This window comes from Mobula hypostoma, chromosome 16, assembly GCF_963921235.1.
Source record: "Mobula hypostoma chromosome 16, sMobHyp1.1, whole genome shotgun sequence".
Lineage (NCBI taxonomy): Eukaryota > Metazoa > Chordata > Chondrichthyes > Myliobatiformes > Myliobatidae > Mobula > Mobula hypostoma.
The window spans coordinates 34084050-34215332 of NC_086112.1; the positions used below are offsets into that span (position 1 = coordinate 34084050).

Genomic DNA, 131283 nt, shown 5'->3' on the forward strand with positions numbered 1-131283 from the left:
GATCTCCTGGTTGCCACCCACTTCAACTCTGCTTCACATTCCCATTCGGATATGTCCATACTTGGCCTCCTCTACTGCCATGATGAGGCTAAACTCAGGTTGGAGGAGCAACACCTCATATACCGTCTAGGTAGTCTCCAACCCCTTGGTATGAACACAGAATTCTCCAACTTCCGGTAATTCCCTCCCTTCCCCTATCCCTATCCCTCCCCCAGCTGCCTATCATCTCCCTCATGGTTCCGCCTCCTTCTACTACCCATTGTGTTTTCCCCTATTGCTTCTGCACCTTTCCTGCCTATCCCCTCCCCCACTCCTTTATCTTTCCCCTTACTGGTTTTTCACCTGGAACCTACCAGCTTTCTCCTTCCCATCCTCCCCCCACCTTCTTTATAGAGCCTCTGCCCCTTCCCTCTACAGTCCTGACGAAGGGTTCCGGCACGAAACATTGACTGATCATTTCCACAGATGCTGCCTGACCTGCTGAGTTCCCCTAGAGGTACAAGAATGTAGCTCATTCAAAGTGGCAACAAAGATATACAGCGTGGAGAAGGCATTTGTCATGTTTACCTTCATCGGCCAAGGCAGTGAGTACAAGAGTTGGGGCATTATGTTTGGTGACTTGGTGAGATGGTGTTAGAGCATCATGTATAGTTATAATTGCCTAGTTATAAGAATGTGATTAAGTTGGAAAGCGTGCAGAAAAGATTTACCAGGATATTCTGGGTCCAAGGGTTTGAGTTTTAAGGAGAGACTGGATAAGCAAATGAAATTTTCCTTGGAGCATAGAGGGCTGAAGGATGATTTTACAGAGGTATGTAAAATCATGAAGTGTATAGCTAAGGTGAATGGTCAGTCTTTTTACCTAAAAGTAGAGGAGTCTAAAACTAGATGGCATAGTTTTAAGGTTAGAGGGGAAAGATTGGATGGGATCATCAGAGGCAAACGTTTCTTACCAGAAGACATCGGAACAGATTCAGCCCATCGAGTCTGCTCCGCCATTCAATCATGGGCTGACCAATTCTTCCACTCATCCCCACTCTCCTGCCTTCTCCCCATACCCTTTGATGCCCTTGCTAATCAAGATCCTACCTATCTCTGCCTTAAATACACCCAATGACTTGGCCTCCACAGCCGCTTCAGGCGACAAATTCCACAGATTTACCACCCTCTGACTAAAGTAATTTCTCCATATCTCTGTTCTAAATGGACGTCCTTCAATTCTGAAGTCATGCCATATCTAATCTGTTCAGGCCTTTTAACATTTTAGATTAGATTATGAGGACACGCAGTCCTTTTTTATTGTCATTTAATAACGCATGCATTAAGAAATGATACAATGTTTCTCCAGAATGCTATCACAGAAACACATGACAAACCGACTGAAAAACTGACAAAAACCACATAATTATACTATATAGTTACAACATTGCAAAGCAATACCGTAATTTGATAAGAACAGACCATGGCCCGTAAAAAGTCTCAAAGTCTCTCGAAAGTCCCATCATCTCAGGCAGACGATGAACCTCCAGCGCCGCAAACTTGCCGATGCAGCATCCTGGAGCATCCGACCACAGTCTGACTCCGAGTCCGTCTGAAAACTCCGAGCCTCCGACCAGCTCTCCGACACCAAGCACCACCTCTGCCGAGCACTTCAACCCCGGCCCCGGCAACAGGCGATAGGTAAAGCCGAGGATTTGGGCCTTTCCCTCCGGAGATTCTTGATCGCACAGCAGCAGCGGCAGCGAAGCGGGCATTTCAGAAGTTTCTCCAGGTGTTCCTCCGTGCTTCACGGCTGTCTCCATCAAATCAGGATTGTGCACGGCCCCCTAGTTAACACATACGATATTCATTTGGAACGGCTGCGTGCGCTGCGTCGCGCCGCCATCTTCTCCTCCCTCCTCCTTTTGGAATGTTTCTAACATTCTAACATTTGGAATGTTTCTATGAGATCTTCCCTCATTCTCCTGAACTCCAGGGAACAAGCCCAAGAGCTCCCAGACATTCCTCACACGGTGACTCTTTCATTCTTGTGAATCTTCGCTGAACCCCCTGCAATGTCAATATATCCTTTCTAAAATAAGGAGCCCAAAACTGCATGCAATACTCCAAGTATGGTCTCACGAGTGCCTTATAGAGCCTCAACATCACATCCCTGCTCCTATACTCTATTCCTCTAGAAATGAATGCCAGCATTGCATTTGCCTTCTTCACAACCAACTCAACCTGCAGGTTAACCTTTAGGGTATCCTGCACAAGGACTTCCAAGTCCATTTGCACCTCTGCATTTTGAATTATCTCCCCATCTAAATAATAATTTATTTCTTCCACCAAAGTGCATGACCATACACTTTCCAACATTGTATTTCATTTTCCACTTCTTTGATCATTCCCCTAAACTAACTAAGTCTCTCTGGAGGTTCTCTGTTTCCTCAACACCACCAGCTCCTCCACCTATCTTTGTATCATTGCCAAATTTAGCCACAAATCCATTAATCCCATAGTCCAAATCATTGACATATATCATAAAAAGCAGCAGTCCCAACTCCAACTCTTGTGGAACTCCACTGGTAACTGGCAGCAGCCAGAATAGAATCCCTTTATTCCCACTTTCTTTTTTCTGTTGATCAGCCAATGCTCCACCCATGCTGTTAACTCCCCTGTAATTCCTTGGGCTCTTATCTTGCTAAGCAGCCTTATGTGCGGCACCTTGTCAAAGGCCTTCTGAAAATCCAAGTACACCACATCTACTGCATCTCCTTTGTCTACCCTGCTTGTAATTTCCTCAAAAAATTGCAGTAGGTTAGTCAGGCAGGATTTTCCTTTAAGGAAACCTTGCTAGCTTTGGCCTATCTTGTCATGTGCCTCCAGGTATTCCGTAATCTCATCCCTAACAATCGATTCCAACAACTTCCCAACCACTGATATCAGACTAACAGGTCTATAGCTTCCTTTCTGCTGCCTTCCACCCTTCATAAATAGCGGAGTAACATTTGCAATTTTCCAGTCATCCGGTACAATGCCAGAATCTATCGATTCTTGAAAGATCATTGCTAATGCCCCCACAGTCTCTCCAGCTACTTCCTTCAGAACCCGAGGGTGAATTCCATCAGGTCCAGAAGAATTGTCCAGCCTCACACCATTAAGCTTTCTGAGCACCTTCTCAGTTGTCATTTTCACAGCACATTGACTCTGTTCTACCATTCTATCATGCGATTTATTATCCCTCTCAACCCAATTCTCCTACCTTCTCCCCATAAACTTTGAGTCCCTGGCTACGCAAGAACTTATCAAACTCCACTTTAAATATACCCAATGACTTGGCTTGCACAGCTGTCTGTGGCAATGAATTCAGCACTCTCTATCTAAAGAAATTTTCCTCATCATACAGTATCTGAAATACTTCTTATGGAAATGTTTGTTTGATGATGAAATTCAATAAAAAATAAATTACAAAAAAAAAATTTTCCTCATCTCTGTTCTAAATGGACATTCTTCAATTCTGAGGCTGTGCCCTCTGATCCTAGACTCCAACACTATAGGAAATATCCTTTCTGCATCTACTCTATCTAGGTCTTTCAATATTCGATAGGTTTCAATGAGATCCTCTTCTAAATTCCAGCGAGTACAGGCCCAGAGCCTTCAAATACTCCTCATATGGTAAGCCTTTCATTCCCAGAATCATTCTCCTGAACCTGCTCTTCAATGCTCTCCAATGCCAGCACATCTTTACTTAAATCAGAGGTCCAAAACTGCTCACAATATTCCAAGTGCAGTCTGACAAATGCCTTATAAAGCTTCAGCATTACATCCTTGCCTTTGTATTCTAGTCATCTCAAAATTAATGCTAAGATTACATTTGCCTGCCTTACAACCATCTCAACCTGCAGGTTAACCTTTGGGGAATCCTGCACGATGACTCCCAAGTACCTTTGCACATCTGAGTTTTGAATTTTCTCCCCATTTAGAAAATAATACACACCTTTATTCCTTCTATCAAAGTACATGATCATGCACTTTCCTACACCATATTCCATCTGCCACTTCTTTGCCCATTCTCCTAATCTAAATCCTTCTGCTAAGACCCTGCTTCCTCAACACCACCTGCTGCTCTACCTGTTTTAGTATCATCTGCAAACTCTGCCACAAATCCATCAGTTGCTTCTTCCAAATCATTTACATATAATGTGAAAAGAAGTGGTCCTAACACCAACCCCTGTGGCATACTCTGAGTCACTGGCAGCCAACCAAAAAAAGGTCCACTTTATTTCCACTCTGTCTCCTGCCAGTCAGCCAATCTTCTATCCACGCTAATATCTTCCTGTAATATCTGGGACTTTATTTTGTTAAGCAGCATCATGTGCGGCACCTTATCAAAAGCCTTCTGAAAATCCAAATAAACAACATCCATTGACTCTCCTTTGTGTATCCTGCCTGTTATTCCCTCAAAAAATTCCAAAAGATTTGTCAGAGAAGATTTTCCGTTTAGGCTTATTTTATTATGTGCCTCCAAGTACTCATCTTTAATAATAGACTCTAACGTCTTTCCAACCACTGAAATCAGGCTAGCTGGTCTATAACTTCCTTTCTTCTTCCTCTCTCCCTTCTTAAAGAGTGGAGTGACATTTGTAGCTTTCCAGTCCTCAGGAACATTCCAGAATCTAGTAATTCTTCAAAGATCATCACTAATGCCTCCACAATCTCTTCAGCCACCTCATTCAAAACCCTAAGTGTAGTCCATCTGGTCAAGATGGCTCATCTACCTTCAGCCTTTTCAGTTTCCCAAGCACCTTCTCCTTAGTAATAGCACCAACACTGACACCTGCGACTAACACTTTTAGATTTCTGACATTCATCAAGTGTCTTCCTCAGTGAAGACTGATGCAAAACACTTATTCAGTTCATAAGCCAATTCTTTGTCCCCATTACTAGCTCTGCAGCATCATTTTCCAGTGGTCTGATATCCATTCTCACCTCTCTTTTACTCTTTACATTTCTGAAAAAAAACTTTTTATATCCTGTTTGATATTATTGGCTAGCTTACAGTGGGTGGAGGGCGCATGCAATGGTCTCCCAGAGGAAGTGATAGAGATGGGTGCAATTACACTATTTAGAAGTGTACAAGGATAGAAACAGCTTAGAGAAATGTGAGCCAAAGGCAGACAAATAGGACTAACTCATATAAGCAACTTGGTTAGCACTGGCGTTTGGGCTAAAGGTCCCATTTCTATACTGTATAACTCAATGAAGCTAATGCAATCAGATGTTTAAGTTTTGAAGAAGATACTGATCTTTATATTAGATGCTAATGAATAATTTATCATGACATGATTGAAAAAGTTCTAAACCGGTTCTAATATTTCTCTCACCAATTCCAAAAAGACCCACCAAATGCAATTACAAATTGAAATGGCACATTTACCTGCATTTGCACAAGTTTATATGATGGCAATGCTTCTAGCATTAAAAAGATTTTGACCAAAACTTAAAAAAAAGTAATTGATGAAGCCGCAAACACAGAAATATTTAAGCAATCTATTGTCATTCCTAGTGGGAACAAATCAGTATACATACACACTAATACACTAATGTTATCTGACTTCATGAATGTTTCCAGAATTTTCTGTTTTTAACTTCAGATATCCAGCATCTGTTTGTTTTTTGTGCTTTTGACATTTAGTCAGTTCTGCCGTTTTGTTTTTGAGAATTATCATTTTTCTATTGTTTGACATCAGATTAAATGCATCTTCAGTTTGTATTAGTAGTTGAACTATGCTGTAATAACGTGTTGTATGTGAAAATCACCTGTTGGGCCTGGAAATTGACTACGACATCAGGTACTGTGTCTTCCCAAGTCCTCGAAATGACAGATAGAAAAGACATAACTTGCTTCTGACCAAAGATGTGCCAGCCACCTCGCTGGGCAGGAGAAACATGAGGAATCCATTGCCACTTACTTAGGCCATTTACATATAATGCATAGTTAAGCTTCCTGCAGCATTGCGCTCAGGGTGCCAGAATCAAGTGCAGTTCACAATATTACTTCATAAGCAGTTGGAAAATATGCTACTTCTGAAGCTTTCATACTTTAAGCTTACTAACAGAAATTGCTTCATGTTTATATAAAAGTACAATTTTCAAAAGTCAGAACAGACTCCTTACCCAGAATGAAGTGGGACTCATTCCTTTGGAAAGTCTTACCATGCCTCATTCTGTTATCAGACTTTATCTAATACTGGATATAGACAGTATTTATACTATAACAACATGTGAATATACAACAAAATCCCCCTACGTGTGTCTTGAAGCATGCTGAAGTACAAAGCCATCATAACATCCAGACATTTTCCAGTAACGGTAAATTTAAAAAATAATACTCTCACAGCATCTTTACACGGACAACCACAGGCTATCGATTAGTAATTAACCAAATAAGAACTTTAACTTTGTGATTGTAATGATGACACAGGTTGCAGTAATCATTATTACTTCTTGTAACATTGACAAGAATTTCTGATATTTGCACATACATAATCAAATCCAAAAATGCAAAAGTTGCTATCAGTGACTGTCTAGTCTTTCACAGGACACATTCTTGCAGTTTTACAAATGGAATCAATTAAATGGTTTGACATGGTCTTAATTCTGTTTTTTAAAAATTAGTGCTATTCTCACTACAAATCTGTAGGAGTTTTAAGCTCATTACAAAAGACATTAATGAGGTTTCAAACCATATACTAAATAATAATTACTGAATGACCTCTCTGACTCGGAAAGCAGATGTAAGATATGCATCATTTATTTTTTGAAATTGATTGAAAAGTTAATTATTATCCATGATTTTTCCTGGAGGTTCGCCATCTGATAACTTCACAGTACCAACATTTCACAGTTTTATTGTTGACAGTATTGGACTGAATATCATGTCAAAATTGGGGAAAAATTGTCAGCAAGCCCGTCATCTTCGTGGGTGGCTTCTGTAAGTTCAAGGGTCCTTTTCCACAAGTTATCGAATCAAGCTCATTTTTATCCTAAGATAACCACTTGTCAGAGAAGTATTTACTCAGGTACAATTTCACGTAAGCATCTGAGAGTTCATTTCTTAATTATCTTTCCCTTTTGGAAAGGCACTACAATGAAATTCATTTGAAATTACACAAAGTCAAACAAAATACAATTCTGGAACCTGATGCTATATTGAATGGGTCACAGAGAGCTCAGAAATATTTGTGAATGTCCCAAGGAGGAAACCCAAGAAAGAACTTAAGAAGCAACGAGTCTAACAGGCTGATGAGTGGACCAAAAGATGGCCAACTCGGTTAGGCCCAGAAATGGCTGCATTAGGAGTTCCACAGATTTTCTTACAGTACTTTACACCAAATGGCCAATGAATCAGTGTTTCAGGTTCAAGGATGATCCTGCAATACCCAATGCTTAATTTTACTATGTATTTGCACCATTGGTTACAATATGATCCATTTGTGATAAGCACTGAATATCACAAATGGATCATTTTGCACATACATTTGTTCTATTTTACTGAAGATGAAGCAATCAAATATTTTGGTAAGATAAGTCAGTACCTTCAAATCAGGCCCACTAACAAATTGAGCACTATCCGGCAGCATTTTCAAAAACCTGCCTTACTGCTTCCAACTCTGATGCCAATCTGAATGTGCTTTTATTCAGGTAAGCACTGGGTAAAACATGCATGGCATCTGGCCAGTTTTGTTCAGCTGAGGACCTGGTCTCTGCTTTATAACATGGGCACTGAGCTGTCAGCATGAAACATGCTCCCAGATTGCCACTGTGAATTGGAATTCAGCCAAACCCGATAAACTTACAGCAGCACCTTAAAAACAAGGTAGTGAGTGCAAAAACAAGCTGTATCTCCACAACGGAAAAATACATTACATCTTGAAGCGTTTGAAAAGCCAAACCCCAAAGTATCAGCCATGAAAACATGTTCTAAGCTTCCATTCATTTCAAGATCATTTCAATTTATTCTCTCAATGTCTGCCTCTTAAATTAACCAACCCTCATCTGAAAGGCAGGAACATTAGCAATGCAGGCATCTGATTTCTTAACTGCGTAATACCTGACCTGAATATTACATAGTTCTACCACCAGCAAAATGGTCATACAGGAACCCAACATTAAATTAATGTTCATATGCCACCGTCCATTTTGACACGGCTGGAAGATGTTTTCAAAAGCTGCTTTTTTCCTCTCATGCAGCAGAAGTGGAATGTTTATTAAGTGACAAGTCAGGCAATTGCTGCTATTGAAAATGATGAGTACCAACTCTGTCCTTACACTATTTTGAAGGCAGTACTCTTGGAGGCAGATGCACTGAACAGGACAGACATTGTCATCTGATCATGGAGGAGTCTTACGACAGTGATAAAATTATTTGGACAGTCAAATCCCCAACACCTACTCAATGTCAGAAGCGTTATTATTTTGAAGCCTGGAGCAGAAAGGCCGGTTTATCTTTCCTTCCTGAGGTTAATTATAACATTACCTTGAGGTCATGATTAACCAACTCAGCATATACAAAGACAATGATTTACCTTGACTGGTTCCAGCAGCTCCTTTAAATTTTAGGTGTCTGTCTTTCTTTAAATGATTTGTTAATATTAATACAGAACAAGTTTATCAATATAAACAAATGCACTCAGGAATAGATCAGAATCAACCTGGAACCAACCTGAGGTTTTTAATCCTGAACCCTGTTTAATAAAGCCATCTGGTTTTCTTCACACCCACTCCCAGTCCCAAAGCAGGTGTCAAGTCGAAATAACTATCCCTTTCCCTCCGCAAATATTGCCTGACCTGCTGAGTTCCTCGAACACCTTGTTTCTAACTCCAGCTCCCAGCATCTGCAATCTCCTGTGTCACCAGTTCCCTGGACCTGGTCTGTAATGACAGGAGTCATCTTCTTTCAAATCATAACCAATATCAGAAATGGAACTGAAAATGTTAATTTATGTATTATAATTTGTACATTTTATGCTCATCCAAATGAGATATATATTTTACTGGGAAATGAATCAGCTTTGATTTCAGACACCTAGATTAATAAATGTTCTTAAAAAAATGTACGAGCAGAGCAATGTCACTTAGATAGCCTTCATTTAATCAGCGGTACATCTTTGATGTTACTCAAACCACACATTCAAAGGTTTCTGACTGAAAATAACTAATTTTGTCAAACTTTACACAATTGCCCTACACTAGAACATACTTGAGGATTACTCCAGTACTGGGGTTTCCACCCTTTATTATAGCATGAACCCCATTAATCAAGGGGTCCGTGGACCCCAGGTTGGGAACCCTAGCTCCAGTGTAAACATCAAAGTTTTATAATACACAACCTTCAACAATCAGGGTCAAGTGTGATGAAAGCCTATAATGGAAACAGGCAGAAAAGTTTAAGACCATCCTACGAATTCAAATAAATATTCCCGTGAGAGGACAGACAGCACTATTGATACAGGAATCTGGAGCAAAAAGAAGCAACCTTTCTGAGAAACTCAGCGGGTAGAGTAGCATCTGTAGGAAGAAAGCAACTGTTACGTTTGGGGTCGATATGCTTACATCAGTTCTTCCAGCAGTTTCCATACAGGCCCTCCCCAAATGCTCAACTTATAAACTCAAGTCCATGGGAATGAGCTCCTACCAATAGTTTTCAAGTCAGAAGTCCGTCATTATGAAAGAAAACACGAAGAGAGGATTAAATACCCTTCAGCGCCCAACTTTACGGAGGCTTAATGAAAAGCGAAAACCGTCATTCAAATATAGGAGTTTACGTTTGAATTCGGCCTCTGTGAAGTTCCAGCAGTAAAAGGTTTGCTTTTAATAGTGTGCGTCACTTGACATCTTATAATCAACTGCAATGGAGTTGTAACTAAACATTAAATATATCACTTGCCGTATTGATTGTCGTGAGACTGGAGTGTTTTGCGCATATCCTGTGCGCACGGAAAACTACCGATGGTTGTGTTTACAATTCGATAAGGGCTCCGTGCAGGAGGAAGGCACTGAGGTAATGCTCAGTCTCTGCAGGTGTTCCTCCTGAGAGATTCGCGGGTTGCTCAGGAAAAATACGGCATAAAGTTTCCACTAGTGGTCAGAGAAAACTCGCAACTGCTGCTTTTACGACGAAGTTTTCCTTGGAGTTTGTTGAGCAGTTTATTTTTCATTGGCTTTTACTTAAGGAAGGCTGCCTTCAGCTTTTGGGCTGGGCCCGGTGGTACGGGTTCAAGGAAGTCTGCGTCTGCCAGAAACGCAGAGCCTTCCCTATCTCACTTTACTCACGTTCAGAGAATCTCATCCTTTGCTGAAGATAACTTGATGGGAGTTTAATAAATCAGTCTCAATGACTGAACAAAGCCTAAATTCTATAACTGAGGATGAACAGAAGACTACAAGAACTCATAATAAAAAAGATTCTAAAAATGTTTATCTTAAGTAAGTATCATTTTTACTCCAACACATATGATTTTTGGATGTTGTTACTGAGGTCTAAATTGTGTATCCACAAACATCTGATTTTGCATCTTGGTATTCTGTTTCAGCCTAAGGTTTGTAATGTGTACGGTGTGCAGTCAGCTGTGTATTTAAGTGAATATTTTGAAATAGTGATTTGTGTTCATAAATCAAAGTCAAGTTTATTGTCATATTATTAGGTTCCTAATAAGGAGTCACTCAACTTCAGTTGTCCCGTCACTGAACTGTTCTGACAAACATAGACACAGTTTCAAGGACTCTTCATCTTTTGTTCTTGATATTTATTGTTTGTTTATTTATTGTTATTTTCTCTTTTGTATTTACACAGTTTGTTGTCCTTTTTCTCATTGGTTGTTTGTCCTGTTGGGTGCAGTCCTTCATTGATTCTATTGTGTTTCTTGGATTTACTGTGTATGCCCGCAAGGAAATGGATCTCAGGGTTTTATATGGTGACATATATGTACTTTGATAATAAATTTACTTTGAACTTTAAGGTACTATTCACTCACAGCTTTTCCAAAGAAATATTGTTATTCAAGATGTCCTTGAAGTCCTCAAATTGGAACTTCTCTAGTCCAGAAACCGCAGACTGGTGAACATTGTCAGGCCCAGTCTGACCTCTGGGCTGGAGTTTAAATTTAAGCCATCCTCCAGCCTTTGACTTGGTTGTAATGGGTTTTAGTCTGTTACTATAACAAGGACTAAATATGTTGTAACACTCGATGACAGTCATGGTGACCACATCTGCTGCTGTGAAATGTGGGTGTATTATTGGTTGACACTATTATGTAATTGCATGATACACGGGTATATTAAGGATGAGTGCATTTCTGTCTGATACTAACAGCACTTTCAAAGAGCCTTCTTTAAAGATAGCAAATGACCTGACTCCAGGTTTTAATCTTGTTAGAGAGGGATCTGTGGAAGTGAACTTCAGGGAGTTTCAAATAAAGCTATTTTTTTTCAAAAATATTTTATTAATTTGCAAATACAATCCTAACTTGGTCACTATTCACAAGCAAAGCTTTATTCCATTTGCTTACAAGATTTATACCATTGGATGACATTCCTTGTATATATTCCAGACAGAAGTCTGAAAGGATATTGTATGTCCCTCTGTGTGAATAACAAGTAGACCTTGAACTGTGGCCTTTTCCTATAGGGCCTTTCTTATGGCTGCACCAAACTTGAAAGCATCTCTCAAGATTCAGTCCTATGCCTTTAGTACTGTATTTGCCACTCTGCAACATTAGATGTGGACAGCTTGCACTGGAAACCAATCAGATTTTGTGTGGATCAACGCGCATCATTCATTTAATTTTTGAGCATTCAGCCAAAGCTAATATTTGTCTCATTGCATGTCCTGGGTCATAGAGCACAGTCTCTTATTGTGTAGTTACATATTAACATAAATTATAACGTTTTTCTGATCTCCTTGGCAAACACGTGTTCCAGAAGGAAATTCAGTGAATTCCAGTTAGCTGGGATACGTCCGGACCAGTATATTTTGGCCCAATTACAGTAGCCGGTTTCTTTGAAATAGATTTTAACAACAAGCTAATATTTAACTGAGTAATAAATCATGCACTTAAATGAAGTACAGAACAAATTAGAACATTACTACAGTACTATAACTATGTATTAGTTCCTAATAGTTATCAACAGAGGAATTAGTTCAGTGAATGCTGCCATGTTCTTTTGCTTGTAAATGAACAAAATCTGCACAGGCACCTAATGCAAATAGTAGACTGCTTTCTTGTAGTGCTTTCAATGATTACATCCTTCAAATCTTCATTTTCATTGTAACGTTCAAGATGATTGTTAATACCTTCAAATTCTTCATAGTTTCTAACTTGTTGAAGTAGTGAAATTGTTTCATTTTCACTCTCCGCCTGTTCTGGTTATCTCCAACCCTGAATGCTTGAAACAGTAGTGAGCAAAACAGTTCTGAATTGCTTTAGGCACGCTTCTCGCTGTCATTGTTTTTTGCACACAAAAACACGTAACTGACACTATTTAAAAACTTCGCTCTAAGCATGGGGTGGCGTCAAACGTCCACACAAGTGCATGCAATTGATGCTAGTTATAAACCTGTCCCAATTAACTAGCATAGTGTCCCAAATATATGAAGGGAATCCCAGCTATTTTCTCAATTAGTTTTTGTTCTTTAAGAGTTGTCCCAAATAAGTGGGTGTCCCAATTAACTGGAATCCACTGTAATTGAGACCATAAGACATAGGAGCTGAATTAGGTAATAGTCATAGTCATACTTTAGTAATCCCGGGGGAAATTGGTTTTCGTTACAGATGCTCCATAAATAATAAATAGTAATAGAACCATAAATATTTAAATAGTAATATGCCTATACAGCCTATTGAGTCCACTCCGCCATTCCATCATGGCTGATCCTGGATCCTGTTCAACCCCATACACCTGCCCTTTCACCATATCGCTTGAAGCCCCGACCAATCAGGAATCTATCAACTTCTGCTTTGAATATATCCACGAAACTGTCCTCCACCACAGTCTGTGGCAGAGCATTCCACAGATTCGCCACTCGTTGGCTAAGATATTCCTTATTTCTGTTCTAAAAGATTGCCCTTTAATTTTGAGGCTGTGCCCTCTAGTTCCGGATACCCCCACCAGAGGAAACATCCTCTCCACATTCACCTTATCTACTTATTTCAACATTCGGTAAGTTTTAGAGATCTCCATGCAGTCTTCCATTAAGTACAGGCCCAAAACTGTCAAATGTTCCTCATATGTTAACCCCTTCAATCCTGAACTGTTGGTAATACTCCAAGTGTGGCCTGACTAGTGTTTTATAAAGCCTCAGTAATATCTCCTTGCTTTTATACTCCCTTGAAGTAAATGCCAACATTGTATTTGCCTTCTTTACCACAGACTCAGCCTGTGAATGAACCATCTGGGAGTCTTGCATGAGAACGCCTAAGTCCCTTTGCACCTCTGATGTTTGAATTTTCTCCTTATTTAGACAATAGTCTGCACTATTGTTCCTTTTACCAAAATGCATCATCATACATTTCCTAACACTGTATTCCATTCGTCACTTTTTTGCCCATTCTTCCAATTTGTCTAAGTCCTGCTGCAATCGCATAGCTTACTCAGCACTACCTACCTCTCCACCTATCTTCGTATCATCCGCAAACTTTGCCACAGACCCATCAATTCCAAAATCATTGACAAACAATGTCCCAAAACTGACCTCTGAGGAACACCTGTAGTCACTGGCAGCCAACCAGAAAAGTCCTCCTTTATTCCCACTTGCTGTCTCCTGCCTGTCAGCCATTTCTCTATCCATGCCAGCATATTTTCTGTAACACCATAGGATTTTATCTTGTTAAGCAGCCTCATGTGAGGCACCTTATCAAATGCCTTCTGAAAATACAAGTAAATGACATCCACTGCCTGTCTTTTGTCCACCCTGCTTGTTAATTTCTTGAAGAATTCTAACAGATTTGTCAGGCAATATTTCCCTTGACAGAAACCATGCTGACTTTAACTTATTTTATCATTAGTCTCCAAGTATCCCAAAACCTCATCCTTAATAATAGACTCCAACACTTCCCCAATCACTGAGGTTAGACTAACTGGTCTATAATTTCCTCCTTTGTCTTCCTCCCTTCATAAAGAATGGAGTGACATTTGCAATTATCCAGTCCTCCGGGACCATACTAGAATCAACTGATTCTTAAAAGATCATGACCAATGCATCCGTTATCTCTTCAGCAACCTCTTTCAGGACTCTGGGATGTAGTCCATCCAGCCCAGGTGACTTGAGACCTTTCAGTTTGCTCAGCACGTTTTCCTGTGTAATAGCAATGGCACTCACTCCTGCTCCCTGCCACTCGTGGACCTCTGGTATACAGCTAGTGTCCTCCACAGCAAAGACGGAAGCAAATGACTTATTAAGTTCATCTGCTATTTCTTTGTCCCCCATTACTACCTCATCAGAATCATTTTCCAGTGGTCCAATATCAACTCCCACCTTTTTATTCTTCATAAAACTGAAAAAAACTTTTAATATCCTGCTTTATATTATCAGCGTTTGCGTAGATATTTCATCTTTTCCCTTATAGGTTTTTTGTTGCTTTTTGTTGGATTTTAAAAGCTTCCCAATCACCCGACTTCCCACTCACTTTTGTGACCTTATATGCCCTTTCCTTGACTTTTATGCAGTCTTTAACTTCCCTTGTCAGCCACGGTTGCCTAGCCCTGCCATTTGAGAACTACTACTCCTGTGGACATGTCAATCCTGCGCCTTGTGAATTATTCCTGGAAACTTCAGCCACCTCCGTTCTGCCTTCTTTCCCACCAGTATCTTCCTCCAATCCACCTGGATAAGCTCCTCTTTTATGCCTCTGTAATTCCCTTTATTCCATTGCAATACTGATACATGTGACTTGTGCTTCTCCCTCTAAAATTGCAGTATGAATTCAATCATATTATGATCACTGCTTCCTAAGAGTTCCTTTACTTTAAGTTGACTAATAAGATCTTGGTTATTACACAACATCCAATCTAAGATAGCCTTTCCCCTTGTAGGCTCTAGAAAGCCATCTCATAGGCATTCAACAAATTCCCTCTTTTGCACCAACCTGATTTTCCCAATCCCCTTGCATATTGAAGTCCCCTATTACAATTGTGACTTTACTCTTATTACATGCCCTTTCCAGCTCCCTTTGCAATCTCAACCCCACATCTTGGCTACTATTTGGAGGCCTAAATATGATTCCCATGATGTTTTTTTTCCCACTCTTGCAGTTTCTTAACTCCACCTACAAAATTCAACATACTCTGACCCCGTGTCACCTCTTTCTAAAGATGTAATTCCATCTCTTGCCAATGGAGCCACACTAGCTGTATGCCAGAGGTCCGTGAGTGTCAGGGAGCAGGAGTGAGTACCATTGCTATTACAAAGGAAAAGGTGCTAGGCAAAAAAGATAAAGAAAAGCAATGTACTGCAGATGATGGAAATTAAGAAAAAAAAAATTCTGGCAGTAATTGAGTAAAACAGTTAATAGTTCAGATTGATGACCATTCGTCAGTTCTGATGAAATGGTGTCCTACTTTTTATTCCACCGTATTCTCAATCGCCCTTGTCATCCATGGAGCCCTGGCTTCTGTTGTGGAAGTGTGTTGACCCTGTCCTGTAATCTCCTTTAAGATCTCCCCATTTTTTTTTCTTGCCATTTTTATAGTCAATTTTTAGTTGCATTACACCTTGGCTGGATCCTTCTTTTATCTTGTTGGAGTTATCCCACTTCCAGTTTAAAGATTGTACTTTGGTTTTTTGTTGCATTTCTCCATTACCATTCTAAACTTGAGCATATGATGATCACTGCCGTCCAAGTGATTTCTCGTGTGCACTCGGCCAACCTTATTCCCTAATAGCAGAATCTGCAATGCCTGCTTAGCTGGACCAAGAACATGTTGGTGAGGACAGTCTCCTGAACACATTTCGGAAATTCCTTCTCATCCTTTCCCTTCACTCTGATGATATTCCAATCAAAATTTCGATAATTATAATCTCTAAAATTGCCACTCTATAATTCTCCTTTTTCTTCCTTAATTTCTCCAAGCTGTGATATAACCATGATCTAAATGTTAGCTGAAAACCCTGACACCATAATGTCTAATGACTTCCCCTTTTCTCCCCCATCCCACTGTGAGCCAACTCCATCGCATTAGGCTCTGACCACCCGATTGAGACTATCATTTTGATCTTCTAAATTCTTAAGATTAGCTAAAGATGCAGGTTTGCCTTATTTGTCACATGCATATTGACACATGCAGTGAAGTGCATTATTTGGATCAAATCAAGTCAGCGAGGATTGAGTTGGGGGAGTGTTGCCGCTCTTCCAGCACCAGCAAAGCCTGCTCACAACGTACTAACCCTAACCATATGGCTTTGGCATGTGGGAGAAAATCTGAGCCCCCAGAAGAAGCCCACGCAATAACGGGGCAAATGTACAAACTCCTTTCAGTGGTGGTAATTGAACCCCAGTCTTCAAGCTGGCACTGTGAAGAGCTGTGATAACTACTACACCACTGTGCCAACCCTTTTGTGATGTATGGACAGCAGCTGACGGTTACATTTCAAATGTGCCTGAAATTAGATAAAAAGGTACATAAAAACTTGTATGATTACATTTACAAGTGCTTTTAAGTTTAAAACTCTACCTCAAAATGTATTTCTCAAAGATCACAATACTTTTTCTTAGAACTCATTGTGAATAGCTTTATTTACACTGGTACAGAAGTTTTTTACATACCTCATTTTATCTTGAATAGCAAGGGAATTTGTTTATATTAGATGTGGCTTTACACAATACCAAGTACTGATCGAAGGTTAAGTAAATTTTCTGAGTCAATGTTATGATTGCTTACTAAGTTGTTTATTTAGGAACAAAGGAAAAAATGTGATTGTGGCATATGGAACTGCACATGTTGTTTGGCAGGGGGAAAAGCTTCAATTAAGATTTCATTTAGGACCTTTTCACAAAATGAGAAACATGAAAACACTGGGTACGGACATGTAGGTTTTCATTGTCACTGGGTTGTAGGTAGCATCTAACTACACTGTTTCAGTGGTGGTGGCATCCGTTAGTCTCGCGAGACCATGGATCTGCGCCTGGAAGGTCTTGCTTCAGTCTGTGTTAGAGCAGCATCTGTTGTGGCTGTTTCACTGTTTCAGTAGTTCTTTAATTACATAAACCAGGATGATTCAACAAGATCTACTGGCACTTTTGACAATTACTGGAAATACCAACTTTGCCAATGATGCCCACATTCAGGCAATTAATCAAAAAAATGTGTAGATTAAAATTCTAAGAAACTAACAAATCCACTACTGTACAAGTTTAAAACCCCACTAAGGCGACAGTGGGCCTAGAGAACAGAATCAACAGTCGTGGCAAACCATAACAATGATAAAATGGTTCAGGTTCTACCACTGTTCATTGGCCTAGAGAAGATCTAACTTGTGAAGGAATTTGTAAAAAAAAATTGACTACATTCTTTTAACATTATTACATCTTTTCAAGAAGTTGAATAAATATTTTAAAAGGCACACATAATATTACATATATTTTTGAAGTTATTCTTGCCATTGCAAAGAACTACTTCTTGTGTATATAAAATGCAGGTATAAAAATATTTATTATTAACCATGAAGTCATCTTATGAGCTAGGGTTAAGGTTGTGTGGTCATCTTTAAAATTTCAGTAAATGGATTCTACATATTGGTTAAAACTAAGCTTGTATACTGTATTTTCTGGATGACCTTTAAAAAAAATTATAGAGAGATGCAGTGCAGAACAGGCCCCTTGATCCATTTGTCCATGCCAAACATCAAACACCTACTTACACAAATCCTGCATTAATTCCATTTGCTAAATCTCCCCACATTCTTACTGTCTCCCCCTGATTATAGTTTATAGTGACCTGATACTGTATCTTGGAATGTGGGAGACACCCAGAGGGAACCCATGGGATCACAGAGAGGGTAGGTACCTCTGGTGCTGTGAGGCAGCAGCTCTTCTAGCTGTACAACTGTGTCACACATGTTAAGCAACCATTAAAATGTCAATATAAATTATGGTCAGCTGCACTTGCTTTTTTTGTTTATTTGCCATTTTGGGTGAACCTGAGTTTACATAGACATAGTATTCAAAACATGTCCCAAAGTCATTTCCCAATCTTTGAATTGTGAACACTGTCACTAGGTACTGATAAGGTCTTGTTGATGCAACAACAGTCCGATTGAGGCACTGTTGTTCTAATAGATATTCTGCCAAGAACCTCAGCTGATCTCATAACAATTACAAACACTCTTTATACTTAAAAGGAAAACTGCCTTAGTTTGTGAATCAAGTTGAATCTAGAAGTATCCCCATTATCAAAGACTATTGGAGTGGGATACACAATGCCCTACAAGACATTTTTAAGAAATACCCTTAGAAAGTAAGACCATATATTTTGGGTATGTACCTCAAGAATGATTGAAAAGAGATAAATATTTAATGAATATACTGCTGGTGGCTGGTAAAAAGACTCTTACCAGGAAATGGTTATCACAGGGGAGCCCAACTTTAAACGCATGAATGGAAATTACAAAGGACATTTACAAAATGGAGAAGATAACAGCATCTGTTAATCATAAGTTGGAACAATTTGATTTGTACTGGGAAAAATGATTCAACTACATAACACCTCATAGGCTTGATTTTATTCTCACAAATCATGTATGAACATGTTGTAAAAAAATCACTCCCCACTTGTACATAGTTTTCTCCTTTTGCTTGTTCTTTCTTTCCTCTCTTCTATAGGTATATACCTCAGATAAATATTATGTGGAGATTTGTGGCAAATATGACTATATGATATATATGTACAATATCCGAAATGCATCTTATGGAAATGTTTGTTTGATGATGAGCTTCAATAAAAAATAAATTACAAAAAAAAAGAAATGACTTTTACAATACGCAATTGCCAAAGCGCAGCAAGTATGGTTTGATGACCTTTAGTCATCTGTCCTTAGCACATCAGCGGTGCCAAAGAAAATCCTTGTTCAATAGCGCAAACATGAGAAAATCTGCAGATGCTGGAAATTCAAACAACACACACAAAATGCTGGTGGAATGCAGCAGGCCAGGCAGCATCTATAGGAGGAAGTACAGTTGACGTTTTGGGTCGAGACGAAGGCGAATTCCACTAGCATTTTTTGTGTGTTCCTTGTGCAGTAGGCTTGTTCAAAGTAATTACACTGAAGTTGTCTTTGGCCTTTCTCCAGAGATCTGGTTTATGGCTTCTTCAGCAATACACTGATTTGGTAATACTGTGAGATCCGATGTTAATAGTTGTAGGGTTGTAATCACTAGTACCAGAAAACATTGTAGTACTTATATGTATAAAACTCTGTTCCTGAGGCTTTTCCTCATTGTGAAATAGTATTTGACCAGACGTAGCTTAAGTTGACTTGATAAAGCCTAGAGAACTGGAATTGAGGAGAGTTCTCTTCACAGATTGAAGTCATATCTACAATAAAAGATGTTGGTTTTGGTTATTAGAAGCCAGACTTTTTGTATTCCTGGATATCACTACAAAGTACTCCACTAAGCATTGTCGTATATGTGGTGCTTTACCATTCACCTTCCCTTTGTCAGCTATTAAGGCTGATTTATACTTCTGCGTCAACTTGACGCCGTAACCTATGCAAGTGACCTACACACGTTGTGAGCATTTACACTTGTGCGTTGGTGTATCTGCGTCGCTCTGCAATTCGGGCACGTCACACATGTGCACACTCCTGCCTGCGCAAGGCTTCATGGTCATGGTAGTCTTTCTCGGGGTAAACAAGTTTAAAGCGAGCGTCTTTTTTCGTAAAAGCGAAATGTCCTCCATAATTTCGAAGGTCTCTAAAGCTTTATGGAAAGCATTGCAGACAGAGTTCCTTCCCTGCCCTTCAGTCACCCAATGGGAAGCTACTGCAGCGTAGGAGGAAATGCAATGCTACCAAGCGGACCAATCACAGCTGTTGTGGTCTGCGTTACCACGACACGTAGTTACATTTTGGGAGAGGTGCGCGTCAGGCTACAGCGTAGGCTCTGCGTAGGGTTCGTGGCTACGCCGTACCTACAGCATTGAGTTGACGCAGAAGTATAAATGAGCCTTTAGAGCCGGTGATTATTGCAGATTATACAATGGTCAGTTTCCTTCACATTTTCAGATAAGAAACAGTCCCTGCCTGCATACAATAGGCTTGTAATCGGCGATAGCATACATGCCAGTGACAGCAGTTGCCAATAGGACAGTGTGTAACCATCTGCCTTTCAACTTCCATGCCATTCCCTGATCTTCACACAAATACTGTGACTCTGACCAGAGAGGTAGCGGATTATTCTGTGGGGAGTGAATCCCCAGTTGACATATGACTTCTTATGAGCGCTTTGAGGACTGACATACTGTTCATTTGCCTGGATGGGTCCAACTACAACCGCACATTTGCTGTCACCATCCCGTTGCAATGTGTGCAATCTACAAAATGCTCTACAAAAGCACAAATCCACAACCTCTGCTATTTAGGGCCTGGGTGATTGGGTGAAAACTCAATTGCTTAATTTTCAGGGTTCTGAACCAAGAACTGTGAAGTGGAGAAAAATTTAATACCATGCTTGCTCTGTACGATTTTGATGGGCAGAATGGGTTCCTGTGCTGTAAATTCCCGTGAGGCAGGAAGCAGACAGTTTAGAATATTGCCATTAAGAAAGTTCCCTGAAATCTTCATATTTAAAATGTACTCTTATACTAGCAGCATTAGAGACCATCTTCACCATACAAGAAACAGTTGAAGAAGGAAGTCTGCAGCCCCTCCTGAAGGACCATTTGATGTTTGGTGTTTAAGTGTGTATCATGCCAGTGATGCTCCCATCACTTGTGCCCAATCCCGTAAGACTTGACCCATACACTGTATATGACATTCATAGCACATTGAATGTTTGCTCCTGAAAAGTAACATGTATGGCAATAAGCAACTGATCAGATAATTTTCAGTCTCTCATTGGTACAGTCAGAAGTGCCCATTTGCTTCAAAGGGGCAACAAACATACCAGTTCCCAGTGAAAACAGGGTGAGCTGCCTTAACAATTATCATCCAGTAACACTCACATCTACAGCGATGAAATGCTTGGAGAGGTTGGTTATGGCTAGAATTAACTCCTGTCTCAGCAAGGACCTGGACCCACTGCAGTTTGCCTATCATCACAATAGGTCTACAGCAGATGCGATCTCATTGGATCTTCATGTGTCAGAATGCTATCTATTTCCTACAGCTCAGTGTTTAAAATAACCATTCCCACACTTCTGATCGAAAAGCTCCAAACCTAGGCCTTTGTACCTTCCTCTAAAAATGGATCCTCTTCTTTTTCACTGGAAGACCACAGTCTGTGTGGATTGGAAATAACATCTCCACCTCACTGACAATCAATACTGGTGCACCTCAAGGATGTGTGCTCAGCCCACTGTTCTACTCTATACACCCATGACAGCGTGGCTGGGCACAGCTGAAATGCCATCTATAAATTTGATGCCAACGCAACTATTGTTGGAAGAATTTCCGATGGTGATGAGAAGGCACACAGGAGCAAGATATATCAGCTAGTTGAGTGGTGTCGCAACAACTTTGCACTCCATATCAGTAAGACCAAAGAACTGATTTTGGACTTCAAAAAGTGTAAGATGAGGGAACACACACCAGTTCTCATAGAGGGATCAAAAGTGTAAAGGGTGAGCAATTTCAGGTTCCTGGGTGTCAACATCTCTAAGGATCTGTTCTGTGTCTAACATATCAATACATTTACAAAGAAGGCATGACAGTGCCTATATTTAATTGAGATTTTGTATGTCACCAAAGAAACTCTCAAATTTCTACAGATGTACCATGGAGAGCATTATAGCTGGCTGCATCACAGTCTGGTATGGAAGGAGGGGCTGCTGCATAGGATCAGAAGCTGCAAAAAGTCCTGACCTTGGCCAGCTCCATCATGGGCACCAGCCTCCATAGCATCCAGGACATCAAGGAGCGATGCCTCAGAAGGGTGGCATCCATCATTAAGGCCATCACCCAACACATGCCCTCTTCTCATTGTGACCATCAGGGAGGAGGTACAGGAGCCTGAATAATATTAAATCTGAGTTAATTTTGTAAAATTAATTTTGGCATAAAAGGCTGACTTGGGTGAACTCTTGGTAAGCGGTTTAAATTTGATAATTCCAGACACTGAGTCACTTTGTAGTTTTGCACAAACGGAAGCCAATCCTTCAGCAGACAAACTGGTTTAAATATACAAATCAAGTTTATTGTCATATGCACAAGTACAGTGAGGTTTCCAGATACAATGAAAAACTTGCAACATGGAGATTTGGATGACACAGTTTATGTACAATTTAACACTGTATGCAAAAACAAAGTGTTAATACATAATTAAAAACATGTCCACAGTTGTGCAAGTGGTGGTCTGTGGTGTTCTGTTGTTGAAGTAGGATTGGGATTGTGCAGGTCATTTCAAAACTCTGATGGTTGTGGAAAGTAGCTGTTCCTGAAACTGATGGTGTTACACTTCAGGCTGTTGCACCTCTTACCTGATGGTAGCAGTAGATACAAGACTATAAGATATAGGAGCAGAATTAGACAACTTGGCCCATTGTAGCCACTCCACAATTTCATCATGGCTGATCCAATTTTCCTCTCTGCCTCAGTCTCCTGCCTTCTCCCCGTATCAAGAATCTATCAACCTCTGCCTTGAATATACATAAACACTTGGCCTCCACCACTGCTTGTGGAAAAGAATTCCACAGATCCACCATTCTCTGGCTAAAGAAATTCCTCCTCATCTCCATTCAAGAAGGACCCCCCTCTATTCTGAGGCTGTGTCCTCTGATCTTAGAGTCTCCCACTATAGGAAACATCCTCTCCATATCCACTCTATAAGGGCATTAATTCTATTTGGAAAATATATTTTTAAAAAATTGAATGCAACGATTTCTTATAAAAATCCCAATAAACTATTTGTACTTTGAGGAGAAATGGTTTGTCAACTAAAACACTCAAACTTCTACAAATGTGCAATGGAGAGCATTCTGACTGGCTGCATCACTCTTTGGTATGGGGTGGGCTACTTCACAATATCAAAGACAGTTGCAGAAACTTGTAAAATTAGTCAGCCTCCATAGTATCCAAGACATCTTCAAGGAGTGGTGCTGTAGGAAGGCAGTGTCCATTATTAAGGATCCCTACCACCCAGGATATGCCCTCTTCACACTGTTACCCTCGGGAAGGAGGCACAGAAGCCTAAAGGTGCACACTCAGCAATTCAGAAACAGCTTCTTCCCCTCTGCCAACCAATTTCTAAATGGACATTGAACCCATGAACACTACCTCACTAATTTTTATTCTTTTTGCACTACAGTACTTATCTTAACTTCACCATTTGATAGACATATGCATACTGAATGTAATCCAGTTTTATATTTCTATCTATTTATCATTTGTTTCATTGTACTGCTGCTGCAAAGTTAACACATTTCATGACATATGCCAGTGATATTAAATCTGATTCTGTACTACTTGAATGTAAACACAAGTTGTTTTTAATGACTCCTGTGCCTAACTCTGAGAGGAAAAGAACTGTATTGTTGTTTAAGCATGTGTAGAGTATTAATTTTAGTCCAGGTGGTCAAAATACCCATTTAAAAAAAATTCCTCTTTTTCCTCACGACCCTTACAAAATATATAGACATGATTAAAGGTGATGCTAAATATTTTTTGGTTCCCCCACCCCCACGATGATTGAAAGTCTCCTTTCACACGCACAAAATGCTGTAGGGTCTCAGCGGCTCATCAGTAGAGGAAAATAAACAGTCCACGTTTCGGGCCCGTGTTGGAATGTGTTCAAATCCCACTTCCAACGTTACTGCATAATAATGAGGGAATACCTCAATTCGAGATTAGATGTTAATCCAAGGCCCTTCTGGCCTTCGATGGAAGATCCCACCACTAACCATGGTCCATGGTTTATTTACTCTTTAGCTGGTTCGGCATTGCACTGCGGGCCGAAGGGCCTGTTCCTTGCTATACAGTTCTATCTATCTAATCACTGCCAAAGAGCAGAACTATTCCTTGGGTCCCGGTCTACATTTGTCTTTCAGCTCGCTGTCATTGCCATAAATCTGCAGTCTGTGGGAGCTGCTTGTGTACTAATTGGCTGCCATTTTCCACGTGAGGAAACGTCCAAACAGTTTCGACTTCAAAAGAATTTCGTCGATGTAGGATACTTTTTCCGAGGTCAGAGCAGCATCAAGGTCAGGAAATAAGTGTATCTGAGATTACTGCCGAAGTGCTGCGATCGGAATAAGAACTTGGAGTTATCCCAGGCGGGAAATGCTGCTCTTTATGTTTTGTCCGAGAGTTTTTCCGTGACTTGATGTGGCGTGAGAACTTGCATTAGTTCCACCTCGTGTTGCTACTTCCCTCATCCTCTCGCAACCCGGACTGCGGATCAGCTGGTCTCAAGTTTCAACTCCGATGTGATGCAACAGAGCCTGATATGCAGACGGAAGTCGGCTGAAATTTTAAAACTTGCTTCCAAAAGCCCTCGGATCGGAGAAACTTCAATGAACGCGGGGAGGTGGGTGGGAGCGCGTCGTTTACTCTTGCTCGCAATGAAAAGTTTTTGAAAGGTCCGACTTGTTCCGGTGTGTGGAGCCGGGCCTTTCAGTTTGCGTGTCGCGAATTCAGCTGAAGCCGGGTAGCCGCCTCGGCGCATCTCCGCGGGTGAGAGAAGGTAGCTTCTGTGTACGCTTTAAAGGAAGCAATTGAGTTTCGCGCCAGCTGGTTAAAGTTAGTTGTCGTGCTTTTGAATTAAAATTAAGTAATTTGCTGAAGTTGTAGCGTCCGCGTGCACTTTTAGAGAAGCTACTTAGAAATTGAGCGGTTGGTAATTGCGTTTCTGAACAACTTTTACATTGGCTTAAGTTTTGATTTTTTTTTCTCTCGTAACTCACTCCCCCATCCACACACACACACACATCAATATTGTGAAATATTTCTGTAAACATCAGATATTAGGAGCACATCTTCAAAATGGAGCTGTCATTTGATTGAATGACAATTGCCAGCATCTGGGATGTAGAAGGCGCGTGGTAAAATATTATTTTGCACCCTTTTGTTTCACTGGGGCGTGATGGAGGTACAGCATTGCAACTTAAGTTTGTGTAGGAACAGTTAATGTCAGCTGCCGCGCGCATTCACCTTTTAAGGTTTTGATTATACTTTGTTAATTGGTTTACATAAACCGGACAAAGGGGCTTGTATTCAGTTGAAGGGTTGGGGGAAGAACCGGAAGAAAGTAAATCATCAGAACGGGGGTTTTGTTTAGACTTGTTGATGGAAGGAATTGTTTAGATGAAACACGTTTGAAGGCGCTGTCAAATTGAGCAAGTCGATGTGTACTTTAAGTTATTTTTAGTTTGGGTTCATTTTCTACTGACGCCGACTGCAATTTACATATACTGTAAAGTTAACATTATCCAAATTCTTTCTCAACATGGTGATGGTGCACTTAAAAAAAAATTTGAATTTCTACAGATTAGAATATTTGAATCTTCTTGCTAAAAAACGAAGCCATGCATGTCCACACTAGTTAAAACGAGAGCTAATTTGCCAAGTCCCGCTTTATATATTTGATTTTTCTATCCTTTCAGATCGCGAGATAAAGGCTCCTCCAACTTCCTGGGCAGAAAAATTTATCTTTCCTGTAATCGTTCTTCAATTTAAATTTATAATCCTTCCTTCTGTTCAGGGGAAAGAGTCCTCTACTTTATCTAGGCCTCTCACATTTTTAGTTTACAGCTTCCTGCGTCTGTCCTCAGCTTTTGTTCCAAAGAAATCAGCTGCAGTCTATTCAGTCTTCACTTTTAAGTAAAGTTTTTCTAATCATGGCAACAACCTTGTTTAAAAAACTCTTCCATTTCCCTTCTATAATGGAACATGTTTGCTATAATGTGACAACCAGGACTGTATGCAATGCTAAAGCGGTGACGCAACAGAGGTTTACACAATTGTACTGTAGTGTAACTACTTTGTTCTTACGTTCTGTGTCATGACTAAGCAAAAAAAATCACACGTCATTTTATCTATGACTTGCTGCCTTCTTAAGGATTTCTGTAAGTGCATGCCAAAGTTGTTTTTCTCATCAATCTCCTTGCATTTAATGGGTATTCGCTTACCTTGTTGCACTATCTGAATTAAGTTCCATTGTTACTTTTCTGACCAACCAACCTTCTTTATTCTCTTGAAGTTTCAAGTTTTCCTAGTCTGTCAGGCACAGGGACAACCTGTATGCCATCTGCACCTTCTCCACCGCTATTAGATCCACCCCAGTGGACCTCCACTGCTGTCACATCCAAACCAGTGAAACTCCTCTGAACCTACTCCACCACCATCACAACCGAACCGAGTGACCTCTGTACCTTCTCCACCATTTGTGAAAGATGTAGAGAGTACATATCTAGAAAATGTTCAAACTCAGAAGGGTAAAGAGAAACAAATTCTCTAGAACAATAATCAGCTAGAACAATGGCTCTCAACCTGAAACATCGACAATCCATTTTCCTCCATATATGCTGCCTGACCCGCTGCAGACCTCCAGATTTCCAGCATCTGCAGTCTCTGTATCTCCATTTAGGGTCATTCAGATTATTTATCACATGTACATCAAAACATATGTATAGTGTTGTGCTTCACTTGTGTTAACAACCAAAACACCTAAGGATGTGCTGGGGGCAGCCAGAAAGGTTGCCACACTTTCCAGTGCAAATATAGCACGCGGATAGTTTCCACTAAGCAACACAAGCAATGACCTTAATGATCAAAAATGAGGCTACAACAGCAAAAGCACCTCCTTTCCCAGCCTTCCAACCCAACTACTGACACACCCAGAGAAGCTTCCGGTCCCCAGGGTGGGCTCCCTCCAGGCTTTCAGGCCTTGTTCCCCAATTCTCAGACTCTCAGTTATCTGGCCTCCAACTTCAACCCAGGATGCCAATCACAGGTTTGAACTTTCAGACTTGCAAGGATCTCCAACCCTAGTGACCCGGGCTTTCATGTCTCCTTTGAGCCTCTACCTTCAGGCTTCTACCTCTGGACTCGCTACGCTCTGGGCTTCACCGTTTGGCTTTGCCCTCCGGACATAGTTATGTTTGACCAGCAGGCCTCTATTTCTGGACTTGCATGGACCTAGATTTGCACAGACCTCCAACCTGGGGGTATTACAAGCCTCTTGACTCCCACCTGTACGTGGGACTGGACACCCAATCTGGAACCTGTTTCTGACCTAGAGATGGCTGGTCTCCTTAGTATCCATAACACAACTTTTGGGATCACTGATGTTTGACCTGGACTTGGACTCATCCCTATCCCTAAACCCTAAAAGCTTGAAAGCACATACCACCAGACTCAAGGACAGCTTCTATCCTGCTGTTATAACACTATTGCATGTTTCATAGTATAATAAGATGAATATTTGACCACACAATTTAACTTATGATCTTGCACCTTATTGTCCATTTGCATTGGAATTTATTTGTAGTTGTTACATTTTATTCTGCATATTATTATTATTATTATTATTACTTTACAAAGTACTACCTTGATATATTGTAATGAATTGATTTGTATGACCATTACATATGGAAAACTTTTTCACTAACTTCAGGATTTGTGACAATAACATACCAACTCTATTTGCAAATATGAAAAAGGATTTGCTGTGTTGTCCATTCATCTTGTGTTTGCCAGTAAGTCAAAATATTGTATTTATTTAACTACCTTTTAAATTTGCATCATTTTGATTTTGCTGACTCTCAATTGAATAGAAAACTTATTAAATGTAGTTCTTTGCTTTAATATCTAATGGAACGTGCAAGTAACCAACAATGGAAGCATTACAGATGTATTTCTATTAAGAAGCTGGTGATGAATCAGCCTCTTAAATCTTTGGGAATTTTGTAGAAGAGATCACCCACTGCTTTTCTCATTCTGAGTAACAAATTTCAGGAAGTGCTGTGGATAAAGGATAAAGCCTTAGCAAGTTACTGAAGTTTAATGTGATGGTGCAGGTTCTACCTGTGCTGGAGTGAATGTTTGGGATGATGGTTCAAGTGCGAATTAAGTAAGTTGTTTTTTTGTCATTGATGTTGACAGGCTCATTGTTATTGGAGTTGAATTCATCCAGGCAAAAGGACAATATTCCATAACAGTCTTGGGCTTTTGTATATAAAGGAAAGGCTTTGGGAAGACAAGAGGTAATTTGCTTTCCACAGAAGATGCAAAAGACATTAGTAATTGATCCTCATTGGATTCTGCCGTGTCTTAGGTTTGCCATTATGAACAGTGAAAGGGATTCTTGTGATAGTAATGTGTAAAGGGACTTTGCTGATCATTGGTTGAGTTTGTTAATACTGTCAGTGTTGTCCTGATCTTGCTGAGTATGGACATGAACTACTTTGCTAACTGAGCGAAGGTAAACACAAGTGAACCCGAAGGAATTGACAGCAAAGAGCACCACTTGTGACATTTGGTGGTGGTTGAACCAGCTGAATATGTTTGGGTGTAGGATTGTACTGAAGAACTCCTGCTACAATGTCCCATGACTCAGATGACAGACTTCGCAACAGCCAAAACAATCGCCCTTCATGCAGAGTTTGGTCCCATGTGCCTCAAACTTTCCCATTCATAGGGAAATTATGAAAAATCCAATTCTGGAAGCATTGCTTTGGTATCAAGACAGTTGTTCTTGTCTTTATTCTTTTTATTTGAAGGAACAACTGTCTTAATATCAAGGTTAAATGTCAGGTTATCTAATTGGCATTCCAGCCGATCTTCAGTTATTTGTATGTGGCACTTGAGTACGTTTGATACTTTGTCAGGTTTCTAAGGAAGGATTCCAGAATGGAATAGTAAGACTGCAATACATCATTTAAAAAAAACCATAAATTGCAATGAGAAAGAAGTAGTGCAAAAAAAGAAAAAGGGTAAGGTTGTGGTCATGGGTTCATTGTCCATTCAGAAATCTGATTGCAAAGGGAAGAAGCTGTTGCTACAACCATTGAGCGTGTGTTTTCAGGTTCCTGTAACATCACCTTAATGGTAGCAGACAGAGGGAAGGGGGCATGCCCTGGGTGAATAGGGGTCCTTAATGACAGACGCTGCCTCGTTGATACATCACCTTTTGAAGATATCTTTGATGCTGGGTACGATAGTGCCCATGATGAGCTTGCTGAGTTTGCAGCTTTTTCAGATCCTGTGCAGTGGCCCCTTCATACCAGATGATGATGCAAACAGTTAGAATGCTCTCCATGGTACATCTGAGAGTGTCTTTATTGACTCTCTAAGTCTTCTCAAACTCCTAATGGAATATAGCTGCTGTCATGTCTTCTTTGTAATTGTATCAATATGTTAGAGTCAGAATAGGTCTTTAGAGATGTTAACACTCAGGAAACTGAAACTGCTTACATTTTCCACTGCTGATCCCTCAGAGTGAGTGTAAGTGTGTGTGTGTGTGTGTGTGTGTGTGTGTGTGTGTCCGTCCCTCAAGCTCTCATTCCTAATTCCACAATCAAGTCCTTGGTCTTCCTGATGTTGAATGCAAGGTTGTTATTGCAACACCACCTGATCTATCTCACTCCTGTATGCCTCCTCATCACCACTGAAATTCTGTCACAATAGTCGTGCCATTGGTACATTTCGGAACTGCCAATGGGTCTCGGCCCTAAATGTCAACTGTACTTTTTTCCATTGATGGTGCCTGACCTGCTGAGTTCCTCCAGCATCTTATGTCTGCTGCTTTCATTTCCAGCATCTGCAGGTTCTCTCTTGTTAGGGAATTTCTCTGTTATGATTAGAGCACGTTAATTCAAAGTGTTGCTACTTCTCGAAAAACCACAACTAAGAGGGTTTTGGAGATCTGAAGACTTTGGCACATTCCATGTGCGCAGTTTTGTAGTAGAGAATTGAATGAAATATTTTAAGCTGCTTTCCTCAGTTGGGAGCAGATTGTGATTCGTTGCTGGGCACTTGAGTCTATAACCAAGGATTGAAAGGAGTTGGATATATTCTGAAGTTCCTTCCAGGTAAACGTGAATGTAATTTTTTTCAGTCCCTTAACTCTCACTCATACAGTATTCTGGATAATGTAGGGTCATATGTAAAAATGAAGACACTATCAAGACATTTTGTATATACTAAAATACCTATTCATAAGAACAAATGGTATATTAAAATGCCATTTAAATGATATATTAAAATACTACTGAATTGGTCTTTAAAATATTTGACTGCTCAGTTGCTTCTGCAAACTTTCCAATAAGAACTTGCTTTTGGGTTACTGACATTTTTAAAATGTAATTTCGAGAATACTGATTTTATTAGCAATGTTGGTTTAGCAGCAAATGTTTTGTTTACACCTGTTGTGATTCCTTATTTCTGTTTCCTCTTTCTGGCCTTGCTGACCTTAACAAAAGTGGGTTCTAGAGGAATTTGTGTATCATGGTCTGTCAGCAGTTTTTTGATTCATTTGCAAAGGACCTGACTGTCAACCATGATGCTCAAAAGGATTTGACTTTTTTTATTAAATGTAGGAATGAAGAGAAATCTACTCTTTGTTGTGCCTCCATGCCCTGGAGCATTGAGACCAGTTTATGGCACACACTGCGATTGTCCATAGTAAAACGAGGAGTTTTCTTGGATGTGCTTAAGGGGGCCAATCTTAGTTCCATCTCATTTTGCACTGTGTTGTGACTGTGAGTGAAGTCACCAGAGAGACACTGAAGTTGGTGATATAGAAGTCTTTATTCATCACAACAACCTGGCGTCACTCTGGAGACACTCTCAGTAGAGGCTCACAAACTCAGAAATACTTCACATTTTTATACCCTTAAGATCAAAGGTAACAGCAGGGGATTCAATACAATTTCGATGATTACAATGACATTTACTTCAATACTTTGGGTTGACAAATGGTTTTATTGAGATGCATAGTGGAGGCACATTGTAATTGATAAGACAACTCTGAAGGTTCAAATGCCTTGGGAGAAGCTAACGAACACAAATATTCTAAAAACCTCTAATGATACAGTGCCAAAATACCACAAGTACACAAAAAATATTGATTGCTTATACCTGTGACCATGTTTGATATACTAAGTGACAACATCCATCTGGTCTGCCAGTTTGAACTCAGTCACAATGGTATAAATAACTTGGCCTAGCTTAATCCAACCAATTAACACAAACCAATGATGTAATGTTGGCTGTTGTATATGCAATCTCTTAGTCTGCGGCCAAGTTTAACTTCAATTTAATGCTTGCAATTTACATAGAGAACTGAAGGCTAATTGCAAGTGTTCTGAATTTATTTACATGTACATTACTAGTTCTTGTTTGAATTAATACCATTACTCCATAGTTCTAGGCATATCAAACCTACATTAGGTACATTAGGTGTGAATCATATACATTAGAATTTTCTTTTTATAAATTACATGGAATATTCCAATGGAAATGACTGCAAACAGTACTGACCTTTTTAAAATGCTTTACTACCAAAAAAAATGAAGTAGAAAGAGATGGTCATAGAAAAACTTAATTTAAAAATATCTTGCTAAATTTTACTATGTAAGAAGGAATAGAGCATTTAAAAAATCATAGTCGTAGAACATTACAACACAGAAATGGGTCCTTTGGCCTATCTAGTCCATGCCAAACTATTATTCAGCCCCCCATCCGAGTTTCTCAAATGTTGAAGTAAATCCTGCGTCAACCACTTCAGCTGGCACCTCCCTCTATGCGAACAAGCTCACCCTCGTGTTTCCTGTAAACATTTCACCTTTCACTCGTAAGTCATGACCTTTAGTTCTAGCCTCACCCAACCTTTTACATTTGTCATATTTATACTTCTGGGAACTTTAAAGACAATGAGAAGGTCGTTATTAGGAGAGTAAATAATTAACTGGAATTTAAAGGTAATTAATATCAATAAAAAGTGAAAATGAAGAAACATTAGAGCCAGACAAATCCTTTGAAACTCGTATCTTGATTTACGGCGTTCTAAAAAAGTTAGCTACTTCAAAAACAGAGAAATTAATGATGAATTTTTTAAATTGTCTGATTTCTGCAACAGTGTCAGCAGATTGGGAGGTAGCACCACAGCTTGTTTTCTGTCCACCCTTCAAATAATTGGTTATTTTTGACATCTATTTTGGCAAAGTGCTGGAATCCATAATTAGTGAATCAATGTGGTCTTTTAAGAGGGAAATGCTGTTTGACATTCTTTTTGAAGCTGTCACGGGGGTGGGTGGGAAAGAGAGTGAAGGTAGGGACATCTGGTTTTTGAAAGAAAGTTTGATAAAGGTGCTGCTTAAAGGTTGTTCCCTGAAATAAGGGCTCATGGTATTAGAGGAAATGTCATGGAAAGATGGTTGATTAAAGGATGGAATAAGTGGGTAATTTCTTGGCAGTTTGATGACTGTGAGATGCCACAGGGACCAACAGTCCTGATCCCTGAACTAGTCATTTTATATTAGTAACTTGGATGAGAAGATGGCATAGTGTGTCAGAGTTCATTGTCGAAAATAAAATTAGGTGGCAAAATAAATTGAGGAGGATGCCAATTGTCTGCAAAAGATGTTAAGTGGTTAGATGAGTGGACTGAGGTGGTAGATATTTGACGAAATGCACTTCAAAATGAAAAGTTTGAAGCTTAAGCAGTGAAGGACTGGTAAATGTGTACCAGGGATGTTGGTATGCTAGTTAAATTTTTTGATATGAAAGTTTGGTATTTTTATTTGGAAATGTTTATTTCAAATATCACAGTAAAATGGATCTTTAAACAAAAAGAGGAAATGCTGACAGCACTCGCCAGGTTAGGCAGCACCTGAGAAGAGAAACCATTAAACTTTCAGGTCCAGGACCCTGCATCAGAACTGGAAAGAAAAGGAAGCAAGTTAGTTTTGAGTAGCAAAAGGAGATTTTTTTTAAAAACTGAACAGACCAAGTACAAGTTACCTGAAGTTAGAGGGTTAGATGTCAAGTCTAGAATGCTGCAACAGTCCCAGAGCTGAGAACAGGACAGTGCAGGAACAGGCCCTCAGGCAGATGACGTTTTGCCAAATACCAAACTAAACTAATCCCTTAAGCTAATAGGGTGTCCATAACCTTCCACTTCCTCCACCTTAAGTGCATATCTAAGAGCCGCTCCACTACCACCTCAGTAGTGCATTCCAAACACCCATCAGTCTTTTTTAAAACAAAATTGGTCCACATGTCCCTTTTTAAACTTGCTGCCTTTTGTCTTAAGTACATGCCCACTAGTATTAATCATTTCGGCCTTTTGTTGGGGGGGGGGAGGGGAGGCACCAGCTATCTACTTGTATTTCTACCTCTCAAACTTATGAACCTCTATCAGATCTCCCTCAGACCGCTGCTCCAGAGAAATCAACCTAGGTCTGTCCAATGTCTCCTTAAGACACATACTTCTAATCTCGGCATTATCCTTGTAAACCTCTTTTGCACCCTCTCCATAGCCTCGACATCTTTCCTGTAATGCAGTGGTCCCCAACCACCGGGCCACAACACATGTGCTACCAGGCCGCGAGGAAACAATATGATTTGGCGATATGAAACCATATGAGTCAGCTGCACCTTTCCTCATTCCCTGTCACGCCCACTGTTGAACGCACGCGAGGTCACCAGTCAGTCACTAACCTGCAACTACTTGATGAGTAAAAAACAAACGTTGCTTGAGAGTTTCTTTGGAAGAGATGGTAGGGTACATAAAAGGCCTAACGATGATGATAACGCAGAGACAGCTGAGGCCGAGACTGCAAAAAAAAAAGAAAGCTTCCTTCAACAGAAAATACAACGAGTCGTACATAAAATATGGCTTTATTGCAACCAGTGACTCGCACGCTCCAAGCCCCCTGTGTGTGGTATGTGGAGACAAGCTGTCTAGTGAGGCAATGAAGCCCTCAAAACTGCTTCGGAACCTTGAGGCCAAGCACCCTGCACTGAAAGACAAACCCGTTGAGTTTTTTGAGCGGAAAAAACGTGAGCAAGCGGGACAGAAGCAAGTGCTGAGAGCCACCAGCTCCACAAGTGCTGCTGCTCTGAGAGCAACATACATCAAAGTTGCTGGTGAACGCAGCAGGCCAAGCAGCATCTATAGGAAGAGGCGCAGTCGACGTTTCAGGCCGAGACCCTTCGTCAGGACTAACTGAAGGAAGAGTGAGTAAGGGATTTGAAAGCTGGAGGGGGAGGGGGAGATGCAAAATGATAGGAAAAGACAGGAGGGGGAGGGATAGAGCCGAGAGCTGGACAGGTGATAGGCAAAAGGGGATACGAGAGGATCATGGGACAGGAGGCCTAGGGAGAAAGACGGGGGGGGGTGACCCAGAGGATGGGCAAGAGGTATATTTAGAGGGACAGAGGGAGAAAAAGGAGAGTGAGAGAAAGAATGTGTGCATAAAAATGAGTAACAGCTGGGGTACGAGGGGGAGGTGGGGCCTAGCGGAAGTTAGAGAAGTCAATGTTCATGCCATCAGGTTGGAGGCTACCCAGACGGAATATAAGGTGTTGTTCCTCCAACCTGAGTGTGGCTTCATCTTTACAGTAGAGGAGGCCGTGGATAGACATGTCAGAATGGGAATGGGATGTGGAATTAAAATGTGTGGCCACTGGGAGATCCTGCTTTCTCTGGCGGACAGAGCGTAGATGTTCAGCAAAGCGGTCTCCCAGTCTGCGTCGGGTCTCACCAATATATAAAAGGCCACATCGGGAGCACCGGACGCAGTATATCACCCCAGTCGACTCACAGGTGAAGTGATGCCTCAGCTGGAAGGACTGTTTGGGGCCCTGAATGGTGGTAAGGGAGGAAGTGTAAGGGCATGTGTAGCACTTGTTCCGCTTACACGGATAAGTGCCAGGAGGGAGATCAGTGGGGAGGGATGGGGGGGACGAATGGACAAGGGAGTTGTGTAGGGAGCGATCCCTGCGGAATGCAGAGAGAGGGGGGGAGGGAAAGATGTGCTTAGTGGTGGGATCCCGTTGGAGGTGGCGGAAGTTACGGAGAATAATATGTTGGACGCGGAGGCTGGTGGGGTGGTAGGTGAGGACCAGGGGAACCCTATTCCTAGTGGGGTGGTGGGAGGATGGAGTGAGAGCAGATGTACGTGAAATGGAGGAGATGCGTTTAAGAGCAGAGTTGATAGTGGAGGAAGGGAAGCCCCTTTCTTTAAAAAATGAAGACATCTCCCTCGTCCTAGAATGAAAAGCCTCATCCTGAGAGCAGATGCGGCGGAGACGGAGGAATTGCGAGAAGGGGATGGCGTTTTTGCAAGAGACAGGGTGAGAAGAGGAATAGTCCAGATAGCTGTGAGAGTCAGTAGGCTTATAGTAGATATCAGTGGATAAGCTGTCTCCAGAGACAGAGACAGAAAGATCTAGAAAGGGGAGGGAGGTGTCGGAAATAGACCAGGTAAACTTGAGGGCAGGGTGAAAGTTGGAGGCAAAGTTAATAAAGTCAACGAGTTCTGCATGCGTGCAGGAAGCAGCGCCAATGCAGTCGTCGATATAGCGAAGGAAAAGTGGGGGACAGATACCAGAATAGGCACGGAACATAGATTGTTCCACAAACCCAACAAAAAGGCAGGCATAGCTAGGACCCATACGGGTGCCCATAGCTACACCTTTAGTTTGGAGGAAATGGGAGGAGCAAAAGGAGAAATTATTAAGAGTAAGGACTAATTCCGCTAGACGGAGCAGAGTGGTGGTAGAGGGGAACTGATTAGGTCTGGAATCCAAAAAGAAGCGTAGAGCTTTGAGACCTTCCTGATGGGGGATGGAAGTATATAAGGACTGGACATCCATGGTGAAAATAAAGCGGTGGGGGCCAGGGAACTTAAAATCATCGAAAAGTTTAAGAGCGTGAGAAGTGTCACGAACATAGGTCGGAAGGGATTGAACAAGGGGTGATAAAACAGTGTCGAGGTATGCAGAAACGAGTTCGGTGGGGCAGGAGCAAGCTGAGACAATAGGTCGGCCAGGACAGGCAGGTTTGTGGATCTTGGGTAGGAGGTAGAAACGGGAAGTGCGGGGTGTGGGAACTATAAGGTTGGTAGCAGTGGATGGGAGATCCCCTGAGCGGATAAAGTCGTTGATCGTGTGGGAGACAATGGCCTGGTGCTCCTTGGTGGGGTCACGATCGAGGGGTAAATAAGAGGAGGTATCCGCGAGTTGTCGCTGTGCCTCGGCAAGGTAGAGGTCAGTACGCCAGACTACAACAGCACCCCCTTTATCAGCGGGTTTAATAATAAGGTTAGGATTAGTGCGGAGGGAGTGGAGAGCAGAGCGTTCCGAAGGAGTGAGGTTGGAATGGGGACAAGGTGCGGTGAAGTCGAGACGGTTGATGTCCCGTCGGCAGTTGGCAATAAAGAGATCCAGAGCAGGCAGAAGACCAGAGCGGGGTGTCCATGAAGAAGAGGAGGGTTGAAGACGGGAGAAGGGGTCATCGGTGGGGCTGGAAGAATCCTTTCCGACCTATGTTCGTGACACTTCTCACGCTCTTAAACTTTTCGATGATTTTAAGTTCCCTGGCCCCCACCGCTTTATTTTCACCATGGATGTCCAGTCCTTATATACTTCCATCCCCCATCAGGAAGGTCTCAAAGCTCTACGCTTCTTTTTGGATTCCAGACCTAATCAGTTCCCCTCTACCACCACTCTGCTCCGTCTAGCGGAATTAGTCCTTACTCTTAATAATTTCTCCTTTTGCTCCTCCCATTTCCTCCAAACTAAAGGTGTAGCTATGGGCACCCGTATGGGTCCTAGCTATGCCTGCCTTTTTGTTGGGTTTGTGGAACAATCTATGTTCCGTGCCTATTCTGGTATCTGTCCCCCACTTTTCCTTCGCTATATCGACGACTGCATTGGCGCTGCTTCCTGCACGCATGCAGAACTCGTTGACTTTATTAACTTTGCCTCCAACTTTCACCCTGCCCTCAAGTTTACCTGGTCTATTTCCGACACCTCCCTCCCCTTTCTAGATCTTTCTGTCTCTGTCTCTGGAGACAGCTTATCCACTGATATCTACTATAAGCCTACTGACTCTCACAGCTATCTGGACTATTCCTCTTCTCACCCTGTCTCTTGCAAAAACGCCATCCCCTTCTCGCAATTCCTCCGTCTCCGCCGCATCTGCTCTCAGGATGAGGCTTTTCATTCTAGGACGAGGGAGATGTCTTCATTTTTTAAAGAAAGGGGCTTCCCTTCCTCCACTATCAACTCTGCTCTTAAACGCATCTCCTCCATTTCACGTACATCTGCTCTCACTCCATCCTCCCACCACCCCACTAGGAATAGGGTTCCCCTGGTCCTCACCTACCACCCCACCAGCCTCCGGGTCCAACATATTATTCTCCGTAACTTCCGCCACCTCCAACGGGATCCCACCACTAAGCACATCTTTCCCTCCCCCCCCCTCTGCATTCCGCAGGGATCGCTCCCTACACAACTCCCTTGTCCATTCGTCCCCCCCATCCCTCCCCACTGATCTCCCTCCTGGCACTTATCCGTGTAAGCGGAACAAGTGCTACACATGCCCTTACACTTCCTCCCTTACCACCATTCAGGGCCCCAAACAGTCCTTCCAGCTGAGGCATCACTTCACCTGTGAGTCGACTGGGGTGATATACTGCGTCCGGTGCTCCCGATGTGGCCTTTTATATATTGGTGAGACCCGACGCAGACTGGGAGACCGCTTTGCTGAACATCTACGCTCTGTCCGCCAGAGAAAGCAGGATCTCCCAGTGGCCACACATTTTAATTCCACATCCCATTCCCATTCTGACATGTCTATCCACGGCCTCCTCTACTGTAAAGATGAAGCCACACTCAGGTTGGAGGAACAACACCTTATATTCCGTCTGGGTAGCCTCCAACCTGATGGCATGAACATTGACTTCTCTAACTTCCGCTAGGCCCCACCTCCCCCTCGTACCCCAGCTGTTACTCATTTTTATGCACACATTCTTTCTCTCACTCTCCTTTTTCTCCCTCTGTCCCTCTAAATATACCTCTTGCCCATCCTCTGGGTCGCCCCCCCCCCCGTCTTTCTCCCTAGGCCTCCTGTCCCATGATCCTCTCGTATCCCCTTTTGCCTATCACCTGTCCAGCTCTCGGCTCTATCCCTCCCCCTCCTGTCTTCTCCTATCATTTTGCATCTCCCCCTCCCCCTCCAGCTTTCAAATCCCTTACTCACTCTTCCTTCAGTTAGTCCTGACGAAGGGTCTCGGCCTGAAACGTCGACTGCGCCTCTTCCTATAGATGCTGCTTGGCCTGCTGCGTTCACCAGCAACTTTGATGTATGTTGCTTGAATTTCCAGCATCTGCAGAATTCCTGTTGTTTGCTCTGAGAGCGTCGTATTTAGTGGCTAGCCTTATCACTAAGGCTAAGAAGCCTTTCACTGTTGGTGAAGAATTGATTCTGCCTGCTGCCAAGGACATGTGCCGTGAACTGTTGGGAGAAGCTGCAGCTAACAAGATGGCACAGGTTTCTCTTTCAGCTACCACAGTTGCAAGGAGAATCAATGACATAGCGGAGGACATCGAAGCACAGCTTTTGGAACGGCTTAAGGAGTCTGGTTTCACTACCGAGTCAGAGAGGTTGCTCCTGAATGCCAGTCTACACACTGTGTCACACACAGGGAAATGCTGGCTAGCTGAAAAATGTCACCTGACCTTAACAGTGTATTGAGTGACGTTGTTGAAGTTATCAATCACATCAAAGCAAAAGCCCTTAACTCACGTCTGTTTGAGCAGCTTTGCAAGGAAATGGATGCAGAGCACTAACGCCTTCTCTTACACACTGAGGTCAGGTGGCTGTCAAGGGGGAGAGGCCTGGCCAGGGTTTTTGAGTTAAGAGAGCAGCTACAGAAATTTCTTCCAAGAAAAAAGTCACCACTGGCAGCACACTTCAGTGACGAGGAGTGGATAGCAAAACTCGCTTATCTGTGTGACATCTTCAACCTGCTCAGTAAACTCAATTTGTCACTTCAGGGGAGAATGACAACTGTCTTCAAGTTGGCAAATAAAGTGTCTGCTTTCAAAGCCAAACTGGAACTGTGGGGACGGCAAGTGGACAGGGGCATATTTGACATGTTCCCAACATTAGCTGGGATTTTGGGAGAGACTGAGGCTGCACCGTCCTTCTCACAGCTGGTGCGTGATCACCTATCTTTGCTGTCGACAGAATTCGAGTGTTACTCCCCAACCACAAAGGACTGGGTCCGTGACCCATTTGTGAATGTCCCCGGTGAATCATCCGTGTCAGCGCGAGAAGATGATCAACTCCTCGAGCTTGCAAATGACGGTGGGCTGAAAGTATGTTTGACATAACATCTCTGCCAGCATTCTGGATCAAAGTCAAAGCTGAATATTGTGAGATAGCCACGAAGGCACTGAAAACGTTGCTTCCATTTCCAATATCATATCTCTGCGAAGCGGAGTTTTCTGCAATGAATGCAACGAAAACTAAATTGCGGAATAGACTGGACATAAGGAACCCCCTTATAATTGACTTACCACTATATTCATGCGAGGAAAATATGCGCTGTGTGTTTAATATTAAATTCGTTAGATAAATCCTTTTAGAAACGAAATTGAGTGCATTAGGTGTATTAGCCACTGATAAGTGACTTATAGTTGACTTATCACCTATATTCCAGTTGGGATTAACACCCCACCTCTTTCCCCCCCCCCCCCCCCGTCGGCCAGTCCACAAGAATATTGTCAATATTGTCTATATGGACTTAAGTAAGGCCTTTGACAAGGTTCCACATGGAAGGTTCAATCGTTAGGGATTCATATGGAAGTAGTAAAATGGATTCAGCAGTGGCTAGATGGGAGACGCCAGAGAGTAATGGTGGATAACTGTGTGTCAGATTGGAGGACGATGTGTAGCGGTGTGCCTCAAGGATCTGTACTGGGTCCAATGTTGTTTGTAATATATATTAATGATCTAGATGATGGGGTGGTAAATTGGATTAGTAAGTATGCAGATGATACTAAGATGTGGTGTTGTGGATGATGAGTTAGGTTTTCAAAACTTGCAGAGAGATTTAGGACAGTTAGAAGAGTGGGCTGAAAGATGGCAGATGGAGTTTAATGCTGAAAAATGTGAGGTGCTACATTTTGGTAGAACTAATCAAAATAGGACATACATGGTAAATGGTAGGGAATTAAAGAATGCTTTAGAACAGAGGGATCTAGGAATAATGGTGCATAGTTCCCTGAAGATGGAATCTCATGTGGATAGGGTGGTGAAGAAAGCTTTTGGTTTACTAAAATGTTGTCTGGGTTTCATCTCCTAGGTTACAGAGAAAGGTTGAACAAGTTAGGTCTTTTTTCTTTGGAGCGCAGAAGGTTGAGGGGAGACTTGATAGAGGTGTTTAAAATTATGAGGGGGATTGATAGAGTTGACGTGGTTAGACTTTTTCCATTGAGAGTGAGGAAGATTCAAACAAGAGGGTATGGGTTGAGAATTAGAGGACAAAAGTTTAGGGGTAACATGAGGGAGAACTTCTTTACTCAGAGAGTGGTAGTTGTGTGGAATGAGCTTCCAGCAGAAGTGGTTGAGGCAGGTTCTATGTTGTCGTTTAAAGTTAAATTGGATAGATATATGGACAGGAAAGGAATGGAGGGTTATGGGCTGAGTGCAGGTCGGTGGGAATAGGATAGGGTAAGAGTTTGGCACGGACTAGAAGGGCCGAGATGGCCTGTTTCCGTGCTGTAATTGTTATATGGTTAATATTAAACCAGTCCACAATGCAAAAAAAGGTTGGGGACTCCTGTTGTAATGGGTGACCGGAACTGAGTGTATCATTCTGAATTTTGCCCAACTAGTTTTCTAAGGTACAACATGCAACTCATTTCTTCAGCTAATAAGGGCAAGCATGCCATGCGCCACCTCAAACCTCACTGCCACTAAATGTTTGTTTCTGTCTCGAAGACTATTTCCTTGACCAAGCTTTTGCTTGCCTGCTTTAGTATTTCCTTGCCTGGTTCAGTGCCAAATATTATGTGTTAATCATACCATTGGGAATCTTTTGTTCAGTTAAATGTATTTTATAAATTGGTTGTTAGCACAGGGCATAAATCATTAAAGTCTGCTCTATTGATTTAGCATGCAATTTACCTACTAAATCATTGAGGTTTTACAATATATGATTCAATAACTTTATGAATACATCAGGGAGTATTTTGTGTGGTACTTTTATTTATCTTTCTATTTTCTTGCGGTTTAAATATTAACTGGATTATAGTTTGAAGCTACGACTAGACTGCTTATGAAAATCAGCTATGATTTTTGAAAACTTTTTTCAGGCCCAATTTTTTTTAAATTTTAAATGTCTTTTTTATTTTCTAAAGCTAGTTAACTGTGTCACCTTGATGCAAATTGTGAAACTTGTTAGGAAATATTCTGATGAGTCGGGGTGAAATCTGTAGTTGGAGAGCTAGGTTTCAGCCTGGAACATTGACAGTTCCTTCTACCATCGCCCCCTCCCTCCCCGCCCCTCCCCCAAAAAATGGTGCTTGCTTCACCCACTGAGCTCTTCCAACAAATTGTGTGTTGTTCCAGAAATCTGTAGTTTTCCTTTATACCTAATTAAGTGCAGATAATTGCACATAAATGTTACGATTCAAATGTGGACCTGCGCTGAGTTTGCTGATTTCAGCCCAGAAACCTGTTGGGATATCGCAAATGTGTTCAATGTATCTGGTGTAAGGAAAGGAAAGCCACCAAAGGAGCACATTGCCCATCATTATCTGGCAAGCACTGTTGAAGCATTTTAGGATGAAGGTATTCAGGTTGCAGCTGGCTGCCCAAGATCCACATATCAACGCTTGTACTATTGGTGTAGGTCTCGTATAGTATAAAACCAATTTGTAAGTCTGCTTCTGAAATGAGAGAGCAAGATTTATTGGGATACATGCCAAAAGCTAGTTCACAGATGTTGGCCTCTTGGATTGAAATGAAAATGAAGGCAGTATAAAGCAGCTGTGTTGTGGCTCATCTTATTATAATAGTGCACACCACTGTTCAGAAAATCAATGGATGCCATTATATAACAGGATAGTTGTGAACCGTGAACCCTCAGCTTAGTGAACCTTATTAAAATTCGCCAGTGTAATAACAAAATTGCCATGGTAACCTGCTCGGAACTGGATTGTCTTTATTATATTCTCGTAGAATGTTCCTTTTGTGTTGGGTTGATCTAACTATAAATCTGTCTGCAGCTCAGAGCCGGAAAATGCAGGGTTGGAAGAGAAGACGAAGAAAAGTGGCAAGTCACTTAATCAACAGTTACAGTCTCTGAACCTGGATGTAGAAATCTTTGAAACTAAAAAGAAAACTGGTCTAACCAGGTAAGGTCAACTTGACAGCTTCCAATGAAGCTCACAGAACAGTTCACTGTATTCAGTATTTTAATTCTCTGTAATTTTGTTTGCACTGAGGCATATGTTCCAGAAATATTTGTTGTTTTGAAGCTTTAACCTTGTCCACTACCCATCCCTGAAAGATCAAATTTGTATCTATTTCTCTCACTCCAATTGCCAGTACAAAACTTAAGAATGGCAAATAAAACATTTGATTTTTGGTTTCTACTATCGAACAAAACTATGTGTAATCCATCTGAAAACTTGAATAGAAGTGGTCACTACCAACACAAAAACCCTCTTTCAATAAAAGGCAACATACATCCTAACCACGTTGATTTTAATTAAATGAAAGCCACAAGTGTTCTAATGAAGACTCTTGGCCCAAAATGTCACCAGTTTATTCATTTTCATAGATGCTGCCTGACCTGATATCCTCCAGTGTCTTGTGTCTGTTGCTCTGGATTTCTAGCATCTGCAGTCTTTTGTGCTTATGAAGTGTGTAATATTTCTGAAGAACAAATCTTGACAGTGTAAAAGCAAAGTAGTCAATTGTGATACTAAATTTTATAATGCAGCATGAAGAAGTTAGTGACAGGGATGTACTATTTCATATTTCATGTGAATACGCCTATATTTTGACATTTAACTTTTCCTGTTGTCAAATTAAATTTTGCAATACCAGTGAAACTTGGTTTTGTATTGTTCCTCAGAAAATCAAACAGTTTTATTAAGTTATTTGCTTAAGTTCCCATTTGTATGATCATTGAAAGAAAACACAAACTCCACTCACAGTAATGGAGGTCTGCGTTGAACCTGGGTCACTGGTAATTGGGCCATCCAGATGTTGGCGGGCCTTTTGCCTTCGAGTGGAACTGCCTTATTGGCTGAAGAATGGAGAAGCGAACTGAATTACGCAATCATCAGAGACCATCTTCATTTTGTGTTCTGAAGATCGACAGAAGTAACTGAATTTATTTGGGTTTAAGATACTACTTTAAGGATTGAGGTGATTTGCATTCTGGTCTGCCACAGGAAATGTCCTTTTGGCTGAGCAGTACCTTGGATTTGGCTGTCTTTTTCCCTGAAGAAATGATACCAAGCTTACTGTAATTCTGGCTGTCTCCTCTATTGGTCCCTTTCCCCTTCAGCTTCATAATGCTTTTGGATCTTTTAAATAGTGCCCTGGCAAATTGATATAATTTGGTAAGCTGAGCTAGTCAGAACCACAGATTCCTTGGTTGCTTCACTAAGTATATTGTGTTCTTTTCCTGATCATAATATCAGGATCCAGTTGTTGTGTTCACCAAATTCCCTATAATTGCCTAAAGTTCTGTTATCTTGAATCAGATGCTCTATTTGTATTTTAAGCTCCATGAACCTGATTTGTCTTAATTGAATGTTCCCCATTTGTCGTCTTAATCATGAACAGTTCTCTGAGTTACTGTGTAAATAAACCTGGTTGCTAAATTCTACTGTATAATTCCTCCCTCCCTATCTTGTGGACCATACTTACCATTTGCAGTTTTTCCACCTTACTGCACTGAGTTAGTTTTCTTCTGTATAATCTCCAGCAAAGGCTTCAGAGGGTTTGGGGAAAGGGAATTTGCACTGTTAGTCTGGCTTTACTGCTTTGAAATTTAGGTTGTATCTGCGTATTTTGCAGACATCTGAGTGCCACTGTTGTGCCAGTCTTCACATTCATCACTAAATGGATAACTGTTGTTGATCAGAGAATCATGACACAGAAAAAGGCTTTTTCAGCCTAGCTCAACCATGTGAACCATAATGCCCATATACACCAATCTCTTTTGCCTGCTTTAGGCCTGTATCTCTCTACAGCTTTCCTATCAAGGTACCTGTCTGAATGCCTTTTAAATATCGTAATTGTGTCTGCCTGTTACACTGTCTGTTCATTCCAGGTAATTACCACCCTCTTTAGGAAAGCTTACCCCCTCAGATCTCTTAAATTCTCTCATCTCATTTTAAACCTGCGTCCTCCTGTTCTAGCCGACCCTGCCTAGGGGAAAAGGCTTTATCCATCCTATGTATGTGGCTTATAATTTTATGAACATATATAATAGCACCCTTCATCTTCTGGCATTGCAGCCTGTGCAATCTTATAACTATAGTCCTCCATTACCTGGAATGGAGGACCAGCTAATCTCTCTTCTGTACTATATTCCCAGCAAGTCCTTCCTGTATTATGGCCACCAAACTGTATGCAATATATGAAAGTGTGCTCTAACAATGATTTATACAGCTGTAACATGATATCCTAACAGACACTGCCTTCACTACCTTCTCCACCTGTGTTACCACTTTCATTGAGCTATGGGCTTAACACCCCAAGGTTTTTCTGTGCATAAGGTATGTAATTTGGACCCTCCTAAGGTCGCTGCCATTTCCAGTTTAGAACTGGTAGAAAAACTGTGTTTATTTTGGAGAAAAACACCCGTCAATGCTCATCATCTGTAGAAATAATTAAAAATATTTGGTTTTCAGATCAAAGACTTATGATGCAGTCTTTCCATCCGGTCCTACAGACTATGAAACAAAGCTTGAAAGAAAAAAACATTCCAATGTGAGTAATTTACTACACCCTAGTTTCTCCAGATCATATAACCCCCATAATAAAATAATTAACCAGCTTAAGTGCTGCAGACATTTTCGTGTGTATTTCTGGCCTGGAAATTATTAGTTTAGTATGGCCTTTTGCATGTTGTGAAGAGATTAATATTAAAAGTGATAAACCTTAATTGGCTATACATATTTTTAAATTCCTCTTTTTGAGCTGCAATTTCTTTAACTGAACTATTCTACTTCACACAAGGTTACAGAAATATTGAGTCCTGGAAGTCAAAATACACTTGGAAATGGTTCTGAAAATTTGGAGGCTTTGGTTAGACCACATTTGGTGTATTGTAAGGGTTGCGAGCAGTCTGGACCCCAAATCTAAAAAAGGATGTGCTGACATTGGAGAGGGCCCAGAGGAAGTATACAGGAATGATCCCGGGAGTGAAAGGGTTAACGTATGAGAAGTGTATCATGGCTCTGAGCCGGTACTCACTAGAGTTTAGAAGAATGAGGGGTAATCTCATTGAAATGTAGCAGATATTGGAAGAACTAGATGGAGTGTGCACAGAGATGTTTTCATTAATAGGAGAGTCTGGGACCAGTGGGCACAACCTCCGAAAAGGAGGACATTTCTTTAACACGGAGATGAGGAATTTCTTCAGCCAGAGGGTGGGAATTCTGTGGAATTCATTGCCACAGATAACTGTGGAAGTCAAATCACTCAGTATATTAAAAGTGGAGATTGATAGGTTCTTGATTAGTAAGGGCATCAAAGGTTACAGGGAAAGACAGAAGAATGGATTTGAGAGAGAAGATAAATCAACAATGATCGAATGGTGGAGCAGACTCGATGAGGCAAATGGCCTAATTCTGCTTCTGTGTCTTCTGGGTTTTTATTGTAGTCTGAATATTTTGTTACAATGGTAATACTTCTAAGCATCTCTCTCAATATTTTTCCATTAAGCTTTTAAGGGAGTTTTGCTCAAAGAGCAATGCTGTGTACACTAGTCATTTACAATATTTCTGTCAATAGTATTGTTTAGTGAATTCTAGTCTGTTTTAATCATTGTGAATTTAAAAATATGGATTGTAAGAATAAAGACCGATTTATTTTTTATTCTCCCCCCCCCCGCACCCCTTCTTTCACATCTCCTCCAAAGCAAGTGTGGTTTCAACTGACAGTCCAAGGCTTCCACAGATTCTACGTAGCTGGTGGTGGCAGGGATGGGTCATATATAGTTTGTGGGTCACAGTCCAGTTTATTTGGATCATTCAGTATACTGACTAATACACAATACCCCATCATGTTACTTTCATACTGCTTGTATTTATGAGGTATGCAATTCAACCCATCAAGTTTCTGTCTGCTCTTGGACATATCCCGCTCCTCTTATTTTCCTGTAACATTCTTTCTAACATACCCACTAACAATTCCTGATTGTCCCACAAGACAACGATGCTGAAGGTAATTTACAGCAGCCATCGTCATAACAACCAGCAAGTGTAAGGAATGTGGGAGGAAACCAGAGCACCAAGGGAAATGCACATGGTCACAGGTAAAGCATGCAGACTGTACACAATACCAGAAATCCTGGCTGAATCAGAGCTCCTGGACCTGTGTGAATGTGACAGCATCGTTAGCAGAATATGATGATACATGATCGCTTCAGCATCAAACTGGTATCGTGCAAATGGATTATAAATGTTCAAAAGAATTCTTAAAATTTTGAGGAAACAGCTCCTGTGTGGCAAAATATAAGGGTTGTTAAGCAGCAGTATGGAAATATCTGAAATTTGATGACCTTTTCAAATAATTGTTAAGTTCAGGACCTTGGAAATTGTCTTGCTTGCCCTGGTTCCAGGGTTTCTCAGGTCCCTTTGCATGTACAAAGATCTGCATTTGAATATTTAATATTTCATTAATGACAGTACTTGAATAAGGATGACTTTGTTGCCCATTGCCCAATTTGTAAATGAAGTGCACTTGAGATGTTGCATATTGCACTAAGAAAATTGTTGATATCTTGGACAAAACCCAGGATATGGTTATAAGTAGCTCTGGTTATTTGATAGATAGAAAACTAGGATACATTGGAAACTGCTGCAACACCATTTTTTTTTATCATCTCTCGCTCTCTCATGCTTGCACACATATTTCTCTCCAGAAATTTATATTGTACAGGAACAACTGATTATTTACTTTTTTAAAATCTCATTGATTTTCCTCCAGCCTTCGAAGACAAATGCAACCTATCATAAGATCTTTAAAGACATTGAAAAGGATGAATCATTAAAACAGAGTAAGCAACATTGTGGGTTACATCTTGTGAGTTTGATGTTGTAAGTGAGCCTAATAAGTATAATTGATAGAACGGTGTTTCGTATCACTCCTGCATTCTAAATGAATTTGGTTGAGTCGGGAGCTGCCCACTGTATATCCTAAATGTGCAATGTAATAACACGTGTGTTGAGCTCTACTTCTGAAAGTTTTGCTTCCATGAGCTATGATGCAACAAAATTTAGTATGTTTTGTATGCATACAACAAAAACACAATTTTCTTACATGATAAAAGAAAATCAAAATTAACAATATTCACATTTTCCTGTATTTTGTGTGGAGTTTGGCTTTCTACCATATCTATACACAGTTAGCCAGCACCTGCTGCTGTCTTCTTGACCATTGTGAACGTACAGTGGTTGAAATGGTTGCTGTTTCGGGTGCACACCTGCATTTAACCTTGCCTTTCATTGCTGACACTAGTCACTTAGTCAGTTGGAATCATTTGTTTTGGTTATAGCTTGGTTTCTCCTTCCCAAACATAAATGTTGCATCAATTTTTTTAAACTCTTTTCACTCCAACTGAGAACTCTAACTAGCCCAAAGCCGGAATTGTGCTTTACAGTTCAGCAGTGTTAGGTGGTTGTTTCTTCAGTTGATATTGCCCTATTTTTCAACAGCAAAGTACTGGGGGGAAAATAAGCTATTAAAACACAATATATTGTTGGCCTAAAAACAAGGAAGACAAAAGTAATTAGTTTTATTGCTTAAGGAATAAACTCTGCTCTAAATTTTATTTTATTTTCTAGGTTTTACTTGTGCTTTACAAAAGGACATTCTATACCAAGGGAAATTGTTTGTGTCTGAAAACTGGATTTGCTTTAATTCCAAAGTCTTTGGAAGAGATATAAAGGTTTAAAGCTTTTAATGTTTTCTTTGTAAGGGGAGAGAGGACGTCTTTGCTAAAACTGGCTGTTATCAAGATTCAAAATTGTTTAATGTCACTTCCTGTACACAAGAATAAAGGCGCTTAATGAGAAATGTCCATTGAGAAATCTACCACACTTATTGTATTAATAAGTGAATTATTAAGTGTCATTTATAGATATATGAAGTAATAATTATGCATTATAACTTGCTCCCTTTGTATCCATCCTCGACAACAGTCTCAGAATCAGCTAGCGTATATTGTGAAATTTGTTAACTAGCAGCAGCAATAGATAATAATATATACTTTTTAAAAAAGTCAATCAATTACTATATATATAGTGCCAAAACAGAAATAATAAATTGAGGTAGTGTTCATGGGTTCAATGCCCATTTAGGAATCCAATGGCAGAGGGGAAGAAACTGTTCTTCGATCATTGAGTGTCTGCCTTCAGGCTTCTGGACCTCAGTCCTGACGGTAACAATGAGAGGAGAACAAGTCCTGGGTGATGGGAGTCCTCAAAAATGGACACCACCTTTCTGAGACACTGCTTCTTGAAGATGTCTTGGATACGATGGAGGCTAGTATTCAGCCTTGCCCTTCATCGTTTGGAATTAATTTTCAATGGGCAGCCACTGAGTATGAAACCTTATAAGGTGGATGCAGAGGTTGGAGATGAGCTTTCCAAACTTTACCTGTCAAGCGAAAGAGAAATTAAAATGTAACTCAGCATAATTTACAATGATGGCAGGAAGTTGATAGCTGACAATTGTGCCATTGTAACTTTCTGTGTTGCTTTTCCCCACATCAGATTACAATACCTACCTTTTCTGTGACTCAGATTAAGAAACACAAAACTGCTTTGCTGGTGCCAAATGCCCTGTGCGTATCAACTGAATTTGAAAAGGTAAGTCTCCAGTTGTATGGCAGCATTCCACAGAATGCTTCAACTTGTTGGATAAGATTTACCACTTGAGTTCAGATCTTCCTTTGTTATTGAATCAGGGTTATTATCATTGATGTATGTCATGAAATTTGTTGTTCTTGTGGCAGTGATACAGAGCAAGATACGGAAAAGGTACAAAAAAGGTAATGCAAAAGAAGAATAGCAAGATAGTACCATTCAGGAATCTGATGGCAGAGCGGAAAAAGCTGTTCCTAAAGTATTGAGTGTGGGTCTTCAGGCTCCTGTACTTCCTTCCTGATGGTGGTACTGAGAATCGGACATATTCAGGTGGTGAGAGTCCTTAATGATGGATTCCCCCTTCTTGAGACACTGCCTTTGGAAGATGTCCTCAATGGTGGGGAGGCTGGTGCCCGTGATGGAGCAGGCTGAGAGGACACCGGCCTGCAGCCTCCATCCCAGGCGGTGATGCCACCAGTCACAATATCTCCACTGTAATTCTACAGAATTAAAATGGAAATTCTAGAGTTTTAATGAAATACCAAATCCCCTCAGACTCCTGATCAATTATAGTCACCTCATCATGATTGCATCAACATCACCATATTGAACTTTTTTATTGCAGTTTATGTTTGTTTCATTGCTGTCCAGGGATGCAACCTACAAGCTTCTGAAATCTGTTTGTTTACATCTGGAGGTGAGTATAGATGATCGAATATGTAAAGGTTAGGTTATTGTAGTTTGAAGAGATTTTTTTCAATGAAGCACAACATGAAACTTTGTTCACTATTATGGCAAAGGATTTGGGATGGAGATAACTTGTGCATGTCCATTGATCATCTTCCTGACTTGATCAAACTTTACTACAGTGTGAAATTGGTTCATCCTGCCCTTTGAGTCATGCCACCCAGCAACCCCTGATTTAACCCTAGCCTAATCACAGAGCAATTTACAATGACCAGTTAACCTATTGATCAACCAATTAGCCAGTCTTTGAACTGTGGGAGGAAACCTGAGCACCTGGAGGAAACCCATGTGGTCAAGGGGAGAATGTACAAACTCCTTACAGATAGCAGTTGTCAGGTCAACTTGTATGCCCTGAGTAAGCATTTTACTTTTCGTTTGTTTGTTTGTTCATATTTAACCATCCCTAATTTTGATTTATCTCGAAGAGGAGAACCAACAGACACCATTACATCAAAATTGCAAAACAAAAATGCATAGTGAAAGGAAATAGCAGAAGCATTGTCAGAAAAAAAAAGTAGATCATTAGTAAAATGCCCTTCAGTGGACATTTTCCCTATTTTCCAACAATTGGAGGAAATGAGCCAACATTTTGTTGGCTTAATCACTTGCCTTAATAGTCATGGGTTTGCCTTCCCGCTAGTGCAGTGTTCAAATCCCATTCTTTGAGTATCCATGTGTTTTTGCTGGATTATGTCACTGCAGCAATCTGCATCTCCACGTGTCAACATATATCCACAGCTTTAGGTTTGAATTCAGTAGGACTCCGTTTTCCATCAGGTTTCATCATCAGAAGTTGTGATCTGTGCACTGGATTGCTTCTATTTTTAATTTAAGAGGAGAGAAGCAAACCGTTTATCTTGCCTTTCCTTAAACATGTCTCCATCCCTTCAGTGGAGCATATCTTTAACAAAATCATGAGTCATCTGCACCTGAACCGTGCTTTTTTTCCCCTGCTGTGATCCCAGGCATGATGTTGTGCAAGGCGGTTGGATTCCAGTATATTGACATGCGCCTTTGCTGCATAATGTAGTGGAGAGCCACTCCAAACAAGCAATTACTGTGTTGGCTGAATAGCTTTAATACATCAGTAAAGGCCCCATCTCCAGAATTGCCATCTACCAAAGCTGTCACTGGAATTAAATGATTGCTTTTAACACTTGCGAAGGATTATCAATAAATATTTCAACCTATACAATATACCTAGATACTTTGTCTAATACTACTGTTTACTTGTCATTCTTACCATTTCTTTCCAGGAGGTCGCTGTATTTGAACTGGTTTAAGCTGTATAGTTCCATCATTATTCCTATTACAAGATTCAAGCCATTGTGTTGTTCCTCATTTGAATTTCTTGTTTATTTCTTTAAACTGGCCATTAAAGATAGCAGGCATGGCCATTGTAAATGTAGTATGCAAGGTTTTGAATAAATAAGCCTGTGTAGAGCATAGGACATTATAGTTACACATATATAACTCATGACCCTTTGAATGCACCTCATTTTTCTTCAAGCCATAGTTTTCCATGCCCTGCCGTAGTACTGTGAGTAAGTATAATGGCTTGGTATTCACAGATCTGAGGCATAGAATTTTTGGGGTTTGTACTCCCCCTAAGGATTTCCTCTTTGTCTCAATCTTAAATGGGTGATTCTTTATCCAGAAGCAGTATCCTCTACTTCTGGGCCTCTTATCCGTTGAAGCTTCACTTTCGTCTAGCCCTTCAGAATCCTGTATGAACTATACATTTTGAACAAAGTTTCATACTAAATCCAATATTCTAATTTTGATTTGTACATTGACCTTTTCTTAGGAGCGATCTGATGATATCAGTCCAAATCCACCCCTTACTGAAAATAATCTCAGAGCTGAGCGCCCAACATCTTTGCCTATAGTAAGTGGAAATTTACTGTAATCTGTATCACACCTATCTTGTGATCTGCAGCAGAATGACTGATTCAAGGGGCTGGTTACTATAGTTATCGTGTATTTCAGTCTTCGTGGAGATCCTTATTTCCATTTCAATGTATTTGTTTTATAATAGGTTTCCTAAAAATATTTTAGGTTAAAGTTGTTTTGAAGACTGATTTAGAAATCACTTTAAACCCGATTCTACTGAAGTGTAAACCTGACATGTGCCTGTGATTCATTGTTCAAGTGAAGGTTATTCCAATCACTTCATATAGCTATTTTCAAAGTGTTTCAGCAATCAAAAATAATATAATGTGTATCATATGCTAATGTATTCCTCTGGTTTGTGTTGGACTCAGAACTAAATTTTTCAATGATGCAGGCTCTAGACATTTAAACACTTCACAATTCCTTATAGGATGAATTTATAGCAGTAAACTCGAAGGATTAAAGATATGTAACAGGCTTTTTCTCTGAAAGGCTCTGATCAGAGCTATTCTTTCTTTGGTTTTTTGAGTGCTTTGGTAATATCAGAACCAAAAAAAAAATCATTTGTACTTTTTTGTTAAACTTGTTACTTTAAAGATACTTCTCTATGTTATGCATTTTAATTATGAGAACAAAAAGAATGAAAGTCTTTCATAATGTGTTTTCCTTTCCTCAAGATAAGGGAGTGAAAAATATTTCTTGATCCCAAAAACTACATCAAATGGCAATCTCCACAGCAGTTCTGTGTACTTCATTTGTAGAGAAAAGCAACATGCATAAATTGAAATTAGTTTCAGATGGAGACGTTTTTAAATGAAGTTAACCAGGCATATTCTCTGTACATTGTACTGTGCAAACGTTGAAACAGCACACAGCAATAAGTGTTCTAAAGTCTTTTTTTTAATCCTACTGAAGGAAACAAAACTTGTTAAAGCAACTTCTTCCATTAAAAGAGGTGTAATTTTTCCCAGCTTTCAACAAATTTTAGTTAGAAATGTTGCATTAAATTTGTGCTTTTGATATCAATTGTGCGTTCCTTCTATGAACTCTTCCTGGTAATAATAGGTGGTGTCAATGTGTGCAGGTGGCTTCTAAGCTGTGCAGTTCAAGTAATCTGATGAATGGGGTAATTTCAAGATGCTGATCGCTAGTTTGACCATGAACATAGATATACTTGCACAATGAGGCTGCAGTAAATTTCTAATGATCTACTATGTGCTTGTTTGGAAATCCTGAATCAGCATTTGGAAGAGTTTTTAATTTAAGGAAAAGTTTTCTGAAAGTGTGTTGGATTATTAATTAAAATAACATCCAGTTCAATGGAAACTGTCAGCCAGATTAATGATTTTACTGTACCTGGGATGCATATTATGCTTGGATTAATTTTTGTTAATACATCTATATAACTTCACAAGGAACCTAATGGAAATTATCCTTTTTTTTTGGGGAAAGGATTTCAATATAGAAGATTTGACAGATTTTCCAACAGTATGCAGAAGACGGGAATTGGAGCAACTCAGCAGTTCTGGTTCTCAGACTCCAGAGTCTGAAAATTCCCAAGGTTCATTGCATTTATTATTTAAGGCAATTCTTACTAAGATGCTATTTTTGGCTGTAATAAGATCACATCAAATTCCATAAAGCCAGCAGACAAAAGGTAATGCAGAAGATTCTGGTTAATTGGGACACATCGGGACCAGTACCTGCCCAATTATTGAAGTTTCATGGAAATAGTTAAAAAGGACAAGCCACCATTTAACTGAGTAAAAATGATGTGTTTAAGTGAAAAACAGAACAAATTAGAACACTACAAATATAGCTACAGTACTTAAAACTGTGTATTAATTCCTAATAATTATTGACAGAGGAATTATTCCTGTGTACACTGCTGTGTTCTTTTGATTGACGGTAACTGAACACAATTAGTGCCGACATCTAGTACAGATAATGGACTTCCTTCTCATAATGCATCCTCCAAATTTTCATTTTCATTGTAACATTCAAGATGATTGTTGATACCTTCAAGTTGCTCATAGTTCCTAACTTGTTGAAGTAGTGAAATCATTTCATTTTCACTCACAGCTGTTTCTAGCATCTCCAGGTCTGAGTGCTTGAACCTGCAGTAAGTGAAATAGTTCTGAATTCTCTTGCTGCTTACCTCTCGCCAACTATCAGTGAGAAAAATTACTGCTTTTTGAACATAAACACACAGAACTGACACAATTTTAAACATTTTGCACAGTATAGTGTTTAATAGCCACAGAAGTTTCCGCAGCTGACACTAGTTAAAAACTGTTCAGCAACAGTCTCCTGACCCAATCAAGCAGTATAGTGTCCAAATAAATGAAGGGAATCCTGGCTATTTTATAGATTTTTTTTGTTCCTTCAAAGTTGTCCCAAATATGCAGCTGCCCCAATTAACCAATGGCCCAATTAACTGGAATCTACTGCATTTTGAATGCATATACTTCTGAAAAATGGCTAAAACAATAAAATCAAGTTGGCAAAATATCGGATAGAATTTCAGATTATCCTACACCACCTCAATACAAAAAAAAGACAATTGAAAGGTTCGAAAGTTGTGATGAACCAAAAAAATTAATTTAACTTAAAATGTTAGAATCTTGTGGTATATGCATTATTTTAAAAGCTTAGGAATAAAACCATAAGGATGGGAGCAGAAGTAAGTCATTTGGCCCGTCAAGTCTGCTCTGCCATTCTATAATAGCTGATTTATTATTCTTCTCAATTCTATTCTCCTGTCTTCTCCCCATAGCCTTTGACACCCTCTGAGTTTGTGCCTTCTGGTCCTAGACTCCTCCAGTATAGGAAATATCCTCTGCATGTCCGGTCTATCCAGGTCTTTCAATATTCAATTAGTTTCAATGAAATCTCTCACAACTGAAGGTATGAGCAGTCGTGATGCCTCCTGCAGTAGAGCAGCCCTTTATCTGATGTTAAGACTCACAAAAGCAGCCTATAGGCAAAATATTACAGATGGACGGCTTCACTATGCCAATATGTTCAGAGGCCAGTAAGGTTTCATTAACCGGAACATTTTGTTTTGAATGGTTATGTTTGTGATTGTTGAGCATAATTAAAAAAGAAGAACCTTGTATGTTGAAAATTAAGATAGGCAGTCATGAGCGGATATCCTGAAATCTGTGCTGCAGGTGGGCACCTCTCACCTACTTCCAAAATAGAACTCGTTTGAGGTTACTGCATATGGGTCACAGTAAAAAAAAGACTTGAATGTAATGAAGTGATCATTTCACAGAAGGGAGAGCTCAGTGAGGAGCTGTTCAACTTGGCTGATGCTACATAAGTTCTTAGAAAGTAATGATTGAATTTTGCTATTAAATGTGCTTTACCTTAAAAAAAAATTATGCTAAAGCAAGAATTTTGAAGCTGCCTTATTAGCAATCGGGGGGGGGGGCGCGCACGGTGGTGGGAATAGCCTTAAGTCAGCCCCGGACTCAGTTCCCCATGTGCTTTGAATTAGTTAAAGTTAACTCAGAGTAGTAGATGCACAATAGGCAAAGCATTCACTCACACCAGGCTGTTATTTGCACCTCAATCCAAAGAGCTACGAAGTTCACAGATCAGAATGACCTCAAAACCACTGTAAAGGAGAGGGAGCACAAAGAGTGAAAACTGATGTGGCCTCCCAAAACCATCCGAAGGTTTAACCAAATAGATGACCTTACTAAGTTCTTGGTTCACCAGTTTTGCCCGCATGGTGATCGAGATGGGTAAATATAATTGATTAGAGGAGGGAGGTGTCTGGAAAGAGGGTCATAATCTCAGGATATGGGACAAAACATTTCTGAGTGAGATGAGGAGATCTTCAAAAGATGAAGATGTGGAACTGTCTACCAGAGAAAGCAGTTTATGCCAAGTTTGAGGTAGGCTGATTTGTAGACAAAAGATACTACTAATATTGGGGAGAGAGATTCAGAATATAACAAATATAGAATAGAAACCACACTAAACATCACAGTAAATTCAAAGAGCTGAATGCCCAACCTCTGCTCATATGTAACATAAATGTCAAAGAGCAGATGGGTGGTCTGAAGTAAAACTACGAATGCAGTCTATGTATAAAAAAATTCAAAAGATGAATATTGGTTCTTCTACTGTTAATATTTCTTGTACACAATTTAACTTTAATACAGTACTCAGTGTTCACTTCTAGCAGTACAGTAAAACTAATAATCCACTGCCCAATTATTCAGAAATCCCTATGGTTTGACATTTGCCTCACTGGTTTCTTGTGTTCCTTTCAACTCATCAGTTACCCACTCCCCATGCTCCCCTTACACTGACCAGGAGCCCTGCTCCCCTCACACCCTTTAAACTTGCCTGGTTCACTGGAAATGTTGTTATTACTCTGCATAACATTAGAAAAGTGAATTAAGAGTAATGGCATTTTAATAGGAAACAATATTATATATATATAAAAATTGAAAATTAGTGCCTAACTTGATCTGCTCCCCACAGGTTTAAAAATAATTGGCAACTTATTAAAATGCTTCATTTTAACTTTGTTTTAAGAATATTTATAATATTGAATACATAGATTCATGACATTTTCTATGAGCTTAGAATAATGCTTCGTTTGCAAAATGTTGAACTGCAAATAACTAATTTGTCTATTAAGAATTTAACAGTGCAACCCAAGCATTATTGAAAGTAGAAAAGAATGCCATTCCTGTGCGTGCTGACGTTCACGTAAAAGAAATGTCTGATGTGAGGAGAAGCTATCATGAGAGCAGTAAGTATTTGCATCTGATTTTTTTTGTATAGGAAAAGCTTTCCACAAAATGTTTTCTTCACAAATTCCTGAGTTTTTTTCCTCCTCAGAGAAGCAATTGGTTTATTGTTGTCACATGTTCTGAGAAATAGTGGAAAAACTCTGTTTTGTATGCCTTCCTCAGAGATTTCAAAACACAAGTTCTTCAATGTAGTGCAAAGGGGAGAACAATAACAAAATGCAGAATATAGTGTTAAGTTGAAGGAAGCACAGTGCAGGTTGATGTATCTGGATAGAATAATTTGAATGATGCATCCATAAAAACTGGGGTGTGCCAGATTTCTGTGGCCTTCTGAAGAAGTAGAGGCACTGGTGTGCTTTCTTAGCCACAGTGTCTATGTGATTTGAACAGGATAAGCTATTGGTGAAGTTTACACCTAGGAACCTGAAGCTCTCAGCCATCTCCACCTCAGCACCATTGATACATACAGGGTATGTGTTCCAGCCTGCTGCCTGAAGTCGGTGACCAGTTCTTTTGCTTTGCTAACATTTAAAGGAAAGTTTTGTGTCTCGAAACCATGCCACTAGGTGCTCTATCTCCTTCCTGTATTCTGTCACCTGGTTATTTGAAGTTTGGCCCTATATGGTGATATAATCTCGGAACGTGTCAATGGACTTGGATCAGAATCTGGCTATACAGTAATGAGTGTGTACGGAGTAAAGTAAGGGAAGAGCAATCCAACAGCAGTCATGTTGCTAGATATCCATTCACCACAAACTTTGCAATACAACCAACTAGCTTTTGTAAAAGTAGTTGATATCTAGGTTTTTTTTCTCACTGGATGTAGGCATTTTTGTCATGTCAGCAATTAATGGCTGTCCTTAATTGCCCTTTAAAATGGTGATGAGCTGCCTTCCATTATGGTATATTGTATGGGAAGCAGGTCACTTGGTATAGAGCTATGACAAATTTCCAGGCTATTTAACAGTGACTAAGAGCTACCATCTTGCCTTGAATATAGTGACAATACAGTCGGGCTTCCTTCTCTGAAGGACATCAAGTTCAAGTTTATTGTTATTTGACTGTACTTTCATATAACCAAACGAAACAACATTCCTCCAGACCATGGTGCACCCACATAGCATATGCCACACATAGCATACAAAACAAAATATTACCACAAATAAGTTAATAAAACTAACTCTAAATGCATGTGAAGTGTGTAGCAGAAATAAACAGTACAGTAAATAGCTTGCTGTCCTAATAATGGGACTTCACTAGTGTCAGGGTATTCATTAGTTTCATAGCTTAGGGGAGAAAGCTGTCACCCAATCGGTCTTTCCTAGTCCTGATGTTTCTGTATCTCTTTCCAGACAGTAGTGAGTCAAAGGTGTGGGATAGCTGGTAGCGAGCCTCAATAATGCTTTGTATACAATGCTCCCAATGATCCTCTCTGCAGTTTTTACCCTGTTCTGTAGGGTCTTGTGTCCAATGTCTTGAAAATACCATACAATGACGCAGCCAGACAAGATGCTCAATGGTGCTCCTGTAAAAGGTTGTTAGAATAGGGGTGGGGAGCTTTGCACACCTCATTCTCCTGAGAAAGTGTAGATGCTGCTGTGGCTTCTTGACTAACGAGGAGGTGTGTGGGTCCAAGTTAGATCATCCATATGTGCACAGCAAGGATGTCTGTGCTCTTCACTCTCTCCACAGCAGCGCCATTGATGTGCAATGGAAAGTGGTCGACCTGCACCTTCCAGAATGCCACAATCATCTCTTGTCTTGTTCGTTGAGATTCCGGTTGCTGTTCCTCTCACCATCTGGCAAGCCTCTCTACCTCCTCTCTATATGCCAACCCATCATTGTTGGTGATGAGGCCAACCATAGTTGTATCGTCAGCAAGCTTGATGATGCAGTTTGAGCTGGATCTGGCAGTGCAATCATCTACCTTCCATTATGGTATACAGTACTGTATGTGAAACAGGCCACTTGGGGTAGAGCTATGACAGTTTTCAGGGTATTTAACAAAATAGTAAAGAGCAACCATCTTGCCCTGAGCTGGTGTCCATACAGTCAGACTTCCTTCCCTGAAGGATATTTGGTTACAATTACTGAAACTAGATTCAGTTAATTAGCTGAATTTGAGATGTGGTGAGATTCAAACTGGTGTCAGTAGATAATCTTGTCAAGACCTTTGCTTACAGATCAATAACTATCATGCTGCCACATAGTGTATCCTTTGCTTTCTGCAGAGAAGTTAGTAACTGACTTTGCATTGTTGAGATGCTTTTGTACTGATATCTGTTGTATATTTGCAGGACATTCGGTGGTGTGGGGTCTATTACACAAAGTAAGAGTGAATGGTGAACAGCATCTATCAGTAACTACCTTACTGGTGCTTTATCTGGTCATGTGAGTATTGTTTTTAATTACAAAATAAATTAGTAAGTGTTTTTAACTCTGTATATGGCTTTGAATCTATTCTGGACTAGTGCATTATGTATTTGTGGAACTCACAATCATGGGTTAAATGCATCTACTCGGTCCCAATCCAGGTTATGGCAGATTTGAATCCCAGCACCAAGATGCCCACAAAATGTGAGGCTTTTTGTCTGAAAGACTATTTGATGCAAGTCGTTACTAGCCTGTTAGTGGATAATTGTGTGGAGTTGAAATCAAGTTTCACTGAAGTAGATCATTTTAAGATGTAATAGAATTAGTCAAGTCGGCCCATGGAGTCTGCTCCGCCATTCCATCATGATTTATTATCCCTCTCAACCCCATTCTCCTGTCTTCTCCCCATAAACATTTGATGCCCTAAGCAAGCATCAATCAAACTCTGCTTTAAATATACCCATTGACATGGCCTCAGCCATCTGTGACAATGAATTTCACAATTCAGCAGCCATCTAACTGAAGAATTTTCTCCTCATCTCTGTTCTAAATGGACTTGCTTCTATTCTGAAGTTGTGCTCTCTGAACTTTGACTTCTCCACTATAGGAACCATCTTCTCCACAGTCACTCTATCTAGGCCTTTCAATATTTGATAGTTTCAATAGATTTCCGACCACCTACCCACACCCCACCCAGCCCCCCATGCGTCTAAACTCCACCGAGTACAGGCCCTGGGCTGTGAAGCATTCATCATACATTAATCCTTTCATTCCCATAATTATTCTCTTGAAGTTCCTAGACCCTCTCCAAAGCCAGCATGACCTTTCTTAAAACAAACTTGAGAAAATCTGCAGATGCTGGAAATGCAAGTAACACACACGAAATGCAGGAGGAACTCGGCAGGTAAGGCAGCATCTATGGAAAAGAGTAAACAGTCGATATTCCGAGCGGAGACCTTCATCAGCACTGGAACAAAAGATGAGGTCAGGACAATAAGGTGAGCAAGGGAGGAAGAAGTACAAAGTAGTAGGTAATAGGTGAAACTGAGAGAGGAGAAGGGGTGAAGTAAAGAGCTGGGAAATTGATTAGTGAAAGAGATAAAGGCTGGAGGAGGGGGAATCTGATAGGAGAGGGTAGAAGACCATGGATGAAAGGGAATGGGGAAGAGCACCAGAGGGAGGTGATGGACAGGTGTCAATCAGTGGAGTTCCTGCAACATCTGATCATGAATGCTTTTTCCTGAGACTCGGTGACCATGGTGAGATTGGCGCTTTACATTATCCAAACATTTAATTTGCAAACGAATGGAATAATTCTTTCAGAAACAGCACATCTGTCAGTTCTTAAAATTGCCTATGTTTCTTCTGTTTGGTTTTGTAGTCTCATAGCAGTAAGGTGAAAACCTACACCATGTGTAGGACATTTCAATATGGGAAACAACAGGGATTCAGATAGAATATGGGTAACATTATACACTAGCCATTTTTTTTATCCTACTAGAATGAACACACACACACACACACACACATCTCCTCGTATTATAGCCTCTGTACCTTCGCTTAAAGTCGGTCTTTAACCTAAACCACTTGGAGTACAGAGGCTGGACGATTGTAGAACCATGAGTCACAGGATTAGGCCGAAACACAATGAAGGAATTGAATACAATAAAAATTGGCATTTAACTGTCAGTTATTAATGAGAGAATTTTCCATTGACCCATTCAAAATATTACTGTTCTATTAACAGTATAATTAAAACTTACTAATCTTTGTAATTGTATAATTCTTTGATTATTTTGTTTAATGTTAAGAATAATATGGCAAATTATGAAACTTCAACAGCATGTTAGTAAGCCAGTTAAGTGTTTTAATGGTTACTTTAAAAATTGCAGTACATTACTTAAAATGTTCAGTTGTTGATTCCACTGATTACTGCTCTATAGCTATGAACACTGAAGTTCAACTTGAATACAAATATAGTCTTTGACAAAAAAAAATTGAACAGGTCAGAGAGCAAAATATAAAACCATTAGAAATTCTTTATTGCAATATTAAATGTAACTGTACCAAGATACTGTGAATGCTTGCTAAAGAACTGTTTTGTTTTGCAGAGTCATCGTGTTAGTCCTTTCATCTTTCTATATGGGCATAAAAATCTGTGCGTTGGAGCAGCGCCTAGCATCACTGGGAGCACTGCCAGAATATCAGGCACACCACAAAGGGTGAGTATGTGTGTTCAGTTTGCTTATCGATGGTCTAGAAATTGGCACAGGGAAACATGCTAAATAGTTGTTGAGCAACATGCAAACAGTCTTTGTGTGGGTTCTAGTGCTCTTCGAATTGCTGCCAAAGACAGGGTTCCATTGTCCATTGCTAATGACCCCTGAGGTGAGGAGGCAATTGGGAGTCAATCACATTGAGTCTGGAGTCATAAAGGTGGCAGATTACTTTTCCAGAATGACGTCAGAATCAGTTGGGTTTTAATAACTTTCAGAGAAATAAATAACATGGAGACAAGCCTTTTTTTTGGCCCAGCCAATCTGTGCTGACTTTCAGGCAGCTGTTTACATCAAACCTACACTAATCCTACACCACAGTTTCCTTTACTCTCCGCCTCAGCCCCACACCTCCATGTTCACATCAAAGTCTATCAGTCCCAAGAACATCGGCAACAATGTTCAATGGCCCATTAACTCAATCAACACGTGTCCCTGGGATTTGGGAGGAAAACTAAGCACCCAGCGGGCGCGCACGGTCACAGGAATAACATGCGTACACCACGTAGACACAGCTGTTGTCAAGTTTGTATCTAGGTCACTAGAACTATGGAGCCTCAGCACCTCAGAAATGAAACCACTTGAGTTTCAACTTTATTTCATTAGTTGGAATTTAAACTTGCATGTCTGCAACAATGATCCAGAATTCTAAAACTTAATCGCTATGGTACCGATTATTAATTCCAATTATGTTGCAGCCCAGAAGGATACAACAGCATTAAGCACTACTACAAGGTCCTTACTCACTGTACATGCTCAGCATACGAAGCGAAGACCAGTCACCAAATGTGTTGTGAAGCCAGGAGCTGCACAGACACCACTAAGAGCAATCAGGTGCTAGAGATTAGTGGGCGTACAGTGTGTTCCTGAAGGAGAGGAAGCTACCAAAGTGGGTTTCTTAATGGCCCGAGCTCGAGAGGTGCTGGGGGAGTGCCACTTTTGACAGGTGGTTGGTCTGAGAATGCCCAATGTTAAACACACTTCTGCAGTGCACCCCAAATTTTTAAAAGTTGTCTGATGCAGAAATTTGTATTATTGTGGGAACATGTTTCACCACTTTTAGTGCTATTAATCAAATTAAGTTTAATTATCATTCCAAGCATATATACGTACAGCTGAAAGAGACAACGTTCCTCTGGGGGCCAAGATGCAAAATATTCAAAATAGCGAGCAAAGAAGCATATTCGCTTGGGGGGAGGGGGAGAAAAACTATATATATATAGCCCAAGACCCTGGGCAACAATGTCTGTCAATCAGTGGTACAGTATCCCAGCAGTGTGCAGACGCATGCAATCCAGTATGTCATTCCACTGCTCAAACACTTGAGGGCAGCACCAACGGGGAAAGGCCAGCCCACAGCCAAGCATGGACGCCACGTTGTAAGGCTTCCATGTCTTCTCACCTGGTCTGCAGCAGCAGGCAAATCAGAGGCTTGAAGTCTAATTCTCGCTACATCCAAGGCTACACGGCTCCTATGTCATCTGCCCCTCCACCAGACAAGGGCAATAGACCTGCAGCAACTTGTATTATTGCTGTCCAACAGAGTTTTGCGATCGCCAGTGAAATGTCTGAGATGATCTCCCATGGTTGTACTGCACCAGCTTTGATGCTTGTAAGTAGCGGGCAGCAACACAGTCTGCAGCCAGGTAGGCTCCTCCGAACACAAACCGGCACCTCCTTTTTCCTGGCAGATTGCTTTCCCGATGTCCCGACTGGCTCCTTCAACACCTCGTCTGTTCCGCTGCCAGCACCGGTCCAGCAACTCCGATCAACGAGCAGCTCGCTGATGGAGTAGCCCTGCGGTACTCAAAGTTCTTGGAGCAGAGTTGTCGTTGGATGGTTAAAAAAAAACTAATTTTACAAAGGGAAAAAAAAAGCACCTTTGGTTGGCCCCTGAGAGGCCCTGTGTTTGCAAGTGCTGCCATCTTACTGGTAGTTCTTCAACTTATGAGGGGCACAGTTTAATGCAGGAATAGACAACATTGCATTCCACTCTCAGGGTCTTTGATTTTCATTGGGTTTTCTGCTGGAAACAAAAACAGCACTTAATAATATGAATTTTACAGCTACTTGCCATGAACTTCATAATAACTAATGGAAAAGTTGGTCAACTTTACTGTTGACCATGTTGCAAGTGAATATATATGGTACCATGTTTTCAGAAGGGATGAATATGACCTATCCACAAAAGTTAAACTGAAGAAATTTTTTCAAATTCTTATTTGTTTCCTTGGTTTATTCTTAAATGCTTAGCAAGCAATAAACATTACAACTGAGAAGAAGAAGAATATCTTTATTGTCGTTGTTGTGGAGCAATGAAACACAGTTTAGCAGCTCAACATTTTGCAGCATGACAAAGAATATATACATAAAATAAACTCTGAAACCTCAGGAGTGCAGTCCAAAGTTAATAATATATGGATGGGGGGGTAGGACTATTGCACACCTGCCATTCCTGGAAGTGTGATGCATTTTGCTGCTGCCGTCTTAGGAGGGGGGCAGGAGAAGGGAAGGGGGTGTTGTACATTTCACTGCTTGTGGGGAGAAGCTGTTAAGGAGCCGGCTTACTGGAAATATTAGTACCTCAGACTTTTTCCAGTCAATGGTTGACTGTGTCATAAACACAAGAGATTCTGCAGATGCTGGAAATCCAGAGCAACACCCACACACCCACTCCTCAGCAGATCAGACTGCATCAATGGAACTGAAAAAGCAGTTGGTGTTTTGGGCTGAGATCTTTCAACAGGACTGGAAAGGAAGGGAGCAGTAACAAGAATAAAACGGAGGGAGGAGCGGAAGGGGTACAAGCTAGAAGGTGATAGGTGAAGACATGGGCGGATGAGGGGGAATAAAGTAAAAAGCTAGGAGCTTCCCAGGATGAGGTTTACTTTCCGGGGCATAGAGATGTCATCCTCCTTCAAAGAATGAGGTTTCCCTTCCTCCTCCATTGATGTTGCCCTCACCCATATTCCTCCATTTCCTGGGCATCTACCGTCATGCCATCTTCCTGTCATCTTGACAAGAATAGAGAGTTCATCGTGTCCTCAGCTACCACCCCATGAGTCTCCACAGCCAGCGCATCATTCTCCACAACTTCCACCATCTTCAGTGGGACTCTACCACCAAAAAAGCGCTATACCTGCCCATTCACCTCCTCCCACACCTCCGTTCGGGGCCCCAAACAGTCCTGATGAAGTAGCACTTCACCTGGGAATCTGCTGGATCCAGTACTCCCAATGTGGTCTCCTCTACATTGGTGAGACCTGACGTAGATTGGGGACTGCTTTGTCAAGTAACCTTCACTCTATCCACAAAAAGCAGGATTTCCCAGTGGCCAACCATTTTAATTCCACTTCCCATTCTCACATGTTGGTCCATGGCCACCTCTGCTGTTATGATGAGGCCACTTTTGTATTCTATCTGGGTAACCGCCAAGCTGATGACATGAACATCGATTTCTCTAACTTCCAGTAATTTTCCCATCCCCCTTCCCTTTTCTATTCCCCACTCCTCTTACCTTTTCGCTTCTCATCTGCCTATCACCTCCCCCAGTGACCCCCTTCCCTTTCTCCAATAGTCCACTCTGATCTGTCTGATTCCTCACCTCCTAGCTTCTCACTTTTTCAACACTCCTCCACCTACCTTTTTCACCTATCACCTAGCTTGTCCTCCTTCCCCTGCCCCTACCTTGTTCTGCTTTCTTTCACTCTTCCTTTCCAGTCCTGATGAAAGGTCTTGGCCTGAAACATCGACTGTTTATTCCCCTCCGTGGATGCTGCCTGACCTGCTGAGTTCCTCCAGCAATTTGTTTGAGAATGTCAAGCTACATTCTCTGACTCTAGAACCTGGATCATTATTGATTCTGAAAAACAGTACATCTGGCAGATCAGCCATACAACAATTTGGTTATAGAATGGATTATTCAGTCAGGTTAGCAGCTTGAGATTTGCATGTATAGGTGACCAATATAGGGAAAGTCACTATTTCTTTTGCCTCTTCAACTCCCAAACCCAGTTAGGTTTAGCTCTTATCTATAGAAAGATCTGTTTTGGCAATGTGCTGGTTAGGGGGCAATATTGGGCAAGAAATAAAGGGATATTATAATTGATACAATGCATTTTATTTCCTTGCTGTACCATTCAGTTATTGATTTTTTAAAATTTGTGTATAATAATGAATGACAGAAGATCTAATGTTTAACTTTGTATTCAGTTATGACTGTTGCATTAGTAATACGTAGAATTTATTGCATTCCCCTTTCTTTTCCATAGTTCCTTCATTCAGCACGACATGGGTTTACCATACCGTGTCAATACTGATGTAATCTATGATGAATTAAATGAAAATCTTGCAAAGCTGGAAAAGGTGAGCAAAAAATTATTCAAATGCCATTATATTATTGTGTCAAAGGTTTTTCTTGAGTGAAAAAATGTTATAGATGAGTTCAGTGTCGGAAGTAAAGTTTCAAGTGTAGAATGGGTCAAGATAATGCAGTTTTCTAAATGAGGAGGAGGGTTCAAAATGCAACTGAATCCACGGCATCATTTTGGAAAGTAGCACGTATCATTTGACACCCATTGCAAAGACATGTGAAAATAGTGTTCATGTGAAGAGATTAAATTTAAATGTTTATTTTAAAATCTGAATTCCATTTCTTTTGATTATATTGGTGGAAAATTTTGCAAAAAAAAACGTGTGGCTATATTTCTCATCTTGACTCTCTCCCTGTACTTTCAGATACAGAAGAATCTGCAAAAGCTCCTTGAAGGAACTGAATGAACTTCTGCGCTTACAGTCATCGGTACATTTTGTGCCCAGCCAGGCCATAAATCTCTGGAATGTAACGTGAACTGTGCAGGACAGAGTGATGATTGTTCAGCTATGGTCCTGTATTTAATGGAATTTAGCATTGCCTTTCGAAGGAAATATGCAAGTTATTTTCCCTTGCATGTGCAAAGAAAAAAATTCCATTGACCAGCAAGTCCTTCATTTAGAAATTAAACTTTTGCAAAGCAATACTCAAAGTTGAAGGCCTTTATGTACTTCCACTGTAATGTATTTTACAAATGCCAACTAGCTAAAAGTAGTTGAGCCTTTGGCTATGTCCCTCCATCAGGGTGATTATGAATAAAGTACAATATATGCAATATCCCTTTGTCTAATGATACAAAATGAACTTTGGACAAGTCAGAAATTGCTTTTGTAGCGCAGCTTTTTCCAAGAGCACAAAATATTTTTTTATCTTTGGTGTCTGAGCATTGAATGGATGATCACATTAGCAATGTAGAGGGAAGAGAATCACACAGACAGGCATGGGAAGACAAAATCCTCCCTGTCTGATTTCCACCTTGACACTATGCAGATAATGCTTGGGATCTAAGGATTAAAATCCACCCCAGTGCTTCAGATTAGTAGGTGCCTTGCAGAGTGGTATTAAAAGCACTATAGACATTACTGAGTAAATGTACAACTATTGCAATCTGCTATTTATACATTGTAACTGAGATCTTACAACCTTGGATTTGATTTCACTTGTTTACAAATAAAGTTTTAGCATATAAAAATTTGTACTATTCTTTCAAGAGGTAGGTAGGTAGAAAAATGGGTCATTATAGTACTCTGTACATAGAAATGACATTCATCAAGTTTATACATTAATCATTTGAAAACCAATGTTGAATACAAGTTTGAGGAGTGAGCTGGATTGATGTGTCATGAGCAGAGGTAAATATTTTAAGGAAAAGCTGATTTAAATTTGTATTTAATTAATATAGGATTGTCATGTAATAAGATTATGTCCAAATCTTTTGTTTTAATGATGAGTTAATTTTGAGTTAATATCGGGATCTGGGCAATGCCACTATTATAAACCAAGGCAAATTTCAGTAATATTAATGTAGAAGGACATTTACTTCTGAGTAACAACCATGGATTCCCAACCACAATTTTTTTGGGCCTATGTAAACAGTTTTTTTCCTTCACTTGCTTTAAGTTTATCCAGACCAGTTTAACCTGAGAAATTTGGTCCCATTTTTGTTCTTTTCATGGAAACACAGTCCAAGGATAAAGCAGGAAACATTTTTCATATTGGAAAAACCTTTAATTCTGGACATGAAGGTCTCTAGGTTTTCAAAAAGAGCACGTAACCAAAACTTAAAAATTTTTCAAATTGGATTCCATTATTTAATTGGTTAATATGAAGAATTGAACCAATTTATTCCTGAATTTGTTAAATCCTTCAAGTTCTTCTCCCAAGAATAGTTTCCTAGTCAGCATAACAAATTTTCCCAACCTCACAAATCATAATCCATATATAACCTGCATTCTTCAGCCTATTTTCTTTTAATACTTGAAGGCAATTAATGATTTAGGCCTTTAGTTTAAATGGCTAGATATGGCACACGTATTTATTTACGCTGTGGTGTTCTATGATTCCCCACAGATCTGTTCTCTAATCTGCACCAACCTGCAAGTAATGGAAACTGGAGCCCTCCCTGAAGCACTGTCCCTGTTGACAGATTTCACATTTTTTTAAATCAATATTCAAGCAATATCTTAAAAGTTTAAACAAGTTTTTAAATATACTATAAAGTGAATGTTTAATTTATTACTAATGAAACTCCCTAACCCTATTTAAATAAATATGGTCAACGTTTGTCAGCCATAGATGACATAAAACCAGGGGCTAAGTGTGTGGTGCATCCAGCCCAGTATGATGTGGAACTGCTTTAGAACTCAGAGATTCCAGAAGCAGAGTGCAAGGTCATGTATCATCTGGTCTTGGCATCTTGTCTGCTCTGTGTCAGAAAGCTACAAACAGAGTTGCTGCCCACACAGGAGCACAGCCTAGCACAATGTGTTCTAATCATGCAATTTGTATCACATATCATCTACATAAAGGAGGTCTAATTCCAATATAGCATCCTCTGTTATAATAAGGAAAAGCTACAAATTGTTTGAAGGATTTTGATTTCAAAACTTTAACTGGAGTTTTAAAATTAACTTGACCAATTCTCAATTAGGTTTATTATCACTGACATATGACATGCAAATTGTTTTTTTGCAGCAGCAGTACAGTGCAAAGACTAGGATCTAGAAAATACAGAAGTAAATATAGTGCCAAAAACAATGAGATGGTGTTAATAGACTGTTCAAAAATCTGTTACTAAACCATTGAGTGTGTGTCTTTAAATTTCTGTACCTTCTCCCTGATGGTTGTAATGAGAAGAGGACACGTCCCAGATTTTGAAGGTCCTTCAAGATGGCTGGCACCTTCTTATGGCTCTGGTTCTTGATGTGTTCGATGGTGGAGAGGGTTCTGCTCGAGACAGATTTGAATCTACCACCTCCTTAATATCCTGTGCACATCAGCCTCCTTACAAGTCTGTGATGCAACTAGTCACTGTTCTCCTTTCTCTATCTATAGAAATTTGCAAGAGATTTTGTTGTCATACCCAATTTCCTCAAACTCCTAATGAAGTAGAACTGATGACTTGTATTTCTCATGATTGCATCAATGTGTTGAGCCCAGGAACTTGAAGCTGCTCGCCCTTTCCATTGCTGATCCCTCAATGAAGACTGCGTACTCTCTCTTGACTTCCCCTTCTTGAAATGCGCAGCTGCTTGATCTGGCTGATGTGTGCAAGGTTGTTGTGGCACCACTTGATTAGCTTTATTTGTCACACATATATCGAAGCATACTGTGAGATGCATTATTTGCATCAAATCAAAGCAGTGAGAATTGTGTTGGGCAGCCTGCAAGTGTCCACAAAGCAGAATTAGGCCATTCAGCCCATTAAGTCTGCTTCGCCATTCCATTATGGTTGAAGTGTCGCCATCCTTCCAGTGCCAACAGTTCACGTCCACAACTTGTTAATTTAACCTGCGAGTCTTTGGAATGTGGGAGGAAACCGGAGCATGTGGCGGAATCCCACTTGATCACAGGGAGAAACTATAAATTTCCTCCAGTGGGAACTGAACCCTGATCTTGCACCATTGCTGCTAAGTATTACACTAACCACTACAATACCATGCCACCCCAACCAGTCAATCTAACTTATTCTTGTATGCCATATTCTTTGTCACCATTTGACATTTCACCAACAAATAATGTCATCTGTTAACTTTCAGCATTTTAACTGTGCTTTGCCTCACAGTCATGAGTGTAGAGAGAGTACAGCAGAGGGCTACGTACGCATCCTGTGCTGACTGTCAGCCTGAAGGAGATGTTATTACCTACCTGTACTGACTGGTCTTCCAATAAGGAAGTCAAGGATCCAGTTACAGAGAGAGGTACAGAGGCTGAGGTTGTGAAGCTTCACTATTAGCACTGATGAAATGGTGATGTTGAACACCAGCCTATAATTGATAAACAACAGCCTGATGTATGTATTGCTGTTGCCCAGGTGCTCTAGAGTGAAAAGCCAGTGAGATTGCGTCTGCTGTTGACCTGTTGTGGTGGTAGGCAAATTGCAGTGGGTCCTGGGCCTTGGTCAAGCAGGAGTTAATTCTAACCAACCGCTCAAAGCACTTCATTATGGTAGATTTTAGTGCTATTGGGCAATTGTCATTGCGGCACCCTGCACTTCCCAGGCATTGGGATGATTGCTGCCCTTTTGAATCGGTTGGGAAGCTCAGAGTGCAGCAGTGAGAGAGGTTGAAGATGTTCCTAAATACTCCAGTTAGTTGGTCAGCACAGATTTTCAGTTCTCTGCCAGTTACATTGTCAGGGCCTATTTCACCTTGGAAGATGTTCAGACGTTGGACTCCCAAGACTGAGATCATAGGGTCACCTGATGCTGTGGGGATTCACACAGGCGTAGTGTCATTTTCCCTTTCAAAGTGTGCATGAAAGGCATTGAGCTCATCAAAAAGTGAACTATCACTGCCATTTATGCCTTCTCGGATAATAGCATGCAAACCCTGCGACAGCTGAAATGCAACTGATTCTGTCTCTAGCTTCAGTCAGAGTTGTCCTTTTGCTCTTACGATGCTATCCAAAAGTCCTACCTCAACTTATAGCATTCTGGATTAATAGTCTTGAATGGCACAAATCTAGCTCTTAGCAGACTGCAAATCTCCTGGTTCATCCTAGGCTTCTGGTTTGGGAAGACACAGTATGATTTTGATGAAGGATCTTAGAGCTGAAATGTTATTTTTTTTTCTTTCTACAAATGATGCCTGACCTACTGTTTCTAGAATTCCCTGTTTTTATTTCAGTTTTCCAGTATCTGCAGTTTTCTGATTTTCTTTTTTAAGAAATCTCAGCTTCTGTTTATCTCCTGACAATAGTAATTTTGACAGCATATCATTAATGAGCAGTTAATATTAGTTTTTGACTCATCCTGCCAAATAGCGATACATTTCACTATTAGAATTACATGTGTTCAGAAACAGGTGTTTAATTGAAGAATACCTGATTAGGATTTCATTTTCATTAATTACTCTTAACAGATATCCTACAAAGAGAAAATGGGAAAACAGCCATCTGTTGGCACGTATCACTTTGTGAGATGCACTTGGCTGTACTAGCACTGTGTGTTCATAAACACCTGTTATACCATCTGTTTGAAATAACTCTAGGCATACACGTTAACAGTCAAGAAGCGTTTTGCTTATCAAGTTCAGTGTAAATTAAAATCATTTCTCCCTTTGCTTTAAATTGTTGAATACTACATCAGAACTCAAGCAATCAAATATACAACAAACAAATGGGATTTTCACATTGTATTGATTAACAATCAGGTTGGACTGTTGTGATTAATAATTCATTAATTAGACCTGTGTATTAGTGCCTCAAAGTGGTTCCAAAAGGATGCCATGCCCATTGTGATTTTCTCTTCTAATAGGAAGATACAAAAAAATCTTTGTTGGGATCCAAACCGAAGTTGGTTATGCTCCATTCACTGGAATTTACACATAGGTTTAAGGACACTGACAAAATATCAAATTTTAGCATTTTTTTGAGTAAGTAATAGATCTAAGCTCTTGAATGTAAGGTATCTTTCACATAGCAGTACAAATGTGCATGCATTAGTTCCTGCAGGTTTGCTTTTCTATCCATTATTATTTGGCTCCTATTACAGTTTATTTTAAGTATCATATTCCATAGAGAATTTCTGGCTCCTTAGTGACTACAATCACTAATGTTTCATTTTTATGCTAAGCTCTAATGATTGTGACATTTGAGGTTTTCTTGCAGCCTCTGTAGTTTCATGAAACTCTATACAGATTGAAGATGCTCAGGAAAATAGAAAAGATGTCAGGGTGATTGCTTTGATCTTTGTAACTAAAGTTTGCATGCTTTTATCAGAACATATCCTATAAAGGATGTATAGGCAGGCACAGTGTTTTGTAATTTTTCAAACAAAAAGACTAAACTGGGCTTCCACAGTAAGTGTTCTTTATTTCAGCCGTGATTTAGTATGCATTGTATTACAAAATATTTTGAAGAATTTTATTCTCTGTATTTTTCTATTTGATGGTCAAAGCCTTGCATACATATTGATTTCCACTTCTAAATGGTATCTTTTGTTTTGCATTTCTGTATTCGGTGTTAAATAAATACTTTAATTTTCAATGAATCTATTTTTTAGTATCTCTCTTGGACATTGAAAAAGTGCACATATTAGAACCTAATTGATGATAGTCGCTTGCTATTGTAACTAAAAACATGTTTCACACTAATTTGGAGTTCACTTCTACTTGCATATATCAGAATATTACAAACAAATTTTGTACAACCATTTAATTCATCGAGATTAATATCCAACAGAACAATCGTATCTGTCTTTTTACAAACACAAGGGGTTCTGCAGATGCTGCAATCCTCCACCCCTTTATCCCCCACCCACCCACCTTTCCCCTCACCTGGTTTAACCTATCACCCAGCCAGCGTGTACTCCTTCCCTCCTCCCTCCCCCCACCCCCAGTGTTCATATTCTGGCTTGTTCCCCCTTCCTTCCGAGTCTTTTCAATTAAAACATTGACTGATTATTCTCCTCAATAGATGCTGCCTGACCTGCTGATTTCTTCCAGCATTTTGTCTGTCGTTTGTCTCTTTGCCCAGTGAACTTGTGAGAAGTATCACGGTGGTAGATTGTTTTTAAAGAAAATGAGAGCATTGCTTTATCATATACAAGGTATTACAGATAGTTTTATAGGTCATTGCGTGAATGAGTTGGAGCAAGAAACGGAAGAGCCAGGGTGGGTAAAAACAACTTTCAAGATGTGAGTCTTGTGATTTTTTTTTTGAGGAACTGGCAACGGAGAGTCAAGATGGCAATACAATGATAATAGATTTAAGCCATTCTTTTTTCTGGTCTGAAACCCAACCACTGCTCAAATCCCTCATATATAAACAAGAACTGAGAAAAAGCTCTGTTTTAAAATGCCATTGAGCCATACTCCTAAAGTTGCTTCTCCTGCCTGGGTATTTAAAAAGTACTTTTTGATTTGAAATGAATGTCAAGGTATTTCTGGGAGCTATAAAACTTACTAAAATGATAAACTAATTGGAAAAGCTACCTTACTTTGACTGTAAGGCCATTTTAAGAGTTGAGACACCTGACATACTGAAAATTACTTCAGTAATTTCACCTAGCCCATTGAGTTCTTTCTAAAGGGGACATGACCAATCAAGTTCGTTCTAAGCTTTTCTTTTAAGTTAAACGTGATCCTGATGGGACTCCTCCTAAACTTGCTTTAACTGGCAGCAACAGAGACCACTGTAGGTTAATACAAATACTGCAATATCCACTAGATTTACAATGTTCACAATCCAAGTGTATATTAGACAAACATACAATATACTTTTAAGCATGAATTAAGAGAGAATTATTCCACTGACAAGTAAACCATATTTAAAGGTTTGTTTTTGCGTTAATCAAGCTGGCTGCTGGGAGAAAATAATTTTAAAATTATAAAGGAATGCTTTTTGATTTTATTGCAGCCCTAGTGTAATTAGATTCAGCCAGTTTCTTCATGCCAGCATTGCAAATCACATTTTACAATCTTGCTAGTGTAAAATCATGACTCATCAATGCAAATGAGCAGTGCATTTCTTCCCACTCCAATGTTTTTTTCTCCTCCGAAGCTATCACTCAGAATTAGTGGGGTAAAAATATTTACGTTAAATTAAATATAAAATATGACATTAAGTATATAACAAACACAATTAAATCACATTTTCCTTCAAAGAAAATACAGCTGTTAAACAAAACATTTAAGGGCATTCAGCTAATGTATAAATACGACAAAGCTAATTGGAACAGAGAACAGTACAGACCTTCTGACTATGATGTTGTGTCGACCCTTTAACCTACTCCAAGTTCAATCAATTGGACCTACTTATCTCTTTCCTGCAACTCATATTTGAATCCCAAGGAATTCCATTGTCAATCATACTCTTTCTTCACTGGGCAAGGTCAAACTTCCAAGAGCATAAATGAAACCTGCATTACAGTCCTAGGGTTTATGTCTGGACTGTTTATGAAGAAAACATCAAAATACTGAAATTACAGCAGCTTTAACTAAAACAAAATTGCAAAGGTGAAGAACAGGTAAGTTATAGCCAATGCTACTGAAAATCCATTATCTGTTTATTGCTCTTGTTAAAAAGGAAGCTGCCTTACATTGGTTGAGCATAAATTACAACATAATGATGTATTTGATCATGTATACCGTAGACAGTCCAAGAAGAACTTCTCTGAATAAATGCCAGTGTCATCCATTCTTTCCTTTGCCTCTATCCTAGCAGATATATGTTTTGTTCTCTCCACTCTTCCCTGCAAATTATATCCGTGCTAGGTTTTTAATTTTTCCTAGTTCTGGTCCGGAGTTAACCCAAAACGTTAACACTTCTTCCATCTTCGCAGATGCTGCCTCAGATGAGTATTCCCAATAGTTTTTTTCTTTTTATAGCTATAGCTTATCAGCTCTCCATATTTACCACGGTACACCCTAGTGAGTATAGGAGTTGGGATGTAATGTTAAAATTGTACAAGGCATTGGTGAGGCCAAATTTGGAGTATTGTGTACAGTTCTGGTCACCAAATTATAGGAAAGATGTCAACAAGATAGAGGGAGTACAGAGGAGATTTACTAGAATGTTACCTGGGTTCCAGCACCTAAGTTACAGAGAAAGGTTGAACAAGTTATGTCTTTATTCTTTGGAGCGTAGAAGGTTGGGGGGGACTTGATAGAGGTATTTAAAATTATGAGGGGAATAGATAAAGTTGACGTGGATAGGCTTTTTCCATTGAGAGTGGGGGAGATTCAAACAAGAGGACATCAGTTGAGAGTTAAGGGGCAAAAGTTTAGGGATAACATGAGGGGGAACTTCTTTACTCAGAGAGTGGTATCTGTGTGGAACGAGTCGAAGTGGTGGAGGCAGGTTCGATTTTGTCATTTTGATCGGTATATGGACAGGAAAGGAATGGAGGGTTATGGGCTGAGTGCAGGTCGGTGGGACTAGGTGAGAGTAAGAGTTCGGCACGGACTAGAAGGGCCGAGATGGCCTGTTACCGTGCTGTAATTGTTATATGGTTATATAGTGAGCTCTTGAGCTTGAATACTGCAACATACACTTATTATAGGGACAGACAAAAGAAAATCAGATGCTACCCAAGGCAACAAAATCATATATTCAGAAATTGTACACTTAGAGGGTCTGGTGATTCACAGCAATCTCAAAGTGCAGACAGACAGTGATGGTACTTTTATTAAACTGAAGCACACAAACATTTAAGACTAATGTTTAGATCAATGAGTGACCTTGCACTTGTTAAAGCAAAAGAGTGCAAGATTGGAGCTCAGAACTTCCACCTAAAGCACAAATGCCCTTCAGCTTCTTTAAAAACATCTCCACTTCTTTGCAAAAGTAGGTGTATTTTGTTAAGGCCCTTATGCCTGTTCCTCTAGTCAACAAGTTTATAGCTGATCTTCTATTTCAGTTATTTTCCTGCCTACTCCTCACAGCTTTTGATTCTAATATATAGATTAGATTAGGTTAGATTGTGAGAACACTCAGTCCTTGTTTATTGTCATTTAGAAATGCATGCATGCATTTAGAAATGATGCAATGTTCCTCCAGAGTGATATCACAGAAAAACAGGACAAACCAAAGGCTAATGCTGGCAGAACCACATAATTATAACATATAGTTACAGCAGTGCAAAGCAATACCATAATTTGATAAAGAACAGACCATGGGCACGGTAAAAAAAAGTCTCAAAGTCCCGAGTCGATCGACTCCTGAGTCCCCGAAAGCAGGCGGCAAAAGGGAGAAACTCCCTGCCATAAACCGCCAGGCACTGACAACTGCCGATGCATTGGAAGCACCCGACAACAGCCGACACTGATTCCGTCCGTACGAAAACTTCGAGCCTCCAACCAGCCGCTCCGATACAGCCTCCTGAGCGCCATCCTCTGCCGAGCGCCTTCGACCTTGTCCCGGCTGCCGAAACAAGCAAAGCCAAGGATTCGGGGCCTTCTCCTCCGTAGATTCCGGACCACACAGTAACAGCGGCAGCGAAGCAGGCATTTCAGCAGTTTCTCCAAATGTTCCTCCGTACTCTCACGTCTGTCTCCATCAAATCAGAATTGGACACAGTCCCCTACTTGATAAATAACAGACATCACCACCAAAGTGGCCGCACGTGCTGCATCGCGCCGCCATCTCCTCCTCCTTCTCCCAGCAATTATATAAAAATAACATAATGTATTAGGTTTTGAATGGTCAATAATTCCTTTGCTGTCTGGGGCAGAGAATGCCCTCCTTCACTTTATCCTATGGTCACTCTCTTATCCTATCAGATTCCTTCCTCTCCAGTTCTTCACCTGTCCTACCCACCTGGCTTCACCTCCCACCTTCCAGCTATCCTCCTTCCCTCCCCCCAACTTTTTATTCTGGCATTTTCCCCTTCCTTTTTAGGCCTGAAAAAGCATCGCAGCTCGAAAAGTTGACTGTTTTTTCATTTCCGTAGATGCCACCTGACCTGCTGAGTTACCCCAGCACTTTGTGTGTGTTGCTTTAGATTTCCAGCATCTGCCGATTTTTTTCATGTTAAAGATTCTCTTGTGTAACGTATGGATCTATTTCTTTTAGAGCAGTGATGCCCCCCCCCCGTTAGCACTACATATTGGTCTGCTGTCTGAGCATGTGCTGTTGTCTATGCATCACATCTTGTTCATTCTCCCTCTCGTTGCAATGTGAATTCACCTGTTAAAGCCATCTCCCACGTGCGTGCTTTTATTTAATTGATATGTAGTTGCACACAGACACAACAAGTTGGCGATGAGTATGAACCTAAATGTCAGAGAATATCACCAACTGCACCAACAGTTAAGGGACAAAACAGTGGGAGTTAAACAGCACGAGAAAGCTGTCACAGATGCCAACAAAGACAGTGCATAACATGTTGAATTTAAAGTGAAAGTAACGTGGCCACGGCTTCAGTCGGGAAAGCTGACAAACTTGATAGAGCTAATGAAGGCTGGGAATCGTATATCAAGAGGGTTGAACTGTATTGTAACACAAACAATGTGCAGGAGCAAAGGAAAGTCCTTACACTTTTAATGGGCCCAAGAGCATGCAGTCTCTTCCACAAATTAGCAACCCCTGGAAAGTCAACAAGTAAGATATTCGATGAAATTGTTACAATTTTACAAAATCACTTGAGCCCTAAACTGTTGGTATTAGCTGAGAGATTTTACAACAGGAACCATTCAAAAGATGAAAGCCTTTCTGAATACATTGCAGAAATGTGCAAACGTTCCCAGTACTGTGACTTTAGAGATGGACTTTCTAATGCATTAAGGGACAGGCTTGTATGTGGCATGCATAGTCAAGCGCTCAAACAAGGCAACTGGCAGAAAGAGACCTAACCTCAGAAAGGACATTGACCATTGCAATATCATTAGAGACTGTAACAAAGGATGCAGCAGAACTGCAGAAAAGGAGATTAGAATGTGAAATGCACAAAATGTCCCTGAATGGTGCAAAAAGATATTTTCAATGTGGCAAATCCTCCCATGATGCAAATTACTGTTCAAAGAAAAAGTTTGCAGAAAGTGACACAGACAAGGTCACATAGAGAGAAAGTGCAAAGCTGACGAAAAGCACAACCAAGTGAAAAGTCTCAAACACAGAACTAAGCAAATGAATAAAGTTACCAGATATGAAACAGAATCAGACAACATGGAGTCTGACAAAGGTGAATGGTCATGTCTAGAACTGCAACAGTATTACTGAAGCAGATCGCAATATAATATGGATCACAATAGATGTGTCTGGTGTAAAACTGAAAATGAAGCAGGGTACAGGGACAGCTTGGTCCATAATTCCAGTGACTGACTACAACGGACTGTTTTCTAAGATACCATGAAAGAAGGCTAAGACTTAAACAGGTGAAAAAGTGTCTCCCAAAGGCAAACTGAAAGTAAATGTGGCGTAGGGAGGCCAAACACAACAGTTAGAATTTTATCTATTGAAAAGTGGAGGGCCAGCATTTTTCGGACATGAATAGTTGAGAAAAATCCAACTAGACCAGCACTCAGTCAAAGCTCTCAGTGTGGCATCAACAGACAACGGCAGCACTAGCCAGAGACTGGCACAACTGCTTAATGCTAATAATGCCAATGAGAAGGGTATCGGTAAACTCAAAAGCATGAAGGCCAGAATTGAATTGAATGAAGCAGCAACACCAGGATTCCATAAAGCAAGTCCAGTGCCCTACACACTCTGTCCTAAAGTAGATGCCGAACTGCAGAGCTTGGAGGTGTCTGAGATTCTCTCCGAGGTTGAGTGGAGCGATTGGGCCATGCCCATTGTCCTAGTGATCAAGAAAGGGAAAGCCGGAGCCGTTTGCATATGTAGGGATTTCAATGTGAGCATCAACCTGGTGCTGTGTACTGTGCAGTATTCCCTACCAACAACAGAAGATATTTTTGCATCTTTGGCAGGCGGGAACAGGTTTTCAAAAATTGGCTTGTCACAAGCCTATTGCAAATGGAGATTGAGAAGCAAGCTGGAAGTTCCTCACAATCAACACTCACAAGGGACTGTTCCAGTACAATCATCTCTTTTTTGGCGTCTCATCAGCTCCAGCAATTTGGCAAAGAGCATTGGATCAAGTGCTCCAAGATATCCCAGGAACACAATGTTTCCTGATGACAACAATGTGACTGGCAAAAATGATAAAGAGCACCTTCAGAACCTTGGTAAAGTGCTTACTGGGCTGAGTGAGTATGGTCTGTGTGCAAAAAGAGAAAAATGTGAGTTTTTCAAGAATGAAATCACATATTGTGGACATGTCATTGACAAGCATGGCTTACATAAGTCACAAGAGAAGAATGAAGCAGAGCTACAGGCACCCAAACTGGAAAACGTGTCAGAACTCAGGTCACACTTGGGCCTGTAAACTACTACCACAGATTCCTCCCAAACACTGCTACAGTGTGGCATCCATTGAATGCACTGTTACAGATGGGAGGAAAGTGGGAATGGTCAGAAAGATGTGAAAGAGCATTCAAGGAAACAAAGAGACTAATAACATCCGATGAAGTGCTCACCCATTATGACCCGTCCCAGCCCGTCAGACTGGCGAGCGATGTGTCCCCTTATGGCGTTGGAGCCTTTTGAAAGATAGAAGATGAAAGATGGATCCGAACACCTGAACGCACTATGAAAGATGGATCCAAATGCACAATTGCCTTTGTTTCAAGATCACTGATGAGTGCAGAACACAACTATGCACAGATCGACAGAGATGCCCTTAGTCTAGTATGGGGAATAAATAAGTTCCACCTCTAACTCTACAGACAAAAGTTTAAAACCGCAAACACCAGGAAATCTGCAGATGCTGGAATTTCAACCAACGCACATAAAAGTTGCTGGTGAACGCAGCAGGCCAGGCAGCATCTCTAGGAAGAGGTACACTCGACGTTTCGGGCCAAGACCCTTCATCAGGACTAACTGAAGGAAGAGCTAGTAAGAGATTTGAAAGTGGGAGGAGGAGGGGGAGATCTGAAATGATAGGAGAAGACAGGAGGGGGAGGGATGGAGCCAAGAGCTGGACAGTTGATTGGCAAAAGGGATATGAGAGGATCATGGGACAGGAGGCCTAGGGAGAAAGGAAAGGGGGAGGGGGGGAAAAAGCCCAGAGGCTGGGCAAGGGGTATCGTGAGAGGAACAAAGGGAGAAAAAGGAGAGAGAGAAAAGGAATGTGTGTATATAAATAAATAATGGATGGTGTACGAGGGGGAGGTGGGGCATTAGCAGAAGTCTGAGAAGTCAATGTTCATGCCATCAGGTTGGAGGCTACCCAGACGGAATATAAGGTGTTGTTCCTCCAACCTGAGTGTGACTTTATCTTTACAGTAGAGGAGGCCGTGGATAGACATATCAGAATGGGAATGGGACGCGGAATTAAAATGTGTGGCCACTGGGAGATCCTGCTTTCTCTGGCAGACAGAGCGTAGGTGTTCGGCGAAACGATCTCCCAGTCTGCGTCGGGTCTCGCCAATGTATAGAAGGCCACATTGGGAGCACCAGACGCAGTATATCACCCCAGCCGACTCACAGGTGAAGTGTCGCCTCACCTGGAAGGACTGTTTGGGGCCCTGAATGGTGGTAAGGGAGGAAGTGTAAGGGCATGTGTAGCACTTGTTCCGCTTACAAGGATAAGTGCCAGGAGGGAGATCAGTGGGGAGGGATGGGGGGGACGAATGGACAAGGGAGTCGCATAGGGAGTGATCCCTGCAGAAAGGGGGGGGGGGAGGGAAAGATGTGCTAGTGGTGGGATCCCGTTGGAGGTGGCGGAAGTTATGGAGAATTAGATGTTAGACCCGGAGGCTGGTGGGGTGGTAGGTGAGGACAAGGGGAACCCTATTCCTAGTGGGGTGGCGAGAAGATGGAGTGAAAGCAGATGTGCGTGAAATGGGGGAGATGCGTTTGAGAGCAGAGTTGATGGTGGAGGAAGGGAAGCCCCTTTCTTTAAAAAAAAATGACATCTCTCTCATCCTGGAATGAAAAGCCTCATCCTGACAGCAGATGCGGCAGAGACAGAGGAATTGCGAGAAGGGGATGGCATTTTTGCAAGAGACAGGGTGAGAAGAGGAATAGTCCAGATAGCTGTGAGAGTTAGTAGGCTTATAGTAGACATCAGTCGATAAGCTGTCTCCAGAGATAGAGACAGAAAGATCTAGAAAGGGGAGGGAGGTGTCGGAAATGGACAAGGTAAACTTGAGGGCAAGGCGAAAGTTGGAGGCAAAGTTAATGAAGTCAACGAGCTCAGCATGCTTGCAGGAAGCAGCGCCAATGCAGTTGTCCTGGAGACAAAAGTTTACGCTAGTGGCAGATCACCAGCCTCTCGTGTCTATTTTCAATCCCAGGAAGAGAATACCAGTGATGTCTGTTACCCACTAACAACATTGGGCACTGTTCCTAGGAGCCCACACTAATGACATGGAATTCAATGGTACCAAGCAACATAGCAACATTGATGGCTTGTCACGTTTTCCACCTTGTGCAACTGAGGAAGTAAAGTCTTCATACTGTGACCCAACAGAAGTGTTCCACACAGCATTGCTGGAGCAGTTGCCAGTAACAAATTCAGAAATACAAAGAGAAACAAGAAATAACCAGACATTGTCAAAAGTCTATGACAACACCATGCAAGGATGGCCAGCTGGTGGTAACCCTGTGTTTCCAGAGATCTCAATGAGATGAGACCAACTGTAGGTATGTCAAAAAGTGATGATGTGTGGATTTCGTGTTGTGGTTCCCTCTAAACTGCAGAGCAGAATGTTAGAAAGTCTGTATGAAGGATACCTGGCTGCAGTCAAGATGAAGAGTCTCTTCTGGAGCTACATGTGGTGGCTGGGAAGAGATAAGCCGATTAAAGATGTGAGCAAAAGCTGTTTGGGATGCCAGGAAGTTCAAAATGCACCCCTACAGGCACCCCCACACCCATAGGAGTAGCCGTCATCACCATGGCAAAGAGTAAAGACTGACTTTGCTTAGCTACTCATGGACTCCATTTCCTGATTGCTGTGGATGCTTATTCGAAGTGGCTGGAGGTTATACCAATGAAGTCAATTATCTCAGCAAAGACTGTCTCCGCTCTGCAATCTATCTTCACCAGAAACGGTTTACCAGAACAAATTATGAGTGACAACGAACCACAATACATGTCAGAAGAATTCCGACTGTTCATGAAGAAAAATGGCATCAGACATTTCTAGTCAGCTCCTCACCACCCAGCAAAGAACGGGTTAGCTGAAAGGCTTATCCAGACCTTCAAGAAGTTCATTGAAGTGAGGGACAAGGAGGACATTTCTCTACAGAACAAGATGGACCACTTCCTTTTTGTGTATCAGAACTCTGATCATGTGATGACAAATCAAACACCTGCAATGCTGTTCGTGGACAGGAATCTGAGATCTCGCATAGACCTCCTGAAACCAGATCTACGGAGGAAAGGGCAGAATAAACAGTTCATCCAGTTGCCAAGTGAAGCAGCAAGGAGCTTCGAGAATAGACAGGAAGTCCTAGTGCATGATACACCCGTCCCTACACCTCCTCTCTTGCTTGCTACACCTGTCCCTACACCTCCTCTCTTGCTTGCTACACCTGTCCCTACACCTCCTCTCTTGCCACCATTCAGGGTCCCAAACTGTCCTTCCAGGTGAGGCAAAACTTCACTTGTGAGTCTATTGGGGTCATCTATTGCATCCGGTGCTCCCGGTGTGGTCTCCTCTACATCGGTGAAACCCGACGTAGATTGGGGGACCGCTTTGTCGAGCACCTCCGCTCCGTCTGCCACAACAGACAGGATCTCCCGATTGCCACCCACTTCAACTCTGCTTCCCACTCCCATTCAGATATGTCCATACATGGCCTCCTTTACCTCTACTGCCATGATGAGGCTAAACTCAGGTTGGAGAGCAACACCTCATATACTGTCTAGGTAGTTTCCAGCCCCTTAGTACGAACATAGAATTCTCCAACTTCTGGTAATTCCCACCCCCTCCATTCCCCTATCCCTATTTCACTCTGCCCCCTCCCCCAGCAGCCTATAACCTCCCTCATGGTTCCACCTCCTTCTACTTCCCATTGTGTTTTCCCCTATTCCTTCTTCACCTTTCCTGCCTATCACCTCCCTGCTTCCCCTCCCCCACCCCTTTATCATTCCCCTTACTGGTTCTTCACCTGGAACCTACCAGTCTTCTCCTTCCCACCCTCCCCCCACCTTCTTTATAGGGCCTCTGCCCCTTCCCCCTACAGTCCTGATGAAGGGTTCCAGCCCGAAACGTCGACCGATCTTTTCCACGGATGCTGCCCGACCTGCTGAGTTTCTCCAGTGTGTCGTTTTTTTCAACCTAAAAAAAAGTGTCTAAGCTCAGTCTGTCTTGATAGACCAAGGATAAAGATCAATCTTCATCAGTGAAAATTATAAAGGAGGGGCTTGCACAGTATCAAAATCAATGAGCAGCGGAAGTTGTGTTGCTTAAACAACATGTACCACAATAGGAAATACAACAATTTTTAAATTAAAGTGAAGCCATTGATATGTGCACTGGTCAGCTGCCAACAACCTGATTATGGACAAAATTTATTCGGGTGAGACACTGAAAGACTTACACCAGAGTCAAAAAGTAGAGCTACCAATCAGACATAGAAAAAGAATTAATTCATTACAAAAAGCTTGGAAGAATGTACAGAGTGTGAACACTTCACAGTTACCTCTTCTAGATTGAAGATGGTATTAAGGGGCACAAGACCCACACTTGCATTAAGCCAAATGCCTATTTAAAATGGTGCCAGCTCTACAGAAGTCTCAAGTAGGGATGCAGCTGAACAACCAAATGTAATGCCATATTGATCAAAATACGTAGAATGGCCACACCCTTTGTCATGCTGCCCAGAACAGATAATGAAAGCTCCTGACTTTGTAGTGATTATTATATTCATCTGAACTATATTCAATCAATCCTAACCTTTGCCCACATCACACAATCTGAGTGCCAAAGTGGCAGTGATCAAGATCTTTACCAAATTGCACGGGTAAAAATGTGGATAAAGAAAGCCAACACGATTGATACCCACAAGGTCCTTTATATGTTTATCATGCTGCTTTGTAGGAAGAGGTCATCACTGAAGTAGGTCAGGCTACTGTGGATAAGATATTGGGTGGGGTGATTACACATTCACCATCATCTCTAGAACAAAATGTTTCGATTGCAATTAACAAAGGAAGGAAGTTCCCAAACACTGGAAGGTATTCAGAAGGTTTCCTGAGCATCATGTCAAACTCCAGAAGAATTACTGCACCAGAGAACGGGTGTAGCTTACAAAGTTTAAGACTGAGACCAATGTCAAAAATTAAAGGGGGATAAAAACAAAGATGTTATTACCCTTTTGATCTCTCCAAACAAAAAATTTACTCTGCTCAGTCCTGGTATCTCTTCAAGGTGTTCTGTTATTACATCCATCATTGTACACTCAGAGGTCACTTTGTTAGGTTAAGGAGGTACCCAATAATGTGGCCACTGAGTTTATGTTTATGGCCTATCCCCAACCCTAATGCAAGATAGAGTGAAAAGCCTTTGTGTTAATCCAGGCAAATGATGCTATACATCAAGGCAGTAAACAAGAAGCTGACTGCTGATTAGATTGTTGCAGCTACGGAGCAAGTGAAGAGCAGAGCAGGTAAATAAGGTAAAGTGCGAGCGCCACAGTGAGGTAGATAGGAGATTAAGAGTTCTTGGATAAACATGGGCCTCCTACAGACTAGGACAGAGGATTTATAATGGGGAATAAAGAAATAGCAGAGGAATTACATAAAACCCCTGCCTGATATTAGTGAAAATGAGGAACTAGTTATCAGTCAAAGTAGTTGGTGAGGTTGAAAACTGATAAACCCCAAGGGCCCAATATTCCACATCTCAGAGTTTTAAAAGAGGCAGTTTGGATATAATTGATGCTCCAGTTATCATCTCTCTGAGCTCTGTAGACTCTGGCATTGCTCCCATGGATGTGATGACACTGTTTTTAAAAAGGAAAGAAAATAGGGAACTATTGATCTGCTAAGCCAAGGTCAGTGTTAGGGAAAATGCCGGTGCCTACACTCATTACTAGGTACACCTGTACACCTGCTCACTAAAGCAAATATCTAATCAGCCAATGATGTGGCAGCAACTCAAAGCATAAAAGCATACGGACATGGTGTGGAGGTTCAATTGTTGTTCAGACCAAATATCAGAATGGGGAAGAAGTGTGATCTAAGTGACTTTGACCGTGAAATGATTGTTGCTGCCAGATGGGTGATTTGAGTATCTCAGGAACTGCTGATCTTCTGGGATTTTCATGCACAATAGTCTCAAGAGTTTACAGGGAATGGTGGAAGACCCAAAAGACATCCAGTGAGTGGCAGTTATGTGGGCGAGAATGCCTTGTTACTGAGAGAGGTCAGAGGACAGCAGCCAGGCTGATTCAAGCTGACATAAAGGCAACGGTAACTCAAATAATCACCTTTTGCAACAGTGATGTGCAGAAGAACATCTCTGAATTTGCAACATGTCAAACCTTGAAGTGGATGGGTTACAGCAGCAGAAGGCCATAAACATACAGTCAGTGGCCACTTTATTGGGTACCTTCTGTACCTAACAAAATGATCTCTGAGTGTATAATGACGGATGTAATGACAGAACACCTTGAAGAGGTAACAGGATTGAGCAGAATGTTTTTTTACATGGAAGCTACTATAAGGATAAGAATATTGATGCGATAGCGATCAATATCGTCCTGTAACATACATCAAAGTTGCTGGTGAATGCAGCAGGCCAGGCAGCATCTATAGGAAGAGGCGCAGTCGACGTTTCAGGCCGAGACCCTTCGTCAGGACTAACTGAAGGAAGAGTGAGTAAGCGATTTGAAAGCTGGAGGGGGAGGTGGAGATGCAAAATGATAGGAGAAGACAGGAGGGGGAGGGATGGAGCCGAGAGCTGGACAGGTGATAGGCAGAAGGGGATACGAGAGGATCATGGGACAGGAGGTCCGGGAAGAAAGACGGGGGGGGGGGTGACCCAGAGGATGGGCAAGAGGTATATTCAGAGGGACAGAGGGAGAAAAAGGAGAGTGAGAGAAAGAATGTGTGCATTAAAAAGAGTAACAGATGGGGTACGAGGGGGAGGTGGGGCCTAGCGGAAGTTAGAGAAGTCAATGTTCATGCCATCAGGTTGGAGGCTACCCAGACGGAATATAAGGTGTTGTTCCTCCAACCTGAGTGTGGCTTCATCTTTACAGTAGAGGAGGCCGTGGATAGACATGTCAGAATGGGAATGGGATGTGGAATTAAAATGTGTGGCCACTGGGAGATCCTGCTTTCTCTGGCGGACAGAGCGTAGATGTTCAGCAAAGCGGTCTCCCAGTCTGCGTCGGGTCTCACCAATATATAAAAGGCCACATCGGGAGCACCGGACGCAGTATATCACCCCAGTCGACTCACAGGTGAAGTGATGCCTCAGCTGGAAGGACTGTTTGGGGCCCTGAATGGTGGTAAGGGAGGAAGTGTAAGGGCATGTGTAGCACTTGTTCCGCTTACACGGATAAGTGCCAGCAGGGAGATCAGTGGGGAGGGATGGGGGGGACGAATGGACAAGGGAGTTGTGTAGGGAGCGATCCCTGCGGAATGCAGAGAGAGGCGGGGAGGGAAAGATATGCTTAGTGGTGGGATCCCGTTGGAGGTGGCGGAAGTTACGGAGAATAATATGTTGGACCCGGAGGCTGGTGGGGTGGTAGGTGAGGACCAGGGGAACCCTATTCCTAGTGGGGTGGTGGGAGGATGGAGTGAGAGCAGATGTACGTGAAATGGGGGAGATGCGTTTAAGAGCAGAGTTGATAGTGGAGGAAGGGAAGCCCCTTTCTTTAAAAAATGAAGACATCTCCCTCGTCCTAGAATGAAAAGCCTCATCCTGAGAGCAGATGCGGCGGAGACGGAGGAATTGCGAGAAGGGGATGGCATTTTTGCAAGAGACAGGGTGAGAAGAGGAATAGTCCAGATAGTTGTGAGAGTCAGTAGGCTTATAGTAGATATCAGTGGATAAGCTGTCTCCAGAGACAGAGACAGAAAGATCTAGAAAGGGGAGGGAGGTGTCAGAAATGGACCAGGTAAACTTGAGGGCAGGGTGAAAGTTGGAGGCAAAGTTAATAAAGTCAACGAGTTCTGCATGCGTGCAGGAAGCAGCGCCAATGCAGTCGTCGATGTAGCGAAGGAAAAGTGGGGGACAGATACCAGAATAGGCACGGAACATAGATTGTTCCACAAACCCAACAAAAAGGCAGGCATAGCTAGGACCCATACGGGTGCCCATAGCTACACCTTTAGTTTGGAGGAAATGGGAGGAGCAAAAGGAGAAATTATTAAGAGTAAGGACTAATTCTGCTAGACGGAGCAGAGTGGTGGTAGAGGGGAACTGATTAGGTAATATCGTCCTGTAGTAGTTTGGGTCTAAGTTGGGTTTTATTTGATAAAACCTTAAAGAATCAGCATGGCTCCAAATTGCCACAATTGCACTCTGCAAAGTCATGCAGATTTGCTTGGTGACAGTTGCAAGCTTGTGAAGTTCTATATAGGACACAGTGGTTTGACTTTCTGACGTTTTCTCTCTGCAAATACCATCTGCATTTGCTTTGGGCGTTTGTTCTCTCAGCAACATATATACATGAATGGAACTCATTTTTTGACTTTGCCCAATGTGGATACCAGAGTAAACCAGCACACATGATATCATGTTTGTTTACTAGATGTTCTGGGCAACATCAGTAACCTCATTTATAAAAGATACTCCATTGAATTAAAAATAGTTCATTGAAAATCTCTTCACACCTTCTTGTCTGGCTGTAGATCAATTCCTTACTAAATTTATTCAGCTGTAACATTGGGTTAGAATTTTACTAATGTCAATTGTGCTTTGCACAGCAGCATTTTTCCAGGAAAAAAATTGCTTTGCTCAATATTTAGGTAGTGGTTGGTGGTTAAATGGGTTAAGAGAAACAAGAAATAATTCTCAGGTAAAGAGATAAAATTACCATTGAATTATTCAATGTAGAGAATGTGACAGGAATATTAAAAGGTCTATTATCTCCATTCTTTACTTCAGCTGGGTTCTAATGTCTGTGACATTTTCAAATGCCATGGAGACTCCATACAGATCAATTAGAATATCACAAACAGTGAATATTGCTTTGAGAGTTAAGAAATCTCATCTGCAAATGTGAAATTAAAATACTGTAGTTTCTTTGTCTGCTTCACAGTACTACAACAAGACAATGAACTTTAATAGCCTCCTAAAACTGCAGCACTGAAACAACCATTCAACCCAACAGAACCATGATACAACGATACTTAACACAGAGAATCTCTCATTATCATTTAACACTACATATATATCTTTCTCCCTAGTTGTTCATTTTAAACACATCACCCACTGTGGTGAACTTACTTAACAGATTGTAAAAGCAATATCAAAAATATTAAATGTAGATTTAACACTAGGAGTGGGGAATAGCAGCTTGGTCAAAGACATTTGTCATAAGAGTATCTTAAAAGTGGAAAATATGCTTTAGTGAGGGAATTCTGCATTGCAGGAGTCATGGAGTCATAGAGAAGTGCAGCACATAAACAGGCCCTTTGGCCCAGCTAGTCCATACTAAAACTATTTAAACTGCCTACTCCCATCGACCTGCATATCTTCATATCCCTACTATCTATGTACCTATCCAAACTTTTCTTAAACGTTGAAATCAAGCTCGCATGTACTACTTGTGCTGGCAGCTCGTTCCACACTCTCATGACCCTCTGAGTGAAAAAGTTTCCCCTCATGTTTCCCTTAAACTTCTCACTCTTATGCCAACACTTCTAGTGGAAACCTTAATGGAAAAAGCCTGCTTACATTTACCCTATCTATACCCACATAATTTTATATACCTCTATCAAATCTCCTCTCAATCTTCTACATTCTAAAGAATACAGTCCTAACCTATTCAATCTTTCCTTATAACTCAGGTCATCCAGACCCGGCAAAATCCTTGTAAGTTTTCTCTGCACTCTTTCAAACTTGCTTACATTTTTCTTGTAGGTGGGTGACCAAAACTGCTCACGATACTCTAAATTAGGACTTTGATGGCTGAATGGATTTGGTCTGTTGAAAGAATTGGATCCGAGCCTGCAGAACGGGTGTTTTAGACAGATGAAAGGGGTGAATGCAACAAAATCAAGTGAGCAGAGCACAGTAATATTGGATTTGTTATGGGCAAATAATTGGGATAATTATGGATGATCAGGATGCCATTCTTTTTTGTGGGGGGAAGGGGTGAGGTTGATGTTTCTCCCTGAACAACTTTCGTGTTCTTTCTTTGCTTCTTGGCTATTTGGAGAAGACGAATTTCAGAGTTGTATATGGATATATGCTTTGCTAATAAATAGACCTTTGAACCTTTGAGTATAAGTCAGAGTAAACAATTTAAATTTTGAGACTTGGTCTGGAAAAGATTATGAGCACAAGAGTTTGGATAAAGGCTGCAGAGTTGTATTCCTTTATTGCTATTAGAACACAGAAAGCAAATGAATACATTGAGTCCACGCCAGCTCCAAGAAGAGCAATCCCATCATTTCTCTCCATCATTTCCCTCCGTAGCCCTGAAATAGCTCTCTGAAATGTCTAAACAATTTTCTTTTGAAGGCCTTGACCTGGCAGTTGATCCCAATCATAATTACCCTGCATAAAATGTTTACCCAAACACCCATCTGTATAGTTTATACTAATTCTCTAATCCCTGAATTTCGAATCATTTGCAAATAGGAACTGCTTCCTGTGTATTTTTGATTGCTCTATAGACCAAGAAAACCTTGTCTTATCCTAGCTGCATTAGGCTTAGGAGTGAGCATCATGCTCTGCCCATTTATACACTGTATCTTCAAGGATCTAACTCTGGCTTGAGATTTCATAAAACTGCACATGCCTCCTGTAGTTCATCTATTTGCTTTTGATACAGTGGCATTCAACAGTTTCAGGAACACTAAGAATCTCTTGAATAACAGGCATTTCTTTAAAGTACATGCCACTTAAAATCAGCAGCTCTATTTATACCATTGTCAGCTATTGTCACTGCTTCACCGTGAGAGAGTCCTTTGAGAATTTTGCATAAGGTTCTGAGGTTTTTGTTTACCACACATGATAAGTTACCTTAGATTCCTCTGGGAAGCAACCCTTTACAGATGCTTGTGCATAATTCAGACCTTTGGTATGGTGCTAGATCACTGTCAAACTCTTGGATTGAGGATGGTTTTCTAATCATGGATTTTCTTCATGTCACCTTCTCAGCACCCACTATATCCTGTTCCAAATCTCCAGGCTTTTTCTGTTGATTTGCTGTTCTTGTATTTCAGTCCTAATCATCAGTATTACATTCTTTGGTCATTCTGACATCTTTACCCATTTCTATTCAGGCTTTTGAATCTTATGGTTACTCTAGTTGACATCTCGGTTACTGTGACTGTCCATCCTAACACCCTACTGCTGCTAAACAGCTTTTATTAGCAAATCTTTGGCCCCAGTGTAAACCCAGAGGGATTGATTTTGCTGGCTACAATTCTGACTGTTGGAACTGCAAGTCCATTTCTTTCAAATAATGCTCTTAATGTTTGACTCCAGTTTCTAATTCTGTGCTGGTGAGCAGTGAACCCAACTGTTTGCACAATTTAAACACCGGCCTGGAGAAAGGCAGGGGTGTCGGGACTGGAGGCGAGGGTCGGGCGGATTTCACCCTGAGGCTGTGACACTCTCCCAGCTGCTGTGCTTCGTGTCTGCGAGCTTCGCGGTGATTTACCCTGCTAATATGATGAACTGAGACCAAGGCTTTGGGCCTTTTCCAGGAATTCAATTTAAGGACTCAATCTGGTCCAGAATGCTGTTGCTCACTTCCATTGTTCACATGATTTGTGTTTTTGTTTTCTCTTTCTCTGTGGATTGGGTGCTGGTCTTTATTTTTTTTAACTGGGTTCTTCTGGGTTTCTTGCTTTGTGTCTGCCTGTAAGCAGTCAAACCTCATGGTTGTATAATTTATATATTCTTTGATATTAAATGCACTTTGAATCTTTGAACCTTGAACATGTTGAGTCTTCTTAGAAAAGTTTTGCATTAAATTGTCCGATATAAAATATACTGATAGGGTAACACATTGTGGAAGCACAGAGTTACAATTTCCCAGCATATTGTATATATGAACTTGCAACCTCCTCCATTCATCATAATTGGGCCTCACACTTTTCTGATGACAGTGTACTGCAAAGTGTTCCATATTCTCTATCTTTTCCCATTTTTCTTTTCTATTTCTGGGTCTGCTGCTGCTGCATTAAATTTCTTACAGCTTCTCCACGGCCACCATCTCTGCATAAGAGGTCTCATGGTTCGGGTTGTTAATCCTGCGTCCTCTACTTTCCATAACAGCTGTAAGTCACTACCATTAAACATGTCTCTCTTCAATCACTACTTTGCTGCCCTTCTTGGTTCCTCGTTGGATTGTTATTCTTGGTCACTGATCAGTCTCCCCCGCTATGCCCTTGAACCCTTTTCCCCTCGCTCCAAAAAGTACACTTTATTCATAAAAATCTTCAAGCATATAACATTGTACATTCATGGTGACAAGTAGAAGTAGAAGACACATTCTGTTTGCTTACAGGACTTGTATCCTAGCAGTTCAAGATTTCTCTCTCTTTCATATTCATTCCACAAGTGACAAATTAGAAAAAAAGAGGGCTATGCACTAGGGAAATTCTAGGCAGTTTTTAGAGTAGGTTACATGGTCAGCACAACACAGTGGGCCGAAGGGCCTGTAATGTGCTGTAGATTTCTATGTTCTATGTACTATGTTGTAGGTCTGGGAGGTTTTCAGTTCTGCAGTCTTGTTACAGCATCTGCTAGACTGAGACAGCTCATTTCCTTCCTCTCCCATCCCACTGCAAAGAGTCGAAGGCAATGGTCAGATTGAAAGCAAAGTGCATCTCCACTATGCACACAGAGAGCATGTTTCCCACCAAACCAACAAATCCAAGTTCCCTATTGCAAATTAATCCTAAAACTGTTGGTTCCTGGGAACAGTCTGCCATAATTTTTCCAGTTCCACTTCCGAATTGCAGGTTCAGACTCAAATTCAGATTCATTTATCACATGTACATCAAAACACACAGCGAAGGATGTCATTTACGTTAATCACTAACACACCCACGGTGTCGCCACACATTCCAGGGCCACAATGCTCAGCAGAACAACACAGAACACACCTAGCAACAAAGCAACAACAGAAAATCAAAATGCTGCAGGAACTCAACTGGCCTAGCAGCATCTATTGGAAAAAGTACAGTCAACGTTTCAGGCCGAGACGACAACTGTACTTTTTTCCGTAGATGCTGCCTGGCCTGTTGTGTTCCTCCAGCATTTTGTGTGTGTTCCTCAGATTTCCAGCATCTGCTATTGTCTCTTCTTTCTGAACAACAAAACAAGCCCTGTACCTCCCTCCCACGCAACCACCCATACACATACACAGTCCTCTAACCCCAGGACAGATCATCCTCTTCGTTCTCTTTACTCTCTAACCATCAGCAGACAAGTAGATTCACATACACTGAACCTACAGCATCACTTTTGTGATATCCACCCTAACCACGGTGCTTACAGGCTAAATGTAGTCTTTTGCCACTCTGCCATCAGATGCAGGGAAACCAGTCAACATGCAAATTTTCATATCCTCATTAACTTCAGAGCATCTCTCAGGATGCACTTTGGTCAGTGTGTTTCCTTGCCTTCGAGCAGACTGGGGCTACTCTTTTTCAGTATCAGCCACTGCTTGCTTCTACAAACCAATAGCAGATGTCCAGTTTTATTGCAAATGTGACAGCAGGCTACTTTAAATACGCAGACAGAACTACATGGTATCATGTGACTCAGATTTCCCATCTCTCATATTTCTGGGACTAGCTGGTTTCTTACTAAAAGTGCCTTTTAATTTTATTTAGAGATACAACACGCTCACAGCCCCTTCTGGCACAGCAAGCATAGCCCAACCCCTTTCTAGCCCAACGAGGCAGCATTGGCCAATTACACTCATGTGACCAATCAACATGCTGGCCCATATGTCTGGAATGTGGGAGGAATCCGGAGCAGCACCCAGTCACAGGCAGAACATGCAAATTCCCTCCAGACAGAGACAGAATTGACCCTGGGTCACTGGTGCTGCAAAAGCATTAAGCTAACAGCTACTCTATCGTATAAATGTCTGCCTAACCACAGCCTGATTGAGAAACGTGGCAAGTGTTGACATGACAGCCTTATAATCTCACATCAGCATCATGAGCTGACGTATTTTTCAATTCCATTTCTATCAAAACTGCTATTCTCCTTACCCTCTCAAAAATTAGATCATATGTGCATACTTTGTGACTTTTATAGAGAAAATTCAACGACAGCTTGCACGTTGAAGAGCTTGGCTTGCATTTTTTTTGTCACTTAATGCACACATTACTCTGTCCCTCAGAATTTTGTCAAGAGCAAGTTCATCCTACAATACATACCCCCTACTACTCATATAATCCCAAAGTTCAAAGGTCAAAGTTGATTTATTATCAAAGTACATACAGTAGAATGCAAAAGTTTGGGCACCCCGGTCAAAATTTCTGTTACTGTGAATAGCTAAGCGAGTAAACGATGACCTGATTTCCAAAAGGCATGAAGTTAAAGATGACACATTTCTTTAATATTTTAAGCAAGATTACTTTTTATTTCCATCTTTTACAGTTTCAAAATAACAAAAAAAGAAAAAGGCCCAAAGCAAAAATTTGGGCACCCTGCATGGTCAGACTTAGTAACACCCCCTTTGGCAAGTATCACAGCTTGTATACGCTTTCTGGAGCCAGCTAAGAGTCTTTCAATTCTTGTTTGGGGGATTTTCATTCATTCTTCCTTGCAAAAGGCTTCCAGTTCTGTGAGATTCTTGGGCCACCTTGCATACACTGCTCTTTTGAGGTCTATCCACAGATTTTCGATGATGTTTAGGTCGGGAGACTGTGAGGGGCATGGCAAAACCTTCAGCTTTCACCTCTTGAGGTAGTCAATTGTGGATTTTGAGGTGTGCTTAGGATCATTATCCTGTTGTAGAAGCCATCCTCTTTTTATCTTCAGCTTTTTTGCAGACCGTGTGATGTTTGCTTCCAGAATTTGCTGGTATTTAATTGAACTCATTCTTCCCTCTACCAGTGAAATGTTCCCCGTGCCACTGGTTGCAACACAAACCCAAAGCATGATCGATCCACCCCCATGCTTAATAGTTGGAGAGGTGTTCTTTTCATGAAATTCTGCACCCTTTTTTCTCCAAACATACCTTTGCTCATTGCAGTCAAAAAGTTCTATTTTAATTTCATTAGTCCACAGGACTTGTTCCCAAAATGCATCAGGCTTGTTTAGATGTTCCTTTGCAAACTTCTGACACTGAATTTTGTGGTGAGGACGCAGGAAAGGTTTTCTTCTGATGACTCTTCCATGAAGGTCATACTTGTGCAGGTGTTGCTGCACATTAGAACAGTGCACCACCTCTCCAGAGTCTGCTAAATCTTCCTGAAGGTCTTTTGCAGTCAAACGGGGGTTTTGATTTGTCTTTCTAGCAATCCTACGAGCAGTTCTCTCAGAAAGTTTTCTTGGTCTTCCAGACCTCAACTTGACCTCCACCGTTCCTGTTAACTGCCATTTCTTAATTACATTATGAACTGAGGAAATGGCTACCTGAATACACTTTGCTATCTTCTTATCGCCTTCTCCTGCTTTGTGGGCATCATTTATTTTAATTTTCAGAGTGCTAGGCAGCTGCTTCGAGGAACCCATGGCTGCTGATTGTTGGGACAAGGTTTGCGGAGTCAAGGTACTTATAAAGCTTTGAAATTTGCATCACCTTGCCTTTCCTAACGATGACTGTGAACAAGCCATAGCCCTAACAAGCTAATTAAGGTCTGAGACCTTGGTAAAAGTTATCTGAGAGTTCAAATCTCTTGGGGTGCCCAAACTTTTGCATGGTGCTCCTTTTTTTCACTCTAAAATTGTACAAAACAAAAGTAATACGCCAATCTTGCTTAAAATGTTGAAAAGAAAGTTTCATCTTTAACTTTATGACTTTTGTAGATCAGTTCATCTTCTACTCACTTAACTATTCACAGTGACAGAAATTTTGACCAGGGGTGCCCAAACTTTTGCATGTCACTGTATATATCACAATATACAACCCTGAGATGCATTTTCCTGCAAGCATTCACAGTAAAACAAAGAAATACAATGGAAGCAATGAAAAAGTACACACGAATACTGACAAACACCCAATGCGCAAAAGGAAACAAACTGTGCAAGTACGAAAAAGCAAATAAGAAAGAGAGAAAGAAAGAAAAGTTTAGGAAGTTCGAAGTAAACTTATTATCAAGGAACATATATGTCACTATTTACAACCCTGAGTTCGTTTGCTTATGGGCATACTCAATAAATTCATAATAGAATAAAAACCACAATAGAATCAATTAAAGACCCACAACTTGGGCATTCAACCAATGTGCAGAAAGACACAAAATGTGCAAATACAAAAAGAAAGACCCAATAATTAATAAATAAATATATATATATATATATATATATCAAGAACATGCAATGAAGAGTCCTTCAAAGTGAGTCCATAGTTTGTGCGATATATTTCAATGACGGGCCTAGTGAAGCTGAGTGAAGTTATCCCCTTTGATTCAAGACCCTGATGGTTGAGGGATAGTAACATTCCTGAACATGGTGGTGGGGGTCCTGAGGCTCCTGTACCTTCTTTCTGATGGTAGCATCAAGGAGAGAGCATGTCCTGGGTGGTGGGGATACCTGATGATGGATGTTGCTTTCCTGCAACAATATTTCATAAATACGTGTTCAATGTGGAGAGGGCTTTACTAAAAACTAGGAGAAAGAGAGAAAGAAAGAAAGAGAGAAAAAAAAAAGCTTAGAACATGAATTGTAGAGTCCTTGAAAGAAAGCCTATAGGTTGTGTTTAGTGATCAGTATTGTAGTGAGTGAAGTTATCTATGCTAGTTCAGGAACCCGATGGTTGAAGTGTCTACACCTGCTAGTAAAAAACCTAAAGCTCCTGTACCTCTTCCCCGATGGTAGCAGTGAGAAGAAGGAGTGGCCCAAATGGTGGGGCTCCTTGCAGATGGAGGCTGCTTTCATATGGCAGCACTCCTTGTACATGCGGTCAATGGTGGGGAGGGCTGCACCCATAATTGACTGGGCCATATCCACTACTTTTGCATTCTTAGGCATTGGTGTTTCCATTGCAGGCCATGATGCAAGCAGTCAGGATACTCTCCCCTGTGCATCTATAGAAATTTCTCAATGTTTTCGATGACGTGACAAATCTGCACAAATCTCTAAGCAGAGGCGCTTCTATGCCTTCTTTTAAATGGTACTTATAGGCTGATCCCAGGACAGATCCTCTGATATGACAATGCCCAGGTAATTAAAATTACTGGTCTCATCTTCCACGATCTCCTAGTGAGCACTGGCTCATGGACCCCTGATTTCTTACTCCTGTAGTTATAATCGGCTCTTTAGTTTTGTGCCAGTTGTCTCCACTGAAACTCATTCAAGCACCAATCATCTAACCCAGTAGCATCCAAAATATTTCAATCTTATCCTGTTCGGTTGAAAGGAAAGGTTAAAAGTTTGAGAGAGCTATGGTTTTCAAGGGATATGTGTAACTTGGTTTGAAAAAAGAGAGATATCTACAATAAATATAGGCAGCATGGAGTAAGTGAGGTGCTCGAGGAATATAAAGAATGTAAAAAGAATCTTAAGAAAGAAATTAGAAAAGCTAAAAGAAGATATGAGGTCGCTTTGGCAAGTAAGGTGAAATAAATCCCAAGGGTTTCTACTGTTATATTAATAGCAAAAGGATAGTGAGGGATAAAATTGTTCCCTTAGAGAATTAGAGTCGACAGCTATGTGTGGAGCCAAAAGAGATGGGGGAGATTCTGAACAATTTCTTTTCTTCAGTATTCACTAAGGAGAAAGATATTGAATTGTGTAAGATAAGGGAAATGGGTAGGGAAGTTATGGAAACTATGATGATTAAAGAAGAGGAAGTACTGGAGCTTTGAAGGAATATAAAAGTGGATAAGTCTCCAGGTCCTGACAGGATATTCCCTAGGACCTTGAGGGAAGTTAGTGTGGAAATTGCAGGGGCTCTGACAGAAAAATTTCAAATGTTATTAGAAAGGGGGATGGTGCCAGAAGATTGGTGTATTGCTCATGTTGTTCCATTGTTTAAAAAGGGTTCTAAGAGTAAACCTAGCAATTATCGGTCTGTGAGTTTGACGTCAGTGGTGGGTAAATTGATGGAAAGTATTCTTAAAGATGGTATATATAATTATCTGGATAGACAGGGTCTGATTAGGAACAGTCAACATGGATTTGTGCGTGGAAGGTCATGTTTGACAAATCTTATTGAATTTTTTGAAGAGGTTACTAGGAAAGTTGATGAGGGTAAAGTGGTGGATGTTGTCTATATGGACTTCAGTATGGCCTTTAACAAGGTCCCACACGGAAGGTTGGTTAGGAAGGTTCAGTCATTGGGTATTAATATTGAAGTATCGAAAGAAGCTGCAGAAGGTGGTGAACACGACGCAGCACATCACACAAACCAATCTTCTGTCCGTGGACTCACTTTACACCGCACGCTGTCGGAGCAGTGCTGCCAGTATAATCAAGTACACGACCCACCCAGCCAACACACTTTTCGTCCCTCTTCCCTCCGGGAGAAGGCTCAGGAGCTTGAAGACTTGTACGGCCAGATTTGGGAACAGCTTCTTTCCAACTGTGATAAGACTGCTGAACGGATCCTGACCCGGATCTGGACCGTACCCTCCAAATATCGGGACCTGCCTCTCAGTTTTTTTGCACTACCTTACTTTCCATTTTTCTATTTTCTATTCATGATTTATAACTTAAATTTTTAATATTTACTAACTTTTACTATTTTTAATATTTAATATTTGTAATCCAGGGAGTGGGAAGCGCAGAATCAAATATCGCTGTGATGATTGTACGTTCTAGTACCAATTGTTTGGTGACAATAAAGTATAAAGTATATAAGTAGTAAAATGGATTCAGCAGTGGCTGGATGGGAGACGCCAGAGAGTGGTGGTGGATAACTGTGTGTCAGATTGGAGGCCGGTGACTAGTGGTGTGCGTCAGGGATCTGTACTGGGTCCAATGTTATTTGTCATATACATTAATGATCTGGATGAAGGGGTGGTAAATTGGATGAGTAAGTATGCAGATGATACTAAGATAGGTGGAGTTGTGGATAATGAAGTAGGTTTTCAAAGCTTGCAGAGAGATTTAGGCCAGTTAGAAGAGTGGGCTGAAAGATGGCAGATGGAGTTTAATGCTGACAAATGTGAGGTGCTACATTTTGGTAGGACGAATCAAAATAGGACATACATGGTAAATGGTAGGGCATTGAAGAATGCAGTAGAACAGAGGGATCTAGGAATAATGGCACATAGTTCCCTGAAGGAGGAATCTCATGTGGATAGGGTGGTGAAGAAAGCTTTTGGTATGCTGGCCTTTATGAATCAGAGCATTGGGTATAGAAGTTGAGATGTAATGTTGAAATTGTACAAGGGATTGGTGAGGCCAGATTTGGAGTATTGTGCACAGTTTTGGTCACCGAATTATAGGAAAGGTGTCAACAAAATAGAGAGAGTACAGAGAAGATTTACTAGAATGTTACCTGGGTTTCATCGCCTAAGTTACAGAGAAAGGCTGAACAAGTTAGGTCTTTATTCTTTGGAATGTAGGAGGTTGAGGGGGGACTTGATAGAGGTATTTAAAATTATGTGGGGGATAGATAGAGTTGACGTGGATAGGCTTTTTCCATTGAGAGTGGGGGAGATTCAAACAAGAGGACATGAGTTGAGAGTTAAAGAGCAAAAGTTTAGGGGTAACATGAGGGGGAACTTCTTTACTCAGAGAGTGGTAGCTGTGTGGAACGAGCTTCCAGCAGAAGTGGTTGAGGCAGATTCAATGCTGTCATTTAAAGTTAAATTGGACAGCTACATGGACAGGAAAGGAATGGAGGGTTATGGGCTGAGTACAGGTCAGTGGGACTAGATGAGAGTAAGAGTTTGGCACGGACTAGAAGGGCCAAGATGGCCTGTTTCCGTGCTGAAATTGTTATACGGTTATATGGTTATATCAGAGAATTAGGTTTCTGTGCTAAATTAGACCTTTCTATTACCAATGGGAGAATTGTAGATTTGTATTTGATAACCATTAATTTGCATCAATTGTTTCGTTAGCAAATTTTCTTTTCATTTTAGTGAACTGATACAATTTGGCTGATTAGATTATTTATGACTTAGTGTTTTACTGTCAAATTTATCCAAGTAGATAGCACAAGTCAATTATGACATTAGAAATATGTATTCTTCTCATCCTGCACAACAGTGACACCTTTAGGAAAAGGGAGCCATGAATCTTTTGAACAATAATCAATACAAAAGCAAACAAAAATCTTCAAAGCAATCTTGAGAGATCAAGTCTTATTAATCTGATTGATTTTTTTTGATGAGACAATGAAGGAAGTTGATGAGGGCAGGACAGCAGACATGCTTTTAGACTTCAGTAAGACCTTTAGTAAGGCTCCACCTGGTAGGCTGCTCTGGAAGCTTAGATCGCATGGAATCCAGGTAGAGTTGCCTAATTGGCTTGATGGTAGAGAGCAGAGAGTGACAGTAGAAGGTTGCTTCCTGGACTGGAGGCCCATGACTAGTGGTGTGCCTTAGTGATCGGTGCTAGTCCCATTTCTGTCTGTCATCTAGTATATCTATGATTTGGACAAGAATATACATGAAACCCCCTTTTTACTTGGCACCTCCAGAAAACCAGCGTGTTAGCCCCTTGCTAACAGCCACTGGATTCTGCAGAGAAACCCACCTTTCTCAGGCTTCGTACGTCTAGGGTGTATGCAGCTCGGGTCCTGCCAAATCCATGAGGTTGGGATATCTCGCCCATCCGAATTCCGGTTTGTGTGAATGCTGTGTGATTTACCGCCCCCGACAAGAAATAACAGATCATACACTGCATACAATTATAAAGAAGTACATTTAAGGACATTATTTTAAGCAAACAGTTATTAAATGAAAGAAAGGAAAAAACAAAAAGGGCCCATTACTTTTAAACAGTCAAATGTGCACTTAAGCTGGAGCTCATCTTGAACTTGTCTGTCACTCACACGCTGGACCCTCGGTCTGCATGAAAGCACACATCACCTTCCGAATATCGCTCGCAATCCATCTCGAACAAGCAGTGTTAGTCCTTCCTCCTTGTGCAACAGGGACAGCATCCTCAGCCATCTTCCCTCCTGTCTTCTCCCAGCTCCCACCAACAAAGACCTTCAACTCAGCATTCTCCAGAACCTTCTCCAAATTCCACTATCCTGATTGGCTGACAGCACATTCCTAAATTGAATAACAAATCTCTTAGCTCAAACCCAAACGAGCTGAAAGCAGAATAGACTGCTAAAATGAAATACCTGCAGCATAGCAGTAAAAATCTTAACCAGGGTGTTACATACACTCAAGGCATGGTTAGCAAGCTTGCAGATAACACATTGAAATAGGTGGTGATGTGGACAACATGTAAGGTATCAAAAATTACAGGGGTTCTTGATCAGTTAAGTGCATAGGCCAAGGAATGTTAAATGGAGATTTTAATTCAGATCACTGCAATGTGCTTTGGGAAGTTAAATTCAGGCAGGACTTCCACAGAGAATGAGAGGGCTCTGGGGAATATTGAAACCAGAGGGACGTTGGAGTACAAGAATATTTTTCCTGAAAGTCAAGTCACAGATAGACAATGTGATGAGGAATGCTTCTGGCTTCATAAGTCAAGGCATTGCATATTGAAGTTGAGAGGCAGTTATATACGATGCTGATGAGGCTGCACTTGAAGAATTGTGTTCAGTTTTGGTCACCCTTCTACAGGAAAGATGTTATTAAATTGAAAGAGTGCAGAAAAGCTTTACAAGGATGCTGCCAGGTCTTGGACTGAATTATAAGGGGAGGATTTTATTCTCGCCAGGGAGAGGGGTTGAGCCTAAGGCACATGTGCCCAAGATGGCATGTGCAAACAAGTTGTTGGCACAGACATGCAGTGCTACCCCTTGATTCTTTAAACCCCACCCATATTAAAAAGATACGTAATGATGATCTTTATTGCCAACTGAAGCAGCAAATGTTTTTTTTCACAGCCCAAGAGCAAGAGATGGTTTCTCAAGAAACACCTCATGCTCGCTTGACTTCAGTCAGACAGTTATAAAAACTTGACATTGGATGATGCATTTTGAAATTCTTACAGACCTGGTGTACAGATCCATATTTGGATAGTAAACTATTTGGCCAGCTGACAGTGGCTTCGCTCTTCTTATATATTTTTTTCTTATGTCATTTGTGAGTGAACACTAGAACTTCAGTGATAATAATGGTAAATACTCTGTGTAATTTAGCACCTCCATGAATTTATTTTTCACAATAAAAAATTGTATTTATATTAGTAAAACCATGTTATTTAAGTTTATTGATGAATTATCTTTAAATCGTGTTTAACCTTTTCAGCTCATTCAGAAAATCAGATACACCGTCAATTAAATAAAGATATTCAAATGATAGGAGAACCAGCAAAGATTTTCAAGAGTGTCAAGATTTGACATGATAAAATAAGTTATCATTAGCATTTTGCTAATTATGAGAAAGCATCTTATGTTCTAAAACAGTGGTGTGTAGGTCTTCCACCGTAAAGCAGCTTTATGAAACTGATCATAAAACGATTTGCGATAAAAGTAAGCTAGAGCAAAAGGAACAAAGTTCATGAGAAATCAGCAACGAAAATGCAGTTGATTATTTTGATGACATTGATTTCAGGTAGTTCAAACCTGAAAGACAGATAGTTTTTAGGTTTCAAAGGTTTATTGCTCAACATGGAAAACCACCCAGTGATGGGGAATATGCTAAAGATTTATTGCAGAGTATGCTCCTTTCCTTTTTGATGGTTTTACACATAAAAATTACTAGCACATTGTGGATTTGTCAGAGAGAAGAAACACAATAACAAGTAGAATATTAATGATGGGAACAAACGTAGCAAAACAGCTAACAAAGGATACTAGTTCATGTAAATGTATTTCTATTTGTCTTAGTGCTGCATCATCAGCTGGGCTAGCCTTTCTTGTTCAATATGGTAGGGGTGATGAAAAATGTGAATAACTAGTTAACCTGCTCATGTTACCTGAACACAGCAGCTGAAATATGTAAGGCAGCAGTAAAAGAATTGTCTGGTTGACAAATTAACCTTCCAAAAATAGTTTCAATGACAACTGATGGAGCACCTGGCATGACTGGTAAAGAAGCAGGTTTTGTCAATCTGTTTGTGAAATATGTTGGGCATCCACTGGATAAGCTTTCCTTGTATCGTACATGAGGAGGCTTCGTGTGCAAAATCTGGCCTTAAGGAACTTGGAGAAGTGATGAAAACTGTAACCAAATTAGACAATTTCAGAACTTACTGAGCAAGGTATTTTCATCAACACGTTCATGTGAGTCATTGTTTTCAATGATGAACTTGCTCAAGTCTAATTATTGGAGTAAAGTCATTGATGGAACTAGTGCTATGTGCCTAGCTCTCAAAGCAACCAAATACAAGCCTGATATGGACAAAAACTTGTCACCGTTAGTGCAGTAACAAAAGTCTGAGAATAGAGTGTGTTTATTTTCCTTTCCTTGATCTTTTATGAATATGTACCAAAGCTTATAATTGCATTTTCACATTTCTTATGTTATATATGAGGTACAACAACTACACTATTTAGAAATGATGTTAATTTGCAATTGTATTTTAATAAATTAATACTAATAATTATTGAACTGGTTTTCTAAAATGCTTTGTTCATTTCAATCTGTCTCTGTCATACTTTCATTAATAGTAAAACAATGAATACTCAGAAATAAGCAACAGGACTCTTTCCTTTAAAAATCCATAATTATTGTTACTTATTTATTAATCAATGATAATCTCTGCCCAAGTTTACCATGATATGCAAGAGAATTTTAGAAGATGATTCCCAATTTGAGCACACGCTATAAAAAGCATTCTCAATTTGGCCGCCCTGTGTTAGAGCATTGAAGATTGAGAAGTGATCTTATACAGGTGTATAAAATAACATAAGCTGTAGATAGGGTGAATGAACTTGGTTTTCTCCTCCATAATTAGAGTATCAAGAACTAGAGGGTATAGGTTTAAGGCAAGAAGGGAAATTTTTTTTGGCGTGTGCCTGCATGCATGCGAGTCAGTGCACGTGCGTCTGCATGTGTGCATGTGTGTGCACGTGCATCTGCGTGTGCGTGCGTGCATCCACGATGTTGTCTTTTTCATGGCTTTTACTAGGCGCAGAGCGAGAGAGAGACTGTGTGGCGCGCCACTCCTCACACAGATATTTTCGCAGTATTTTCCCTGTATTTTACCAAGTCGAGTTGCGATCTCAACACTCAACCCGGCACAGATGGAAAGCGTACTCGGGAGCAGCCCCGACTAGTTTCGAACTCAGGAACTTCCACTGCCAGGTCCGGTACCGATGTCATTGCGCCACCAGCCGGCCAAGAAGGGAAAAATTTAAGAGGAACTTGATGGGCAACTGTTTTTGAATATTCAAAGTGTGGTATCTATGCAGAATCAGCTGCCAAAGGAAGGCACAATAACAACTTTTAAAAGATAATCAGACAGGTACACGGATTGGAAAGGTTCAAAGGTTAATTTATTACCAAAGTATACAACTCTGAAATTCTTCTCCAGGTAGCCATGAAACCCAAGAAAGAAACAAATGGCAGCATGATCAGCAAACACCCAAATTCCTCCTCTCCACACAAAAATGTGAACAAAAACGGAATGGGAACATTGACCCCAAATCCCCCTAAACCCCCCCACCCCCCCCCCACACACACACACACACACGGAAGATCGAGCGAAAGACACAGAATATAAAAAACTATAAGACTGAGAAAAGTCTATTGTCCAAGTCCATATCCGAATGCAGAAAACCTGGGTAATGTTCTCCAGGCACAGCAGCAGGTTCTCCCCTCTTCAGTAGCAGAGTGATTCCCCAGTGATCAAAGGGCAGCCAACACTCACCTTCCACATTTGCCTCGAAGTTTCAATCTCCCTCATCGCTTTAATCAGTAAACAATGGAAGCTTTAATCAGTGACATGAAGTCAAATGTCATCTTAGAAGGTTATGGGCCAAATGCTGGCAAAGGGATTAGCTTGGATGGGCATCTTGGTTGGCTAGGCCAAAGTGTCTGTTTTTGTGCTGTTTAAAACTATAAAGAAACTAGATAATCTAGTAAATTGTTCTAGATCCTAGATAGACATTTATTTTAAGGTTCAATAGGTAGGTTTACAGTTTATAATCCCATTGATAAAGGTGGCCAATATTATAATGAATGTTAAGGCAATTATAGCAAGTACACAGAGGATCTAAAACCAGTGCATTAACTAGTACATCCACAGCTTAGCACAATCACGGAAGGAACAGACATCATTAAACAGCCAATGATCATAATAATAATGAGGAGTCTGACTAAGCAACTTGCATTACTGTAGCATTGTAAAATATTCCAACGCCCTTGACAAGTATCTTACGAGGATTTAACACCAATCAATTGTAATTATATTGATATTCTCAACAAAAATTTACCTTTTCCAAAGATAAACTAAACTTAATTTAACAATTTTGCCCGAACCACATAATTGAACGATGGAATAAACAAACACTAGGCACGGCTTGATAATGCAATATTTTCTCTGGTCACGTTCCCGATACTGCAGCTTATGTTCTTTAACATTGTGTAAAGAAAACCTGGGGCTGAACAGTTCATTCATCACAGCTCCTATTAATCCCCACAACTGATAGGAGTAAGATAAAATAAGATACAAACATTAATTTAGAAAATGACACTAGTGTAAATGCAATTTGTAATGGTCAATTATGAAAAGATTTTTTAGTTTTAAACAGGGAGGATAACAAGCATTTATTTACAATAAATACAGTCAACACCAAAAAAGTACAACAGGCTGCAATAAATTCATTTTTTAAAGATGCTGTTACATTCTATCTTTAAATAATCGCCATCTTTTTCCCGACCACATATTAGACATAATTTTATTTTCACACACAGCAAAATGTAATTGTGTATTCTGGCATCCAGACTTAATATAAATTTCAAGAAGGAATAATTTTATTTCTAATTTGTATTTTCCAAACCTCTCTCAGATAACCCTGAACCTTGAATAAATACAACCTATCTTTCAGACCTGTCTTTCCTCTCTGTTGCTCCTACCACAAAAGTTCTTATTAGCATCATTTGTTATTAAATCATAGCAGCCTGGACAGCCAGTGGCCTGTCAAGTCATCAGTTCTTTCACATCTAAATTAAATTGCATACAAAATCCCATTATGCCTGTGAATAAAGCCAGCTCTTTGTAAATGTTATCCCAGCAGATAACCTGGCCGTTTTCACTTTAATGAAACCATTAATCAATTCACAGTATGCATACTTGGACTTCAGGTGAAGGCCATTTAACATTGTGTTTAATCCAGTGCTGCAAACCATGCCATCATTTTGGCATGAATAAAATTTTTTGGGGTGATATTTGTCATGTTTGAAGGGGTCTGACACTTCATTAGTCACAAGCTGACTGCTTTGCATTAGTGAGAGTCCAGGGAAAAAGTAATCAACAATGCAGACAGAAACTATTCCATTTCAGGAATCATTTGCTGGTTTATTTTCTGACTGAAAGGCATAAGAAAATACAGGTAATTGAACTATTCCACGTGGTCACAACAAGTTCAAAACAACAAAACTGAATGGATTATTCATGAAAATATCTTACAGTATCTAATTTCAGTAGATCTGTGCAATTGCTTCACTCACATAATACTAAAATCAAATGAACCAAAATGCCAATAAATGGGAAGGAAAACTTAATTTCATTTTAATTGTCCAGCCTCGCCAAGTCTAACTAATAGTTAATGCCAATATGTTTGAATAATGCTAATATATTATATGCCGAAATATTAGTGGCATCTAATTCCTATTCAATGGAGCTTTGAATAAATTAAAATAGAATGTATTGTAGAGGATATAGATAATTTTGAACAACATAAGCTTTTTAAAAATGAAAAAGTTAAATATCTTCTGCTAAATCAGTCCTAATTCTAAAATTTGCTTTAAATTCATTTTCTGCTGTGCACTCAACTGATAGTAATGAATATCCTGAGATCAAAAGCTTGTGTTGAACCTTCTATTGCCTCCCCCTAAGTCCCCTCCTCCTTTCCTTTCTCCTGTGGTCCACTCTCCTCTCCTGTCAGACTCTTTCATCTCCAGCCCCTAACTTTTCCTGCCCACCTGACTTCATCTATCACCTTCTAGTTTTCCTCCTCCCCCTCCTCCCACCTTTTTATTCTGGCACTTTTCCCCCTCCTTTTCCAGTCCCGAAAAGTGGTCTCAGCCCAAAACGTCAACTGTTGTTTATTCATTTCCTTAGATGCTGCCTGACCTGCTGAGTTCCTCCAGCATTTAGCAGTTGTTGCTTTGGATTTCCAGCGTCTGCAGAATTACTCATATTGCACTTCTATGTTGTATTTCAATCTTCCATCAAGCACAAACCACACAAATCCATGGCTTAGAGCTCAATAAATACTTGGTAGTAATGTACTCTTTTACTCATCACATACCAGAGAAAGTTAGCAAATGAGATATATATATACAGTTTCATCTGGTTTTTTCATTCAATATTATGTCAATATTATGTTCACTGAGGGATAATAATTACACCACAAATGGCAAACTTGTGCTCTGTTCTCTATGGATATTTCAAAGAGTTACGAAAGAACTGTAACATGAGAACATAAGGAGCAGAAATAGAGCAACCAGCCCCTCAGACCACACTGTTATTCAAGAAGATTATGATTGACTTGATTTTGGTTCCTTAGATTCCATCGTGGACCAAAGGGTCAGTTGCTGTGTTTTGTGACTCTATCACTGCGCCTATTGATTCTTCTTTATTGAGCTTGAATGTTAAATATCCAAAGATCCCTAGCAAACTCATCAAATAGTCTTTTCTTTTTGAATGTCTTTAAATATCCTGTGATGGTCTCTTTAATACTGGTTTCATCATCTTCCCCAGTGACAGATGTTATGTAAAATATAATAGTTTCCTGCTTTCTTCCTTTCCTTTCTCGAGCAATGCTACACAAATACTGGAGACTAGCCCCTCTCCAAATATCATGGAATTGAGATTACAACTAATCCATCTACAGTCTCTGCAAAGCACACAAATTGCTGGAGGAATTCAGCAGGTCAGGGGCATCTACGGAAATGAAAAGACGGCCAATATTGAGGCCCTTCTTCCAGACTGAGAAGGAAGGAGGAAGATGCCAAAGTTAAATGGTTGGGTGAGGGGAAGAAGGCTAGCTGGAAGATGATAGGTGAAACCAGGTGGATAGCAAAGGTCAAGGGCTGGAGAAGAAGGAATCTGATTGGAGAGGAGAGTGGACTATAGGAGAAAGGCAAGGAGAAGGGAACCCAAGGGGAAGTGGTAGGCAGGTGAGAAGAAGTAAAAGGTCAAAGTGGGCAATAGAGGAAGTAGTGCAGGGGAAAGGGGGACCCTTTCATCAAAAAGAGAAATCAATGTTCATCCCACCAGGTTGGAGGCTACACAGACGGTATACAAGATGTTTCTCCTCCACCCTGAGGGTGAACACATCTTGGCACAAGAGGAGCTTACAGACTGACATGTTGGAATGGGAATGAAAATCAGAATTAAGATGTTTGGCCACCTGGACATTCCGCATGTGGCAGATGGAATGGAGGTGCTCGATGAAGCAGTCCCCCAAGTTGTGTCGAGTCTCTCCAATATAGTGGCCTTTAACATCCTGGGATGTAGCTGTCATATTTGGGTGTTTGTCAGCCTTAAGCGATATTAGTCTGCTTATAATATGTCTCTGGCAATTGTTTTATGTTTCTCCCTCCATATAGCTCCTTTGATTGTTTACTGAATGCTTTTGGAATCTTTTGCCATGAAGACACTACGATGACACGACCGTGGTGGGTCTCATCAGCAAGAACGATGAGTCAGCATACAGAGAGGAAGTGCAGCGGCTAAAGGACTGGTGCAGAGCCAACAACCTGTCTCTGATTGTGAACAAAAGAGATGGTTGTTGACTTCAGGAGGACACAGAACGACCACTCTCTGCTAAACATCAACGACTCCTCCATAGAGGTCCTTAAGAGCACCAAGTTTCTTGGTGTTCACCTGGCGGAGAATCTCACCTGGTCCCTCAACACCAGCTCCATAGCCAAGAAAGCCCAGCAGCATCTCTACTTTCTGCGAAGGCTGAGAAAAGTCCATCTCCCACCCCCCATCCTCACCACATTCTACAGAGGTTGTATTGAGAGCATCCTGAGCAGCTGCATCACTGCCTGGTTCAGAAATTGCACCGTCTCGGATCGCAAGACCCTGCAGCGGATAGTGAGGTCAGCTGAGAAGATCATCAGGGTCTCTCTTCCCACCATTACAGACATTTACACCACATGCTGCACCCGTAAAGCCAACAGCATTGTGAAGGACCCCAAGCATTGTGAAGGACCTCCTGCCATCCTGCAAAAGGTACCGAAGCATTCGGGCTCTCACGACCAGACTGTGCAACAGTTTCTTCCCCCAAGCCATCAGGCTCCTTAATACCCAGAGTCTAGGCTGACATCTATATCATTTATTATTTATATTGTAATTTGTCCTGTACTGTGCCTATTGTCATTTATTATTTATCGTACTGCCCTGCACTGTTTTGTGCACTTTATATAGTCCTGTGTAGGTCTGTAGTCTATTGTAGTTTTTGTGTTGTTCCATGTAGCACCATAGTCCTGGAGGAACATTGTTTCATTTTTACTGTGTACAGTACCAGCAGTTTATGGTCAAAATGACAATAAAAAGAGACTTGACTTGAAGATTGATCCACAATGATTATTTACAATGTACTTTTTTTTATTTCCCATTATTAATTCCCACCCACTAATGAATCAAGTTCCCTCTACTTGTGTCCTTTTTATATACCCAGAGAAACTCTTACTAGCTGCTTAGCTCTCAAACTCTATGTTCTTCGAAGTTATAACATATTTTGTCATCTTTTGCTGCTGTCCACATTTTTCCCAATCCTTGGGCTTAAATCTAATCTTTTAACATTGTCTGATATTCTTTCCATGTAATACACCCTAAACTTTCTAATTAATCACAATGTTGCATAATTCCCATTGGGTCTTCCTTTCACAATTGAAGAAACCTTTACTGACATTTACCAGCTATTTACTGTTCTTCTCTTTAATTTAGTTTCCAGTCCGCCTCAGTCAGCTCTTGTAACTGCCTTTATTGAAGTTTAAAACACTGAAGTTCAAAGTAAATTTTTTATCAAAATACATATATGTCACCACATTCAATCCTGAGATTCATTTTCTTGTGCACATACTCAATAAATTCACAATAGAATAGTAACCACAATATAATCAATGAAAGATCACATCAACTTGGGTATTCAACCAGTGTGCAAAAGACAACAAAGACCAAATACAAAAGGAAAGAAATAATAATAAGTAAGGAAGCAATAAATTTTGAGAACAAAAGATGAAGAATTCCTGAATGCGAGTCCATAGGTTGTGGGAACATCTCAGTGATGGGGCAAGTGATATTATCCCCTTTGGTTCAAGAGCCTGATGGTTGAGAGGTAATTCTGTTGCTGAACTTGGTGCTGAGAGTCCTGAGGTTCTTGTTCCTTCTCTCTGATAGCATCAGTAAGAAGGGAGCATGTCCTGAGTGGTGGTGGTGATGGTGGTCCCTGATGATGGGTGCTATTTTCCTGTAACAACACTTGGTGTAGACATGCTGAATGGTGGGTAGGGCTTTATCCGTAAAGGACTAGGCCATATCCACTACGTTTTGTAAGATTTTCCTTTCAAGGGCGTTGGTGTTTCCATATCAGGCTGTGATGCAGCTAGTCAATGTACTCTCCACTACACATCTATAGAAATTTGTCTAAGCTTTAGATGTCATGCTGTATCTTCCCAAACTCCTAAGGAAGTAGAGGCACTGTCCTGCTTTCTTCGTAATTGCACTTACAGGGCTCAGGATAAGTCCTCTAAAATAACAACACAGAGGAATTTAAAATCGTTGACCTTCTCCATCTGATTCTCCAATGAGGACTGGCTCATGGACCTCTGGTTTCCTCCTCCTGAAGTCAGTAATCATTCTCGCCTTCTCCACATAGCCCTGCAAATTCTCCCCTTTCAAACACTTATCCAGTTTCCTTGTAAACACTAAACTTGAATCTACCTCCATTGTTAGAGAGCTTAGAATGCACAACCAGTTAAAGGCTCACTGCAGGAGGAAAATAAAAGTAGATTTTCGTTCTTTTGTCAAGCACCCTCACTCTGCTCTGCCAGTGGGAACAGTTTCTATCTGCTCTCTATACCATTCATGATTTAAAATACGTACTTTTGTTAGATATTTTCACAACCTCCTATGCTGCAATAAGAACAAACCATCTCTTCCAACCTAGTTTTAATATTAATTTTACTCACTCCGGGGATTCCTTCTGCATCTTTTGTAAAGCCTTTTCATCTTTCCTAAACTGTGCCTTCCAGGACTGGACACAACACTCAACTCGGGTTGCCCCGTAAAGTTGTTTCAACAAGCCACTACCATTATACCTAATACCACTGCAAATGAATACCATTTTTCTATTAGCCCTCTTAACTCTTCATTGTACCAGAATGCTATCATTGTGCTTGAATCCCCAGCACATTTTGTATCTCATTTCATTTGCATCACAATTAAATCTTTCATTTTTTCTTGTAAAGTGTACACTTCCATATTATACTACATCCTGCCCACTCACTTAACCTATTGAGATCATTTCGCAGTCTTATTGTGTCCTGCTCACAACACAATACACACCCTACTTTTACCATCAATACACTTGACTTCCAACTATATATAATGATGTGTCATGATTCTTTATCAGAACAATTATTCATCAAGAATAATTTGAAAGAATCTAGTTTGAAACTAATATTTATTTCTATATTGTATACAGAGGTTTATTACTCTACGAGGTAACTTGCATAGAATACACAACAGTTTCAGAAATCAAAACTATTTTAGTAACCTTATTTTATCTGAAAAAATGAATACTTGAAATGTTCAAATAGAGAATACCTAATTTAGGAACTAAAATCTTTTTGCTGGTTTATAGGAATAATGCTTTGGTTTTAGAAACATAGAAAATAGGTGCAGGAGTAGGCCATTTGGCCCTTCGAGCCTGCACCGCCATTTATTATGATCATGGCTGATCATCCAACTCAGAACCCCGCCCCAGCCTTCCCTCCATACCCCCTGACCCCTGTAGCCACAAGGGCCATATCTAATTTAATCACATCATATTTTAATTTTAGATTTTCATGTAACTAATGGTTTGAAGCTAAGATTTGACACTCTTGACATTTGACAATACAGATTAAGGACCTCAATCCTAAACGTCAGCTGCTCATTTAACCTCATTGATGCTGTTTGACTTGCTGAGTTCCTCTAATGTTTTACATTTGATACTCATTCTCTAGTTGGCATAGTTACCCTAGGGGGCATAGTTTCAAAATAAGGGGGGGGGGGTAATTAAAAAGAAAAATAATCAGAAATTTCTTCTCACAGAAAGTAGCACATCTCTGGAATTCCCTGTGCCAGAGGATTACAGAGGCTGGATCACTAGAGGTGGAGATAAGTCCACTTTAGAAAGATCAGGGAATCAAGAGCAATTGGGAACTTGGACTGAGGATGAATTGAGGCTTCAGGCTGATGAGACACAATCATAGCATGTAGAATGATAGAGAGGGGGTACCCACTCCTAATTACTCGTGTTCTTGTGTATGGAATAGCCATCAAAGAAACCAGTCCTTTCAAAATAAATAATGTAAATATTGCATTAACAGTCAATTGCTTTCCACCAATCAACATCTATCTGCTTTTGTCTTTTTTAAAAAGATAATTCCAAAATATCTGTGATAAAGTGATTTTAAAAGGTGTGTGAGGAACCACTGGGGAAAGTTTAAAATAAATTGCAAGGAAACAGGTGACAAGGCAACACAGGTGCCTGCATTTTATTTGCATAATCCACTAATCTACTATCTCATCAAGTCTGTGTAATGTAAATCAGCACCAGTCATCATTATTTATTGCCATAGGAAATCATTAGAGTAATTAATATTTAGAGTCTTGTGCAGTTAAAATCGACAGGGATTGTGACAGCAGCAAAAGATTGCACTAAAATTGTGAAATCGTCATCCCAAAGATAAATAGATTTTTTTTCCAATGTATACAAATGATTGGTGTTGATTCCCATTTTAAAAGTTTAAGCAATGATTACATTTCTTATTTCAAGTTATAGAATACCACATCAAGTATATTGAAAACACATTGAAATATATTATGAATTTGAACTTGCGATGTGCAATAGTTTTATGCATTTGCTCTGTGTATTAATACAAATTTCTTCCTGAACATACTTCAGATTTGAATGTATTAAAATCAATAGGAATATTAAAATGAAAACCTGAAACGATACAAAGGATGGCATTTTTTGACAGAATTAACTTTGTTTCATCTCAGCAAAACTCCTTGACTTCGGTTTGGAAGAACAAAGCTTTAGTAACAGTGTGCCACATCCACTCAATATCCAAACTACTTTTGTAGGCAGAGCTGAAGGACTATCTGAGTGCCTGTTTATACAGTTGCTTCCTGTGTGATCACATTGGTATTCTAGGAAATCCTCTCACACTTGTACTGTCATTTATTGAACAATGCCAAATACATTTTGTCCTTCATCTGAGGGTGGTGTGAAGACAATATGCAAGAATTATTAAATGACTACAGAGGATACAGAAGTAGAAAAAGAATGCTTCCAAAGTTCAATATTATTTAATCAACAGGGGGAAATGAAGGGTGGAAATAGGGACAGAGGCTGAAGGTGATGTGCAGTATGCAAAAAATCTGAGAAGTCAGGAAGTTAATGGGTAGAACTATAAAAAGGGGAAAAAGAAGGTTTTAGGTAGCCCATTCCTCTGTGCTCCTTTCCTCTCTCTTTTTGATCCGCCCACATTCTCTCATTCTATGCCACCTCCCCCAACCCCATATTTCTCAGTTTCTTTCCTCTCCCTCGCGTGGTTTCACCTGCCCATCACCCACACACTTAATCCAGAGGGTTTCCTCCCCCCCCCCCCGCCGTCCATCATCCCTCCCTTGTTTGGTTCAACTCATCATCTCCACCATTATCATATTCAGACAGGCAGAGTACTGCAGGTCCAGCGTTTGGCCTTAGCTTTTGACATTACATAACAACGACTTGGATGAGGAAACTGGATATGGCATTTCTAAGTTTTATGATGATATGAAACTCTGAGACTGCAAGGAGGATGCAAAGAGTCTTCAAGGTTATTTGGTCAAATGTATTCAGTGTGCCAATACATAGCAAATGCAGTGTGGTGTCGGTGGGTTGTTGGGGGTGGGGTGGCTGCACAAAGATGTGTCTCGAAACCGTAAGACAAACAATAATACTTCTGGTTTGCTCCCCTGTAACCCAAATCAGTTCTGTTTAATCGGGTATCTAGTTTCAATAACCAAACTCAATTTTAATGGAACAGGGCCCATCTTTGTCTGGGCCACAGAGGGCTTGCCTTTGAATCCAGTTCAATCCTCACTTGGAAGCCCTACCATGGGACTTTTGTCCTCCTTCAGCTTGATTAGAGTAGTAGATTCCTCTGAAAATTTTCATTTGTCATGCTCAGAAATAAAGTTCTAGAAATACCAGAACTGCATTTCAGCCAGAAGACACACTGCTCTGATACAATGTTTACCCTTTACCGATCATGTACTCCATTAGTGTCCAACTTTTGGCAATTGCCACAGCAAAGCTTTAATTTGCTTGCTCTTTAGCATGAAAGTCACACAATGTAGCAGGTTTTTACTAAGTACATATTATGTCCGATATGTAACTACTTCCCAAATTTTCTGTCTGATATATGGACAATTGCATCTCAAAAATTTCTCATTTCTAATCCCATTTAAAAGATATTGTAACCTGTCAGCACAACAGTATCCACAGTATAGACATACTTCAGCAACCATAAAGCTATGGGACATGCTTAAATCATGAAAGGCATATTAGTGTTTCCTTCCACTTTCTTATAAAGTCACTCTTTCAGCTGCATTCTTGACTCTTTCAGTGTTGAAGAAGATTACTACCTTTCTGGGTTTGTACAATCATCGTGAAGCTTGGAGTGACATCCTATCTCCAGCTTCATGCAGACTAATTCTCTTTTTAGCAATTTAATCTCTTGGCTGTAGGATGATAATTATGTTTTGCACAGGAAATGTCAATTTTCATTGCTGTCTTTTGTTTCATAATTAGAAATCTTGAGTTATGTCCTTGGATGAATGGATTTGTTATTAATTCATTTGTAAGTCATTCCTGTGTAATTGTTTTTGTCTATGAGTCAAGATATGCAATTATAATTTTATATGGACTGATTTAAATTACTTAAAAAGTGGTGCAGAAAAAGACATTAACATAATAAACTGTACCAAATGTTTACAATTTTAATGTCAATTAAAAACTTGTTTTTATAGCAATTGTATGAGAATTTAGCCATGTGGATACAGTTAATTAGTAAGGAGTCAAGTGACTTTATTTATAAAGTTGCATAAATTAAGTAACAATTACTAAATTGAAGAAAGACCTAGATACCCTTAATTATACTTTGGATCTTGCTTAATGATCAGTGAAGCAAAAATTTAGAATGACTTTTGAAGCACAATTATCAGAATTCAAAATTAGCCCAAGGCATTCGATGTAGGTCACTTCTGAAAATAAGTCAGTTCCTAATCCAGACATAAATAAAATAAATTTGGTAGATGTTGGAAATCAAAAATAAAAAGACCAAAAAATAAAAAAATGAGTAACTCAACTCAGGCAGTATATGTGAACAGAAACACTAAACATTTCAGGTCTGGGATGCTCCATCGAAACTGTACTGCTAAATGTAATCTGCTGAATGCTCCTGGATCTGAAATGTCAGCTGCTTCTCTTTTCACAGTTGCTCCTAATATGCTGAGTTTTCTCAGTTCTTTTTTTGTTTTCACTCCTAATTCAAATGTGTTTGGATGTTTTTGGTCCTATCCATAAAATGGAAACCTCTGGTGGACATTTTAAAAGCAACAGTAGAGCAAGACTTAAATCATTTTGTTTAATAAAGTACACTTGTGAAGTGGTTTCATTAGGGTTAAGGTTAGTAAGTTGTGGGCATCCTGTGTTGGCGCCAGAAGCATGGAGACACTTGTGGGCTGTTCCAGCACATATTTGGACTGTGTTGGTCATTGACACGAAGGACATGTTTCAATATCATAATGTACAGGTGACAAAATAAAGCTTAATTTTTTTTCTTTGTGCACCTAAGATTGTGGTTTCTATTCTTTTTTTTAAGGTAGAACTTGAAGTAAACAATACTACCACTTTCTTTTTCATATCTGCCCTAGATCACATACAGAGCAAACAGCTATATTACACCAACACTAACTGGAGAACTACCCCAACACAGGAATGTTCAGCATATAGTTAGGTGTACAGCAATGCATATGGTTCAAAAGCTATGTGATCAATATTACCTTTAAAATTGATAGAGAAAAAGAATGCACGCAACATGCATTTAAAATTTCTTAGCTTTTTTTCTCCTCAAGTAGTAATATATTCTAAATGTTTTGAATAAATACACTCAGTTGGGGAAAGATTATTCTGTTGTAACTTTCACAATTAAATTTAGAACACTCAGATATGATTTTAAAATATGCATGCATCAGAGCCTGACAGTCAGAAGCATCAGGTAAAGTTATTGGAAGTAATTTCCCCCAGTTGTTCTCACACATTCAAGTAACCAACAGTTCAAAGATATTCAAATTATAGCAGTGAGGAAGATGGATGTGAATTCATTGTAACCAATTTACATATGTAAATTACCATGTATAATTGGAATGCTATCTTAGTACTGCTGCTACCCAAATAGTTCGACGGCATCCAAACATTGCTAAACCAGCTGCATAAGTGCAGTACTTTTGAATTTAGTATTCAGAAATATTTAAAAGCAACTGTCTCTAGGTAGCTTAAGTTATTCCTCCATCTCTCAGTTGGAAACAACTTAACAATATGTCCCCTATTGGCAATGTTAATCTGGAGGCGTGGTTGACGCAAAAGAGATTTACTCAATTTTCAGAAATTTAGTGCTCAGCAGAGCAAGGAGTGAGGGTATTGAAAGCTAATGCTAAGATCACAGGTGTAAACTTACATATTAAAACAATACTAACCATGGGGCTTCACCTGTAACATCACTGAAAACAAAAGGTGAGCTCAGATCATCAGTGCCAGGGAGAGTACACGTTACATCCTATTTCACATGGTTGTGGATTCTACTGAAAGTTATATTTGAGACAATCAGAGTTCCAAATGGCCATGCAATTTTTTAAGATGTTTTTAATCAATCAGTATCAGGCAGTCTGCCCATTGATTGATATGGGTGCTGCAGAAAGATAATTTCACTGGTGTGATTTTTAGATAAGATAAATATAGAGATATATTACTGAGACAACCCAAGAGTGAGAAGAATGGAAAGCAGCAGTTTGTCATACAAGTAAGATTTTTAGTTATTCCAATTCCCATTCCAACATGCCTGTCCATGACCTCCTCTTCTTCGAGGCCACCCTCAAGGTGGAGGAGCAGCACCTTGTATCCTGTCTAGGTAGCCACCAACCTAAGGGCATAAATATCAATTTCTCCTTCCGGACCAAAAAAAAATTCCTACCCCCTCCCCTCTTCTTCTATTTGTCAATCTGGCCTCTTGTCTCATCTTACCTGCCTTTCACCTCCACCCAGTAACTCTCCTCTTTCTTCCTGTGCCATTATCCTTTCTCCTCTCCCCTCAGATTCCTTCCACTCCAGCCCTTTACCTTCCCCTCCCACCTGGCTCCATCTATCACAATCTAGCTACATGTCTTCCCCTCCACCCCGCCCACCTTTTTATTCTGGCATCTTCACCCTTCCTTTCCAATCCTGAAGAAGGGTCCCGGCCCAAAACATTAAACGTTTGTTCATTTCCATGGATGCTGTCCGACCTGCTGAGTTCCTCCAGCATTTTGTGCGCGCGCTTTGGATTTTCCAGCAGCTGCAGAATTCGCCGTGTTAATTATCTGGATATGGATTGGAATTGTAATGATGTAAAAGAGCAAAGAAAAGTCTGATTCCTAAAGTGTATGCAAGAGATATTTATTGATTGGTGTCTTGTCAATACCATTGGAAAATTTTGAATCCAATTTTTGGGAATGAGTTGGCATACATGGTAAATGTTTCATTCAGAACATTTGGAAAACAGTGATCAAAATATTTAGAATTTAGATTGATGGTTCAGATAGAGCTGGGCAACAGAAGGGCAACCCTGGATATATGGGGTTAAAATAAGATTGTATTAGGTTTAAAGTCAGACATATGCACATATATTTGCTCCTGTGGACAGCTATTTACTAATCCTAGAACTGGTTGGACAAATGTTGACTTAAAGACATCTGTAAAAATGGAACCCGTCCGTTACCCAGCAACCGCCTGTCAATAGTACAAGGTTAGTCTAAAATAAAAATGGAATAATTAAGGACCATAATGACCTAACCTTGTGGAGGATTAGATCCCAGCTGAATACCCTGTAATTACCTTTACTGGAGGAAAGGAGGCTGTAAATGTGTCAGTAAAGGAGAAGATGGCAGATAAAATAGATAAAAATAGTTAAAGAGAAGGTACTTCTGCAAACTTTGAAATTCCATGTGTAGAAAAAGATCAAGGCCATCCTCAAACAGTTTCACACACATTCTCTCTCAATAAGGAATTTTCTATTATTACTGTTGTTACTATTTGATCTCTGTGTCCACAGTTTACATGCTCAGCAATAAATAACAACATTCTATTGCTCTTCTGTCACTCTGCACATATTGGAGATCAAGCCTTTTACCCCTTCGATACATAGGGCTCAGGGTAGAAACAATACTTGCAATAAAGTGAATTAGCTCTAATTTCTTAAAGCAAACTTCACTGATACCTTTTGTATCAATACGCTTAGAGTAAGAGTAAATGGATTGGCAATTTAATAATTTTCGGATTGCGTCACAATCTGATTTCATAGTCAGAAATTAGGATTGCACAAATTAGCAAACAGCATCTCCAGTTGTGCCTGCAGTTGATTTATAATCAGGCATTTTATTATGAGAACATGATGTACACTCTTCAACCAAGAGTGTGAAGATTGCTTAAATATCTATAAAATTAATTAGCAAATAAAAAGGTGATGATGTTTTGCAAAAAGCATATTTATTGTGCTGAATACAGAAGAATGTTTTTGAATAAAAGGCAAAAATATACCATTACCATGAGCTAAAGTAACAAATGCTCTGACCCAATGTTTCATTATTCAGTATACATAAATAAAATCAACTGTTGGAGAACATCTAAGTGACTAAGGCTACATCCACACTAGACCGGATAAATCTGTAACCGAAGCTTTTTCTCTTCATTTTGACTCTCCGTCCACACTGTAACGGCATTTTCCTCCCCCGAAAACAGAGCTTTTCTAAAACGCTCTCCAGAGTGTTTAAATCTGAAAATGCCGGTTGGGCATTGTAGTGTGTATGGGGTAACCGGAGGTTTCAAAAAAAACCTGTCGTCCCTTTCATCGGTGAAGAGACGAAGGCTGTAGGAAATGTTTCCAGGTTGATCCCTCTGTGGGAGTGGGAAGATGTTGGTGGGGCCACCCGGGGGTCTGTGTGTCCATATGTGTAGCTATTGTCGTGGCTGTGAGGCTGGTATTATGGCAATGAAAAGTACTGGGGGGCGGGGGGAGCCATCATATTCTTCATCATTACAAATCCCTCTGCAACAGAGTTAGTCAGTTTTTCAATGTTCGTCGTCAGCCGGGTCATACTGTCCATGAACTCCCTGTCAGTTGCCTCCATATGCTCCAGTATTTTTTTTTTAAGTTTTAAGTCCTCCCGCGCGAGAGCCATCAGCTGTCCGGTGTTTGGCAATTTCCTTTTTAAGTTTTTAGTGTCTGTAACTGGACAAACGCACACCAAGTATACCGTTTCCTCTTCGCTTGTTTTCTGTAAATGTGTCCTGCGCATGCCCAGTAGGAGGAGATTCGCCCAAATTCCGGTTTTAATGTGGATGGAGGCATTTTCAGAAACAACTGTTGTGGACACCTTTCGTTTTTACACGAAACCGGCGTTTTCAAAATTATCGAGTCTAGTGTGGACATAGCCTAAGGTATTAATCAATACACAAAAAAACTAGTCACTCACCAAGAAGTTGTCTAGTACAGCAGAAAAATACAATCTAACAGGAAACAAAGCAAAGGTTAATCCCACTACAAATTACTTTTTGGATAGCTTTCTACTTGATACTTGAAATGGTAATAAACAGAGACAATTAAATATCAAATAAACCTCATTTAGGCAAAACAAAAAATGCTTGGTACATTAAAACATTAGATTCAGGCATAAACCGGTCCAATTCAAAAAGAATGACACTAATTGTCTCGCCCTCAATATTGTAATCAGAGAAAGCTGACTGAATATCTGGTTAGTAGCTGAAAAGGAGTCCCACAGTTTCTACTTCAAAATTTTGAACAACTATATTAATTTTTTTATGATCAATTGTTCTTCCTGCATTATCCCACCCTAGTATGAAATGCAAATTTAGTGTTTTTTACCCCCCAAATGAAGCTCTAGTTTAGTTATTAGGCTAAAATAGGTTAAAAATGTTAAGTTTATGTTTATAATAAGCATTCCTGTAATACAAAGTGAAACAATGATATTGTGAAACATTGTTGGAAGTTTTTAGCCACAGGCTTCACATAGCGGACAAATGAATCAGGAGGAAAACTCCCTTTGAACTCTATATTAAAATGTTTCAGAGGATGACCTTTACAAAAGCACAGGTGAAAGATCACTTGGCATACACAAAGCATAGATTAATTTTCAAAATAATGCATTCAAACCACATTGAAACAGTCAAGGGCACATGTATGTCTGGGAAAACAAAATTAGCCACAAACAACTGAAGGCAAGACAGTAAGATTCAATTTAAAAATAAAATAAAGGGACACCAACTTGGTCCAACCAGGAAATCAAACGGCAGCTGAGCATCAAAACTCAAATCACAGACCTTTAACACTGGGACAGGCCCAAGCAAACTGCTGCTGTAAGGACTTCTAGCATGAAAACAAATGCATTTTGGGCAACTTGATTCTTTTTATGATACTTATCCATGATACAATTTTATCTTTAAGCTTTATGTGGCAAATAGCTTGACTACCATAATATACACAATAAAATGATTCAACAGGAATTCTGCAGATGCTGGAAATTCAAGCAACACACATCAAAGTTGCTGGTGAACGCAGCAGGCCAGGCAGAATCTGTAGGAAGAGGTGCAGTCGACGTTTCAGGCCGAGATCCTTCGTCAGGACTAACTGAAGGAAGAGTGAGTAAGGGATTTGAAAGTTGGAGCGGGAGGGGGAGATCCAAAATGATAGGAGAAGACAGGCGGGGGAGGGATAGAGCCAAGAGCTGGACAGGTGATAGGCAAAAGGGGTTTTGCCTATCACCTGTCCAGCTCTTGGCTCTATCCCTCCCCCGCCTGTCTTCTCCTATCATTTTGGATCTCCCCCTCCTGCTCCAACTTTCAAATCCCTTACTCACTCTTCCTTCAGTTAGTCCTGACGAAGGGTCTTGGCCTGAAACGTCGACTGCACCTCTTCCAATAAAATGATTCATTTGGTTTGTCAATTTTGTGGTTACTTCTGGCAATTAATTGGCACATTGAAGTAAAATCATTGCTCCATTAGTTGATTTTAATTTAGCTCCTTTTGCTTCATCAGCACTTTGCTATTTTTATATTATTTACACAAAGCACAGAGACGAACTTTTAATTGTTTTCATTACCTGGGGCTAATGAAGTACAGTTAATATATAACTAATGAAGTAAAATACTGCAGCCAATGGATACATTATAGCTCAAAGGAGCAGGTTTGGCCTATTGAATCCATGTCAATAAGAGGAAGAAAATTAAATTAGTTTTATTTAAATGCCGCTGTTTGAGAAGAACACCCTTTTTGTCAGTAATGCTAGGTTTTCTCGTACTATATATCTATTTGATAGGTTGGAAGAGCAGGTTTATTTTGAAGTCTGTTTAAAAGACAAATGCTAGGAATACCTCAATGTGCAAGAACATGCATCAAAGCAGTACTGCATCAGGAATGGACACCAGAAGTTAAAGCTTCCAACGCTTATGCCATCAAATGGCAATGAAAAAGATGAGTTAGAATTACAAATCCTGATCCTTGTGCATTTAACCATGCATGGTTGTTCTAAAAGTTTCAACCTTCCTCTACAATCTCCCATCAGGACATAAGATCTTAACTGCCACCTGAACTGGTGGTGCCAGCTTGCGTCTGATTTGCCTTTGAGTGTTAACTGAGTAATGGGGAAAGGAACCATACAAAGGATAATGGAACATTGTGTCACTGAAGGAGAAAACACCAGGTAGGGGTCATAGTATTGACACAACTCCCAAGTCCATCAACAGAAAACATATGGAAGATTTGCTTTAAAGTCATAGAGAAGTACAGAACAGAAACAGGCCTTTCGGCCCATCTAAATACCAAAACAATTTAACATAGAAAACATAGAAAACAGGTGCAGGAGTAGGCCATTCAGCCCTTCGAGCCTGCACCGCCATTCAGTATGATCATGGCTGATCATCCAACTCAGAACCCTGTACCAGCCTTCCCTCCATATCCCCTGATCCCTTTAGCCACAAGAGCCATATCTAACTCCCTCTTAAATATCGCCAATGAACTGGCCTTAACTGTTTCCTGTGGCAGATAATTCCACAGATTCACCACTCTCTGTGTGAAGAAGTTTTTCCTAATCTCAGTCCGAAAAGGTTTCCCCTTTATCCTCAAACTATGACCCCTCGTTCTGGACTTCCCCATCATCGGGAACAATCTTCCTGCATCTAGCCTGTCCAATCCCTTTAGGATTTTATACGTTTCGATAAGATCCCCCCTCAATCTTCTAAATTCCAATGAGTATAAGCCTAGTTGATCCAGTCTTCATCATATGAAAGTCCTGCCATCCCAGGAATCAATCTGGTGAACCTTCTTTGTACTCCCTCTATGGCAAGAATGTCTTTCCTCAGATTAGGGGAACAAAACTGCAAACAATACTCCAGATGTGGTCTCACCAAGGCCTTGTACAACTGCAGTAGTACCTCCCTGCTCCTGTACTCGAATCCACTTGCTATGAATGCCAGCATACCATTCGCCTTTTTCACTGCCTGCTGTACCTGCATGCCCACTTTCAATGACTGGTGTATAATGACACCCAGGTCTCGTTGCACCTCCCCTTTTCCTAATCGGCCACCATTCAGATAATAATGTTTTCCTGTTCTTGACACCAAAGTGGATAACCTCACATTTATCCACATTAAATTGCATCTGCCATGAATTTGCCCACTCACCTAACCTATCCAAGTCACCCTGCATCCTCTTAGCATCCTCCTCACAGCTAACACTGCCGCCCAGCTTTGTGTCATCCGCAAACTTGGAAATGCTGCATTTAATTCCCTCATCTAAGTCATTAATATATATTGTAAACAACTGGGGTCCCAGCACTGAGCCTTGCAGTACCCCACTATCACTGCCTGCCATTCTGAAAAGGTCCCGTTTATTCCCACTCTTTGCTTCCTGTCTGCCAACCAATTCTCTATCCACATCTGCATCTTAATGTGAAAAAGACTAAGGAGCTGGTGGAAGACCTGAGGAGAGCTAAGGTACCGGTGACCCATGTTTCCATCCAGGGGGTCAGTGTGGACATGGTGGATGATTACAAATACCTGGGGATACGAATTGACAATAAACTGGACTGGTCAAAGAACACTGAGGCTGTCTACAAGAAGGGACAGAGCCATCTCTATTTCCTGAGGAGACTGAGGTCCTTTAACATCTGCCGGACGATGCTGAGGATGTTCTACGAGTCTGTGGTGGCCAGTGCTATCATGTTTGCTGTTGTGTGCTGGGGCAGCAGGCTGAGGGTAGCAGACACCAACAGAATCAACAAACTCATTCAGAAGACCAGTGATGTTGTGGGGATGGAACTGGACTCTCCGACGGTGGTGTCTGAAAAGAGGATGTTGTCTAAGTTGCATGCCATCTTGGTCAATGTCTCCCATCCACTATATAATGTACTGGGTGGGCACAGGAGTACATTCAGCCAGAGACTCATTCCTCTGAGATGCAGCACAGAGCATCATAGGAAGTCATTCCTGCCTGTAGCCATCAAACTTTACAACTCCTCTCTTGGAGGGTCAGACACCCTGAGCCGATAGGCTGGTCCTGGACTTATTTCATAATTTACTGGCATAATTTACATATTATTATTTAACTATTTATGGTTCTATTACTATTTATTATTTATGGTGCAACTGTGACAAAAACCAATTTCCCCCGGGATCAATACAGTATGACTATGACTAATACCTTACCCCCAATACTGTGTGCTTTAAGTTTGCACACTAATCTCCTGTGTGGGACTTTGTCAAAAGCCTTTTGAAAATCCAAATATACCACATCCACTGGTTCTCCCCTATCCACTCTACTAGTTACAACCTCAAAAAATTCTATGAGATTCGTCAGACATGATTTTCCTTTCACAAACCCATGCTGACTTTGTCCGATGATTTCACCGCTTTCCAAATGTGCTGTTATCCTATCTTTGATAACTGACTCTAGCATTTTCCCCACCACCAATGTTAGGCTAACCAGTCTATAATTCCCCGGTTTCTCTCTCCCTCCTTTTTTAAAAAGTGGGGTTACATTAGCCACTCTCCAATCCTCAGGAACTCGTCCAAAATCTAAAGAGTTTTGAAAAATTATCACTAATGCATCCACTATTTCTTGGGCTACTTCCTTAAGCACTCTAGGATGCAGACCATCTGGCCCTGGGGATTTATCTCCCTTTAATCCCTTCAATTTACCTAACACCACTTCCCTACTAACATTTATTTCCCTCAGTTCTTCCATCTCACTAGACCCTCTGTCCCCTACTATTTCTGGAAGATTATTTATGTCCTCCTTAGTGAAGACAGAACCAAAGTAGTTATTCAATTGGTCTGCCATATCCTTGTTCCCCATAATCAATTCACCTGTTTCTGTCTGTAGGGGACATACATTTGTCTTAACCAATCTTTTTCTTTTCACATATCTATAAAAGCTTTTACAGTCAGTTTTAAACTGCCTGCTCTCATCGATCTGCACCAGGACCATAGCCCTCCATATCCTTACTATCTATGTACCTCTTTAAACATTTCCTAAATATGGAAATCAAGCACACATGCACTACTTTTGCTGGCAACTCATTCCACACTCTTGCAAACCTCTGAGTGAAAAAGTCTCCCTTAAACATTTCACCTTTCACCCTTAACCTATGACCTCTGGTTGTAGACACACCCAACCTCAGTGGAAAAAGCCTGCTTGCCTTTACCCTATCCATACCCCTCATAATTTTGTATACCTCTATCAAATCTCCTCTCAATCTTCTATGTTCTAAAGAATACAGTCCTAACCTATTCAACCTTTCCCTACAACTCAGATCCTCGGGACCCAGCAACATCCTTGTAACGTTTCTCTGTACTCTTTCACCCTTGTTTACATCTTTCCTGTAGGCAAGTCACCAAAGCTGCACATTAGGCTTCTCGAACGTCTTATGCAACTTCAATATAACATCCCATTTCCAGCACTCAATACATTGATTTATAAAGGCCAATGTGCCCAAAGCTTTCTTTATCACCCTATCTACCAGTGGCACCACTTTCAATGAATTATAGACCTGTATTCCCAGATCTCTTTGTTCTACCACTTTCCTCAGTGCCCTAACAGTTCATTGTGTAAGACCTATCCTGGCTGGTCCTACTGAAATGCAAAACCGTCACTCCTCTGCATTAAATTCCATCTGCTATTTTTCATCTCATTTTTCCAGATGATGTAGATCCCTCTGCAAGCCAAAATAACTTTCCTCGCTGTCCACTACACTCCCCCAATCTTGGTGTCAACAACAAATTTGCTGATCCAGTTAATCACATTATTATTCAGATCATTGATATAGATGACAAACAATAAAGCACTCGGCACTAATCCCTGCGGCACACCACTAGTCACAGCCTCATGCAGAGAGACCACTCTCTACTATCACTCTGGCTTCTCTCACAAAGCCAATGTCTAACTGAATTTACCACCTCATCCTGAATGCCAAGCAACTGAACTTTCTTGATCAGTCGTCCATGTGGGACCTTGTCAAATACTTTACTAAAGACTACAGCCTTGCCTTCATCCACTTTCCAGGTAACTTCTTCGAAAAACTAAGATTGGTTAGACATGACCTACCATGCACAAAGTCATACTGACTATCCTTAATCAGTCCATGTCTATCCAAATACTTATATATCTGGTCCCTTAGAATACCTTCCATAACTTTCCCCACAACTGATGTCCGACTCACTGGCCTATAGTTTCTTGATTTATGTTTAGAGCCTTTTTTGAATAGTGGAACAACATTGACTATCCTTCAATCTTCTGATACCTCTCCTGTCACTAAGGATGATACAAGTATCTCTACTAGTGCCCAGTAACTTCTGCATTTGCCTCCCACAGGGTCTGAAGGAACACCTTGATAGGCCCTGGAGATTTATCCATCCTGATTTACCTCAGGGTAGCAAACACCTCCTTCTCTGTAATCTGTACAGGGTCCATGAAGTTGATGCTATTTTGCCTCACTTCTATGGACTACGTTCGTCTCCCGAGTAAATACAGATGCAAAGAATTCATTTAAGATCTCCCCATCTGTTTTGGTTCCACACATGGATTACCATTCTGGACTTCCAGAGGACCAAATTTGTCCCTTGCAGTCCTTTTGCTCTTAACACTTCTGTAAGATACCCTAGGATTCTCCTTCACCTTGTTTGCTAGGGCAACCTCATGCCTTACTTTAGCCTTCCTGATTTCTTTAAGTGTTCTCTTGCATTTCATATACTCCATAAACACCTCATTTGTTCTTACTTACCTATACCTGATATGCACCTCAATTTTTTTCTTAACAAGGACCCCAAGATGTCTCGAAAACCAAGGTTCCTTACACTTGTTACCTTTACTTTTTATTTTCGGAAGCTTTGCACTCTCAACATTTCATTTTTGAAAGCCTCCCACCTACCAAGAACATCTTTGCCAGTAAACAGCCTGACCCAATCCACACTTACCAGATCATTTCTGATACCATCAAAATTAGCCTTTCTCCAATTTAGATCCAATTTTGGTCAACCCGCTGACCAGGCCTATCTTCGTGCATATTTACTTTGAAACTAATAGCATTGTGGCCACTGGATGCAAAGTGTTCTTCTACATAAACCTCTATCACCTGCCCTGTCTCATTCCCTAACAGCAGATCAAGTATCACATGCTCTTTCTTTGGGACTTCTACTTACTAATGAAGAAAACTTTCCTGAATACATTTGACAAACTCTATCCCATCTAGTCCTTTTACAGTATGGGATTCCTAGTTAATACGTGGAGAGTTAAAAAAAAAACTCACCTTAAATAACAAACTTATCTTTCTTGCAACAGTCTGCAATCCCTTTACAAATTTGTTCCTCTAAAACCCACAGACTGTTGGGCGGTCTATAATATAGCCCCATTAATGTGGTCATACCTTTATTTCTTAGTTCCACCCATAACATCTAATTGATTTCTGTAGTCTTTCCTGATGGAGTACTGCAGTGCCATATTCCCTGACTAGAACTGCCACCCCTCCTCCTTTAATCCCTCCCACTCTGTCATAGCTAAAACACCAAAACCCCAAAATATTAAGCTGCCAGTCCTGCCCCTCTTGCAACCAAGTCTCACTAATGGCTACAACGTCATAATTCCAGGTGTTGATCCATGTCCTGAGCTCATTGCCTTTCCTATGATACTTCTTGCATTGAAATATACACAGCTCAGGACGCTAGTTGCCCACGCTCAATCATTTGATTCCTGACTTTGTCCGAGGTCTCTCCAACACCTGTCTCCACAACCTCTCCACCAACTGTTCTGGCACTCAGATTTTGCTAACCATTTAGAACTTAGCCCAGAAATGCAGAAAATTGTTGTGTTAACATGACATTTAACAATGGAGTGGAATAGTGGCCATTATTGGAGAAATGGGAATGGCTAACATCTTTGTAGTAAGTATGTTAGACCATAAGATATAGGAGCAGAATTACGCCATTCAGCCCATCAAGTCTGCTCCACCATTCAATCATGGGCTGATACAATTCTTCCAGTCATTCCCACTCCCCTGCTTTCACCCCATACCCTTTGATGCCCTGGCTAATCAAGAACCTTTCTATCTCTGTCTTAAATACACCCAACGACTTGGCCTCCACTGTTGCTCTTGGCAACAAATTCCAGGTTTACCATCCTCTGACTGAAGTACTTTCTCTGCATCTCAGTTCTAAAAGGATGTCCTTCAATCCTTAAGTTGTGCCCTCTTGTCCTAGTCTCCCCTACCATGGGAAATAACTGCCACATCCAATTTGCTTAGGCCTTTTAACATTCGGAATGTTTCTATGAGATACCCCCACATTCTCCTGAACTCCAGGAAATAAGCCCAAGTGCTGCCAAACGTTACTCATACGGCAACCCTTTAATTCCTAGAATCATTCTCATGAATCTTCTCTGAATCCTCGCCAATGTCAGTATATCCTTTCTAAAAGAAGGAGCCCAAAACTGCACACAATACTCCAAGTGTGGTCTCACGAGTACCTTATAGAGTTTCGACATCACATCCCTGCTCTTATATTCTAGAAATGAATGCCAACATTGCATTCACCTTCTTCACAACCGACTCAACCTGGAGGTTAACCTTTAGGGTATCCTGCACAAGGACTTCCAAGTCCATTTGCATGTCTGCATTTTGAATTCTCTCCCCATCTAAACAATAATCTGCCCGTTTATTTCTTCCACCAAAGTGCATGACCATTCACTTCCCAACATAGTATTTAATTTGCCACTTCTTTGCCCATTCCTCTGAACTATCTAAGTCTTTCTGCAGGCTCTCTGTTTCCTCAACACTACCCGCTCTTCCACCTATCTTTGTATCATTGGCAAATTTAGCCACAAATCCATTAATACCATAATGGATACCATAACATTCATATACTTGTGGCATAAAGGGGAAGTGCCATAAGATATCTGTCTAACACAAAAGTGTTCATTAAAAAAACTCTCAATGCTCTAGACTAATTTCCCATTAGTGAGGTCATTCAATGATGTAACAGTGCCTATACTTTTCTTGAAGAAGGGTTTCCTGTATTGTTTACTTACGGCCTGTAAGGAAATACCGCTGGCTTCTAGGGCATCAATGCAGGTCCTCCATCTCTGACAGCATTCAGGGCTTCCTTCATCATATCAGTAGCTTCCTCTCAATTTTCACTACTGTCGGTCATGCAAGTCCTGGGTGGAGACTCAGGAATACCGCAGGAATCAGCTGGAGAAGGATCTTTCATTGCAGTTTCCGTAACAATTTTGTTTTAACCAGTCAGGGTTGTTAGCCCTGAGCTGAACCTCCAAACCTGGCGGACTGGCGGACCACTCTTCGGCTGGCCTTTACTCTTTGACCTGTCTGGCATGGGTGACCCTACCAAGAACCAAAGCATAAAGCCCTGACTCCAGCCAACATCGCTGTCCAGGACATTGAGACATGCAAGTCTCCAAACCACGACAAGGCTGTGCTCCTGTAAAAGAGCACTGTGAATAACCCTTCGGCATAATGAGCCTGCTCCACCCAAAAACACCCATATGACCAATTAACCCTACAAACTCATACATCTTTGGAATGTGGATAAACGGTGCACTCTGCAGAAACCCACACTGTACGTTCTCCCCATGACAAACTCCTTACAGACAGTGGCAGTATTTAGAGTTGGCCTTGTCAATTAAGGGATGTTCCCATTGTAAATGTATAATTCTGCAGAACCACCTATCGACATCCAAAATACTGAAGCAAGCTATGCCGTTGTTACTATTAAAATTGTATTAAATCATGGAGCTGTTGTCTTTGTACTTTAAGGGTAGAAGGATGCAATGTATTCACGATCAGGAAGATTCTTCCACCAAGTTTCTCTGCAGACCTGTTTGCGCCAAATAAAGATCCATTACTTCTACAGCTGTTTATCATGTTGCTCACTTAAAATCACAGCAGTATGAACTGTAGGTTGCACACTGCATATGTTCAGACAACTTTGCACATGGGCATATCATCCACACGTGCTACATTTTTAAAGTGCACAAATGGAGAAAACCACTAGGAGTGCATGGCATGTCAATCATATTTAGAATCAGATAAAAAAAAATGCTATAAAGTCCATAACATCACAGCACTGTAATAGTATTTCTACACCAATGTTTCCAACAGTACTTCAAATGCATATAAACTTGAGTCTATATATCTGGGGTTGAATTTAAATCTACATTTTCTGACTCAGTATTGTTTTGATTCTAATGCAAGTAAACATATCTATTGATAGACAATACTCAAGTATAATAAAGGAATTAACTTTAAACCTATCCTTTTAGTATGGCAATTTGACAAATGGCAAAGAACCAAGAACTCCACCAGGATTTAACAATGTACAATAAACAATCTACACTAGGAAAATTGATGTGCATTTTAAGATATTTCACATATCCACTCTGATCTTTGGTTTAATATAAACAGCTTGGGGTCCATATTCCTTAATCACTAAATGTTATAAACTCACTTCTATAAAACAAGTAAGGACACAGTTAAGGTCTGTTTTCACAGATGATGCCTGGCCTGCCAAGTTTACATTTTATACTTATGTTATAAATTTACAACATGTACATGTACTTGCATAATGCACCAGTATCATCTGAAGATGATTGTGTTTCCACTGTAACACACAAAATGCACGAGGAACTCAGCAGGTCAGGGGGTGTGTATGTGCGTGTGCGCATTTCCAGCATTCCGCAGAATTTCTTGTGTTTATCTGTTTCTACTATGGTGTTCTACCGGTTTTCAAGGGGAAATCATTTCACTTTAACCTGAAAAGCTGCAGAATAAACTACGCAACTTAGGAAGTGTAAGCTAATGGAAGCCATTTTGGAAGTCGAGTTGCATGATCATCCATAAAGATTTCGTTGAATTTATCACAAATTCTACATCTCAAAAAGATTGATTTTTATATTACTCCTTTAAATGATTCTCAAAGTTAGAATCTCCAAAGATTCTCTTGCACAGATTAACCAACTAAACAAATCTTTACCATTACATCCCAATAGAATGAAGAACAGAAAACTAATTCAAACTTAAATACAAGAGATTGTGCAGATGTAAAATACTGCAGGAATTTAGCAGGCCACAGGCAGCAGCAATGGAGGGGAATAAAGAGTTTCCGTTTTAGGCCGAGACCCTTCATCAGGACTGGAAAGGAAAAGCGAAGACCCCTGAAATAAGAAGGTGGGGGAAAGGGAAGGAGTACAAGCTGACAGGTGAAACCAGATGAGGAGAAAGGTGGTTCAAACTTCCAGCCTTCCATTGCAACAGCAGCACTACAGAAACGTCAGGCACCATACAGCACTTCATGCACAGGTAATCACTTTTACTGCGTTTTCCAAAGAGCAGCTATTTTTCAATATGGCAATAATGTAAAAGAACACTCATTATAATTTAATTGATCTTGGCTGAAGGGTCAAGGAGAGAGATGAGATTATTTAAACAAGTGGTATCTTATTTAGTATCTATTTTGCAGTCTACCCAAATTTCCTCCTTGTAGACTTCAATATGCAAATTCTAAAACCCCAGCACCTTCCCTCACACTACCCACCTTAGTGCAGTTAACCACCCCACAGGCTGGAATGTAGTCAAGGTGACAGTGCACTTGCATCAATAACATCAAATAACTGCAGCTAAATAATAGGAAATGGACTTCATTTTAAACCATTGCAAGAGTTTTAGACACCATCAACAGATTTTGAATGCAGTTTGATTTACATGAATATTATATTCATATTGTTCTAATGAATTCAACAGATCGATGCATATTCTCTTTTTAATCTAAAACAGGATTTGCTCATTTCAGACAGACACCCATCAACATCAGGACTGAACCTGGGTAGCCAAACCATTGTAGCAACAGCTTCTGTGCCAAGAGCTGCCCTTTAAAATAACCTAGGCTGCTTGACCTCAGTGGTTGGCAATTACCTTTTGGCCGTTTCATGGGCTCATTCAGCACCTCTAACCTTGCTTCCTCCCACCCTAGAGGATGTCACAGATACTGAGATATTTAGCAATATAATTAGTTCAGATTATATATGATTCCTCTACCCAAAATCATCATACCAACCTTTTCCAGGGCTGGAGAAATGCAGAAATGATACAAGATGAATTACACAGGGCAGAGATTCAACCAAAGAAACCAGTAAGAGCTTACAATTTTATTGATCGAATTACTCGTTAAGCTTAATAATAA

The 131283-nt window shown here is 40.5% G+C and overlaps 1 protein-coding gene across 2 annotated transcripts; it reads left to right on the forward strand.

Moving 5' to 3' along the window:
• The first annotated feature begins 9937 nt into the window (after nt 1–9937).
• Nucleotides 9938–71880, forward strand: LOC134357321 (GRAM domain-containing protein 2B). Of its 2 annotated transcripts, none has more exons than XM_063068733.1 (14): nt 9938–10470; nt 42440–42568; nt 45086–45164; nt 47388–47457; nt 48245–48348; nt 49175–49270; nt 49893–49964; nt 51822–51902; nt 53360–53468; nt 56568–56681; nt 58980–59073; nt 61167–61277; nt 65603–65696; nt 66069–71880. In XM_063068733.1, exons 1-14 carry the CDS (start codon nt 10379–10381, stop codon nt 66108–66110), a joined length of 1287 nt encoding a protein of 428 aa, XP_062924803.1. In that variant the 5' UTR covers nt 9938–10378; the 3' UTR covers nt 66111–71880. The 2 variants fall into 2 exon arrangements, with proteins under 2 accessions (XP_062924803.1, XP_062924802.1); XM_063068732.1 differs by lacking the exon at nt 9938–10470 and adding an exon at nt 22409–24719.
• The last annotated feature ends 59403 nt before the right edge of the window (nt 71881–131283 follow it).

Excerpts from the sequence above, each read along its gene's own strand:
- LOC134357321 (XM_063068732.1), top strand. The coding sequence starts at position 24,622 with ATGCAACAGAGCCTGATATGCAGACGGAAGTCGGCTGAAATTTTAAAA. Across the intron at positions 48,349-49,174 it reads TCTTTGGAAGAGATATAAAG|ATTACAATACCTACCTTTTC; the intron begins GTTTAAAGCTTT and ends TCCCCACATCAG. Across the intron at positions 59,074-61,166 it reads CTGGTGCTTTATCTGGTCAT|AGTCATCGTGTTAGTCCTTT; the intron begins GTGAGTATTGTT and ends TTTGTTTTGCAG.